Below are 143,647 nucleotides of genomic sequence, written 5' to 3' on the forward strand. Positions count from 1 at the left end.
GAAGTATATCTGCTGTCATCAAATATAGTATAAGCTTCCACTGGACAAATCACAAATTTCCATGCCTCTAGAGTAGGGATTCTCAAACCTTAACATGCACACAAATTACCTGGGGATCTTGTTAGACCTGACTTAGGAGGTCTGGGATGGAGCCTGAGATTCTGCTTTTCTAACAAACTCCTAGGTAGTGTCCATAATGCTGGTCCTAAAACATAAACATACTTTGAGTAGCAAGATTCCTGAAAAGTGGTCTCCAAAAGTGATCACAAAACATTCCATTTGGATCTAGAGAAGATGATTCTAAAATTTCTATTTCTTATATTTTATTTACCAAAGAAGCCATTATTTTGTGTACAGTGGGAAGAACATTGTTAAAGCTATACCAATCAAACCATTACATGCTATCAGTTGTAGGATACATCCTAATTTCCGATATATTAAAATACAAAAAAAAAATCATCTTTGAATCAATAAAATGCACTGTTTGTATTTTATTGTTAAAAAATAAGGTATTACACTTAGCATTATTTAATATTTTAATGACACCAGAGCCCTTACATGGCCTACATGTTGGACAGTTCTGAATCTTGAATGGTCCAGAAAGACTCAGAAGCAAAAGTGGGGGCCCCACACCCAGAGGGTCCCCACAGAAGTGGTATCCTCACCTGTCAACATACTTTTTTGTTTCCCCCATAATATTTAGTTTTTATTGAGTTAGAGATTATGATATCTAGTTTTAGCCAAAAGAGCCCTCATAAAACAGACAAATGGTTTAAAAGGATTCCTGTGGTTAGAAGTTAACACCAATAATAGAAGCCTGAATGAGCAATAAGAAAGCAGAACTGACATTTCTGCTCTTGATACGCATTCTGCATCTGCCACATTCCGCTAAAACACTGATGATCTAATCAGGTCTGACAAGACATTGCCAAAAACCAAAAGAAGAAAAAAGGAAGAAATGATCAGGAACACTCCGAAATGTGGGTTCACATTCAGTTTTATTAGGGATGAATCCCACCCCTGGGAACTTGGAGTGTTCGTTGGTTACGGTGATGCGTGTGCATAATTCACACTAGGAAGAGCAGGTCTGCTCATTGCAAGAGCCCAAGGACCCTTACTGATGGAGCTGCCACCAGCTCAGAGCTCTGGAGGCTCTCACACCAGCAATTAATTGCCCTGGTGTGAAAGTGTTACATGTTTCTTTGGTTTCCAACTCATTGGCCCAAACCACCATGTGAGCCCAAACACAAGGAGAGCTGGAAATGCCATCCTGGCAGATGGGACCACTAACTGCCCTGGCTCCTGATTCCTCAGTCTTCTCCCGTTGTGCTGTCTCCTGCGCGTTTGAGGTCACAATCATTGCAAAATACAGACAAATCTGGATGCTCTCTGCCAGAGAAAGCTCCCCAGACAAACCTGTATAGCTCAGAAAAAAATCCTGCCTGGCCTTCTAAAGGTATTTGAGTATGAAGATGTCTAATGTTTGGAGAAATTGCAAAGTTTCTGAACAGATGATACAGTCAAATCATGAAGACAACCTACAGGGCCTTCAAAACTTGCCTGTCTCCCAAGTCAGCACTGTTCTGTGCCGGAAAATGACTGCATTCCTCTTAGCCTACACCAAAACCTGAGCTAAAAAGAGATCTTTCCTTACCCTTCCCTTCCTGGCTCCAGTGGCATGAACAGTAAACAGACTTGGTCAATATCACACTGAAGAATGGATTTAATCAGTGAAGAGGATCATGTCAAGCAGAACCTGGAGGCAAGGAAAAAAAAAAAAATCCCAGTGCAGATCATTTGTCCAAAGAGAATCCAGAGTTACAAGGGAAAGTTTTCCACCTACAAAGATTACATATACATTCTGATTTTTAAGAGCACCAGGTGCTATGATAAGAATGGCAGGAGAAAAAACTTCTTGGTGATACCATTGGAAGGTGTCAGAGCTGAGTCTTATAGGAAGCAAACTTCATTCACATTTAATACTGAATAAATGAGGGGGAAACAAATGGCGATGTTTAATTAGGAGGTAATTATTCATCCACAGTGGGATCTCAGCGCCATTGTGTTCATTAGAGGAACATCATCTCTTCATTAGCAACCGGAGTCGTGTCCCAGTTTTACCTGCCTGGGGGCCAGTGATGTCTGGAAGAAGCAGCAGCCACTCCTCACGGAGGAGACAGCATGATGGGCAAGGAATAGCAGCTCTTGCAGGATTTACAGTGATGCTGGGGGCTGGCAACCTTGTGAGCAGATGAATAAGCGAGTCTTTGCTTTGAGGAGTTGTGTTGGGCCAAGAGTGTGACCAGTTTGGCCTATTGAATTAGTACCAAAGCTGGGATTTAAAGACATTTATTTATATTTACAAAGCAGAAAGGGACTCACAGACTTAGAGAACGAACTTATGGTTGCCTGGGGGAGGGATGATGGGGGAAGGGATAGATAAGGAGTTTGAGATGGACATGTACACACTGCTATATTTAAAATGGATAATCAATAAGGATCTGCTGTATAACACAAGAAACTCTACTCAGTGTCATGTGGCAGTCTGGATGAGAACAGAGTTTGGGGAAGAATGCATGCCTGCATAGGTATGGCTGAGTCCCTTTGCTATCTACTTGAAACTAACACAACATTGTTAATCGTCTATACCCCAATACAAAATAAAAAGTTAAAAAAGATAAAGACATTTATCTAAATATGAAACTTTTGGAGGACTTAGCAGTCTCTTCTTAAAAGTCCTTCTGATACCCATGACATTTTCACAGAACTAGAACAAGTAACTCTAAAATTTATATAGAACCATGAGAGACCCAGAATTGCCAAAGAAGTCCTGCACAAAAAGAACAAAACAGGAGGCATCTTTCCAAACTTCAGACAAAACCACCAAAGCTACAGTAGTCAAACCAGTGTGGCACTGGCACAAAAGCAGACATACAGATCAATGGAACAGAATAGAAAGCCCAGAAATAAACCCACACACCTACGGACAATTAATCTTTGACAAAAGTGGCAAGAATATACAATGGGGAAAAGACAGCCTCTTCAGCAAGTGATGCTGGGAAACTGGCACAGCCACACATAAATCAATAAAGCTAGAACATACCCTCACACTATACACAAAAATATACTCAAAATCTCTTGAAGACTTAAATATAAGACATGACACCATAAAACTCCTAGAAGAGAATATGAGCAGAACACTCTCTGACATAAATTGTACCAGTGTTTTCTTAGGTCATCTCCTAGGCAATAGAAATGAAGGCTAAAATAAACAACTGGGACCTAATCAGATTTATAAGCTTTTATAAAGCAAAGGAAGCCATAAACAAAACAAAAAGACAATCTATGGATTGGGAGAAAATATTTGCAAATGATGTGACCAACAAGGGCTTAATTTCCAAAATATACAAATAGCTCCTACAATTCAATAACAGAAAAATAAACAACCCAATAGAAAAGGCAGAAGACCTAAAAAGAAATTTCTCCAAAGAAGACATACAGATGGTCAGTAGGCACATGAAAAGATGCTCAACATCACTAACTATTAGAGAAATGCAAATTGAAACAGCAATGAGGTACCACCTCACAACAGTCAGAATGGCCATCATGAAAAAGTCTGCAAATAGTAAATGCTGAAAAGAGTGTAGAGGAAAGGGAATGTAAGTTGGTGCAGCCACTGCGGAAAACAGTATGGAGGTTCCACAAAACACTAAAAACCAGAGTTGCCATATGATCCTGAAACCCCACTCCAGGGCATATCCCCACCATGATACTGTAATTCAAAAGATATATGCATCCCTATGTTCATAGTAGCACTATTTGCAATAGCCAGGACATGTAAATGGACTTCTCTGGTGGCTCCGATGCTTAAGAATCTGCCTGTAATGCAGGAGACCGGAGCTTGATCCCTGAGTTGGGAAGATCCCCTGGAGAAGGGAATGGCAACCCACTCCAGCATTCTTGCCTGGAGAATCCATGGACAGAGGAGCCTGATGGACTACAGTCCATGGAGTCTCAAAGAGTTGGACTGAGCTGCTAACACACACACACACACACACACACACACACACACACATGTAAACAACCTAAATGTCTATTGATAGATGAATAGATCAAGAAGATGTGTTGCTGCTGCTGTTGCTAAGTCGCTTCAGTCGTGTCCGACTCTGTGCGACCCCAGAGACGGCAGCCCAGCAGGCTCCCCCGTCCCTGGGATTCTCCAGGCAAGAACACTGGAGTGGGTTGCCATTTCCTTCTCCAATGCATGAAAGTGAAAAGTGAAAGTGAAGTCGCTCAGTCGTATCCGACTCCTAGCGACCCCATGGACTGCAGCCCACCAGGCTCCTCCATCCATGGGATTTTCCAGGCAAGAGTACTGGAGTACTCTTTGCCATTGCCTTCTCTGAAGATGTGTTAGATAGATACAATAGAATATTACTCAGCCATTAAAAAGAATGAAGTAATACCATTTGTAGCAACATGGATGGACCTATAAATTATCATATTAAGCAAAGTAAGTCAGAAAGAGAAAAACAAGTACCATACAATATCACTCATATGTGGAATATAGAACAAATGGACATATCAACAAAACAAAAACAGATTCATAGACATAAGAACAGACTTGTGGTTGCCAAGGGGAGGTGGTGGGGGAGGGAGGGATTGGGAGTTTGGGATTAGTAGATGCAAACTGCTGTATACAGGATGGATAAACAAGGTCCTACTGTGCAGCACCGAGAATTACATTCAATATCCTGTGATAAACCATAGTGGAAAAGAATACATATGTAAGTGTGTATGTGTGCATGTATAATTGAGTCACTTTGCTACACAGCAGAAATTAAACACAGCATTGTAAATCAACTATACTTCAATTAAAAAAAAATCCTCCTGGAAATACCCAGACAAGGTTATAAGCCTTGTTGCTGTGTGTGCTACATCCTTATACCTATTATAGTGCTGTTGTTTAATAGCATAATTGTGTAAGCATGATTGCTTACTTGTTCTCTGCCCACTGGACTATAAACTCCCGAGAAGGGAGATTGCATCCTATTCAGTGCTATCCCCTGGGGTGTGACACATGGCACTCAGTTGATGTATTTGATTGAAAGGATGGGTAGATGGGATGACTCATTTCAAGCCCTCAGTTGAAAACTCTTTTGAAATGCCATGGAGGACCTAATGCTGAGCTGTGTGGGCTTTGTTTAGAGCAGGGCTCTTGGTACTCCAAGGGAGGGGGTGTGGTTCCTGCATGGGATTCAGGATGAAGTAGATAAACTTGATGAAGTTGAATACAATATTTTATGTACATGCTCATTTTTTTTTTTTTTAGAGAAGGTGCTCAGAGCTTTTTATCAGCTTTTCAAAATGATTCATGACCACAAAAAAAGCATAAGAAATTCATGTGCTTATGTAATCTTTGGCCTTGACCCTTGTGGAGGAGGAGGGATGGGAATGAGCTCTGGTTTTGCAGGGCAGCACCAGCCATCTGAGGGAGATACTGAGTGGTAGACAGTCACTCTCAGGGCCTTATCCTCTGCAGACCATGTGTCACTCTACCCGGTGTGTCTTCTTCCTTAAAACAATGAGAGCAACACAGGTCTAAGATGGAGTTGCAATCTTGGAGTTTGACCATTTTGGATTTTAGAAGGCCATGGGCAGCAGAAGAGACCTTAGAAAATGGCAAAGAGAAGTAATCAGAAATGCTGGATCCAAGGGAGATGGAAAAATTGCCTCGTGATCCATGAAGAACTGCTGTGTGGGGAAGGCTCTGGAGGATAAAACTGGGCTCCAGAGGTGAATGTGGCAGAAAGTTCATTTCTGTCTTTACAGAAGAAGAACCTTCTCCTAGTTAAAACTGCTTAAAAACAGAATGGTCTATCTTCTCAGGTAGTGAGTTCCTTGTCAGAGAAATTCAAGCAGAGGCTGAATGATCAAATACCAGGAATACAGTGGGAAGGGGTTTTAATTCTAAGGCTCTGAGTTTTCTCTTCAGTCTTTGCTTCTCAAGTAATTCTATTCATTTTGAAAAGCATTTCATTTTTCTTAATTTGGTCTCTGTAAGAGATTCTCTTTCACCAGCCTCACCCACAGTTTCTAAGCTTTTGCCTTCAAGTTGAAGTCAAGGGCTTGTGCAGGCTAGCTGACTCCAAATAAACTGATAAGATTCTGAGCAAAATCTCTCTGGAAAATGTACTGAAATATATTTTTCTAAACTATGAAACAGATAAGCAAAATAGCTTTTATTTCGATGTGCTGTTTTCTTGAACACCCTAAAAGCACCGACTTTTGAAGAGTGAGCTGTCAAAGCCAGTCTCTGAAATTAATAGAATGCAATTTTCCACCATTTGTGAAAATTTTTTGGCTTTTCTATGCATATGAAAGTCATAGGGATGAGCAGAAGCAAAACTACTAGCCAGGAGGTTATTTTGACAAGCTTCCTCCAGCCATCCCTCTATTGCCTTTTCATGATCACAGCTTTTTGTTTTGCACTGAATACCAATAAAATAAAAAATGAGAACACGTGAGAGAGAAGACCAATGACACAATGTTCAGCCAACAATGCAAAGAGAATAAAAATGTTCTTCAATTTTAGACAAAGAGAGAAGAATTTGGTTAAGGGCAAAAAAAAAAAAAAATGTGGAGCTTTATAAAAAGCAGGGATAGGGAATACTGTAACTTTTCAGAGCCAAACAGAAATTCATCTAGAATGTAATATATCCTGAAGCATTGTGGGCATACAACTCCAGCTCAGATCCTTGCTTCTGGGGGGCTCTGTTTGGCTAAGTTCCTCTTTCAGACTTAGAGCCTAGCCCCTTAATTCTGAAGGATCCTGATCTTTTCTGATCTTGCTTCAAGCATACCATGCTTTTGAACTTGTCTTTGCATTTGCTTTTTCCTCTTCCTGGGACATCTGATCCCTACGGCCAATTCACTGAGACCACTCTAACTAGAAGCCAGCTCCCTCAGCTCCCAAGGGCCAGACACCATCAGTAACAACACCCTTTTCATTTATATCAAAACACGTCTCATTTTCTTACACTATCTTGTATATTTATTTATGTACTTGTGTATTATCTGTCTTCCTCGGTTGAAGTTTAATCTCCATAAAAATCCGTGCCTGTCCGGTTCACAGCACGTGCCCAACACCATGTGCCCTCCCTTGACCCAGACCTCGGGTCAGTGCCCTCACTCCTTTTGCCACTTTCAGATGGTTTTCCCTCTTTCCTTCTCAGAATTCTCAGCTGCTTTGCAGCACAGGTCGTCAGACGATTCTACTCAGTATCCTCCCTTTTTGCAACTGTCACTGTCCCTGCTGGGCCTCCCAGGTAGCTCAGTGGGTAAAGGATCCACCCGCAATGCAGGAGACACAGGTTCGATCCCTGGGTCAGAAAGATCCCCTGGAGGAGGGAATGCCACTCCATGGGGTGGCAGAGTTGGACACGACTGAAGCGTCTAAGCACGAATGCACAGTCCCTCCTAAAGACCTCTCCTGTTCACTGACTATGTTATCATCTGGCTTACTTGTCCTCTCTACCTGTCATGATTCCGGGTGACTTCCACAGCCATATCAAAGTCTCTGGCCTTTCAGCTCATCAGCTTGTTTACTGCCCCAGTCCCATCTTCCTGCTTAACCACCTGCTCCCATTCATCTTTACCTATCATGTGACTATCACTCCTCACTCTCCATTCCCCAGCTTGTGCCTACCTCGTGCCTTACCCGGCTTAGATTCTCGGGTCCATCCATGGAAGTATCACCTTGCATCCTTGTAATAAACTCTCTTGCCCCTATCTCTTTCTTAGTATTTGGCTGGCAAAAGTCCAGTCCTGATTAAATCCAACTCTGCCTACTCCTCCCTGCAATCATGGCTAAACCTCCCCCGCCCCGCCCCCACAACCCGTATTGATTTGTCTCATTTTAAATTCATGACCATAAACATCAAGTGGGCCCTCAGTGCCTCTGGGAAGTGCTCCTACATTCACCTAGTTTGCTTATATGCTTCAGGAAGACTTTTTCATACTTTCTCCACCTCCTCAAACCCCGCTTTTCCCATGACCTCATCCTCACTCTCAGTTAATCACTTGGCATCATTAAAGAATAGAAATTCCCATGGCTATGCCCATCTACCAGCCTTCACAGTGAATGCATGGAGTCCATCTCCCTCCTATCTCCTTCCTGTTACCAGATATGGAGTGGCCATGCTGCCATCAAAGGCCAAGCCCTCTCCCTCAGCACTGGATCTCTTCCACTCCTGCTCAAGGTCATCATTCCTGCACAGACTCCTCTTTCTGCTGCATCATCACTTTCCCCTCCCTCCTGGCTCATCCTTATCAGCATACAAACATGCTGGAATATCTCTCATCTTAAAATAAAGGTATCCCTTGATACCACAATCTTCTCCAGCAGCTGCCTCCTTTCTCTGTGCCCCTCTATAGCAAAACTCCTTGAAAAACATGACCATACTCGTAATTTCCACAACCCCACAACTACTCACTCTTATATGCCCCCAATCAGGTTTTCTTCCAACCACTCCACCCATGGAGTCATTGTCAAGCTCCCCACTTGTCTCAGCTCAGGCTGCTACTTTAAAAAATGCCAGAGGCTGGGCGACTTAAAAGAAAACATTCATTTCTCAAAGGTCTAGAAGCTACAATGTCCACAATTGAGGTGCTGGGTGACTCAGTTCCTGGTAAAGGCTTTATTCCTGGCTTATAAGCAATGGCTTTCCTGCTGTATCCTCATATTGTAGAGGGAGAGTGAGCATGCTCTGGTGCTTTCTTCTTCTTATAAGGGCACTAATCCCATCTCAGGGGCCCCACTCCCATGACCTCATCTTAACCTAATCACTTACATCCAGAAGTCTGTGGGAGATAACATCATTGGCAACAAGTACTTGTATAATGTGGAAGATCCTGTGGGAAGTGCTGGGCCCTCCACTGCAATCATTGAGTGCAGTGTAGGTGGGAGGTTCTGCACAGATTAACATGGAGAGCAAAAAGAGATGCAAGAGAAGCTTTCCTAAAGAAGAGTGTGTGAGGGGCAGGACATGGTTGGAAGGTTTTAGGCAGGGTCCCTAAGCCAGGACCTTGAGCAAGGACACTGAGGCCACAGGCTGGACTGGAAGTCTTCCTCTCTCTTCACGTGTGAGACCTCCCTGAACTGAGGATCCATAGCTGCTCCTGGCCCATGCTAAGATAAACTTCCCAACGTCACTCTCCAGGGTCCACTCTAATGAAGCTCTGACCTGTTTACCATAGCATTTTACAAACTGCCTGTTATTTCTTTAATGTTGCATTCTGTTCTCTACATCCTCAACACTTCCCTATTGCATTTAGCCTAAAATCACTCAGGATAAGGAGCAGGTAGCCCTTCAGGACTTGGATTTAAGCTGTTTTCTCTAATTCAGTTTATTGTTCTTGTTCAGTCACTAAGTTGTGTTTGACTCTTTGCAGCCCCATAGACGGCAGCATACCAGGCTTCCCTATCCTTCACTATCTCCTGGAGTTTGCTCAAACTGATGTCCACTGAGTTGATGATGCCATTCAGCCATCTCATCCTCTGTTACCTCTTCTCCTCCTGCCCTCAATCTTTCCCAACATCAGGGTCTTTTCCAATGAGATGGCTCTTCGTATCAGGTGGCCAAAGTATTGGAGTTTAAGCTTCAGCATCAGTCCTTCCAATGAATATTCAGGGTTGATTTCCTTTAGGATCAACAGGTTTGATCTCCTTGCAGTCCAAGGGACTCTCAAGAGTTTTCTCTAGCACTGCAATTCAAAATCATTAATTCTTCGATGCTCAGCTTTCTTTATTGAGAACCCCAATTCAGCTTCACCTGTAATAAAGTAGATATTTGATCTCTTTCTGATTTCCAAGTCTGTTTCTGATTTAAAATCTGGAGATTTGACTTATTGATCCTCTTAGAAACTTCAAAACCTCCTGAATCAGTTCATAGTGTGGCCCTTCTGGAAATCTTCTGACTCTCAGCAGACACAGTGACTCCCTCTGCTCTTTGCACACACTTGCCAAAGGGCTTAAGACATTTCTTGTGGTGAGCTCCTGTAGCACCCAGTCTGTGTCTGTTCCTTGTCTGTTCCCTCAGCTCTCAGCTCAGAACACATGCCCATAACCATCCCTTAAATCCATGAATGGATGACACAGATGCAACTTGTGAGACAGGAGCAGCACAAAGGCTCTGACAAAGCCCCCAGCCCAGTTTGCAGTAATCATATGATACTTACCCAAGAAGATGGCTATTAAACTGATACTATGTCAAATGAGTATCTCTGCTCCCAAGGCTCCAGGGCACCCTCCCCAACAGCCCAAGCACAAAACAATTTTCTGGGGCTCAAGACTTGTCTTTGAAAAATGCAAATTTTCCCCCATGTCTCCAGCCCTACCCTATATTAATGACTACCGGACTTTTCTCTAGGTCATTCTATCAGATCACCAAATTTAAACAGAGAAAGTCATTGAAAACCAACCACTTTGGATCCTAATTGAAACAAGGCAACTATAAAAAGACATTATTTTTCAGACCACAGGGTAATTTGAATATGGCCTGAGTAATACTAAAAATTATTATTTTGTTAGTTTCATTATGTATGCTTAATATATATGGTTTTATTAGAAGCACATGCAGAAGAATTGGTTAACAGGTGAAATGACATAATATCTGTAATTTGCTTCAAAATGCTTTAGGAAAGTAAAGAGTTGGGGGAAGAGATGAAACAAGATCGGGAGGATGCTGATAATCTTTGAGGCTAGGGGAAAGGTGCATGGAATTTCGTTTTACTCTCACATATATTTGAACTTTTCTAGTTAAAAAAAAATTCAACATCTTGGTTCTTTCCTCTCAAAGCTACAAACTAACAGAATCCCCCTCAGGTCCCAGAGGGCCATGGAGTGCCCTGTGAATTTTTTGTCTGAAGGTGCTTGTTTCTATGCAGCAGTTTAAGAACCCACAGATCTATTAGTATCTCAGCTTCATTAATAAACTTCAGGTTCAACTTTTTAAAAATGAACTGGCAATGATATCAAGCTTAAAAGAATGATAAGCTGATTCTGCAAAGGTCAAGGGATTAGGAGAGCCCAAAGGGGGCCAGCTACTGACCTAGGGCATGACCTTCATCACAGTGAGAGAACTTTCCTCCCACAGAAATAGCTGCACAAACCAGAGTGGATGAAAGCAGAAGCTCTATGCTCTGGGCTTTGCTGACTGTGAGCAAAATTTGCCCCCCGTGGCCGTAGCACTGGAGCCCTGGACCACCCAGCAGAGGGAGTAATTAAGCTGGGAAAGGTCACCGATTCATAATTCATGTCAAATGGCTTGATTTAACCAGTAGCCCCCTCCTCCACTAGTGCCTATCTCAATGTTGAGGGAAAGGGACCATCTGAAGATTTCCAGGCCTGCAAAGACATCTGCCTGCATTACCTGGGGGCAGAGTACTCCTGCTGGATCTGAGGACAATCTGGGGCCAGGGCAGGAGTGTGCATGACTGTTCCTCGTGGTTAATGCGTCCAGTTGGGCATCTGGAATAGGGCACTTTATCAAGGCCATCCCCTTGTATTTGAGCTCACTCAGTAATCACTTACCAAGTCTGAATAATCTTCACAGAGCTACCATTTAATAACCGCTTACTGTATGCTAAGTCTTTCCCAGATATTAACCACATTCAGTCCTCCTGATAGTTCTAGCAAGTGGCCATATTATCCCCTCTTACAGAAGAGGAAAAGGAGGTTAAATGGGGGGTGAGGTGGTTTATGTACATTGAATTAACCAGATCCCCAGAATTTTTAACCATCTCTGACTAACTCCAAGGCCCTGCTCTTAACTTCTGCTGGGTCTTGCCCAATGACAACTGTCTTGGGCTGAAATGGAGGTCATCCAATTCTCTGGGTGACAGTTTGTTGTTGTTTAGTCACTAATAGACTTCTAGGCTCCTCTGTCCATGGAATTCTCCAGGTGAGAGCACTGGAGTGGGTTGCCATTTCCTTCTCCTGGGGATCTTCCTGACCCAGGAAGTGAACCCATGTCTCCTGCATCTCCTGCGTTGCTGGTGGATTCTTTACCACTGAGCCACTTGGGAAGCAGGTGAAAGTTTACTGTGGTCCTATTTATTTCATGTTTTGATTAGAGAGCTCAGTGTAGCCTGATCAGTTCAACCAAAGATGGGCAGTGGCTGGAAGGAAAGGAAGCTTTCTGCTCAGCCCTAAACTCTCATCTTGCTTAAACCACTCAACCACATAGCTCAACACCCCCTCCCTGTAAAGGCGAGTTTGAACATTTGCAAGTGTCTGTGGCACTTGCCTGGGGCCCTGCTATGTGTTGGCCCTACGCCTGGTGGCCTCTGGCATTCTGGGTCTACAGTGGGGGCGTTGGCTCCTGCTCTGGTCCTGGTGGCCTTTAGCTTTGGACTCTCCTGTTGGTTACTGCACAAGCAACCCATGAGCTGCCACTGCAGAGCCTACAGTGAATGTCAGGAACCATTCACTGTATGGGAAGGACTCATTCCTGCCATTTTGCTGATGACCCCTGAGACCCCAGGCCTACTGGCCCAACCCCACAAGCCCAGGACCTCTGTGAGTGCCAATGACATGCATGTGCTCTTTCTGGCTTAAGTGTGGTAACTCTGATCAGAGGCTCTGCTTTGGGAATCTAACTACACAAAACTTTTTATATAATCTAAAATTCCTTCCTTTAGTTGTTCTGGAGGCTCTTTTTCAAACTGCTGGACTGTCATTGCACCTTGAGAATACTCAAGAAATAAAATTCTGTCTTCATTTGGGTAGGACCATTAAGGGATGGAGACACTCCTTTTAGAAGCACAACATAGAGTGGCAGTAGGAATCTGCAACTTCTCCCAGGAGAAACTGAGCAGAAGAGATGAGGCTCCTGGTCCAAGAATAGTATTTCCAGAATGTGGAGCCAGGGTTCCCTGGTAGCTCAGATGGTAAAGAATCTGCCTGCAGTGTGGGAGACCTGGGTTCAATCCTTGGGTTGGGAAGATCCCCTGGAGGAAGCATGGCAACCCACTCTAGTGATCTTGCCTGGAGAATACCCATGGACCAAGGAGCCTGGCAGGCTACAGTCCATGGAGTTGCAAAGATATCAGATATGACTGAGTAAGGGCTGAGTGTGGAGCCAGTCAGGCAGTACCTGCCCTGAGTTACATCTCTGGAGGCACCTAGCATCAGAGCCAGTGAAATCAGGGGAGGGAGGCAAACTCCTCCTAGGAGGATTGCCCCTGGCTCTGGTCTAAGAGCTTCTGAGAAAAGTTCAAAGCTTTAGTTGTTAGATCTTCAAAGCAGTTGCTCTCACTGTGCAGCCTATTTTAGGAATTTCAGGTTGTGGACACACCCTTCTCCCATCCTGTGGTCCACAAACTTATCGTTTGCCTTTAGACACTTCATGGCTATTCCTTCCTTTCCTGGAAAGGAGGAATTGATCAAATTAAAAACAGCTCCCCCTATCACTACCACCAATTTTGAAACTCTTATATCAGTTAATCCACCTGATTAAAATTGATTGAGCACCTACTATGCAACAGATACTAAGCAAGGTCTGGGAAAACAGAAGTGAACAAAACAGATGCATGCCTTGCCTTCACATCACAGATGGTCTGGTCCCTCTCTGGTCTAGGAGATGGATCATTAAGTAAATCATTCCTGTGAAGTCTGAGGGCAGTTAAGGCAGCAGAAATATAGGGTCTATAAAGGGCTCTCAGGAGTCTAACCAAGACAGGAAGATGGGACCCTTCTCCTAATGCAGAAACTCAAAATGAGGAAAGACTCAAGGGCCTTGTGGGGAGGGTCGGGGAGAGAGGGGCATGGGGGCAGCCAGAGGGGACTGAGGAAAGCGGAACCCGCATTCTGGCCACAAACCCCAAGGCAGCCTCCAGGACGATCAGGATGGCTTTCAGGGAGAGGAACTGACTTCCCTTTGTTGGGTCATTTGGCTGCTCTAACAATTAGTCCAGTGAATAACTGAAAGCCCTCTGACTCCCACCCACCCCCTCTCAGCCACCTTCCACCCCAGGTGACCACAGCTGTGAGGAAAGCAATTGGTATTTGGCAATTTTCACGTGCAAGAATCAGAGAGAATTGAAAGCGATGAGATAAGCCAGGCTGCGCACCCCTCCTGCCGGGGCCCCAGGCACTCTCTCAGTCTGTGCTTTCCCCGTGGGGTTGCAGAACTGTGGCCCCGCTGCCACCCCCATGTCTTCTCCATCTGGAAGTTTCCTCTGCATCCAGGCTGCACTTCAGCAACCTCCTGTTCCTGGTTCCTCCTTCTTAAGCCCTAGGTTTAACATTTCCTCCTCCTGCTTTGTCTCTCCCTGGGGCTCCAGTGTTGCGCTCCATCAGCCACTGTTGGTTTCTGCTCACTGGGGTGGGTCAGCGGGTGGTTCTCCACCTCCCCCCAAACCCCCATGAAGAAGCCCACTCAGGAACCAAGACTTCAGTGGGCTCTGGGCCACTCCTCCATGATTTTCTCAGCACTTTGAAAACTTCCCACTTCATCCATTCTACAAAACCCGCTGGGGTTTCCTAAAAGCTCAAAGCCTTCCAGAGGGATAGCAAGTCAGAGAAACTGTCAGGGCTTTCAGGACCAGGGCTGAAAAATCCCCCTGAGTACATGTGTCGGAATGTGGCCTCTGTGTGTATGTCTGTGTGGTAGACTGCGCGTGTGCGTGTGTGTGAAAGAATTACTCAGAATGAAACAAAACATGTTCCTATCAAGCTTAGCTGATGTTCCTACCAGCAGCCTAGACAATGCATCACCTGGTTTCAGCACTAGGCCATCTCCACACTGCTGGGGCGAACCCCTTTAGTACCAGGGCTCTGGCACAACAGGTTCCTTGGGTGGGGGTGGCAAATAGTCATCACATACCCTGAGGGGCAGGTTGCCTTCACAGGCTACGGCCAGTCCCTTATGAACTTTGCAGATGTTCTCCCTGAGGCCAACCTCTACCACCCTCCCCATCCTCCGCCCTTTGTTCTCTGCCCTCTTCCCAGCTCTGGAGCACTTTTCTAATTTGGGAGGCCTGAGAGCCCCATCCTTGGCCCTCTCTTCTCCCACAGCCAGCTCAGCGGTTGGAGGGAGAGATGGAAAGAGAATACATGTGCAGGAGTGAGAAAGAGCGTACGAAGTAGAAAGGGAGGGAGGCCACAGGAGGTGTGTGGGTAGTAGGGGAGTGGACTCCACAGTCCCCATTCAGTTCAGTTCAGTTCAGTTCAGTCACTCAGCCGTGTCTGACTCTTTGCAACCCCATGGACTGCAGCACGCCAGGGCTCCCTGTCCATCACCAACTCCCGGAGATCACTCAAACTCATGCCCGTTGAGTCAGTGATGCCATCCAACCATCTCATCCTCTGTCCTCCCCTTCTCCTCCTGCCTTCAATAATTCCCAGTGTCAGGGTCTTTTCCAGTGAGTCAGTTCTTCACATCAGGTGGCCAAAGTTTCAGCTTCCATGTCAGTCTTTCCAATCAACATTCAGGACTGATTTCCTTTAGGCTGGACTAGGTGGATCTCCTTGCAGTCCAAGGGACTCTCAAGAGTCTTCTCCAACACCACAATTCAAAAGCATCAATTCTTCAGCACTCATATCTCGTTACAGTCCAACTCTCACATCCATACATGACTACTGGAAAAACCATAGCCTTGACTAGATGGACCTTTTTTGACAAAGTAATGTCTCTGCTTTTGAATATACTATCTAGGTTGGTCAGAGCTTTTCTTTCAAGGAGCAAGCATCTTTTAATTTCATGGCTGCGGTCACCATCTGCAGTGATTTTGGAGCCCCCCAAAATAAAATCAGCCACTGTTCTCATTGTTTCCCCATCTATTTGCCATAAAGTGATGGGACCAGATGCCACGATCTTAGTGTTCTGAATGTTGAGTTTTAAGCCAACTTTTTCACTCTCCTCTTTCACTTTCATCAAGAGGCTCTTTAGTTCTTCTTTGCTTTATGCCATAAGGGTGGTGCCATCTTCATATCTGAGGTTATTGATATTTCTCCCAGAAATCTTGATTCCAGCTTGTGCTTCATCCAGCCTAGTGTTTCTCATGATGTACTCTGCATAGAAGTTAAATAAGCAGGGTGACAATATACAGCCTTGACATATTCCTTTTCCTATTTGGACCCAGTCTGTTGTTCCATGTCCAGTTCTAACTGTTGCTTCCTGACCTGCACACAGATTTCTCAAGAGGCAGGTCAGGTGGTCTGGTATTCCCATCTCTTGAAGAATTTTCCAGAGTTTGTTGTGGTCCACACAGTCAAAGGCTTTGGCACAGTCAATAAAGCAGAAATAGATGTTTTTCTGGAACTCTCTTGCTTTTTTGCTGATCCAGCGGATGTTGGCAATTTGATCTCTCATTCCTCTGCCTTTTCTAAATCCAGCTTCAACATCTGGAAGCTCATGGTTTACATACTGTTGAAGCCTTGCTTGGAGAATTTTGAGCATTACTTTACCAGCGTGTGAGATGAGTGCAATTGTGTGGTCGTTTGAGCGTTCTTTGGCATTGCCTTTCTTTGGGATTGGAAAGAAAACTGACCTTTTCCAGTCCTGTGGCCACTGCTAAGTTTTCCAAATTTCCTGGCATATTGAGTGCAGCATTCTAACAGCATCATCTTTTAGGATTTGAAATACCTCAACTGGAATTCCATCACCTCCACTAGCTTTGTTCGTAGTGATGCTTCCTTAGGCCCACTCGACTTCTCATTCTCCATTAGCAGTCCCCATTAGCAGCAGTCCCCATTAGCAGCACTAATTGGACAGTAATTGGTGTTATCATAAAAAACATCCTGGAAAACAGTTAACTGCCCCAGAACACACACTTGCTTTCCAGTGATGCCTTGATACTTGGAAAAATGAGCAGTTTCCTCTCACAAAGAAATTTTTCAGGACCTAGACTATGGTGTGTTCACAGAGGGGCTTGGATCTTCTCCTTCCCAACTTCCTGTAGTTTCATCATATTCCTTCTGAGGGCCGGATTCTGGTCTTCCTTGGCTGGCCTCCTGACTGGCAGAACAACCTGGGCTCTTGGTAAACATCCAGGCAAGTGAGACTGAGCTTCCAGCCATGAATGTGGGGATACATGAGGGCTGATGGTCCTCTCTCCCGCCTGTCTTCAACTATGCTCCAGCTGAGGAAAGCTGCTTACTCCCTTTTCACTTGGAGTGCTTATTTTTGCCTGAAAGCCTTGTCCCAGGGTGTACCTGGAAGGCGTTCCCATTCCCCTGTTCCTTCCAGTCTCACCTGCCTAAAAAACTCAAAACTCTCCTCCTCCAGGAAGCCTTCCCTGATTTTGCTAGTTTAATTCTACTTTGGAATTCCTTCAGCACTCACACCCTTGCTTTACACTGTATTATATTCACATATATACCTGCCTTCAGAGCAGTAGTCACTCACTGAGTGTGAATTAGGTTTTAAGGTACTGAGGAGATGAAGATAAATGAGACAGAGACCCCAGCTCAATGAGCTCACAACCTACTGACAAGTCAATGATGTACTGTTGCTAAACTCTGTGAAAAAAAGTGAGCATTGGGCTGATGAGAAAGGGAACATCTGAGGCAGCTTTGGAACTCAGGGGAGGGGCTGTTTTGAGTGCTTCATGTATTTCAATTCATTTAAACCTCTTGGTACATTGTTATACTGATAAGAGAGTGTACTCTGATACTACTATTATCATCTCCATTTTAAGGAGAGGAAAGCTGAAACACAGAGAGGTTTAGTAACTTGCTCAAGGTCACACAGCTACTACATGGCAGATCTAAGATTCAAACCCACACAGCCTGGCTCCCAAACCCACAGTCTTAACCTCCATGCCCTACTATGTCCTCTAGGAACCAGCTGAATGATAAGGAAAAGAGGAAAGTTGTTCAGGGCAGAGGGACAAGCAATTGCAAAGTTCCAGAATCTAAAGAGGGCTGTGGTAGAGAAGAGAGGATCTGCAGGAACCATCAGCAAAAGCACAAAGGTTGGGTGGGATGTGAGGATGAGAACAGGAATTATCACTCTGTGACCCTTGGACAAGCAGCCTGTAGAGGTATAAAGGGGTCTCTGGGAGAGGAGGCTAAATAAGTGGACCGAGGCCAGGTCTGGAAGGGACTTGAGCACTGTACTAGAGAGTGTCAGCCTCATCCCGAAGGCCCTGGGAAGTCAGTAAAGGGTTTTAAGTGAGAGGGTGACATAATTAGAATTTCTCATAACGTGACTTCCATGATCCAGAAGAGGAATGTTGAGTGTCTATGCTGGGGCAGTGACAGTGGTGAGGAGGACAGGGGCTCATCATTTTAAAGATTAAAACAAGATGATATGGTGAGAGACTGAATGTGGGTGGATATGGAAGAGGCAAGAGTCAAGGAGGGCCCTGAGATTTAGGGTCTAATTTGGTTTAGTTATGTCCTTTTTTAAGGGAGCAGAGCAGGTTCGTGAAGAAAAATATGAATTCTATCTTGAACGGGTTCGATTCAGGAGGCCTTGGGTAAAAGTGTTCACAAGAAGAATTTAGGAATGCAAGCCTAGAACCAAGGAGAAAGTGAGGAGTCAGATTCAGAATTGGGAGACCCTACACAGCTGCGACTGGCGCAGTAAGCGCAGGTGAGAGGAGCTACCCTACGTCCGAGGGTAGGGGCAGAAGCCGGGAGGACCCCATGCCCGAAGGGCTGCGGCCAAGAGGAATTACTCCAAGAGGTCAGGGGCAGCGGCCGAGAGTGCCAGGCTGCGACGGTGCAGGAACGGGTGAGAGGAGCTACCCCATATCCGAGGTCAGGGGCGGCAGCTGAGAGGAGCTACCCCACGTCCAAGGAGCGGTGGCTGCCGGGGCGCAGGAGGGCCTAGAGGAGCTATCCCACGTTGAAGGTCAGGAAGGGCGGCGGTGAGGAGATACCGCTCCAGGAGATACCGCTCCTCCAAGGTAAGGAGCAATGGCTGCGCTTTGCTGGAGCAGCCGTGAAGAGATACCCTACACCCAAGGTAAGAGAAATCCAAGTAAGACTGTAGGTGTTGCAAGAGGGCATCAGAGGGCAGACACACTGAAACCATACTCACAGAAAACTAGTCAATCTAATCACACTAGGACCACAGCCTTGTCTAACTCAATGAAACTAAGCCATGTCCGTGGGGCAACCCAAGACCAGCGGGTCATGGTGGAAAGATCTGACAGAATGTGGTCCACTGGAGAAGGGAATGGCAAACCACTTCAGTATTCTTGCCTTGAGAACCCCATGAACAATACGAAAAGGCAAAATGATAGGATACTGAAAGAGGAACTCCCCAGGTCAGCAGGTGCCCAATATGCTACTGGAGATCAGTGGAGAAATAACTCCAGAAAGAATGAAGGGATGGAGCCAAAGCAAAAACGATACCCAGTTGTGGATGTGACTGGTGATGGAAGCAAGGTCCAATGCTGTAAAGAGCAATATTGCATAGGAACCTGGAATGTCAGGTCCATGAATCAAGGCAAATTGGAAGTGGTCAAACAAGAGATGGCAAGAGTGAATGTCGACATTCTAGGAATCAGGGAACTAAAATGGACTGGAATGGGTGAATTTAACTCAGATGACCATTATATCTACTGCTGCTGGCAGGAATCCCTCAGAAGAAATGGAGTAGCCATCATGGTCAACAAAAGAGTCCTAAATGCAGTACTTGGATGCAATCTCAAAAACGACAGAATGATCTTTGTTTGTTTCCAAGGCAAACCATTCAATATCACAGTAATCCAAGTCTATGCCCCAACCAGTAATGCTGAAGAAGCTGAAGTTGAACGGTTCTATGAAGACCTACAAGACCTTTTAGAACTAACACCCAAAAAAGATGTCCTTTTCCTTACAGGGGACTGGAATGCAAAAGTAGGAAGTCAAGAAACACCTGGAGTAACAGGCAAATTTGGCCTTGGAGTACAGAATGAAGCAGGGCAAAGACTAATAGAGTTTTGCCAAGAAAATGCACTGGTCATAGCAAACACCCTCTTCCAACAACACAAGAGAAGACTCTATACATGGACATCACCAGATGGTCAACACTGAAATCAGATTGATTCTATTCTTTGCAGCCAAAGATGGAGAAGCTCTATACAGTCAACAAAAACAAGACCAAGAGCTGACTGTGGCTCAGATCATGAACTCCTTATTGCCAAATTCAGACTTAAATTGAAGAAAGTAGGGAAAACCACTAGACCATTCAGGTATGACCTAAATCAAATCCCTTATGATTATACAGTGGAAGTGAGAAATAGATTTAAGGGACTAGATCTGATAGATAGAGTGCCTGATGAACTATGGAATGAGGTTTGTGACATTGTACAGGAGACAGAGATCAAGACCATCCCCATGGAAAAGAAATGCAAAAAAGCAAAATGGCTGTCTGCAGAGGGCTTACAAATAGCTGTGCAAAGAAGAGAAGCAAAACACAAAGGAGAAAAGGAAAGATATAAGCATCTGAATGCAGAGTTCCAAAGAATAGCAAGAAGAGATAAGAAAGCTTTCCTCAGTGATCAGTGCAAAGAAATAGAGGAAAACAACAGAATGGGAAAGACTAGAGATCTCTTCAAGAAAATTAGAGATACCAAGGGAATATTTCATGCAAAGATGGGCTCGATAAAGGACAGAAATGGTATGGACCTAACAGAGGCAGAAGATATTAAGAAGAGGTGGCAAGAATACACAGAAGAACTGTACAAAAAAGATCTTTATGACCCAGAAAATCATGATGGTGTGATCACTGACCTAGAGCTAGACATCCTGGAATGTGAAGTCAAGTGGGCCTTAGAAAGCATCACTGGGAACAAAGCTAGTGGAGGTGATGGAATTCCAGTTGAGCTATTTCAAATCCAGAAAGATGATGCTGTGAAAGTGCTGCACTCAATATGTCAGCAAATTTGGAAAGCTCAGCAGTGGCCACAGGACTGGAAAAGGTCAGTTTTCATTCCAATCCCAAAGAAAGGCAATGCCAAAGAATGCTCAAACTACCGCACAATTGCACTCATCTCACATGCTAATAAAGTAATGCTCAAAATTCTCCAAGCCAGGCTTCAGCAATACGTGAACTGTGAACTTCCTGATGTTCAAGCTGGTTTTTAGAAAAGGCAGAGGAACCAGAGATCAAATTGCCAACATCCACTGGATCAGCAAAAAAGCAAGAGAGTTCCAGAAAAACGTCTATTTCTGCTTTATTGACTGTGCCAAAGCCTTTGACTGTGTGGATCACAATAAATTGTGGAAAATTCTTCAAGAGATGGGAATACCAGACCACCTGACCTGCCTCTTGAGAAATCTGTGTGCAGGTCAGGAAGCAACAGTTAGAACTGGACATGGAACAACAGACTGGGTCCAAATAGGAAAAGGAGTACGTCAAGCCTGTATATTGTCACTCTGCGTATTTAACTTCTATGCAGAGTACATCATGAGAAACGCTGGGCTGGAAGAAGCACAAACTGGAATCAAGATTTCCGGGAGAAATATCAATAACCTCAGATATGCAGATGACACCACCCTTATGGCAGAAAGTGAAGAGGAACTAAAGAGCCTCTTGATGGAAGTGAAAGAGGAGAGTGAAAAAGTTGGCTTAAAGCTCAACATTCAGAAAACTAAGATCATGGCATCTGGTCCCATCACTTTATGGGAAATAGATGGGGAAACAGTGGAAACAGTGTCAGAGTTTATTTTTGGGGGCTCCAAAATCACTGCAAATGGTGACTGCAGCCATGAAATTAAAAGACGCTTACTCCTTGGAAGGAAAGTTATGACCAACCTAGATAGCATATTCAAAAGCAGAGACATTAGTTTGCCAACAAGATCTGTCTAGTCAAGGCTTTTTCTAGTCATGGTTTTTCCTGTGCTCATGTATGGATGTGAGAGTTGGACTGTGAAAAAGGCTGAGTGCCGAAAAATTGATGCTTTTGAACTGTGGTGTTGGAGAAGACTTTTGAAAGTCCCTTGGACTGCAAAGAGATCCAATCGGTCCATTCTGAAGGAGATCAGTCCTGGGTTTTCTTTGGAAAGAATGATGCTAAAGCTGAAACTTCAGTACTTTGGCCACCTCATGCGAAGAGTTGACTCATTGGAAAAGACTCTGATTCTGGGAGGGATTGGGGGCAGGAGGAGAAGGGGACGACAGAGGATGAGATGGCTGGATGGCATCACTGACTCGATGGACGTGAGTCTGAGTGAACTCTGGGAGTTGGTGATGGACAGGGAGGCCTGGCATGCTGCGATTCATGGGTTGCAAAGAGTCGGACGAGACTGAGCGACTGAACTGAACTGAACTGAGCAGTATGGGCTCAGGAGTGAGACTTCCTGGGTTCAAATTCTGGCTCTATCACTTGATACCTATAAACTGCAGGTAATAATAGGGTTGTTGTAAGAATTAAATGATGCAATCCATATTAAGCAGCTTCCCTGGTGGCTCAGACAGTAAAGAATCTGCCTGCAATGCGGGAGACCTGGGTTCAATCTCTGGGTTGGTAAGATCCCCTGGAGGAGCAGGGCAGCCCACTCCAGTATTCTTGCCTGGAAAATCCCCATGGACAGAGGAGCCTGGCGGACTACAGTCCATAGGGTCACAAAGAGTTGGATACAACTGAGCGACTAAGCACAGCACAGCACATATTAAGCAAGCAACATAGATTTTGAAACACAATAAATCTTAGTGTTTGATACTGTTAGTATTATTTAGTATTTAAAGCCCTCAGAGTAGATGAGATCTCTCAAGAGAATATGCAGGGACAGAAGAAGGGATGAGAGTTGAATCCTGGAGAAAAAGGAAGGGTTGGGAGGAGGCAGACAAGAGAGAGTGAGAGAATCAAGAGAGGAAGGCGATCCAGAGGGAATCATGCCACCGAAGAGAATTTCACAGTCAATGTGGGCCTGGGCACCTCTGCAGCAAAGAGGTCAAAGAACTCATTTTAAACCAATTTCACGTGTGGCCTCTCTCCACAAGTGATTATGAGCATTCTCCCAGGATAGAGCCCTTCATGGGCTGAGGGCTCTGCACGCTGTGTGTGCTTACGGGAAACAACATAGGACTGTATCTCACGTGCCTGGTACAGAACTGGATCTTAGTAGGATCTCAATAAATGCTGAATCAATGAATGATGTGAAAACACAGGCTCAAGTTCTGGCTCTGCCACTTGCTAATTGATCCTGAGACAGTTATTTTTAGCCTCTCTTGAGACCTCACCTTGTAAAAGAAAGATAATAATATCCACTTTTTAGGGCTGTTGCAGGTATGAAGTGAGACATCATATAAGAACGTGTTGTGTAAACTGTACCACTTTACAAATGTACAGGAGTAGGCATGAAGGTGGGGGCTGAGTCAGTAAAGTCATTCATGGCACTTCTAGCAAACAGAGACACATAGATGAGGCTTGGGAGCAGGGATAAAAAAGGATTTTTATTTTACTGAATGGATGGAGGCTACAATTTAGGAAGCAGATTTGTTCTCTCCAGGGGGTACAACCCTTCCATTGCACAGGGAGTGGAAGGCCCTTGACCCAAAACTCACTCTGTTGAGTCCTCCTGCTTGGGTTCTGTTGAAATCAAGGATTTAAGACTTTCTAGTTTTGACAGGACCTTTTGTGGATTTGTCGCTTTAATTAGTTTTGGCATTTTATCTGGTTTCTTTTCATTAGTGGAACAGCCAGAGTCCTGAGATTACAAACCCCCTCCAGGCTCCTGGGGGATAATTCCAGTCTTTGGGGTCCTGGTTTTACCAGAACCTTGACTTGGCCCTTCCTGGAAGCTGTGCTATGACCACAGGACACAAGCCAGCTGCCGCAGAGACTCCCTAAGCTGCCCTCGGAGGAGTCTTGTCTCTGTCAAGAGTGGAGCAGCCAAGCATGTCCCGAGCCATGAAGCTGTCTGGCCCCAGCCCTGTGTTTCATCAATGATACTGTTTTCTCTAGACCAGCAACTGGGTCCAAGGGGTAATTGGATGACTAAGGTCAGAGGGCCAAGACCTTTGCAAAGATATAGGGGTGAATCTTTCACTGCTCTGTAATTTCTTTCCAAGTACTTTTTCTTTATTATGAAGTCAATTTTAAAATATTATAACCTTTTTTGTAAAACAAAAAAATTATTCATACCCTCACCAGGGACCAGAAGGCCCAGATTCCAGTTATCTGCTACTTCTTAGCTTGTGTGACCAGGGACCAGTTACTTAATTTCCTCATTCACCAAATGGACTACTAGCACCCTTACATTCTAGCCTTAGGGTTGTTATAAAATTAAATGAGAGAAGGGACTTCCCTGGTGGTTCAGTGGTTAAGAGTCTGTGTTCCCAATGCAGAGGGCCTGGGTTCAATCCCTGGTCAGGGAAAAGATCCTGAACACCACAGTGAAGATCTGGCACAGCCCCCAAAAAAATTAAATGAGAGAAATTTTCTCTTGGCAATCTTCAGTTTATGGGTTAATCTTTAGCCAATGCGCCTGCTGGCTTTCCCTGTATGGTCTGACAGAAAGAAGAAGGGGTAGGAACTGTTGTTTGTTTGAACACCTGCCATGAATCAGCCATAAAAAAACAAGCATTTAACTCCAGGCATTTAATCCTTGTATACTATAAAGCAGACCTCATATGTCCCAATCTACAGATGAAAAAGTTGAGGTTCAGAGAGCTAAGATACAGTGCCTCAAGTGATACAGTTGGTAAGTGACAGAGCCAGAAGCTGAACACAGGTCTGTCTGGCTCTAAAACCCATGCTCTTTCTTCTACACAAAGTCAGTGTGAAGAGGAGCACACTTGGCTTCTTTTCTAGCTCTTCCGCTCCAATATCATTCTCACTTCTCAGGTAATGCAGAGAGCGCCCTAGGCTCACGATGGTTAGGTCCAGCTCTAAAACTGCTTTCAGTTCAGTTCAGTCGCTCAGTTGTGTCTGACTCTTTGAGACCCCATGAACTGCAGCACGCCAGGTCTCCCTGTCCATCACCAACTGCCGGAGCCTACCCAAACTCATGTCCATTGAGTCAGTGATGCCATCCAACCATCTCATCCTCTGTCGTCCCCTTCTCCTCCTGCCCTCAATCATTCCCAGCATCAAGGTCTTTTCAAATGAGTCAGCTCTTCGCATCAGGTGGCCAAAGTATTGGAGTTTCAGCTTCAACATCAGTCCTTCCAATGAACACCCAGGACTAACCTCCTTTAGGATGGACTGGGTGGATCTCCTTACAGTCCAAGAGACTCTCAAGAGTCTTTTCCAACACCACAGTTCAAAAGCATCAATTCTTCTGTGCTCAGCTTTCTTTGTAGTCCAACTCTCACATCCATACATGACTACTGGAAAAACTATAGTCTTGACTAAATGGACCTTTGTTGGCAAAGTAATGTCTCTGCTTTTTAATATGCTTTCTTTCCAAGGAGCAAGCGTCTTTAAATTTCATGGCTGCAATCACCATCTCCAGTGATTCTGGAGCCCCCCAAAATAAAGTCAGCCACTGTTTCCACTGTTTCTCCATCTATTTCCCATGAAGTGATGGGACCAGATGCCATGATCTTAGTTTTCTGAATGTTGAGCTTTAAGCCAACTTTTTCACTCTCCTCTTTTACTTTCATCAAGAGGCTCTTTAGTTCTTCTTCACTTTCTGCCATAAGGGTGGTGTCATCTGCATATCTGAGGTGATTGATATTTCTCCCGGAAATCTTGATTCCAGCTTGTGCTTCTTCCAGCCCAGCGTTTCTCATGGTGTATTCTGCATATAAGTTAAATAAGCAGGGTGACAACATACAGGCTTGATGTACTCCTTTTCCTATTTGGACCCAGTCTGTTGTTCCATGTCCAGTTCTAACTGTTGCTTCCTGACCTGCATACAGATTTCTCAAGAGGCAGGTCAGGTGGTCTGGATTACAGATGATGATTTCTGACCTTGAACCTGTATCTGCTTTCCTGGTTCCCAGACTGCTTTGGCCTACAAGCGTTAGTTGCTCAATCGTGTCTGACTCTGTGTGACCCTATGGACTATATAGCCTGCCAGGTTCCTCTGTCCATGGGATTCTCCAGGCAAGAATACTGGAGTGTGTTGCCATACCCTTCTTTAGGGGATCTTCCCGACCCAGGGATTGAACTCATGTTTCTGTCTCCTGCATTGGCAGGCAGGTTCTTTACCATTAGTGCCACCTAGGAAGGGCAAATATACCCTTGGCTTAGGTAGTTTGAGGTGGCTTCCCTCATAGCTCAGTTGGAAATGAATCTGCCTGCAATGCAGGAGACCCTGGTTTGATTCCTGGGTTGGGAAGAGCTACTGGAGAAGGGATAGGCTACCCACTCCAGTATGCTTGGGTTTCCCTTGTGGCTCAGCTAGTAAAGAATCCATCTGCAATGCGGGAGACCTGGGTTTGATCTCTGGGTTGGGAAGATCCCCTGGAGAAGGGAAAGGCCACCCACTCCAGTATTCTGGCCTAGAGAATTCCGTGGACTGTATAGTCCATGGAGTTGCAAAAAGTCGGACACAACTGAGTGACTTTCACTTTCACTTTAGATAGCTTGAACTGTTGAGGACCTTTCTTAAAACAAAAGCAAGACTGGACTCTCAAAAACACCTGGGCATTGACTTAGAGCTCTACAATGTCTTCTCTATCTTTCAGGGAAGGGGGAATTCCTGGAAACTCTTATAATGGCATGGAGGGGTAAGATTTGCAGAAGTCATGGAGCTTTGCCTAGAGTTGCTATGTTGGTGTGGGGGTGAGGGGTACAGGGTGACATCTGCTGGAAATACTGATAAAGCTGTTTTGGCAGAAACCCCATTGGGATTCCATGGAAGAGTGTGTTCCAAATAATGGTATAAAGTTACTCCCACTCCCCAATTCAGGACATCAACTTAATTCTTCACCAGCAGAACAGGTTGAGCTGATGTCTGTTGTCTTAGAGAAAATTGAAAACCTTCACAAAAGTGGCCAGATGCTTCAGTAAGCAGGAGATTGGAGAGGTGGAGAGAGGAGATCAGTGGTCTTCAAGGTTGGGTCAGAGTCCTCTCGGCTCCAATCTGCTTAGCAAAGCGGTGGGTCTGCTTGTGTCTATTTCTCTGTATCTATGAATGTCAGACTGCTCCCTTTACATCTCTGCTGGGGGTATGGAGGGGAGGAGGGAATGGGGAAAGGGTTCCCTATTTAGAAATTGCATTGAGATGGAAAGACAATATGACACATCGGCTCATGTCAAAGGAGCTCATTCTTCCCGCCTACAGCATTAGCAATTTCCTACTGAGGTTTAATTTTTTAGAAATTATTATTTTGTTTTAATTTATTTTATTTGTAGCATAACTCAACAGGACATTGCAGCTCAGAGCAGGGTGGGAAGTTTCCAAGGGCAGTCAGGCCACTGCCTAAGAGACTTGGGGTGGGGGGCAGGGGAAGTGTACTTCAGTTATTTCTGATCAGAGGAGAGCATAAGAGTGGGAGGCTGCTGGCTTTTGCCTCAAACCTCCTCTCACTTTGCCTTTTGCCTCACCTCCACCCCCTTCTCCTGCTTCTGAGCAGTCTGGCCTGGGGAGTGGGGGGAATCCAGTTTACAAAGCTCCAGCCAGGACTGTACAGGAATGAGAGTAACGAGGGAGGAGAAGCCCAAAGAGAGTCTGGACATTTTAAACTCACCCTTTTCTTCAGAGCCAGAAAAACCTCACTCTCTCCTTCTTTTCCCTGCTCAGCTTTCTCCTTTCCTCTCCTGTAAATCCTAGAGTGTGGTTGCTGGAAGAAGCCTCCAAGAGCTTCTCATCCCACTTAGTTATCTTGTCAATAAAGAACCAAGACTCTTACGGGAGCATGACTGTCCCGGGGCTGGTTTGGTGTACCAGCCCTGGGACCCAGCCCCCTGTGGCACAGCTCTGTGCCCTTGTTTGCCTATGCCTTGCTGGCTCTGTGCCTCCTTCACTTTCCCATCTTTAACCCCCAAACTTAGAATGTTTTCCTGGGACTTCCCTGGCAGTCCAGTGGTTAAGACTCTTAACTTCCACTGCAGGGGGTGTGGGTTGGATCCCTGGTCAGGGAAAGAAGATCCTGCAAGCCAAAGAGAGGACAAAGAAGAATCTTCTTCTGAGAGATAAGAGTTGAGGGGTAACAATTTCACTTCTTTCTCTCCTCCCCTACCCGGGTCTGAATAGGACTCTGGAGTCTGAATTTAGTCTTTTCAAATGGGAAGAAACCTAGATGTGTTTTGGGAGTGGGCTTGCAGTCTAAAGGGATTCTAAAGAGGAAAGAGTCCCATCTTTACATGAGGATTTTTTCTTTCTGCTTTGTGGCTGGTTATGTGACCAAATGTATCAGCAATTAACTGTGGGGAGAGGGCAGGAAGATGACAACTAGGGCAGAGCTTTTCTCTTAATGTAAGAATCATTAAATAATTACGTTTCTCTTTTATCTCTCTTTGGGAATCAGTGTTTCTTTATGGGCCCCTTTATAAACATGCCAGTTCTGTGTCTCTCTGTTCTCTGCATCTCTCTCTTATATTTGTCTCGGTACACGTCCCTCTCATCCTCTGCCTCTCCATGTGTCTCTCTTTCTCTTATCTCTGTCTCTCTCATCACTCTCATACACACACACGATCACTTACACAGTCCAAATTCAATAGTTATTGACTGAACGGGGAGCCTGAGCCCCCTGCCCACAGCCCTGTCAGAGCGAACCTTTTTCTCCCCGTGTGGTTGAGAAATGCCAGGTCCGGAGCTGCTGCCGGGGCGCCAGAGACGCTGCAGAGCTGCCTGCCGAGTGTGGAGGCAGAATCCGGGAACAATGAGAAATTATCTGTTAATTCTCGGTTCCTGCCACCTGCTCTGCTCCGAACAGGATCCTTTGCCTTCAGTTTAGATGCAAATTCCCCCACTCGTTGTAAAGCAAAATATTGATTTCCCTGCATCACAGGCCTGGGCCCTTGGAACGGACCAGTGTTTTTTTCATTCTCTGCAAAGGCAAAACAAGGCGCTTTGTTCTGCAAATTTCCCCAGGAACTGGAGAAGGGGAGGGAGAACTTGCTGCTGCTGAGTAACAGAGCTGCCATAAACAGGGGCAAAGAGCAGTTAGTCTCCATTTGTTATTTTATATAAACACAAACCTACCCCCTCAGAAATTGCTAATGAGTGTGTGACAAGGGGCCTCTGAGCTCCAGTCTCTCCAGGTGGTGGAGGGAAAACTGATGGGACCTCTGGGCTCTTCAGGTAGGTTCTTAAAGCCTCACTCTTTCTTGACAGTGCAACTGAGCACCTCTCACAGGAAGGTGGCCTGGATTGCATTGTGTGGCCGGGATCATGTCTTCTCAGTCACTCCCGCCTGAGTTCCAAGTCCTCCCCTATCGCAAGCTCCTGAAGTCAGAGTGGAAGCTTCGAACCCGCCGCAATTGCCCGGCCTACCTCCCTCTCCTAATGGGGTGCCCATGCCACCAGTTGCATCAACGGAGCCTTCAGCACCATGGACAGAGCTAGGAAGCGCAGGCGGTTTGCCAGGGTCCTCTTAAGCGTCGTCTTGACCCTCCGTACCCGGGGCACTAGCTGCCCAGGGCTGTCAAGGGCCGGCTAGCGCAGATGGCACACGATGGAGACAGCCAGGAGCTGGGGCTCCGAATCTCCTCTCTCCGGGAAGTGAGTCACCGCCGGAGCCACTTCCAATTAGCGTGTTAATTAGGAGGAAAGACCCTCCTCCTCCACCCGCCACCCAGATACACATCAGCCTCCTGGCTTTCAGAGACTGCAGCTAAAGTTTCCTTCTCAGCTCCGGGAAGGCAAAGGGACTTGAACCTGGAGTTTCGGGTGAACCCCACAGAGGAAGAGGCCCACCCGCCGACCAGCCGAGAATGCAAGATTTTTGTGACAGGCCCCGCAGGGGCCTGGCGGCTGTCCACAGACCTCCAGGTTGAAAGGGGCACCTAAAAGCCCCCTCAGTCAACCTGCTTCTGGACCTGACGCCACAGTTCCGAAAGGGGAGTTCTGCCCAGTCTAGCCTCAATCCTTCCGTTTAAATTTCGGTCCTTTTGGCTCTTGTTATGCTTATCAGCAAGCGTAACGTCGGTAGTGTTACACCGCTGCGGGGACATGGGTCTGGCGGGAACCGAGGGCCCTCTTGAAACGCCCCCCGTTCTTATTCGCCAGAAACTTTCCCCTCCGGTTGCCATGGAGAGAGACGGCCGCTGCCTCCCGTCGCCATAGCAACGTGCGGGTACCGCGGACAGCAGGAATGAGGGGCTCAGAAAGTCTTTTTGCAGTTCGCATCGCCCCACAGTCTTGGGGTCTTCTGCCTTCGAAGCTGGCACAGGGGGCAAGTCTGACTAACTTCCCCGATTAGGAACCTTGGCCAAGGTCCTCCCACTCCCAGCAGGGTCATCCATCTTTCTAGAATAGGTTTCTCCATTTCGTTGCCACTTGTGTGGCATGTGGCAATTTACCCAGTGTTTTCACAACCACTGTCTTTACATCTCCCCGCAGCCCGTGAAGCACTCATTTTCATTTGTACCCTTTTCACAGAGAGGAAAAATTGAGGTTCAGGGAGGCCCAAGGTCACACCAGGCCGTGAATGCGGAGCCGGATCCTAGGCTCTTTCCCAGGTCTTGAACCCTCCAGGATGCGGGACAACTCGGTCCCTCCGCCTTGAACCGCCCGGACTCAGACCGGTCGCTGAGTGTAGAGGGGGCGGCCGTGAGGCGCCAGACTTGCCAGCTGCCGCGGGATGCCACGTGAGGGGCGGAGACCCTGCGGGGAAGTGATTAAAAGCCGAACGGAGCCGGAGGGGGCCGCTGCGGGGAGGGTCTTCTTGGGGCCGCCTTGCCCCGCCCCAGTCCGGCCGCGGCGCGGGTTCCGGCGGCTGCTTGGAGGGCTGCGGTGTCCGGGGCATGAGTGGGGTGCGGGGGACCGGGGAGCCTCGGTGCCAGGCGGCGCTCGCGGTCCTGGCCTCTCTGTGCCGGGCCCGGCCGCCCCCTCTCGGGCTGGACGTGGAGACTTGTCGGAGCTTCGAGCTAGAGCCCCCAGAGCGGAGTCCGAGCGCTGCCGACTCAGGTAACAGGAAAGCAGAGGCCCCTTCCCTTCCTGGAGTCTCGCCCTGGGTGTCCCTGCTCCCCAAAGCCCCAGCCTCGGGAACCCCGGAGCCTATGTGGAGAACTCTAGCTCAGGATTCTGGATTCGGATCCAGCCCCGGCTAGTGCACTGGCCATCGCTCGCAGAACAAGCATAGAGACGCGAAGGGGATCCGGGAGGGAGAGAATACCCCTGCTTAAACCTGTGTGACTCTGCGGTGCCCCCGCGGAAAGCCGGGCTGCCAGGACGCGGCTCCCCGAGGGGCCTCAGTTTCCCTCTTGCTCTCTCTGCTTGCCCCGCGGGCGATCTTCCCGCGGAGGGGGTCCGTGGAGCAAGCAGGAGACCAGGAACATCCCGGCTGAGGAAGTAACTCGTCTTTTCGGAGGGTGTCAAGGTCCCTGGGTGCGTCTGTCGGTCTGTCCCGTCAGTTTATCTGATCTCTCGGGGAAGGCGGCCCCAGTCCCCTGGGTCTCTCAGGGAGAAACTTGGGTCTGCGCCTGGCACGAGGTCTTTGTGTCCGGGTGTCTCCGACTGCGAGTGGCTTTCTGCGTCTCCGCTGGGGGGCGGGGGGCGGGGTGGGGGAGGGTGTCTCGGCATCCTCCCCGCCGCACCCCCCACTCCCCACCCCTATAACTCGCTCCCTCGGTCTCTCTGTGACTCACTCGGACTCGGGGCCGATGAGCGACGGAGCCGGTGTCTCTCGCCGACTTCGCCAAGCGGGCGCCTCCTGCCCGAACGGCGCGGACCCTGCGCCGGACGCAGTCCCAGGCGGCTGCCGAGCCCAGGAGGGAGCCCGAGCCGGGTCGAGCTCGCCGGAGCCGGTGAGTCGGGAGCGCTAGCCCCGCGGGGCCCGGGCCTGGCGCGCGACTGCGGCGTCTCCCGGGAGTCGCGACAGCGGGAATGGCGTGTCGCGCCCTGGCGGCGGGAACCGCGGGAGGGTGGGCGGCGTGGCGGTTGGCCCGCCGCGGGTATTTACCTGCCTCACCCGCGCCGCGCGGCCGCGCTCACCCCCGGCAGCCGGGCTTCTTTGTCCGGATCCCGATGTCTGGAGGGTCCTGGGCGGGAGGGAGTAACGCGCGATGGGGAGAGGCTGGGGGCAGTGTGAAGCCTCGAGAGAGAATACGGAGTGGGGGTGGGGAGGTCCTGCAGGGACCCGGGCTCCGGGGTTCCTTTGGCTCCACAGACTCCACCCCTCCTTGTACCCCAACCCTGACCCCCGTGGCGCTGGGCCTAGAGGTACGCTGGGGTCGCCCCGCGGCGGCGCATCATCCGCGCGGGAGAGCGAGGAGGGGGCCCCGAGAGGCGGGAATTTTATCTCCACGCGCTTCTCCTGGGACCAGAAGCGGGGACTGGAGCCGCGGTTCTGGGAGGAGGTACAGGTGGAGTAAGCTCTCCAGAGGCCGTAGGTTCCAGGGCCCTGTTTTCACTTGAGGTTAAAGGTCGGAGATGTAGCTAGGTCCTAGTTTAGGAACAGGGCCGCTGGGGAATAGGGGAGAGGGAGGAGGGTAGTGGCCCCGGGGAGGCTTGTGTGCGTGAGGGGGCTGTGTCCAACCGTGGGGCGGGTGGAGCCCACCTCGGCTCTGTGTGGGTTGTAGGGGGCGCTGCTCCCCCCAACTCTGGTCCTGGCAGTGTTTAATCAATGAGCTGATTACTGCAGCAGAAAGGACTGAGGTTAGATATGCAGAAGAACTTTTAGAAGGTTGTACGGTGGTGGAGGTTGATTCTTCTTGAAGAATCTCTGAACAAATTAGGCCCAGTAAGTATTATCAGATTTTGGTTCTCAGGTGCCATCACCTCCTGCACTACCCAACTCCGTATGCCTGTCAGACACACAATTTTCCCCAAGTCAGGGAGTCTCTTCCTGCCTGCCTCCCCAGCTCCCTTCCCTTCTTTGCTCCAATGATCCTTCTCCAGTGGGTCTCTTAATGCTTGCTCTGACCCCCTCAGACCCTAAATTCAAGCTGAGAACACACCTGTCGAGTTCTGGATGGAGACTCTTCCTCCTGTCTGTTTAGAGCAGAAATGCTAAGGGTGGGGGGGCAGCTGGCATACATGTGTACACATCCTGATACAGGAAGGCATTGGTGTTCTGACTTCAGAGGGACACCGCATAGTCTGCAATGACAGGTACCTGGATGGCCAGGCTGGGGATGAGGGAAGGCTGAGGAGTAAGAGCCAGCAGGCCCAGATGAATCAGTATGCCTTCCCTGCAGGCTGCTTCAGAGAGCAAGGTTGAATTGTCAGCCCTGGGGAACTTTAACTTTGGCTGCTGAGTCACAAGCCCTGGGGCCAAGCTGTGGGGGGAGGGGTCTGAAAGGGATGGGAGAGGCAGAAGACCCTTGATCTGAGCAGGAAAAAGAAAAATGGTTAAGTGTGGCTTTGGGATCTTGGAGGCTTAGGTGTGCATGGAGTCTGGGGTGATGCTGTGGAATTTGGGATCAGGCCCTGAGGTATCTCACACCCAGGCATCCCAGAACAACTGCATTCCAGAACAACTGTCTGGGTCCAGATTCTCCATTCAGAGAAATGCTGCATCTTTTCATTTGCAGTTTCATGAAAAATGCAAGTGATGAGAGTATTCCCAGATCCCTTTGCCATTGAATGTTTTCCTCTGCCTTTCTACTCCTGTAAGTCTCTAGCTCATGTAATTTTAAGTAACATCCTGAGATTCAACAACTGAGATTCTGACTCTACTATCATTTTTGGGGACCCTCTTACATGCCAAGGTCTGTGATACGAATTACACAAGAAATCTCAATCAGACCCTGAATTGGAAACATCTGTACACAGCTATCTGAGCTAAAAGCAAGTCCTATCTTTTCTTTAAAAACTCTAAAGGTAAAGGGTCTGCTTTCCTTCTTACTATCCACCTGCGCTCACACCCCACCCCCACCCCCACCCCAGGGATACTAGCAGGCAGTTCTTCACCTTTCTTTGTGTCCTTTGCCTTTTGGAGGCGAATAAACTTTTTTTTCATAAGCCAAGTTGCAGAGTGTTAGGTGTGGGTAGCTTGGGTTCTGATAGCATTCTCAAAGTAGTGAGAAGTACAGAGTTGTTCCAGAAAATGCAAGGATCTGTTGAGAGAGCCTGAGCAGCCCTGCCCCTCCCAGGCTGGCAGGCAGGAATGATTATTCTTTGGTGCACTTATGGCCATGAGATGTATGTGATGTTTGTTCACTTTTCTAATGACTCTGGAGATGTTCTGTGATTCAGCCACCTGGCTTTGAAGTTGGCCTTTTGCAGCACAGATAGTATTTCTCCTGCTTGTGATGCCAAATTAAATGCACAGGATTTCATCCAAGCACACAAAAAAAGTTCTGTTTCTGTAACTGAGTCAGTCCCTCACTCCTTGATGGAAGGAAGGAATTCTGCAGATTTTGCCCTCTCTGGGGAAATGTGCAATACATAATCCTTTAGAACCCATGGTGATGATATTCAGACTATGGTGTGTCTTGGGCTTTAAGATTCCAGAACCAGGATCAAGGATCTAGGAGTTGTAGAGCCCTTGGATTTACAGTTCTAGAAGTTACCTTCTCTCTGTGTAGGAACTTCAAGAGTGGGGATGGTAGATACAGAATGTTCCATCCTCCCAAGCTCTGCACAAAAGATATGTTCTTTTCTAATTGTTCTAGCATGACTGTGTCCTCCCTGTCCACAGAGTTGGAGTATGATGTGTGACTGAAAATAATGAGGACTAAGATTGAAGCATGTGGATCAGGCCAGGTTTTTTTAAGATCTGTATAAGGCTTCCCTTGGAGAAGGCGATGGCACCCCCTCCAGTACTCTTGCCTGGAAAATCCCATGGACGGAGGAGCCTGGTAGGCTGCAGTCTTCACGGGGTCGTGAGGAGTCAGACACGACTGAAGCGACTTAGCAGCAGCAGCGGCAGCAGCAGCAGCAGGGCTTCCCTGGTGACTCAGATGGTAAAGAATCTGCCAGCAATGCAGGAGACCCAGGTTCAAGCCCTGGGTCAGAAAGATCCCCTGGAGAGGGAAATGGCAAGCCACTCCAGTATTCTTGCCTGGAGAATTCCAAGGACAGTGGAGCCTGGTGGGCTACAGTCCATGGGGTTGCAAAGAGTCAAACACGACTGAGTAACACTTTCACTTTCCCACAGAACTGTCTGGAGTGGGGTGGGGGGTAGGGGGAACATAGAGTAAGAGAAAAGTCCTGACACAGCTAAGTGGCACCCCTGCTAGTCCAACTTAGGAAAAGATGCCTAAAAACAGAAGGTGGAGAAAAAAGGGGGAAATTTTTAAAAATAAAAACAGAAGGACACAGCCACAGTTAGGAACTGAAAGCAGAGGGACTGAAAAGTGGAGGTGAGCAGTACATCCAGCTCTGGATTCTCCAGGTATATGATACTACCTTATCCCTCCCTTCTCTCTATGTGGGGACTGAACTGTTTTTCTTGCTCCATGAGGTCCAGGCAAACCTCTTTTCTCACTGGTTGCAAGTATAAACAGGGAGATGGAGGTGGAGGAAAAAGAATCCAACTTTCTGTCTGCCCCTCTCCCCATCATCCCAGCCTTGACTGCTCCATTCAGAAGGGCCACATATCCTGACCACCAGGCAGAAAGGTACAGTTACCATCCACCAAAATAATAATACTAAAATAATCCCTAAATTAATGCCAATGCTCTGTTAGCTATGACACTCCATATTAGTCTCCGATTTATCCCTGAATCCTCTAATGATGGTGGAAACAGGCACCCAGTCATAAAGCTTGGTGCGGCTGTAATTAGTCCAGCATTGTCTCTCCTCATCACAGCTTTTCCAAGAGCATTAATTCCTTCTCTGTTTGGACTCCACTAATTATCCCCATCAGTAGTTCAGCCTGGATCTCTGAAAGAAGGAAAGGAAGCAAAGGCTTCCTGCTTCCCCTCCCCCTAACCCTGAATTTTAATTATACCAGGTTCTCCTAATAAATTTACAAGCAGAGCTTATTATTAATGGAAGATGTATGTGAGCCTCAGAACAAAATAGCCTTCATTGTCCCAACACACACACACACACACTCTCTCTCTCTCTCAGGGATTTCTCAGGTACATTTCCAGATGGGACTTTTCCAGGGGCCATTGATTATTTGCCTGATGGCTATAGTTTCTGCATCTTCCAGGGAAGGAGAAAGAGATGGGGGATGAGGAGGCTGGTCCCCAGAATTCTGCCCAGGTTCAGAGGGTCAGGCTAAAAACCTGAAGATGCTCCCCACCCTCTCCTAATTATAGTGAAGAAATGCCTCCCCAGCTTCTTTGCCCAGACTTTGCCTCTGGAACACTTCAAGTCTGCCTCCAGACCCCTCAGGGAACTGCTCAAGACCCTGGGCTTCAACATCAGAAAGTCCCCAGTTCAAATCTCAACTCTTCCGCTTAGGTACACTTTGTACAAGTTACTACCTTAACATCTCTCAACGTAGTTACTTTATCTTTGAGAAAGTGAAAGTGAAGTCGCTTCGTTGTGTCCAACTCTTTGTGACCCCATGGACTGTAGCCCACCAGGCTCCTCTGTCCATGGGATTCTCCAGGCAAGAATACTGGAGTGGGTTGCCATTTCCTTCTCCAGGGGATCTTCCCGACCCAGGGATCGAACCCGGGTCTCCCGCATTGCAGGCAGATGCTTTACCCTCTGAGCCACCAGGGAAGCCCTTCTTTTAGAGATGAATACTAATTTCTTAGGGAGGATGTAAAGATTAAGAGATCTTGTAAGGGGCACAGCACTTACTATATAGAAATAAATAACAAATACTGTTACTAGGGCTTCCTTGGTGGCTCAGATAGTTAAGAACCTGCCCACAATGCAGGAAATGTAAGAGACATGGGTTTGATCCTGGGTTGGGAAGATGCCCTGGAGAAGAGCATGGCAACCCACTCCAGTATTCTTGCCTAGAGAATCCCATGGACAGAGAAGCCTAGTGGGCTACAGTAGTCCATGGGGTCACAAAGAGTCGGACGCGTCTGAGCAACTAATACTTTCATTACTAGTCTTCATATTAATGGTTCTGACCAGAGTCTTTTCCCTTCCTAGATTAGACACTGCACCTTCCAGGGTTTGGGGCCTCTGAGTTTCTTGCTGGCTGCTCCCTGAGTTGTGCGAGTCTGTGCCTCCAGCTGTGTCTGCCCAGGAGCTCCTTCACTGAGGCAGCTTTCACTCTGCAGAGCCTGACATTGCCCATTTCTGAGGGTCCATCAGCGACCCCAGACCCTGCAGCCAGCTTTCTCCAGCTTTGAGGGGAGCAGAGGAAATGGTCCTTTCTTTTCACTTCCTCTCTCCAGTTTATCTTTTCAATTACAGTCTGTTAGCAAGAATGTCTTCCTGACACGGAAGCCCATTAGAAAAATGGGAACAATAGCAAGCGATGAGAAAGGCTGATAAATCCTAACACTATGGGTGGAGAGAAGAGGAGGGAGCACTGGAGTATCAGGGCTCTGTCTCTGGAGAAAAAAGTGTCAGTGGGGAGATAAGAAATGCCTGGGTTGCTAATTAATAGCCTACCATTTTCCAGAGAGAGAGAGGGAGGCCATGAGCCATCCCCCCTGTCAGACAATCTCACTTAAGGTGACAGGCAGGTCCTGCCCTGATGGCCTTCAGGGAATCATCAGGAAAGAAGGGGCCTTATCATCATCACCAGAAAAGAAGGGTCTTAAAGTCTCTCACATGTTTGCCCCCTGGTTCCATGTCCCCCTTCCCTGCCTCAATGGCCAAGCTTTGGGTCCATTCTGTACCCAGTGAACTATTACCCACCACAAAAACAAAAACCAGGAAGAAATAACAGCAACTTACCTTTGGGAACTTTCACCATATATTGGGCTTCCCCGATGGCTCAGTGGGTAAAGAATCCACCTGGCAATGCAGGAAACACAGGAGGCACGGTTCAATCCCTGAGTTGGGAAGATCCCCTGGAGGAGGAAATGCAACCCACTCCAGTATTCTTGGCCTGAAAAATCCTGTGGACAGAGGAGCCTGGTGGGAGCCTACAGTCCAAAGGATTGCAAATAGTCGGACACGACTGAGCAACTAAGCACACACACACCATGTATCCAGCATTGTGCTCAAGGCCTTACTTCATCTAATATTTACAGTGATTCTTTGAAGTAAAAGAGGAGACCAATGTTTGGAGAAGTTAAGTAACTGGTTCAAGGTCACACAGTTGATGAGCGTGCTCTGTGGTCATTCTGGCACTGGTGCTCAGTGGAGATGTCTGCCTCGTGTCCCTGAGCACTTCCCCAGTCCAGGCTAGAACCCACATGCCCTGCACAGCACCAGATCACTGGGTGTGTTTCCGAAGCCAAGTCCCATCTCTATCTGCTCTCCCAAAGGCTGCTGGGTAACTGGTCAATATGGTTCCCCAAACCAGGTGCCCGTAAAATACTGGTCTCCTCTAATACCTAATACTGAGTAATGGACTTCTTTTCCCCAGTTTCCAAGCAAACTTTGCAAAAGCATAGTACGTTCTGCATTGTACATTTTTCTTCCATGAATTTCTTCTTATTCCTTTGGAGCTTGTTCACCAGCTGGTTGGTGACAGTAATGGCAAAACAACTGAACAGTGAGTACTGACAGAAAAACTTGGAGATGTGAGATCTTTCACATAGTATGTATTACATCTTGAGATACAGGGAGATCTAGCTATAATATATATGTATTATAATACATATTATATAGAGACATAATAGAATAATTGTATTATATAATATATATATTATATAATAGAATAATTGTATTATTTTTACTGGTAAGATTGTTCCTAGTTTGTAATGATAAAGTTAAAGCTATCTCTCTTATTAGTGTTCATGGTTTGCATGTGTTCTGCCCACTAAACAAATTTTAAAATTAAAAGATGTTCAAAATCAGACTGGGCAGAACTAGACAATTCTAATAAAAATAGCAAATATTTATTATATGGCTTACTACATTCTAGGCACTGTCCTTTGCACTTTTGATACACTTGATCTCATTTAAATCTCACAATGACCCTATCAGGTAGATATATTACTCTACCCATTTTACAGATGATGAAACAGAGTCTGAGAGAGATTAAGAGTCACAGTTGATAACCAGTAGAGATGGACATTGAATGAGCCCAGTCTGACTCCAAAACAATGCTTCTTTCTCTCCAGGATGAAGGGGAAGTAAAGAAGGAAAAGGAGAGGAAGGAAGAATAGAAATACAAACACTTAGGAAGTTCGTCCTCTTTTTCAATGTGTAGGACTTTCTCCCTTACCAGAGGCTTACCTCTCTTTCTTTTATTGGAGGATAATTGCTTTACAATGCTGTGGTGGTCTCTGCCATATGTCAACACGACTCGGTCATAATTACATATATACATTCCGTCCTTCTTCAGCCTCCCTCCCCAAGCCCTTGCCGCCTCCCCAGGTCGTCACAGGGCGCCAGGCCGGGCTCCCTGTGTTGCACCGCAGCTTCCCGCTAGTTATCTCTGTTACGCATGATAGTGTGTATATGTCAATGCTGCTGCTGCTGCTACTGCTGCTAAGTCACCCCAGTCATGTCTGACTCTGTGCGACCGCATAGACGGCAGCCCACCAGGCTCCCCCATCCCTGAGATTCTCCAGGCAAGAACACTGGAGTGGGTTGCCATTTCCTTCTCCAATGCATGAAAGTGAAAACTGAAAGTGAAGTTGCTCCGTCATGTCCGACTCTTCGAGACCCCATGGACTGCAGCCCACCAGGCTCCTCCATCCATGGGATTTTCCAGGCAAGAGTACTGGAGTGGGGTGCCATTGCCTTCTCCTATGTCAGTGCTACTTTCTCAATTTGTCCTACCCTCTCCTTCCCCCACGGTGTCCTTATTCTCTCTTACCATGAAGCTAGTGTATGGTATAACATGAAGAGCACTGGGTCAGAACTCAAAAGGTGGCTAAACTGCCATCAAAATGCTATCTGCCTCAGAGGGTTGAGGTTCAAACAAGACTTGAGTGGGGAAAAGGCTGTGAAGGCTGTGTATGCACCTGCAGTTTACTAGAGGCAATGCATCCTGGTGGGTTGGTCCCAGCAGGCCCGGGGTAGGAAGGCAAGTGTCTTAGGTCACCTGGGCCTTTGGACAGCCCTTTGTGACACGTTTTCAGCCAGGCTCTGAGGGCAGGCTGAATTCCAGGTCACACGCAGTGATTTTAAAGGAGCTAAATCCTCTGCAATCATACACACCGTGGCCTAATTCTGGTCTTACCAGCCTTGCTCACCACCTCGTTCCCCTGTGGTGTGAACCCACTCAGCATTGGGACCTAATTCTATTTGCATGGCCCGCCTGTGAGGTATCCTGGAAGAAGAGTCTCCAGGCAGAGGAAGGGCCTCCTGGCCTTACATAACCAGTATTGAGCACCAGGTGCCAATTCCCAATAATCTCACAGTGCTGAGGGGACAACAGCCAGGGGTCATGTGGAGACACATTCCAAATAGCAACCATGCTGAGGAAAAATTGATTCCTCCACCTCTCTTTTCATTTATGAATTCAGTTTTGTTTTTTTTTTTTTTGTCAGACTGAACATTTAAATGCACTCTCTGCTCTCTAGATTCCCCCCATTTCTCCCCCTTTCTCATTAAAATTCTAATTATTACCAGAAGAAGAAAGATGTATGATCAAAGGAAAGCAAAACCCTAGAAATACCTTTTGTTTTAAGGTGACTCATATTGCAGAGAATGCACCCGGAACCGCTGTAACAAAGAACAGATGTGGAGGGCTCAGAGATGGCCAAATACTTTTAAATACACACACACACACACACACATATATATCTGTGGTATATACTTAGCTATATCTGTGATAGCATTCCTGTGAACCCCAAGGGTATCAGGGCTTAAGGAAACAGTCTTCAAACTATTTAGATCATGAAATCATAACAGCAAAATTTATTTTTATTTAATACTTCCAATATGTGTTTATTTGCTCCCATGTTCTATACACATGTACAAAAGGGGTATTGTAAAGCTAACTCTCCAAACACTTAGCAGTTGTGTGACCCTGGGCAATCTATTTAACCTTCTGTGCCTTAGTTTCCTCATCTGCAAAATGAGGATAATAATCTTCACCTATTTCACTGGAGAGTCTTAAATGAGTGAATACATAAAAAGCACTTTGCGCCTTGGACATTGTAATGTTCATAACTTGACTAAATTCAATAACAAAATTCATTACTATCAATTTGTATATTATAATTCATATTTTTTTATTTTTCAGATAATGAATAAATATTCAAGAAATCTAATATTTTTTTCTCTTACACTCCCAGGATGCATGCACACTGTAATTGGAGACCTTTAGTCTAGAAGTTCACTTAGAATCAGTTTGTCTGGTCCCTAGCAGTCTCTGGTGGACTAACCTCAGCTCCTATGCTGGGGAAAGGCTCCCAGGTCTCTGTGCAGGGGCCTGGGGCCTGGAGAAGGTGGCAAAAGGCATGAGGGTCCTATGTTCTTATTCCTTAGTCCTGAAGGCGGTAGCTGATCAAGGCCAATACCCTGCAGCCAGGGAGTCGGGAGGCAGTGCTCGCTCCCCAGAGATGACTGATGTTTTGGCCTCTTCCTCAGGTCCCTCTGGAAGGAGAAGAGCTTTCCCTGGGGCCTGTGCTGTGAGAGTTCTCTTGATCCCCCAAAGAGGGACCAAGCATCTCCCAGCCTAGTTTAGTACCAGGAACAAGGCAAGTGCTCAGTAAATATTGGTTGAGCGATAATGACAGCTGTTTTATTTGACATTGATCGACTGATTCATTCATTCATTCTCATGTGTCAATTTCTATGCTGAGCCGTGAGTCAGACAAATGAAAAATAACACAGGGTTACAGTAACCTACAGTTTAATCCAGGACAAACAGTCTGGGACAGTGGAATGAGCCCTAGGCTGGGTGGGCAGTGGACATCTGGACCCTGGTGTAGGCTCTGTGATCTCTGACCACAGGCAAGTCCCTCATCTGGAACACTGCTCCCACCTGCAGAAGCACAGCCTGACCTCAGTACTTGTAGGGTCATTCCTCACCTTAAATCCCAAGATTCTTAAGGCTTGGGACAGGATAATTCATAGGCCTGCAGTGGCAGGCAAGTAACAGGGACAGGAGCTGGTGAGCATACAGCCTTCCGAAGGGCATCGCCAGTTCTCAGTATGTGGGAGCACAGGTCCAGTTACCAAGACCTCAGGCCATTTCCAGAGAAGCCAGGAATCTGGTGTGATGATGACGATGGTGATGATGGAACTGCTTGATTTTTCAGTCATACGCAAGCCAAACAAGCCTCTTCTGGCTTGTCTACAAGTGACCTTTGTGCAAACCCATTGGTTCAAGGCTTCCTGATGTCTCAGAGTAAGAAGAGGCCTTGAGCTCAAAGGTTCATTCCTAAAGGTGGGGTGCGGGTGAGGGGCGTGCTTAGTAGCTTCTCCCAGAGAAAGGCATCCTTCACAACTCTCCTAGGGTAATGGACATCCTACTTGGGGCACAGGGTGGGACAGTGAGTGCCTGCCTCTGAATCAATCATGACTTTCAAAAATACCAGTGTTACAGCAGAACCACAGGAATGAGGGCAAAGGACAGCTATCGGAATTGTTTGTATTTAGCTCTGAAGTAAACTGTGTGGATCAGATTCCAACTTGGTATGGTGTGTGTGGGCTCAGTCATGTCCAACTCTGTGCAACCCTATGGACTTTTGCCCTTCAGGCTCCTCTGTCCATGGGATTTTCCAAGCAAGAATACTGGAAAGGGTTGCCATTTCCTTCTCCAGGGAGATTCCAACTTCATACAAGTATTTGTTGAGCCTACTGTGTGCACACTTCTGGGAATACGGGAGAAGCATTAGACCTAATCCCCACCCTCAAGGAGATTATGCCTGATCTCGTTCTCTTCAAGTCAACCTATTCACTATATATTAGCTCCTGCTGTGGGCTTGGCGGGCTTGGGGTGAGTGAAGAGAATGAAGTTTCTCAGCCTGGGGTCCCCGATGCCTCACAACCTGTGGAGAAAGAGAACTGTCTGCAAAAAACTACTCTGCTTTAAGTCTGGCCATAGTAACAGTTCTAATAGAAATTCAAACAGCATCCAAATGTGAACGCTTCACGAATTTGCACATTTGCTTAGGCTGCTATTTAAATTACCTTCCCTTCCCTGGGCACATGCCAACAGGGAGTCGGGGAGGCAGCCCAGGTGCTCCCCAAGCTGGCGGTGGGGGGAGGGGCGAAGCTGGAGAAATCAGCCTGAGGTGAACACAAGGCTGCAGATATTTCACAAGTTGGATGTGGAGCACTGACCCTACAACCATCCCTCCTCTGCCTGGGCAGCCTTCTCATGACCACTCTTTTCTCTTCTTCCGTCTCTGTCCCTTGTGTGTGGCCCCTCTTCGAAAACCCTTCCCGGCTTCTCCCCACCTCTGTCTGTCTCTGTGCCTCCCTGCCTGGCTGAGGGCAGGCACCTCTGTCAGCCTCCTCGCAGTGGTAGTTATTGTGTGTGGCGTGGCCCTGGTGGCAGTTTTTCTCTTTCTCTTTTGGAAGCTGTGCTGGATGCCCTGGAGGAACAAGGAGGCCTCCAGCCCCTCCTCAGCTAATCCCTCCCCGGAGGCCCTCCAGAGCCCCAGCTCCAGAGGCAACATGGCGGACAAGCTCAAGGACCCCCACACCCTGGGCTTCCTAGAGGCGGCTGTGAAGATCAGCCACACGTCCCCAGATATCCCAGCTGAGGTGCAGATGTCCGTCAAAGAGCACATCAAGCGTCACACACGGCTACAGCGACAGACCACAGAGCCAGCATCGTCCACCAGGTGAGGGGTGGACCCCTCCCTTCCTTAACTCTACATTCCTGAATCCAATACATGAATGAGATTCCAGCCTGTGAGGATCAGAGACTGGAAATAATCATATGCGTATTCTGGTTGGAGAATATGTCAGATGATGTCTTCCATGGTGGGTGATTGGCTCGGAGGTGGGCACCAGGGGTGACTTCAGGAGAGGGGAACCTTGGAGGTGGGGTGCTGTGCAGGTGGTCAACCCTGAGATGTGTGTGGGTGGGAGGTGTTGGCTTGTCCAGAGGGAAAGGAATATGCAAAGGTGCAGAGACATAAAAGTTAATGATGTGTCTATGTCCGCACCGCCTCTGAGATGGAGTCTGCAGTGTGTGGGAGAGAAGCAAGAGATTCCTAACATTTTGAGAAGGAGAATAGCCTTTGCCAGAGTTCCCTGCCTTACAGAAATTGGATACATGACATTCTTTATCTGAACAAACAAAATGACAAAAAAACAACCACCATGTAATGACAAAAACCTACTCTAAATTCAGAAACTTTTATTTATTTATTTTTTTAATTCAGAAACTTTTAAAAGATGTGGAACGTGCATGCATAAGGCGTTGTATTTATTAAAAATTTGGGGCTCTTATGGATTCCTGGGTCCAGGATCCCAGCGGTCCAGCCAAAGGGAAGCAGGCCTGGTCTTCAGATTGAAAGCCAGAAATGGTACAAGTGCTGGGTCACATTTACGGAGTTTGTTTTTTGACATCAGGCAAATTGCTCATTTTCCTAAGCCTCAGTTTTCCCAACTGTAAAATAGGGCTAATGACGCTCATAAGGTTGCTGTGAGGAGCCAGTGTAAGAATCCATGCAATAATAAGAGCTTATTATATACCTGGCTCTGTTCTAAGCACTTTGTGTGTATTCCTTTCACCCCACAGCAATCCTATGCAATTGCTACTTTTAGTTTTTCATATCTTACAGTACAGAAAGATTAAATAATGTGTCCCAGGTCATGTAGCTACAAAGTGGCAGAGGGAAAGGGGGTAATGATCCTGGTGGTGATGAAGGAATGCTGTATGGAGGGTGGGAAAGGATGGTCCTTCTAAATAGGGGAGCTTTTTAAATAGGTGAACCTGAGTCAACGTCTTCCAGGAAAGAAACCTAGAAAGCCAGAAGCAGAAAAGCAGGGGAAAAGATAATGATCACAATGGCTAACCTTTACTAAAGCTTGTTATGTACCAGGCCCCATTCCAACTACTTTACGTGGATTAAGACATGCGCACAAAGTGCGGCAGAGGTAAAGGGGGTCAGCTAGCAGGAAGTAAAGGGGGCCTCACACGGGGTAGGATGAGCCGGGCCCCGAGCCATGTCGGTCTGCACCCCGCTCTCCGTCCCCCGACCTCACTCTCTCACCCTTCCCCCCCTCCTCCAGGCACACGTCGTTCAAGCGCCACCTGCCGCGGCAGATGCACGTGTCCAGCGTGGACTACGGCAACGAGCTGCCCCCAGCCGCGGAGCAGCCCACCAGCATCGGCCGCATCAAGCCCGAACTCTATAAGCAGAAGTCGGTGGATGGGGACGATGCCAAATCCGAGGCCAAGAGCTGCGGGAAGATCAACTTCAGCCTGCGCTACGACTATGAGAACGAGACCCTGATTGTGCGCATCCTGAAGGCCTTTGACCTCCCAGCCAAGGACTTTTGCGGCAGCTCCGACCCTTACGTCAAGATCTACCTCCTGCCCGATCGCAAGTGCAAGCTGCAGACGCGGGTGCACCGCAAAACCCTGAACCCCACCTTCGACGAGAACTTCCACTTCCCGGTGCCCTACGAGGAGCTGGCTGACCGCAAGCTGCATCTCAGCGTCTTCGACTTTGATCGCTTCTCCCGCCACGACATGATCGGGGAGGTGATCCTGGACAACCTCTTTGAGGCCTCCGACCTGTCCCGGGAAACCTCCATCTGGAAGGACATCCAGTACGCCACGAGTGTGAGTACCGCTGGCCCTGGGGGCCTTTTCAGGATTTATAGTTCTGGATTTGAGTGGATGTGTTCCTGAACCCCGAAACCCCTAGAGACAAATGGGCCTCTGCCCTTCAGGATGTGAAAGGGGACCCCACCTCATAGCCCAGCCCACCCCGGGAGAAATCCTTGCACTGGGCCCCAGATGGGTGGGGAGGGATGGTGACAGCGGAGCTCCCAAGTGGTTGGGAAGGGAAGGAAAGGGAATTTGTATCTATTGCTTCTGATGTATCTTCTGTAGTGGTTGCCTCTACCTTCTAGGCCTCAGGACTACCACCTATAATGTATGTCTTTAATCATGGGCGAGGATGGGGCCAGGCTTATAGACTGACTCAGACAGCAACATGTGCCAAGGGCTTTGATGTGTACTAGAAGCCTGGCACAGGCGATCAAGGACAGGCTATATTAATCAGGATAAACCAGGTTATGCCACAGCAACGAATAATCCTAGGATTTGGTAGCTTAAAGCAGCCAAGATTTAGTTTTCGTTCATGTTACGTGTGCTTTGCAGCTTGACCAGGGTTCCATTCTACCTTGTCACCAAGTTTACAGAGGCTCCGTTTTGACCCTGTGCTCCTAGTTACCACCTCAGGAAGGAGGGGATGTGGCAAATCGTGCACTATTTCTTAAAGCTTCCATGCTGAAATGACACATGTCACTTCCACTCACATTTCATTAGCCAAAGCAAGACACATGTGACTCCTAATATTAAGGGGACAGGGCAAGGCAATCCTACCACATGTCCAGAAGGGGGACTGGAAGTACTTAACAACCAGAACTAGAAACTGTCATGCAGCAGAGCCCCTGCTCTCAGGCCCTGCCTGCCTACGCCATCTGGAAGGTGGTAGGGGAGGAGGCCAGCCTGGAAGGAGACCTGGCTAATTCACACACTACAGAGCCAGATGCTGGGCTCTTCATAATCAATTAGAATTAACCAGGAAGGTTTCAAGGCACACAAGGAAAGGGTTATGTATTGGCATACAAGGAAAGGATTATTAAAGAAGCAATGGGAATTGGATATGGTTAACCCAGGAAGACTTCTTGGAGGAGAAAGTCAAGCATTATTTTGAAAATGAGTAGGGCTTGAGTTGGCTTTTTAAGAGGCGGGCAGGTTTGGCACAGAGAATTAAGAGAGCATCTCCAAAGCCCTTGGGTCCAGTGTAGACAGTGTTCTCCAGGGCCCTGGGTGGCTGTTGAAGAAGCTGTGTAATTGCATCCCACAGATGGAGGTGTGGGATGTGCCTTTCTCTAAGTCCAGCTAGGCAGCTGAGAGCCCTGAAGGGGTGTTGCCACCAAATGCCAATGGCGTTGTGTCTGGTGTCTTGAACGCCAAGTGGTTGAGTGTCCCCTGGGATATTTCTTTCACTGTTTCTCTGGGTGCAGACTCTCCCTGTGGACAATCAATGCTCAATATCTATATATTGAATTTGTAAGGAGAGAGGCTAGGAAAATCAACCCCACTCTGGTGGGAAAAGGAATTGATTTGTTCAAGGGGAGAAAGCTTGGTGCGTTCTGTTTCTGCTCCGGGAAGGTCTCTGGGATAGCCCATTCTCCTAGCTGATGCTAACTTTGGTCCAGTTTGGTGTCCCAGCACCTCCCCTACTTTTGCTTTCCTGAAATGTCATCCCCAAGAACAGAAAACAGCACAGGCAGGGGGGTTTGCAGACGGGGCGGGCAGACGGGGCCGGCTGGAACAGCAGCTGTGCACCGGCCCCAAGCTCAGGAGCTCTGCTCTATCAATCACTGTGAAGTTTACATCTGGTACAGCTCTTCCCTGTGGTCTCGAATGGCAGCAGCTTCATTATGGTGACCGTACAGGTAGCGAAGAGCGGCTTAGTCCTCCCCATACTGAGGCTGAGGCCCCGGGGCTCAGAGAGAGGGGGGTGGGGGCCAGGGGCTGTGAGGAGCAGGACTCAACTCAGCCCTCTGAGGAGCTTCCCTTCTCCTCCCCAGAGACCTCCCTTTCCTGTGACTTTAGCTCCAGGCACGATGGACGCCCTCATCGTGGAGCAGGCAGTCTGCGCTCAGGGACGCCCCTCACATGAATGCTAACTTCCTAGAATTCCATGGCTGTCCCTACCATGTCCCACACCTCTTCCCCAGCCCAGCTTGAGAAAAAGGACAGACCCTCACCATCCTCATCACCCTCAGTCAGTACCATTATAGTCCTCCTCTATCTTCTCTTAAGCAGGACCCTGTGCAAAGCACTGGGGACCAAGGGGGGTCTTGGATAGAAGACAGCCTCTTTGACCCAATGCAGAACTTGAATTATAGAGACAAGAAATGTTCATGCAGTAGCTAGTGATGCAAAGTAGCAAATAATGCGTGAGGTTGTAAGATCTGAGAATTAGGACAGTCAGGGACGGTTTCTTGGGTGAAAGAGAATTTAGCTGTGTGGGAGGGCTTGGTATACATAACTTGATATGCAAAGAGGAAGGGAAGCATTCTAGCCAAGGACAGGAGTCTGAGACCAGGAGTTTCTGAAGCCGAAGGGGGGGTGACTTGCTCATACACCCATCTTGCTCACAGTCTGTGGGATGAATGTTCTGTCTGGTAAGGCCACCAGGGCCCTCCTCTCTGCAGCTTCTCAGCAGGCTGGCTCTCAGGGGCGGTCTCTTTATCCTGGGGGGATGAGGATTCAGGCAAAGGAAGGGAAAAGGAAATGAAGGGCTGGTGCTTTTGCTTGAGCTGACTCTAAAATTGTAATTATGTTGAGGCCAGAGAGGCCCAAGTCGCAGTGACGGGGAATGATTGAGTACTCCATGTATGTGAAATCCTGCAGCCAGAGCCATGGGGGCTGATGTGGATGAGCCCAGTCGGCTGCCATCTCTCCTGCGTGCCAGATTCCTGCTGGATTCTGATCCTAGAGTTGCATTTTGGCCTCCAGCTCCTCAAACCTGCAGGCTGGTCCCTGAACATGCCCGGCATTTCTGCCTCTTGCCTTTACTCCCAAGGTTCCCTCTGGCAGCCAGGCCTTTCCCCCACCTCTCTGACCCAAACCAACCCACCTTTGAAAGCTTCCCCCAAAGTCCTTCCACTCTCAGAGAAGTCACTCCTGGATTTATTCTCTGGGTCCCTCAGTTATACACCAAATCATATTCTGTCTTGCAAAGTCCTTCCAGTGGCTTAGGAATGGTTTGTGTCCCACATTTGACTTTTTATTTTCCCTCAGGGCTCAGAGTGTCATTTTAGGCAAACATAAGAACTCAGCACCTTCTTGCTGAATGACCGATGGCTTAGTTAATTCAAATAAAACTACATATTGGTGCACAGGGAAAGGATTATTAAAGAAGCAGAGAGTTAACCTGGGAAGCCTTCCTGGAGGAGAAAGTCAAGTGTATTTTGAAAATGAGCTGAGCTAGGCATGGCTCTGCATTCCTTCAGAGTGATGGTTCAGGTAGGTGGCTGATGTCTGGAGTAGCAAAGAAATGAACCAGTCGGATCAGGTGGTCTGGACTGAAGTGGAGGGTCAGTGACTCACAGTCTGGTAGAAGGAGAGGCCCTGTGAGAAGCGGGCTGGGGAGGCTGCTCTGAGGCCACACCAGTCTATAAATGCTATCTGCTTGTGGCTCCTCGAACGCGGACAGGAGGATCAGGTGCAGCCCTGGCAGGTGGAACCAGACAGGTTCCTTATCTTGGTCCCTGCCCCGGTGCTTAAGGTGGTTTAGAGTAGCAAAGCCTGGAGCGTTTGTGTTGTTTCCTTACGAGCGAGCACAAGCACTGAACGCGGAGCTTCAAAGCTAGTGAAGGGAAGGTATGCATCCAATTAGGCGAGCTTTTTAAAGTGCAAACCCTTAAGGCCCAAGGAACACTGGCCTCAGCATCCCCAGGTTGTTCTGGGCAAAGTTTAGGCTGTAACAGAGCTACTCCTCCCCCTCAACTGGAGGGTGAGAAGCAGGCACAGCAGACGTGTTGGGGCCATCGGAGCCCTCTATTGTTCCCCAGAATCCAGATGCTCAGGCTGCCACTGAGACTTCCCCCTCTCGCTGGCTTGACTCAGGTCCCCTGGAGGTCTCCTGGGAGTTCCCTGCGGTTTGCCATTTTTCTCTCCACCCAGAACATCCATTGGCTGAGATCATTCTGCTCTTCCCTTCCCCCCCTTCAGCCCCCAGTCTCATTATTTCTATATAAAGCTGTAGATTTATCATTATAATAGAGCTGCCGTCACCAAGGTTTGCTAACGTCTCTGTAATCTTGTAGTTATTGCTACAGAGGCCTCAGACCCCAGTGCACACAACTGTTCCTGTCCCCATTCCTGCTCCTTCATGGAGGCTGTAATTGGGGCCATAAATATGTGCCATGCTTGGTGGCGTTAATGGACTTGGCCATCTTTCTACCTTACCAGGTTCCCCATGGGTCAGAGTGAGTGTGTGTGGTCATGTGCATGTGTGTGTGTGCGAGTGCATGTATGTGTGTGTTTTGGTGCCAATGCAGTCAGTACTCCATAGACTACCAGGGAGCCTGGACTCAGTCTGCAGGGGGGAAGGGAGGCCTTGAATGGTGGAACAATCTATTCTCTAGCCTGGGAATGAGGAGAGCTGGGTACAAAGAGCTCATGCTTTGGTACCAGACAAACTTGTGTTGTATTCTAGCTTTTGCACTTTCTAGCTTTGAGACCCTAGGGACATTGTCTAAACCGTGCCTCAGTTTCTTCATCAGGAAAGTGAGAGGTAATAATGGTACCTAGCTTGTATTATATGTAGTCACTTAAATAAAATGCAAAGATGCCTAGGGCAGCACTGTCACAGGGCAGCCTGCTGAGCTCCATGCTTACAGTGCCTCTCTTCTAACTCAGCCTCCAGGGCACTATTTATACCACCCCCGGGTCTGAGCCCCAACTTTGGTCTGGACCATCTATTCTGACAGGTGGTTGGCTATTATTCATTCCTATTTTATTTATTTCTCTCTTTTATGTATAGTCCTGCCCTGTGTTCTCTGTGTGACCTTGGAAAAGTGACTTGCCCTCTCTGGGCTGCACGTGCCTCAGAAACCAGTTTCAAAGTTATGAGATTCTGAGATTCTCAGCTTCTCCTGTAAAGAAGCGATTTCACAGCAGAAAAACCCAGTGCGCGGGAGTGTGGTCTCCCTAGTAGAGGCCTAAAACCTGGGTTGATAGGCCCCTGGGCAGAATTCCCTCCCCTCAGTGTCCTCTCTTCAAGCCCATAGGAAATGTCCTCCAGGGAGTTGCTGCCACAAGCGAGGCCCCGTCAGCAACGGCCTTCCCCCTTTTCCTCTGAGACACAGCCCTGCACCTGGGCTCAGCGCCCTCCCTGCCTCTCAGGCCCCCGTCTGCCAGTTATTAATATGGAGGTTATTACTTGAGTTCCTACCAGGAGCCAAGAGCACAAGCAACTTTACCCCATTTCATCCTCACCAGAAGCCTTATTACTGTGCCCTATATGTAAGTAAATAAATGAAGGTTGCAAGCTCAGTGATACCCACTGCCACCCAGATAGGTAGTGGTAGAGAGCCTTCAGCAGAGCCCACGTCCTGGCACGGCTAGAGGGGAGTAAGTGCGATTATGTTGCTCCTTGGGCAGAAGACAGACCCTGAAATGGTGCAGCTCATCAGGAAATCCAGAAGAGCGTTTGGTTTGGATTTTTCTTCGTGACCTGGTTCATTCCTCTTGTTCCAGGGGACTTTTGTGCTGACACTTGGATTCTGTTACCATCTCCCCAGTGTTCTTCCTGTGGGCACTGAGTGTGACATTCATTCCTCTTTCAGTCAACAGACACGTACTGAGTGTCAACCGTGTGCTGTCAGTTTGATCACTGAGCACATGTTGTGGATAGAAGCCTGGCTGGGCTGTGGAAAGGATGACAAAGAAAGAGCCCGGCTCCTACAGCTTAGGCTAATGGGAATTGTGTCCAGTGACTCCCCCTCCAACCTCCCAACCCTCTCATGCAGAGGGCACACACCTAGGGGCAGACCAATTCAGATGTTCACAAACAAAATTACCCAAGCAGCTGTACTGCAGCCATAAGCAGAGATGTTGAGGAGAGATGGAGAAAAAAAATCAGAGTCAGACGAGATTGGTTTGGGAAGTTTCTAGAAAAAGAATATGTTAGGCTAGGCTTTGATGGCAGTGAAGGAAGAGAGTATTGAGAGAGAGTCAGAGGGAAGGGAGTGTGTTTCTCTATTTTCTTTGGATTGGGGGAAAGATCTAGAAAGAACCTCTCTTGCATATGGTGGGTTTCTTCTCTCTGTGCATAACTACTTGTGGCGTAATTACCGTGTACCAGACACCAGGCTAGCCCGGGGGATACGAAAACTTCAACTCTGTCCAGTTCTCACAGCTTCACAATCTGATGGGGGAGGTAGGAAGGCAGTTCTCTTGTCCCAGGGGGACATGCAGGTCCCAGTGTGTTGGTGGAAAACTGGCCTCCTGGAATGAAATTGCTTTCCTTGCCAGAAAAGAGTTAGTTGCATCCTTTTCTCACACCCATGTGCTCCAGTGCAACAGGATCCAAAGGCTTACAAAAGGCCTTCTCAGTTGGAGTCGAAGAATCTGCAAAATTGAGTCACTGTGACTCATTCAATCACCCTGGGACAAAGCCTCCCAGATACTCATTGACCGGCAGTTTGATCAACACCTTCAAAGTGCCCGCCTTGGATCTCAGGTTCCCAGTTCTACCCTGGCCAGGAGGGAGGGCAGGAGCAAGAGGGAAGCATAATGAAATTTCACCCACATGTCTTCAGTAACCTCTTAAGAACTTATTTGGGTCCAAGAACACTTGGTATTGAAGGACAAACATAGTCCTTATTTTCAAGGAGCTGACAGTTGGGTGGAGGTTTCAGAGCAAGTAAAAATGTAACCAAAAGAACACTATTTAACTAGGCGTGAAAAGGGAATGGGGGAAGACAGAGGTGATAAGCTGGAAGAGTGAGGGAGTGGAATGGGGGATGCAGATGGTGAAAGAGAATTCAAGAATAAGATTTGAGTTTGGAGAACAGTCACAGTCAAGAAGAAAGAGGAGAGGGACCAGCAAAGGATACCAAGCAGGGGAAGAGCACAGCGAAAAGAGAACTGAGGACAGCCAAGGAGGGATGGTTCAGGAATTGTTCATCCAGCGGTGATTTCTTCAGGCATCTGCAGGGTACCAAGCACAGTCCTGGACATTGTGGATGGTTGTTGCAATTCAGTCGCGCGCCAGGCTTCCGTGTCTCTCACTATCTCCTGGAGTTTGTCCATTTGAGTTCATGTCCTTTGAGTCGGTGATGCCATCCAAACATCTCATCCTCTGTTGTCCCCTTCTCCTCCTGCCCTCAATCTTTTCCAGCATCAGGGTCTTTGCCAATGAGTCAGCTGTTCACATCAGGTGGCCAAAGTATTGGAGCTTCAGCTGGCAAACCACTCAGGTATTCTTGCCTGCAAGAACCCCATGAACAGTTAAAAAAAAAAGAACACTGCGGATGCATGGTAAATGAAGCCCCTGATCTCAGGGAGCCTACACCCTGGTGTGGGGAGACAAATGAGTAAGTGAGATAGATAGTATGTTTGAGAGTGATGAATGGCCTGGAGAAAATAAAGCCTGGAAGTGTGGTGGGGTGTGTTGAGTTGGGAGGATGACTGGAGGAGAGGTCCTATGCTTGCGTGCTCAGCTGCTCAATCGTGTCCAACTCTTTGTGACCCCAGGGACTGTAATCCGCCAGGCTCCTCTGTCCATGGAATTCTCCAGGCAAGAATACTGGAGTGGGTTGCCATTTCCTCCTCAGAGGATCTTCCCAACCCAAAGATCAAATCCATGTCTCTTGTGTCTTCTGCATTGCCAGGTGGGTTCTTTACAACTGGCACCACCTGGGAAGCTCTATCACAGGGTAAAACAGGTTAGTGAGGGGAGATATCCCCAAGAGTAGGCCTGAGAGAGAAGAGGGAGAGAGCCATGCCGAGGTCCAGACAGGGAAAATGCCAAATGCAGAGATCCTGAGGTGGGAGAACACCCGGCTTGTTCAAAGAAGTAAGGGTTCAATGTGGCTGAAGCAGAAATGGGGCTGGAGAGGAGAGAAGATAAAAGATGAAGTGAGAAGGGGGAAGGGGCAGGAAAGGTTCATGGAGTTCCACAGTCAAAAGTTTAAAAGCATCACTAGGGCTGACAGGTTGGAAATAGACTATACATACAACCAGGGCAAAGACAGGAATATCCATCGGGAAGCTGTTGCCGTGAAAGAGAGACAGTGGCTTGGACAGGGATGGGGGTAGAGATGTAAGCTGTTCTTGATTCTTGATGTATTTTGAAAGCAGAATTAGCAGTATTTGCTGACAGATTGGGTGCAGGGTCTAAGGTGTAGAGAAAGAGAAGAATCAAGGTTGTCAGCCTGAGCAACTCAGGAGGGCATCTCCATCAGCTGAGTTGGGGAATTCTGGAGGGAGAACCCACATGAGGATGAAGATCAAGAACTCAGATTTGAATATGTGGTAGTTGAGATACTTTTGGGATATTCAAGTGGAGGTGTTGGATAGTAACTTGGATAAAGAATGCACCAGAAGAGAAGCCTTGGCTGAACAACTCAGTATAGGGGATATCAGCATGTAGATGGTGTTAAAATCCATGAGGTTAGTTGAGATCCCGAATTTAGAGAAGAGGAAAGACCCAAGACTGAACCATGGGACACTCTACTGTTTAGACCGTGGGGACCATGAGGAAAAGTCAGCAAAGGAGGCTGATAACCAGCAACCAGTTAATTAGGAGGAAAAAACCAGAAAAGTACAGTTACCTGGGAAACCAAGACTGTGTGTCCAGAATGAGAGAGGGGAGGATGAACATCATCAGACCCTGCAATGGATCAAGTTAGATGCAGACTGAGACGTGACCATTTTGCCAGCATCAGCCTTGCCAAGAGCAGTTGGAGCCCCATTGGAGATGAGGTCATTGGTGGAAGACTGGGACATGGTTGTATGTATCATTTTAGGGGACTCTTGTTTTTCATTTATGTGTCATTTAGGGAAGTGAGCTCTCAGTGACTTGGCAGGCTGGTTTTGCAGTGTGCATGTATGTATCTGCCGCACTTGGGGAGAAGTGGGGTGGAGCTGGGGGGAGTGGGTGAGTGGCCCCAGTCCACTCAGAGCAAATCAGGCCAAGACAGCACATTGCATCAGGAATTTGCAGCAAGGCTAGGTATCCCTGGAATTCTGCCTTGAGTTCTGGACTCTACTCTTGCAAGCAGGACCAAGCCTGGAGAGAAGCCAAGAGAGAGAACCTTCCAAGAGAGGTGCACAGGGCAGATCAGGGTCACATGGAGGCTCCAGGAGGTGTGAAAGGAGCAAGGCTGGGCCTGGGCCCTGGGCCCGGGCTGCCCGCCCAAACCCATGAAGACTGCTCCCCAGGCCCTCCAGTCAGAGGTGCTCTGAATAATGTATGAAGCCAGTCAGCCCTGCCCACTGTTTCGGTGGCCCGGCCCCTGTGAGCCCTGGTTGTGCCCTCCTGGCAGCCTGATGCCAGCCTGAGTCAGAAGCCCCCGAGTGGCTCGGGGCTGCAGGCCTCACTTGTTTACTTGCTGCTCAGCTGGAGCTGCTTGTCTCTGCTAATGTTCACTTACCCCCACACTCCCTGGGGCCTGGCCTCGTTATCCTCATTATTCTCAGGAATGCTGAGCTCTCCTGCACCTCCACCCTCAGGCCGTAGTTTGTTGTTGTTCAGTATCCGTGTTCTACTCTTTGTGACCCCATGGACTGTAGCATGCCAGGGCTTCCTGTCTCTCATCATCTCCCAGAGTTTGCCCAAGCCCATGTCCATCGAATCAGTGATGCCATCCAACCATCTCATCCTCTGTCACCCTCTTCTTCTGCCTTCAATCTTTCCTAGCATCAGGGTCTTTTCCAATGAGTCAGCTCTTTGCGTCGGGTGGCCAAAGTATTGGCGCTTCAGCATCAGTCCTTTCAATGAATATTTAGGGTTGATTTCCTTTAGGATTGGCTGGTTTGATCTCCTTACTGTCCAAGAGACTCTTAAGAGTCTTCTCCAGCACCACAGTTCAAAAGCATCAATTCTTCGGCTGGGATAAGGGCAAAAATGTCCAGACCAGACCCCACACAGCTGATTCCTTCAGCCCCTGCCAATGCAGAATGCAGCCGGCCAGCATTTCTCCTCTGAGAGGGCAGGAGAGGAAGGGCCTGGTTGCTTGCCTCCCTCAAGGATGCCAAGTGATGATGGGGATGTCGAAGTCGGGAGTGCTTTCCCTACTCCAGAAATAAGACCTGCAGCCCTGCCTTCCGAGCTCTTGTTCTACTTTGGGAGGAAGCAGGAAGGGGGTGCACCAGGGGTCTCACCACGCTCAAAGCTCAGGTCCTGAGAATATGACCCTCCCCACCAGGCCCCAGATTCTGCAGCCAATGTGACCTTGATTCTTCTGGGAACTACTCAAAGGCCCAAGGCTCCTCTACCCAAGGGTTGCTGAAAATCCATCAAGAGCCCAGCAAGAGGGAGAGGCAGGGTGTGGGTCTGAGCTCCAACCCACAGGCAACAAGTCTTTTCGGGGGAGAGAGGGAGGGGACAGAATCCCAGAATTGCCGCAGGGTTCCCGCACTGCAAGCAAGAGCTCCAGACCAGCTAGTTGTCTCTTCAGCAGAGGTGATGGCTGCACCGGCCTTCCACAACCTCTCACTTGGGCCCCCTGGGACCAATAGCCTTTCTTGGGTACAGGGGGTTAAAGGTTTCCCAGCGGGATGGAAAACAAAGCTAATTGGTCCAGACAGGCCTCTGACCCGGCTATAAGCAGCGTTGCTCAGTAACCGCTCCATTGGCCTTGGGTGTTCTCTTTCAAGTCATTTCTAAACTCAGCCTTTCACAATAGGTCCATCTCTGTAGCTTCAGATGAAATGGCCTTAAGACGCTGCCAGAAGCTCAGAACCGTGGGGACAGTTCCCTCCTCACCCTTGATAAATTCCTAGCATCCAGACAGCCCCACTGCCCACCCTAGTCAGCTGCCCGCAGAACCCAGCTTCCACAGGCAACCAGACCACAGCCCTGTTCTGCCTCCCTCCTCTGCTGGCACCTTGAGATAGCTCCGTGCCGGCTGGGCCAGCCGACCCTGCCCTGCCCTGGCCCCATGTGCTGCTCATTAGTATGCTGTGCATTTCAATGGTATAAATATCTAATCTTCCCCTTACAAGAGAATGAATGGGAAATCATTAGGCAACAAGCTCATGCATCAACCAAAATTTATTCCTCCAACACTGGTGCATTTGATATGCTTCCCCCGACCTCGCTGTGCAGAGCACACACTTGTCTTTTGGCTTCTACCACCTGATAACCCACGGTGACATTTTCTCCTGGAGAGATATTATTTGGTCACCAGCTTCCCAGGTAGCACAGTGGTGAAGAATCCACCTGCTAGGGCAGGAGATGCAAGAGACTCGGGTTCAGTCCCTGGATTGGGGAGATCCTCTGGAGAAGAAAATAGCAACCCGCTCCAGTGTTCTTGCCTGGAAAATCCCGTGGACAGAGGAGCCTGGTGGGCTACAACCCATGGGGTCACAAAGAGTCAGACACAACCAAGCAACAGGCAAACATCCCCTCTGGACACTGTCAAGGACATTCAGACCACAGGATTCGTTCCAGAGGAAGAGATTACAGCGAGTCCCCTACAATCCAAAAGACTCAGATCACTGGGTGTAGCCATGACTAGGATGGCAACCAACTGGGAAGAATTGGGGCCATCCCGGAGGGGTGTCTAATTTCTTTGGTCCCTGGTGTTATGACTCCATTTTCTTGAGGACTTAGGGAAAGTCAGAGCTGGAAAGGGCCTCCGTGATAATCTGGCCCCGTGTCTGCCTGTCACAGATGAGCAAGATGAGACCAGAGAAATCACAGAGCTTGTCTGGGGTGGCTCCGTGAATCTGTGCAGCTCGGGACCCCAACCTCGGTCTCATGAGACCCAACCTCATGCTCTTCTCACTGGCTTCCTTGTCTCTAGGAATTCTCTTCCCCTGGCTATTTCACTCATTCCCTCTCTCCTTCCCTCCCAGGCCTCTGCCCACTTCCTATCTTTATTCTATGCCTGTGAGCCTCTCTGTCCTGTAAGGGAAAGGGCCAAGACTTGGAGCCCAAGGCATGAAGTTCAAAAGGCACAAAGACGACACTCTGTCTGCCACAGTTAGTCTCTTCCACGCAGGGGACTCCCAGTCTCTACTGGGAGTGGAAATAGGCAAACCAACAAGCAATATCAGCAAGAAAACCAAGGAGGAAAGAGAAGCTATAGATCAAAGAGCCTCAGACCCTAAGCCAACTAACCCCTGACCACCAAGTCTCCCACTGCACATACATATTTCTTCCTAGGAGGAGAAAGGAAACAGAGCTAGCTGGAGAGTCTAGGTCAACCTTGCCCAAGTGTTAGCATATTTTCATGGTGTTTCTGTGTCAGCAGCAATGTAGATAACTGTGGTCTCTCCAGGAGGCAGCCACCCACTACAATCCCCGCACCCCCCCACCCCCACCAACCCCGTGCCCATCTGGCCCTCATTCATCTTCATCAATCCACCCCTGTAGCTGTGTTTTCCTCTCAGGTCTGAATTGACACCTACTCATTCTCCATGAATGTTTAATGCCTTCCTTTCTGGACAAAGTCTCCAAGACCTTGAGGGTGTCTCTGTTGTTCTTGTTCAGTCGCCAAGTCATGTCTAACTCTTTGCGACCCCATCGACTGCAGCACGCCAGGCTTCCCTGTCCCTCACCATTTCCTGGAGTTTGCCCAAGTTCACTTCCATTGCATCGGTGATCTCTAAAGACAGTCTCTCTAGGGCTGTGGCAAAACTTGGGACAGAGTGTTTTCCATGGAGTCCACTTGGCTTTGGGAATTAGAGTAAGAAAGACAGCACCTGGGATGGGAGGGACTGAGCAGGGTGTTTAAAAGCACACCCTTCTCTGCAGTGTCCCTCTGGCCAGCATGGCTGGAGTCACCCAATCTTGATGGCCTGAGAAGCACCAGCGACTGCTTCAGAAAACTCCCTGTCTTCCTGCCGATGCTCTGGACTTAGAGCAGCTTGGTGCTCAGGGAGGGCACCAACATCCTTAACAATGAACCTTGTTTCTCCAGGAGCTGTTTCCTACTGTGATCAGAAATCGTAAGTCTGAGCATGTGCCCAGTGGGAGGGAGTCGAGGTGAGATGGGCCTGATGAGAGAACTAGACTCACAAGATCACCGTCTGCATGCAGAATTCTGATTGCAGGTGGAAGCTGGGCATCAGCTGGGGCCTCTCTGCCTCCACATGCCAGGCGCTATGTGCTTACATTTAATCCTCACCACCAACCTGCAGGGCGGGTACAGTTATTATCTGGTTTCCAGACAGGAGAACTCAGGCAACCTGCTCAAGGTCACAAAGCCAGTGGGAGGCTGAGCCAGGAGGCAAACCAGGTGCATTGGCTCCACTGAACGCGTTCCTAACTCCCCTCTTTGCTGCCTCAAGGCTGGCTCTGGGTGGGGGTAGGGTGGGGGGGGGGGCATTGGGGGTTCTCTCCCTGAGAGCCTGCCTCTTCCTGGGATGGGGACAACAGTTGTTCTCCTAGTGCCCTCTGGCTCTAATTTCCTGGCTCTTCTGAAGGGTCCCCCTCTTGGCCTCTTCTTTCATTGACCTGGTCATGGGATGCAAGCCTGGCTCCACCCCACCCCAAGTTATATAAAGTGAGTAGCAGCCCTCTGGAGGTTTATTCTCTTGGGAATTGTATATCTCTGTCCCATTGCCTGATCCATGGCCACCTGGGGAGGCTTCAGGGGGCACTTGCTCCCCAAGGTTTTTCTGGCCACGCCTCCCATAGAATGCCTGCGTCCATCTGCTGGCTGGCTCTTCTCCACCTTCCCCAACTTCCCTGCCTCAGTCACAATCAAACCATGCTCCTCTTTAAACTGCCCTGGGGAATTTAGTTCTCGCTAGCCTCTAAGCCCAGACTCAGTTCCAGCCCTGTTTTCAAACATTCAGAACCAAGAAGATGTTCAAATAAATGATGGACCACCTTCCTCACGAGTGGTGGGACCTGACTGGTATATTGTCTTTGCAGTGTGGAAGGCTCCACCCTCCATAGAAGGCAATTGTGGTTTTAAGTAGCGTTTGTTGCCTCTTGTTACCTAAGAATGACTATGGCCATCGGCCTTCTGCGAGCTCATAAAGGGGCATCTAGGGCCATCCCTGTAAATGCAGGAGAGGCCATTCTTTGGGGAGGCACAGATGAAATTGCTACCTGAGATAGGAAGCGGGACTCAGTCTCCATCTCAGCCCTCCTAGTTCTTCAGTAGGCTGAGAATGAAACAACCCTGCCCACCAAAGTGAGGCCTAAGAGGGAGGCCGCAGGTGGTAGGAGAATGGGATGAGGTTTCAGTCGAGAAGGATACAGGCTCTTAGGAGTTCACGGACGAGTATCCAGAAAAGAGAGGGTGCTGCACACCAGAAATTGGCAGAGAACTGCCAGGGAAGGGCCTGAGAAGTCATCCCAGCCCTTTGAGCCTGGAGCTTGGTGGTGAAAGATTCCAAAAGCACCCTATTAGTGTGCCGTTCTGTCCTCTGTGGTTATTTCTTTTGTTCACCGTTAGCATTTGGAGAAGTTCTTTGTCACATTGCCAAGCTGTCTCAGGGATGCGGTGGGAACCAGGAGTAGACCAGGTTTGGGGCTACACTTGGGCTGGAGCTTTAAAGAGAGTGAGAAAAGGGCGCAGAGCAAAGATGACACTCTCTCTGCCACAGTTAGTCTCTTCCCCACAGGAGACTCCCAGTCTCTACTGGGAGTGGAAATGGGCAAAGCAACAAGCAACGTCAGCAGGAAAACCAAGAGGAAACAGAAGCTGTAGATCAGAGTGCCTTGGACCCCAAGCCAACTAACCCCCAACCTCCAAGCCTCTCCCTACACATACGTGTTTCTTCCTGGGACGAGGGAGGAGACAGAGCTAGCTGTAGAGTCTGGGTCAACCATGTCCAAGTGTTAGCATGTTTTTATGGTGTTTGTGTATCAGCAACAATGTAGATAATAAATGTGGCCTCTCCAACAGGCCTCCCCCTACTCCACAGTCAACCCCTGTGCCAACCCCTGGCCAACTCTGTGCCCATCTGGCCCTCATTCATCCTCATCAGTCGTCCCCTATAGCCATGTTTTCCTCTTAGGACTGAATTGATTCTCATTCTCTACTCTGAATTATTGACTTATTCTCCATGACGGGGCAGCTAGTCCCAAAGAGAAAACCCAAAGAGGAAGACGGGGTAGCTTGGGATGGGGAATAAGGGCAGTACTGCTTCAGGCTTGCCCTCTCCAGAGTCCTTGTGGGAGGAATGGGGAGCGGACTTCCCCCAGCCCAGCTCTGTAACAGCACTGGCCTGGGGCTCCTTCCTTCATGGGCCCAGTGAGTCCACCTTCTCCAAGAGCCTTTGGTTGACTCACATCCCTGGAGTGACACATTGGATCATGTGGTCAGATCAGTCCAAATTTCAGAGACAGAAAAACAGCTCTGGTGGTGTGTCATGAAAACACGAGAAGTTGGGGACAGGCTGGCTGTGTGACTGGAGGCACCTGCTTGAAAATGCCTCCCCCACACTGTCAGAAACCGTCTCCAGCTGAGTCACTCCTCAAGGGTCCTGCTAGAGTGACAGTCCAGGGTCCTCCCCCCAAGCCTTGGCTCCCCAAGACTGACACATCAGACTGAGAGTTAGCCAGCAAGTGAAAAAGCAGGAGGAAAACACGCAGAATGGCTAAGTTTTGAGCACCTGGAGGGCAGTGGGGAAGAGCAGTGTAATTAGCAAGAATTCTGCAGCCCGCGTGCTGTCCTAGGAGGCAGACCCTGCACAGGCATTTTGAAAGTGGGGGTTAGCCCTCTGAGGTGACTTTTAAGAGGAAAAACAGGGAAACAAACTTTCTTCTTGCTTCCGGGCCATTTTGGTAGGCGTAGGAAGAAAAAGAGGCCAGAGAAAAAGACAGACAGCGACTGCCTTTGTAATTCCAATTCCTGCTGACAGGGCTTTTTTTTTTTTTTTTTGTATTAGTAAATCCTATCCAAGGCTGGGCAGACACCCAGCTCTCTTTCTAGAGTGAGAGTTTCCTAAGGAAAAATATTCCCCCAATCCAATTTGGGCAGTGTTTACCAGAGAAACTCTGGCCGAGCAACTTGTTTTCTCTTGCATGAGAGAAGAAGCGAGCCTCTCAACACAGTCCCCTGACCACCTTGGGTCTGGCCAGCTGGAGCTGGCCTGATCTTGCCTGGGCCAGACCTCGGGCAGCCCCGCGCACGCACACACACAGTCGCACACACACACACAGTCGCACACAGGCACACTGGGTCCCTCAGATCCTAGGGACCCAACAGGGGGCTCCTACCCATTCAACCTTGCTTGACTGGCTCTTTTGTCACCTCCCCTCTGAGGACTCCAGGCCCCCAGAGAGGGACATCTTTTGGTTGCCCTGAGAAACTGCATTTGGAAAAGAAAAATTTCAGGAAGACCTTGTGTCCTAAAGATCATTCAACTTGTGACATGCCCATATGGATAACTGTAATAAACCCAAACTGCTTCCACTTTAGGCTGTCCCCCACTTGTTGAGAAGCGGGGATAAGGATTATCTCTTCACTTCTGGGGAAGCCGAGGCATGGATGAAGGTGCAGGACTGTTCAAGGCCGCTTGGTCAGCTCTGTTCTGTCAGTCAGGCTCCAAGAGGCTTCTGCAAGGCATCTGGCAAACACAGTGCCAGCCTGTAAGAACCTGCAGGTCAGCAGGACTTGGAGTCAGGAAACCAGAAGGCCATGTGGCCTTAAACAAATCACATCACCTCTCTGATTCCTCATTAGTAAAACGTGGGAAATATAGGCTTGTATTTCCCAAGGTTGAAGTCAACTATCCATGAGAAAGGGCCACCAGAGGTTCTTGCCACAGTTTATTGTTCCCATGTCTAACAGCAATACCTAACATGTTTATAAAGCATGTTCCAGGTATAGATCTCATTTAATCCTCTCAACGCAGTAAGAAATCAGCATTTCGGTTTTACAGATGAAGCACACTGAGGAGATTCCCTGGAGTCAGTTTGAAAGTGATAGAACAGAGAACCAAAACTGAGATCGTTTGCTTTAAAAGCTGCACGACTGTAATATATTTTACCCTTCCTTGCCTCAAGGCAAAGCATTATATTCTTGTTTCAGATATTCTGGAAAATACAGAAAGCCACAAAAAGAAAAATCCAATTCACCATAAGCCCATTATCCTGAGATAACCGCCATTAACATTTTGATGAAATCCAAAATCTTCCTATTACTTAGAAAAATCACACGAATGCGATGAGGGGCAGGAACGCTGTGGAGGCTGAGAGGGTTGATGCATTGTCTGGTTTAGGCCTGAAGTTTCCCAGATGAAGATTCTGGAAGAATGCTGGCCTGAAGGGAAGGATGTGGTGTGGAGAACAGAAGGAGGAGACTGTTATGTGAGCAGGGACGAGGAGTAGAGGGTGAGGACAGACTGAGGAATCTGGTGCCCCTTCCACACCTCCAGACCTGCCTTCGCACTGTGGGCCATGGCTACTGCTCATCTTTATCAGTGAGTCCGGGAGCTCCCTGGTGCGGAGTGGTTTCCTCCTCCTAGCTGGTGAGACTGGAACATCCTGGAAGACCCTCAGAGGGAGACTGACAACCTTACAGTGAACACTTGACCTTCTGGGGGACTGGGGGTGGCCCTGGCGATATCATTCGGTCAGCTGGCTTCCTAGTGACCAGAGACCCGGGGACAGCCTCCAGGTAAGGGCAGGGTGGCCTAGCACAGCTCTAACCCCACCACGGCAGCCTGGGGCCCCTCTGAGAAACCCATCCGCAGCTCTGAGTGTCTTTTCAACACGCAGGACTGGGTCGCAGCCAGCCAGGGCCCCTCACCAGCCTCCGGGTCAGGTGCCCCGGGGGCCGGGATCCCATCTTGTTACCATATTAAGAACAATATTACCAATAAGTCCGCCTGGCCCTGACATAGCACGATTGAATTTACAGAACCTTTTTGCACACATTGTCTCATTCAGTCCTCAGCAAGTTTTTGTAGGGACATTATCCTAATTCTGCCGATACAGAAAATCAAGCTGAGACAGACTAATTGTCTAAAGGTCGCACAACGAGTACTATAAACTTTCCTTTATTTGTGTCTGTCCTTTTGTATTGCTCTAAAAGGATTTAGCTAGCTCACAAGACATATGACATGATTCAAATTAAACTTAAGATATCATTCAAATGTGGCAAAAAAAAAAAGAAAGAAAGTCAAATGGAGTCCTAGGAGGCCACTAGCCAGCACCCATGCCCCACCATCCCAACGCTGCCCGGAGCCAACTCACACCGGGCCTGAAGCATTCTAGCAGCTACATGAGAAAGGAAGCCTGGTCACAGAGTTCTGTGTCCGTGAAATAAATATAAACCAGATGCTTGAGGAAAACAGAGCTACCCCTGCTCCTAGAACAGAAGAGAATAATGAACAACATCACAGGGACAGTTCAGAGCATGGTCTCCAAATTCAAAAATGTTATGAATACCTCTGGGCTTCAGTTTCTTCATCTGTAAAGTGGGGGTAACCATAAGACCTAGTTCATGAATTTGTGGGGCACTAAATGAGGTTCTTTTTAAAAGATTTATAAAAACAAGTAATTAAGAAAACAGATGTAACGTACTGTCACGCACTGCTTAACCAGGGTTCCAGAAGCATTAGAGGAAACCAGAACACTGGGTAATGAGTGGAACTGTATGATTCCTGAGGACAATCTTTCGGCAAACCAGCAGGGTTTGGCACAGTGGATGAGAAGGGGGGCCCTGGGGTCTGGCTGTGTGGGTTTGAACCACATTTCTCTTTAGCAAAGTGAGCTGGTTAATATCTTTGTGAGTATCTCTCTGCTTGCTTCGTCATCAGTAAAATGTGGGTAAGACTAACCTCTGATCTATATGCCCAGAGTTCTTAGCCAAATACCCAGCACGCAGCTAGTGCTTGATGAATGTGAGCTCTGAGTGGTATCTTGAAGGCTCTTTGTCATCATCCTTACTGTGGTAGAGGTCTGCAGTCTCTGAAATCCAGGGTTCTCGACTTTCCACTGCCACCATTCAGTCTTGTTTATTTGTACATCCCTGTAGTCCTTAGGGCTTCCCAGGTGGCTCAGTGGTAAAGAATCCACCTGCTAATGCAGGAGACCCGGGTTTGATTCCTGGGTCTGGAAGATCCCCTGGAGTAGGAAATGGCAACCCACTCCAGTATTCTTGATTGAAAAATTCCGTGGATAGAGGAGCTTGGCGGGCTACAGTCCATAGTGCTGCGGAGTCAAACATGACTGAGTATGCAATAAGTGTACATGCTGTAGCTCTTAACCATGGCCTTCATCCTGCAGGTGCTTATTTATCCATGTGCAATGAAATTGGAAAGTGAGAGACAGGGGCATTGAAGAACTCCAGCTGGCACCAGCTGGCCACCCAGCCTTTCAAAGCCTCCATTTTCTGACCTGTAAAGTGAGAAGGGATCTTTATAACATCCAAGGCCCCTTGAGCTCTTATATTGATTAAATCACAGAGAGATCTTTACTCTCAAACTGATAATTGCAGTAGTTGCAGGAGGTGCTTGGCTAGGAATTCCATAAGAGACCCAGTTCCCACCCTAATCTCTAAGAAAGGGGTGGGCTAGAACCAAGTCATGGGTGCTCTGCAGAGCCACGGGGCACGTGGATGGCAGTGAACGGAGGTCCCAGAATCAGTGATTTCCCATGGCCTGGCCTGGAGGGCAGGGGCCTGGGCTCGCCTGGGCATGTCCTACCACCTCGAGGAAGAGTGGCCTCTCTGACACAGACAGGAGATGGAGCTTTCTGGTAGGAGGGGGAGGCCAATGAGGGTAGGGTGGGAGGAGGAGGTGAGAGGATGGCTCTGCTCTGTGGGAAGCAGGGAAAGCTGGGCGGTGACTTGGATAAGGAGCCTGAGAGTTGGGGTGGCGGAGGGGGAGTGTGTCCAGGGAGCAGCAGGCCCCCTTGTCAGCAGCAGCCGCCACATCAGGAGAAGCAGGAACCCTGGAGATGCCCGGCCTGGGGATGCCCTGAGGCTTGGCGGAGTATGGCCTTGCCTTGATGCCAGGCTGGCCTCTTCCTGAGTCTGGGGGCTGTTTAGGCTCATTCAGTGCCGAGAGGCAGTCCCTCTGGGAGAGGGAAGGAAGGATTTGAAAGAACTTCCCCTGTGGAGCTCAGGCCCCGCCAGTGGTAGCTCCAGAATGGGGGTAGGCAAGAGCCCCGGCTCCATGATCCCCTCCTCCCCACCCCCGGGGCTGCCTCCCCGCCTGAGCCTTGCTCTTTGTTTCTGCCACTGGGTACTCAGTGCCTGGAAAAGAGGAAATAACCATTAGTGTCACCTGCTCACCAGTGGGAGACATTAGCTTCTCTGGCAGAGCATGTGGCCTGTAATTTTTGGAGGAGTTACAATAATGGAGCTAATTTGGTGTTTCATCATTATGTTCCTGGGTGAGCAGCGGGGGAGGGGAGGCCCGGGGCCTCACCATCACCTCCCAGCACAGGGCTCTGTGCTTCCTTGGGTATCTTTAGGGGTCCTGGAGCCAGGCTCCCTCCTCCCTTGCCCTCCTTTCCCACCAGTAGCTTCTCCTTCCAGAGGTGGATTGTCAGAATGCAGCTTGGAGACCACTGAGGCAAACCCCAGCCAGACGCAAGTCTACAGCAGGACAGAGCAGGAAGGGGGCTGAGAGTTGGAGGAGGTGTATGAAGAGCCTGGGGCTTCCCTGGTGGCTCGGATGGTAAAGAATCCGCCTGCAATGCAGGAGACCCTGGGTTCAATCCCTGGGTCAGGAAGATCTCCTGGAGAAGGGCGTGGCAGCCCACTCCAGGATGCATTCTTGCCTGGAGAATCCCATGGACAGAGGAGCCTGGCAGGCTACAGTCCATAGGGTCATGCAGAGTCTGACACGACTGAAGCAACTGAGCGAGCAGCCACGTGTAAAGAGTCTGCTCTGCACTAGACACCATCCAGGGGGTTTAAGTGCACACATCTGTTCATCTGCATGGTTAAGCCCATTTTATAGACGAGAAGGTGAGGTCATCTGGTATGATGCTTTCATTTTACAGCTGAGAAAACTGCAGCTCAGGGAGGCCCAGTAACAATGTGTAGGCTATCAAAGCTGGCATTTGAACCTAGGCCTCTTGGCTCCAAGTTCAATGTTTGTTGTTCAGTTGCTCAGTTGTATCCAACTCTTTGTGACCACATGGACTGTGCCATGCCAGGCTTCCCTGTCCTTCACTATCTCCTGAAGCTTGCTCAAACTCCTGTCTATTGAGTCAGTGATGCCATCCAACCATCTTATCCTCTGTTGCCCTCTTCTCCTCCTGCCCTGTCTTTTGCAGTATTGGGGTCTTTTCCAATGAGTCAGTGCTTCGCATCACCCCTAAGTTTATCCTGTTCTGGGGACACCTGAGCTGGAGCCTAGAGTCTAAGAAGTCACCCACAGATGCCCTTTAATAAGTGCCCCACTTATTAAAGATGCTGCTGGGTGGGGAAACCCTAGGATAGGAGGAAAAAAGAGGCAGCCTGCCAGCCAGCACAGCTTCTCATGGGCCTTGAAGCCAGGAGCTGTGGCCTTTGAAATCCAGACTAGAAGATGTCCCTGTTCCCACCCTCCACCCAGGGATGCACCCAAGGCAACTGCCCCTCCTCTTCTTGTTGACTCAGACATCCACGGAGCGCTCCTGGCCCCTAAGCCCACCAGGTGCGGGGCCATTGCCTGCCCCAGTATGGCAGGAGAATGAGAGATTTACAACCCTTGTGAGCTTACTGCACGTAAATCTTGATTTTTTTCTACTAGCAGCTGGCAAAGTCTTCCTTGTGGTTTCCTTATGTGCCTCCAGATCAGGGGCTTAGAGCAACTGCCGCATAGGGAACCACCTCTGATGCTCATTGTCAGAAAGGGTTAAGCAAGTTCAATGACATCCACAGTTATGCAGCTGGAACGCAGTAGAGCAGGGATTTGAACCCTGCCCCAAACCCCATGCATCCTCCACGGGGTTGTTGGTACTCATTCCCTGGTACCAGAATTTCCCTGCCCTCTAGTTGGATGAAGAGCCAAGATCTCAACTCAATCAAGAGTTCTTTGTTGATGACTATTGTGGGTCTAGAAGAAGGCCGCTGAAATACCTGGACACTTTAGAAGGCCAAGGACCCTGGATTTCTCAGTATTAGAGAGGGATGGCCGTCAAAACCGACACTGTCTTCAAGACTCTGAAGGCATAATGGCTGTGTTAAGATGAAATAGCAAGCGTGGACTGGGAGGGGAGGGCGTAAGTGACCTGGGAGGCACTGGGTTGGACATCAGGGAGAGTTTTGAGTTCCAGGAGGATGCAACACTGGAAAAGGTGGTAGTGAGATTTTTTTTTTTTTTTTAAGAGACCACAGTTCTTGAATTTAATGTGGTCCTGCTTGGGAGCTAGGACTGGATGAGTTGACCAACCACTCATGGTCTCTTGCTGCCTAGTGACATGTGACTGGGGCTGTCTTGCTCTGATCCACAAAGACCACACACCAAAGGAGTGAATCTACTTGCAGCTCTCCTAGGAGGTCCACAAGGACTGCAGACTGTCCCCTTGCCCCACCTCAAGACCTAAAGAAGCAAGAAGACAAAAATGAAGAAAATAACTCTCTGCAGGAGATAGAGGGAAACTTTATATGCCTGAAACATCTTCGTGAAGGGTTTTCTCCTCCCAGACATGGTGTCTGCACCCCAGGGAAGCTCAGTGGGGAAGATCATGAGAGACAGCCCAGGGTTCTTCCACGCTGGCCCAGCTTCCTCCTCACCCATCTTCTTGCACAAGACAGTGTCCATTGGAGCAACTTAGCACTGGGTGAGATGATCACACACAGGTGTATTTCATGAGGAACGGCTGACTGAGGCCAAGATGTGGGCATTGGCTGGTTGAAGTGAACAGGAGATGGAGCCCTACATATCGTACTTGTTCCCCTTCAAGAGGAAGCAGACAGGGGCAGGCAGAGGGAAGCCACAACTTTAAATCTCAGGGGCTTCCTCTTTAGTGCTTCTTGCTTTTGGAACACCAAGAAATGTCGCTTTCAAAACCCACACGGCTCCTTAGCTCACCTGAGCCTCATTAACCAGGGGCCAAAGGTTACTGTGGATTTGTGGCAGGGAGCACAATTCCGGAGGAGGCTGGGTGGCATGGAGGAGAAGAGCAAGGCCTCAGAGTCAGCAGTTGGGAGTCCACATCCAGACTTGGTGGATCACTCTGAGACCCTAGGCAATTACTTAACCTCTGCGATCCTCAGTATGGCAATAATCATGGGTCCTCCCGGGAATGCCATATGAACATAATGAATGAAGTCCAGTGTGTTGCATGGTCTCTACACACAAGCTTTGGCTGCGTGTCTCTCAGTCCCCTTCTCTCTTGACTTTGGCTTTGATCACCAAAATAAGTAGATGACGTGGAAGAAATGTCGGAATCCTGATCAGAGTATGTGTGCTCAGTTGCTTCTTCTAACTCCACGTGGCAAAAGTTCTCAGCCCCTGAGACCTTCCCTGAGTGCGTGCTAAGTCACTTCAGTTGTGTCTGACTCTTTACGACCCTATGTAGCCTGCCAGGCTCTTCTATCCATGGGATTCTTCAGGAAGAGACTTCCCTAGAGCACTTGTTAAAACGCAGAGTGCTGGGCCCCGCACCTGTTGAGGGTGGGCCCAATAATTCGCATTTCTGGCAAGCTCTAAGTGCTGCTGCTGGTGATAGTCAGGGAACCACATTTGGAGAACTACCACAATAAGGAATATTTACAAAATGGTGTCATGCATTTTTCAAGCACTATCCAGTTTTCTTAAACCATCTAAATTTGGGTGAGGTACCTTCTTACTAAAATTCAGCTAAGCAGTGTGCCTGAGGTACAAAGGGAAAAGGTGGAAGGCAAGAGTGAGCAAGCCATGTAGGGGAATTGACATGGCTTTGATCCATTGCAACCTTGTTTGCACCTAAGAAATGAGAAGAGGCCCTTCTGTGATGCTAACTTTTGCTCGGCAGCACTGATACTGAATCACTTTGCTCGTGGTCACAGAGCCTCTACTAAGGGTCTTGTCCAGGGCAGCCTCGGAATCTCTTGTTTGCGTTATGTTGCAAACCAAGGATACATAAGAGTCTCTGGGGAAGCCTGTCAATCCTTCACTCATGCAGGCCCCAGCCTCAGAGATCCTGATTCCACAGACCTGGGATACAACTCAGGAGTCAAGTTCCCACCTCCCAAGGGAATCCAGAACAGGAGCGCTCCAGACCACTTCCTGGGCAGTACCTTGTGAGGCACCACCCTGAGCTATTAGCCACGTCTTGTTAGCCACAGAGACAAGGCTGGACAGACCTGAGGCTGAGGTTAAGCAGGGACCCACACCCGTCCTTTTCATCACCTTCTAACTAGGTGTACCCCACAAAGCCAAGCTGCTCATTAATTCAACAAATATTGGTGCATGCATGCATGCTAAGTCGCTTCAGTCGTGGCTGACTCTTTGTGACCCTATGGACCGTAGCCCACCAGGCTCTTCTGTCTGTGGGATACTCCAGGCAAGAATACTGGAATGGGTTGCCAGGCCCTCCTCCAGGGGATCTTCCCAACCCAGGTATCAAACCCACATCTCTTACATCTACCTGCATTGGCAGGTGGGTCCTTTCCCACTAGCGCCACCTGGGAAGCCCCCGAATGTTGGTGAGCCTGTGTTATAGCCCAGGCACTGTGCTCAGTCCTGGGAATACAACGGTGAGTAAACTACTGGATGGGAGCGAGAACAGGTTAAGCAAGGTACCAAGGGGGCAGGATTCAAGGAGGCATTCATGCTGGAGGCACTTATGAGTGAAGCTGAGTGAGGGCCTCCACCAACTTTGCCTTTGTACCCTGGGCCCTTGGTTTGCTCAGCCCTGTCCTTTGGGAACACGCAGACTAGAGCAGGAGATGTGGCTTTGGAGGAAGTGCCCGAACAATGAGAGGACACCTGCTATGTGTGAAGAGTTGGGGTAAGGATGATCAAGCAGAGGGGACACAATGTGCAGGGTGAGGGTGGGGCATATTTGAAGGGCTGACAGCACCTGAGAGGCTAACGCAAGGTGGTGAGGCCTGGGCAAGTGGAGGGAGGGATGGGCCCTGATCGAGTAGGGCCCCGCAGGTCTTGGTAAGGGCTTTGGCTTTCATTCTACCACAGGAGGAAGTCACTGAAGGGTTTTAAATAGAGGAGTGACATGGTCCATCTTACAGTTTTGGAAGCCCTTTCTGCCTGCTGTGTGGAAGGTGGAGCAGGAAAACAAAGGGAAGCAAGGGATCCGTTAGGAGGTGTGGCATGGGCGGGTGAAAGGTGATGTTGTCCTCTCTCTGGCACTAGAGGTAGAGACAGGTGGGTAGACTCGAGATCAGATTTGAAGATAGAGTTAACAGGACTCAGTGATGAGAACTGACAGGGTTTCGTGATGAACTGAATGCAGAGGAGAGAGGAAGGCAGGCATCAACCAGGAGAAACTGGGTGGATGGAGGGGCCGTTTCCCGAGTTGAAGAAAACAAGAGGAACATGTAAGCAGAAGCTCGGAGTTCTCCCCGAGAATCCCAAGTTTGAGTTTCTCAAGTTTCTGTGAGATGTCCAGGTTGGGATGTCGTGTTGAAACATATGAGTGTGGAGTCTAGAGGCAGACTGTGAAAGCACCATAAATTCGGGGGTCATGAGCATGGCGGTGGGTGTTGACATTATGGGTGAGTGAGGAGAAAATGACTGTTTAGAATCCACTGCTTAGAGGCAGGGACGGGAGGATGGTCCAGCAGAAATTGGAAGGAATAGCTGCAGAGGTGGGAGAATAACTGAAAGAAGAGAATGCTTCCAGAACAGCCTAGGCAACTCCACGCAAGGCTGCAAAGAGGGTCTTCAGAGAGCAGCCTCATTGCGGCAAGGCCCAGAGGTCAAAGTGTCTGGAACAGGAGACAGGTAAAAACCTAAACCTTCAGGTCACCAAAGAGACGGAGAAGCTAGAGCCCCATCACTCATGGTTCAAGCTGGAGCCCTTGTCTGGAACCCCTGGCCGTTGGCATCCCCAGGACACCTGTTTGCAGAAGCATTTCTCCGTTGCTTCAGGAGACCATCCCGCCGGGACCAAGGCATCTGTCTTCCCTCCTCTGAGAGCCCTGCTGGTGCAGCCCTGCCCAGGCAAAGAGCAGCTAACTCACCGCTGAGCCACCCGCCCCCTCTGGGGGAAACTGACAGCTGTTTGACAGCCACGCAGCAGGACCATTTGAGGCAAGAAATGAAGACAGATGCTCATCATTAAGTTCATTTATGTGCCATTTACTCCTCTCTGTCATTAGTGAAGATGCCTGTGGATGGACCAGAGCGGAGGTGAGGTCCTTGGCCCTGGCCTCTCCAGACAGGCCCGAGTGGTGCAGACTCTCCAGCTTGACCAGGCATGGCCTCCATCTCTTCTGGAACTTCCCCAAACTCTGCTCTCCTCAAACTCCTTCTGCCCCCTCATAGCCCCTCTCCCTCTCCGCCCACCTTTTAAAAAGTCATTAGGAAGAGATCTGTACCTCCCAGTGTGATTCTGACTCATGGATATTTGCCCAAAAGTAATGGTGCATGCCAAACGCTAAACCTCTTTTCAAGGGCAGGTTCCTGAAGGAGAGGCTGTGGAAAAGTTTCCTAAATAAAACCAGCTGTTTCCCTGAAGATGCTCAGATAGAGAAGCACTTGCCACCCACTGATGTGCTGTCGTGTCTGGAGGTGTCCCTGGGACCGAGCCCACCTCGAGGATCTCACCCACTTCCTCTCTCCCCTGCCCGCCCTCTGAGCCTGAGGGTCTCTCTCTTCTCCATCAGCGGGTCCCAGGCTCTCTGTGTCCACAGCATGGGCTGCAGCCAGAGCGTATGGAGTTCGTTTAAGGCGCCTCCATTTTGCTAGATCATTTATTCATAATGCTGCAAAGCCCTTGGGGCAGAGAGCACTTGAGAGAAAAAGCAGGCATGGAAGTCAGAACAAATAGAAGCGGCCCCGGCTCCCAGCAGGGAGCCCGAGCAACACAACAGACACAGCCCGCCCTTCCACCCGGGCCACCCCCAGCCTGTGGCGTTCTCCTCAGCCCTGCAAGCCCAGGCCCCCAGAGTAGCAGGGAACAGCCCACATCAGCCAGCCTGGTGCTCACAGCAGGATCCCCCCTTGTGGCACCCCAGGAGAAGCACCCACCCTCTCGGCTCCTCTCCGCCAGCAGAGAGTTGATCCAGCCTTGGGGGATGTATGGGGTGGATGGAATGTTGGTTTCTGCCCTCCTCCAGCCCACTCATCTAGTGGGTCCCAGATCCTGCTGATTGAGTCTCGGATGTGCCTTGCCTTGCTTCAAGGCCTTTGTAACTCCTGTCCCCAGGCCATGAGAGACACCCCAAGCCTGACCAGAGGAGTGAGGAGAAGGGACCCAAGAGGAGAGATCAGGACAGCTGGACTGGCAAGACGAGTGTTGTCTAGGACAGTCAGGAAGGAGGAGAGGTTATTTCAGGCAGTGGAATGAGCAGGGCCAAGGTGTGAAGGTACAGAAGAACCTGGGGTTTGGGAGGGGGAGCTGTAGAGAGACAGGATGTTGCAGTAGCCGAAACGGTGGGCTCTCGAACCTGGCTGCCTGGGGTCACATCCCAGCTCTGCCATGGAGTAGCTGTGTGCTGGGGTGGAGGAACAGCCTTGAGGTACGTCAGGGTCCCCGTGAAGAAAATGCAGATAATCATAGCATCTATCTCATGAGGCTTCTGTGAAATTTATATGACTCGGCATGTATGAGCACTTAGGACAGAATGGCCCATAATAGGGCACCTGGACTGGAATGATTGGCAAAAAAGGCAAGGGCCAAATCATGAAGAAGCCTGAGTGCACTGGATGCTGAGGGTGAGTGATTTTCACCCTGATTCCTAGACGCTCCAAGGAAGTAGGCTGAGGGGTTGAAGGTAGGAATTCTGGGTGGTGGTGGTGGTGGCGTAGTCGTGTCTGACTCTTGGTGACCGTTAACTCTGGGTGTTGTTGTTCAGATGTTAAGTCTTGCCCCACTCTGCGACCCATGAACTGCAGCATGCCAGGCTTACCTGTCCTCCACTATCTCCCAGAGTTTGCTCAAACTCGTGTCCATCGAGTCAGTGATTTCATCCAACCATCTCATCCTTGACACAGAGAGATCACAACAAACTGTAGAACAAAACAAACTGTGGAAAATTCTTAAAGAGATGGGAACACCAGACCACCTGACCTGCCTCCTGAGAAGTCTGTATGCAGGTCAAGAAGCAACAGTTAGAACTGGACATGGAACAACAGACTGGTTCCAAATCGAGAAAGGAGTTTGTCAAGGCTGTATATCATCACCCTGCTTAAACTTACATGCAGAGTACATCATGCTAAATGCCAGGCTGGATGAAGCACAAGTTGGAATCAAGGTTGCCAGGAGGAATATCAATAACTTCACCCTTATGACACCATCCTTATGGCAGAAAGTGAAGAGGAACTAAAGAGCCTCTTGATGAAAGTAAAAGAGGAGAGTGAAAAAGTTGGCTTAAAACTCAACATTCAGAAAACTAAGATCATGGCATCCGATTTGCCATCACTTCATGGCAAATAGATGGGAAAACAATGGAAACAGTGACAGACTTTATTTTTTTGGCTTCAAAATCACTGCAGATGGTGACTGCAGCCAGGAAATTAAAAGACGCTTGCTCCATGGAAGAAAAACTATGACCAACCTAGACAGTATATTAAAAAGCAGAGACATTACTTTGCCACAAAAGTCTGTCTAGTCTAAGCTATGGTTTTTCTACAGTAGTCATGTATGGATAGAGTTGCTATAAAGAAAGCTGAGTGCTGAAAAATTGATGCTTTTGAACTGTGGTGTTGGAGAAGACTCTTGAGAATCCCTTGGACTGCAAGGAGATCCAGCCAGTCAATCCTAAAGGAAACCAGTCCTGAATGTTGATTGGAAGGACTGATGCTGAAGCTGAAGCTCTAATACTTTGGCCACCTGATGCAAAGAATTGACTCACTGGAAAAGACCCTGATGCTGGGAAAGATTGAAGGCAGGAGAAGGAGACAACAGAGGATGAGATGGTTGGATGGCATCACCGACTCGATGGACATGAGTTTGAGTAAGCTCCGGGAGTTGGTGATAGACAGGGAAGCCTGGCATGCTGCAGTCCATGGGGTCACAAAGAGTCGAACACAACTGAGCGACTGAACTGAATTGATCTCATTCTCTATTGTCCCCTTCTCCTCCTGCCCGAAATCTTTCCTAGCATCAGGGTCTTTTCCAATGAGTCGGCTCTTCATATCAGGCGGTCAAAATATTGGAGCTTCACATTGGTCCTTCCAACGAATATTGAGGGTTGCCTCATTTCTAAGCCACTTTTCATCCACTGTGTATATTTCATTTGAAGAAGAGTTTTCCAGCTACAAAACTAGTTTGGAATGGGGGGCCACTGAACGATTTGGAGCAGGAGAACCCTCTGATTACAGTGAGGAGGATAGATCCGAGGGGTTGGGGGCTATGCTTATGCTTAGTTGCTCAGTCGTGTCTGACATTTTGCAACCCTGTGGACTGTAGCCTGCCAGGCTCCTCTGTCCATGGGGCTTCTCCAGGCAAGAATACTGGAGTGGGTTGCTATTTCCTCCTCCAGGGGATCTTCCCAACCCAGGGATCGAACCCAGGTCTCCCTCATTGCAGGCGGAGTCTTTACCATGTGAGCCACCAGGGGAATGGAGTAGGGAGTCAGAAAACTGGGAAGTCCTGGTATGGGTCAGAGCTAAGGTAGTGTGGAGGGGAGGGGAGGAGCAGGCCTCAGAGTCTGCAGACTCTTTCAGGGCAGAACAGCCTGGCTGGGAAACTGGATATGGAGACCACAGGAGGGCTAGGAAGCTGGGATCCTATCGACTTCTCTTCCCCGTGTGTGTGTGCTAAGTCGCTTTAGTCATGTCCGACTCTTTGTGACCCTATGGACCCGCCAGGCTCCACTGTCCATGAGATTTCCCAGGCCAGAGGACTAGAGTGGGTTTCCAGTTCTTCCTCCAAGGGATCTTCACGACCCGGGGATCCACTCTTCCTTAGCCACCCATTTTCCTTGCAATTCTGCTGAAGTCCTGCTTTCCACAGAGGAGAAAATCCAAACACCCCTCAGGGCCTCAGAGACCTGGCCCTGCCTCCCTTCCCCACTGCTCCCCTCCCCGCATGCCGCTCCCCTGGCATCACTTGCTATCCTCTCGTGGCAGTCCACCTCCCGCCTCTCTCAGGTCTGACTGGCCTCCCGACCGCTCTGTCTAAACAGCCTCCACCCTGCCCCCCACTCTTTACTCTCTGCCCCTGCCCACGTTCCCTCAGCACCCTACAATACTCTCTTGCTTACTTGAGTTTTGTCTCCCTCCCCCAGAACAGAAGCTCCTGGAGGGCTGGGACTCTGTCTCATTACTACTGTCTCCCTGTATTTGGAAACATTTTGTAGGCAGTAGCGAATGAATGACACAGGTGAAGATGGTCTCTGGTGTGGGTGTCTAGGCGGAAGGTGATGCTGTGGACTGAGAGGGATATAGGGATGGAAGAGCAGGTGTAGAGAGGTCTCGGTCACCCGCTGGTGTGGGCCCTGAGGCAGACATGCCAGCCTGGTCTGGGCTGCTCTCAGCCTGCCCTGTGGTCCACACTGCCCTCGAGCCTCGCTGGACCTCCAGGCCTCTGCTCTGTGTCTTTATGCACCCAATGACACCTGCCTGGGCACTGCTTGCTTGTTTCTTCTCCTGTAAGCTCTTTTCACTCACCTTGCTAGATCCTACCGAGTAGCACCCTCTCTGGGAAGCCTACCCTAAAATTCCTGGCAGAGCTTCTTTCCTCCTCTAGGGCCCACATCTTGTCCACAGCTCTCTTACAGCACTAATCGAGCCAGACGCTGCTGCTTACCTGTGTGCCTTTCTCTCTCCGGCCTTATCCCAAGCCCGGGAGCTCTCGATAATGGTAGTTGTGATAGTCTTAACAAATTATAATAGCGGCTAATGCTTTCTGAGTGCTTACTGTGTGCCAGGCACTATGCTAAGCACTTGGCACAAATTACCTCATTTAATCTTTATTTATCAACCTTAGGAAGTAGGTACTGTTATTAGCCCCATTTCACAGATTAGAAAACCAAGACTAGAAAAGGATTAAAGTAAGTTACACTCCTCATAAACGGAGCTGGACCCTGGACCCAGAGTTGCCTGACCTCAAGTCCACAGGCTCAACCATTCTTTCATCAGCCAGTATTTCCTGAGCTCTTACTGTGAATTGGGCCCTGGGCTAGATACGGGGGATTGATGAGTAAAACCAGTCCATATCCCTGCTCCCACAGAGCCCCCCATCTAATGAGAACACTGCATTCATCATAAAATCCCCACAATCAAATAGAAGCTATGGTTGTGGCGTGGGCTCTGAAGAGGTCTGGGGGGCTGTGGGGGTGGATACCAGTCCCGGCATCCAGCCTCCACATGTGACTCATCTCTACCCCCAGTTCCAAGCCCCAGGTCTACATAGAGGGATTGCTCACTGGCTCTTTCTTTACCTGTTGAAGCCAAATTGGCTTCCACCCCATCTCGCTTCCAGCCCCCCAGCCTCAGGGTAACAGCACTTCCTGCCCAGTGCTTCAAAGATCTTTTTATTCTCTTGTGACTTTTCTGAAAGTGTAGCAGATACTTCTCTGCTGATGCTGAGCGATTCAGACAAGCCACTTAATGATTAAGAGACTAGAAGTGTTCTCTAAGAGATGGGGAAGCATCGTTCTTGCTTCGCTCAGCCTGGATTCCCCAGACGGACGCAGAGGCATTGACGCCACTCATTGCCTATTTAAGAGGAAGAAGCCCAGCCCTGGAGAAGAACAAAACAGGTGGGGGGCAGTGGGAACTGAAGGAATGAGAGCATATGAAATTCAAAACAAAGTTCCTGGATACCTTGAGGTGGGTAAACAGACAGATAGCAGTTAAGCATCCTTGAAAGTGTGAAAGTGCTAATCTCTCAGCCGTGTCCAACTCTTTGCAACCAACCCCATGGACTGTAGCCCACCAGGCTCCTCTGTCCATGGAATTCTCCAGGAAAGAATACTGGAGTGGATTGCCATTCCCTTCTCCAGGTATCTTCCCTACCCAGGGATCGAACCCCAGTCTTCTGATTGCAGGCAGATTCTTTACCCTCTGAGCCACCAGGGAAACCCTTAGGCATCCTTGGACCATCTTAATTGGTGATGGCTGATGATGAATTTTTCCAGTTTGAATGCTTGGTTTTTATGGCTGGCAGGGACCTTAAGGCTACAGCATCTGGGGTGATGCTCTCATTTTATAGACCAAAGCCCAGAGATGTGAAATGACAAGCCTGAGTACTTAGTGGTGGAGGCACTAAATAAAGTCCCTCCCTTTCCTGGGCAGTCCACAGGTAGGAAATTTTTTTTTTTTTTCCTATACTTAGGGCTGTGTGAGTGCATCAAGGAGAGAAAAGTGCTTTAATGAGCTGTTGCAGATGGACTCCTGGGGAACCAGCAAGGGCAGTGCGGTGCAGTGGATGGGCCTTTACAAATCTTACTGCCCAGACGTCTGGGCGCGGCAGCCAGGGGAGATGCTACTAGAATGCACAATGATGTAGGTGGACAGGCTTCATGCAATTAAGGACAGGATTCTCCAATCGCCAATATCCTGGATGCAGGCCTGCCCCTCTCCAAGCAATAGCCAAGACTTTCACCAGCTGCTGCTGGGCTCAGACCCACCCTATCAGCCCCTTGGGTCAGCAGTCCAGAGGCCTAAGTTGGAGTCTGCTGCTTTCTGGACAGCAGTGACCTCTTCTGCACCAGGAAGCTCATTGCCAGTCAGGGGCCCTATGGTGGCCTCTCTTGACAGAAGGTGAAGATGAAAGGAATAATGTGCTGGCTGTTCTGCAGCCCCTGGTCACCCCTGGTTATATTAAAGCCAAAGCCACAAACATCCTCAGTGAGGATAAAAGGCTGGCAAGTGTGCAGGATCTGGGGCTGAAACCTCCTGAGAAAGCAGGTGGTGCTGAGATGACTCGGCAAGGCTGCCCATGGGGCCAAGCTGGGCCTGGCTTTCCAGAGAGGGAGATGCCTCCAGGAGATGCTGACTTTCTGTCTGCTTAGCCCCATCTATGTACTCAAAAGTAAACTATTTATTTTCCTTTATCAAGTAACCTGGTCCTCTGCTGTTTACAAGGGCTTCCCAGGTGGCTCTAGTGGTAAAGAACCCCCTTGCCAATGCAAGAGACAAGAGATGTTCGATCCCTGGGTAGAGGAGATCCCCTGGAGAAGGGCATGGCAACCCACTCCAGTATTCATGCCTGGAGAATCCCCATGGACAGAGGAGCCTGGCAGGCTACAGTCCATGGAGTCACAAGAGTCAGACATGACTGAAGCGACTGATCACACACTGCTGTCTACATATGCAGGGGAATGAATATTTGCCTTAACCCACTGAGCCAAGAGTAGCTGTTCTGGCATCAGGCCCAATCACCCCCAGCAGAAGGTCCAAGATCAGACTTTGGGCCACTTGGCCCCAGTTTCCTCTCTGCCCCCAAGTCATAGTGGACTCTTGACCCACTCCTTTTGCCTCTTGGGGCCCAGTGATGGAGGGTGGAGCTCACTGTTGGGTGCAGGAACCAGGAGGCGGGTGGGGAGTTCTAAATCCAGCTGCGGACTCAGCACCTTGTGTGCCCCCAGGGGCGGCTCTACCGAGGAGGGAGGGCCCTGCTGACTCTGTGCTGTCCCTGGGGGGAGCCATCTCTGAGGGCGGCCTACAGAGCCCCAGGGGATTCCGCTCACCCTGAGGGCTCTCCCACAGCCCCAGGCAAGTCTCCCAAGCTCACAAACAAACTAACTTAGACTCCTGCGAAAAGACTGCCTTTGAAGGCTTCACTCTGCATCTGTCAGGTGGCTGAGTGGGAAAAGGTGACAGCAGCCTTGTGCTCACTCCTTTCACAGGTAAGAGTCACACATGACTGAGCGACTAAGCACACGCTCACAGGGACCCTGGGAACTTCTAGATTGCTTACCAGGGCCCTAACCTGATGGAAACGTTGATATGGAGAACCATTCCTTTCAAGGGTTCTTCTGCCTAAAGTGTAACCGTCTGTGTAGCTCCTCTTGGGCTCTCAAGCATCTCTGAAGCACAGTACAGGTAAAGTGAAGGCCCTGCCCCAAAGGGGCCTCTAGTCCCTGGATGCTATAGGAGGGCTTGGCTGTAGCAAAGCAGGGACTCGTGCACCCCTGTGAGCACCTCAGGGGAAGAAAGTGTAGCAGGTATGTGGGGAGATGTGCTTAGTAAGGGCTGCACCCTGGGCAAGGGTCCCTGTGAGGGGCATGGCCCTGGGCCCTCCAAGATGCATGGGATTATCATCCAAACAAAGACAAGAGGAGGAAGCATGTTGGCCAAAAGAACCAAAGATACACCGGCCAGTTGGAGCAGAGGGTTGGCAAGGAGGGATACAGAAAAATAATCAGGGGAGGTGGTAGGACGGGACTAATCGTTAAGTGTCCGGAATGTAAGCTAGGAGGATGGGTCTTGATTCTGGAAGCCGCGCAGGGGGCGCTACCGAGAGCATTTGGGCAGCAGCCCTGGCCTATAAAAGTCTGGCCCCAGAGCACTCATTTGACCTCAGCAAGTCGCTTAACTTCACCAGTCATTTCCTCCTGCATGCGGTGGGGGTACTAAGATCACCCATCCCACAGGGGCTGTGGTGAGACTCACGGAGGCAATTTAGCAAAGGACTTGGCACATGGTACGCATGCAATAACCTTGGTTCTTCTTGCTGTTATTGAGGCTGGATGGGTTTCTTGAACACTGGGCAGGATTGCACCTTGGAGGGTTATAAGGAAATCAAGGGAGTTGGGGGCCTCCTTGTAGCTCGGTGCCTCCTCTAGAGATGGAACATTCAGCCAGGTGCACTACTGACCTGACCCCTGCTGCCTGAGGGGACAGTCACGCTCCCCTGTGCCACTTGCCGTGGGCCACTTCCTGTTTCTCTCTCCCTGGACTAGGGGGCTCCGGAGGGAGACAGGACATGCACCTGAGCGAGATGGAGATCCTGGCTCCTTCTTTCCTCCCTCCCTCCCTCCTCCTTTTCCCTCTCCCTCCCTCCCTCCCTCCCTCCTTCTTTTCCTCTCCCTCCGTCCCTCCCTCCTCCTTTTCCCTCTCCCTCCCTCCCTCCCTCCCTCCTCCTTTTCCCTCTCCCTCCCTCCCTCCCTCCTCCTTTTCCCTCTCCCTCCCTCCCTCCTCCTTTTCCCTCTCCCTCCCTCCCTCCCTCCTCCTTTTCCCTCTCCCTCCCTCCCTCCCTCCCTCCTTCTTTTCCTCTCCCTCCCTCCCTCCCTCCTCCTTTTCCCTCTCCCTCCCTCCCTCCTCCTTTTCCCTCTCCCTCCCTCCTTTCCTTCCTCTGCACCAGGTCTTAGTTCGGCCATTTGGGATCTTTAGTGGCAGCGTGTGGGATCTAGTCTCCCAACCAGGGATCAAACCCAGGTCCCCTGCATTGGGAGCACAGAGGCTTAGCCACTGGACCACCAAGGAAATCCTCTTGGCGTCTTCTTTTACACCCCTCTAGGCTGCATGCCTGTTGAGGGGGACAGCACACTCTCCACCAAACATGGAGCCTTTAACAGGATCTCAGTAAATCCAAGTGGAAAGAACAGGTGAAGTGCAGTCTAAGGTCTGGAGGAGCCCGGGTTACCTTGAAATGTTCCCTAGGTGGGCTGCTATCCTGAGGGTCAGAGTCCAGCTGTGCCTCACACCAGCTGCACAAGCCTGGTCAGGACATTACACCTGAGTTTAACCACTGAGTTCTTGTCTGTGAGATGGAGGGAGTAATGACAATACCCACTGCCTTGCACAGTCACTGTGAGCCTCAAAGGTGGAAATGCCCATCACAGAAGAGCTTCACAGGGCACAGTTCATGGGTTTTGGTCTGGGCTCCATGTACTAGGGTCTGTGGGGGAGTGCAGAGGAGGGGGGAGCTCTCTCTACAGTGTGTCCAGCTCTGCCCCAGCCAGACACCACCCTTCCACCTCTCACCCCTGCCCACAATACCCCCACCCGCTTCTTGTCCAGGAGCTGTTACTCCTGGGATTTGATTTGGGAGTGGGTTGAAAAAGGACAAATCTTGGGCTAGGGAAAGGGTGGGTATAGTGCCACCTAGAGGAGAGCATTGGGACCACATACTCTGGAAGGGGTGGGGGAATTATTCTGCAGGAGGGGCCAAGTGTCAGGAGTCTTTAGGAGTCTCCAGTAGAGGGTGGTTCTTTGAGAGAAGAAGGGACAAAAACCTTAGTGCGATCCTTGACTGCTCTCTTTCTCTGAAGTCACCTCCTCCAGGAGGCCTCCGCAGCCAGCCTGAAATCAGAGCCACCCCAAACCTTGACCTCTTCCTCTTCCACCCTGGATCTGGGGGCTTTAAGGGAGGAAACTTCTCTACATCCTGGAGCCCCACATCAGCCTCAGAGCCTGGGAGATTTTGCTGATAGCACCCTCCTCTGTCAGCTGGGGAACAGGAAGAGGAGGCAGTCCAGCAGAGTGCTGTTTAATTCAACAGTCGGACATGCTTACTGTCTTTGAAGTTTTCCTATTCCCTGTTGCTCAGAAACTTCCCGGGATCCCTGGTCATGATGCTTCTGGGGTCAGAAGAGGCAGGAGGGTATATGCTCCAGGCTGGGTTCATAGCTGAAGCATGACCACATATAAGGACAGAGTGGATCCAAGACCTGGCACGAACATGGAATGGCAAGTGTGTATCTTGGTCAGTGCCATGTCCTGAGCAGGTCCTGATTCCTTGTGCTTCCACGCGCAAGCCTGGAAGTTGGAGTGCTAGGTGTGTTTCAGGAGAGGCAAGGAAGCTGCCAGAGCTTCCCAGGTGGCGCTAGCAGTAAAGAACCTGCCTGCCAGTGCAGGAGACTCAAGAGAGGAGGGTTCATTCCCTGGGTTGGGAAGATCCCCTGCAGGAGGGCATGGCAACCCACCCCAGTATTCTTGCCTGGAGCATTCCATGGACAGAGGAGCCTGGAGGGCTATAGTCCGTGGGGTCACAAAGAGCCAGACACAACTGAAGCGACACAACTGAAGCACACAAAGAAGCTTCCAAGGCAGAGGGCCTTGTGAAGATTGACTGAGCTGAGAGCTAGAATCGGATATGCTGGGAGAGGGGACCCCTGCTGGCCAGAGTGGGTTTTGTACAGGATACTATCGGGACCACAGGCCAGCAGGGTGGGTAGTCAAGGGCTCACGTGACCAAGAAAGGTAAACTGGAAAATAGGGTTGGGCCCCCAAGGGCTTGGTGGCTTGAGGGGCTGCAGCCAAAGGGCACAGGTAGGGCAGGTGAGGTCAAAGCAGGAGGGAGAGGACCAGGACCAGAGTCTGATCAGAGCTGAGAAGGAAAGTTGAAGAGGACAGTGTCTGCTGAAGAGCCAATGTCGTTATCACTGCCTTTTATACCCAGTTACTCCCAGGACAGAGGCCAGACCATCCAGCCTTACAGCACTCTGCCTCAGAGAGCTTCTCCGGGGCTCCGGAGTGGCCCCACAGCTGCACAGGAGCTGTGTGGCCCTCACCTGCCCTCCTGTCTGCTTCTTTGCAGGAAAGTGTGGATTTGGGCGAGATCATGTTCTCCCTCTGCTACCTGCCCACAGCAGGCAGGCTCACCCTCACCGTGATCAAATGCCGGAACCTCAAGGCAATGGACATCACAGGCTACTCAGGTACCTCTCCTACCCAGGTGCTTGCCATGTGGCCTCCCCATAGTCCCGACTTTAGGATGTGGAGAGATGTTGAGAGAGAAGGGGGAGGAATTGCCGGTATTCTTCGATTGGAGCACAGACCTGCGGGCATATGGCCTGGCTTTGAATACCAGTTCTGCCATTTCCTTGCTGTGTAATGTTTTGGTTTCATGATCTGAACAGAAAAAAAAAAAAAAGTACACAGGTTGCTTTAAGAATAAACAAGTTAATTCATGTAAATGCTTAGAAATGAGCCAGACACCTAATAAGCAGTCAGTTGTTGCTCAGTCGCTCAGTCGTGTCCAACTCTGCGACTGAGCAGTCAGGAGATATTAGCTATTACAATCATTCTTTCTCTTGGAGGATGGAGAGGATAAGAAGCAAATAAATAGGAGGAAAAAATAAGAAGGAAATATCTTTCTGGTTGGTGTGAGGCCTCAGGACTTCTAAGGGTTATGTCAAGTTTGAGTGTCTTAAGTGTTTGTTGATCCATGAAGCCCTGCAGCAGCCCTGTAGTGAGTCAGAGGAACAGAGTCACTGAAAAGCAAAGTGCATTTGTATTTGAGGTTTTCCTGCAGGGCTCTGGGCCTCTGTCTCAGCACCAGGAGAGCCGCTAGGTACCACAGGAGAGACAAGTGCTGTTCTAGCAACTGAGGAGACACTTGTTTGGAGGCAGCCTCAGAGCTTGCAGGCTGGACACAGTGTCAGAGGTTTGATCCTTTCCCACAATTATGCAAGTTTTCATTGTGCAGGGTTTTGGGTTGTAATATAACAGCAGAGTCTCAGGAACCTTCTGCCCCGAGTTGACTCAAATTAGCCCAAGAAGTGGAAGAGGGTGGAGCGTTCCAAGGAGCAGGCACGTAGAATAGCCTGGGCTGCACTCAGATGCAAATGCTTGGTTTGTTTCCCTAAAACTCCCTCCTAAGAGGCTCTTCTCCAGATTCTGATTACAAACATAAATCCACTCCAGAGGTGCCTCTGAACTTGGCTGGGAGTATGTGGAAGATTTTCCCTTTCATTCTTTATTTCCTTAGTATAATCACAGTTGCTGCAAAGAAGTGATGATCCAGATGAACACATCTGGGCCCAGACCCAACCTGGTGCAGTTGGAAGATGAGATATTAGGCTTTGGAAAATGAGGTTTCAGGGAACGGTGGTCAAGAAACGCTGAAGTCAGGTGTATTTGTGGTGGCTTTGAATGCCTCTGCTCCCAGAGCTCCCCCCTACTGCCGCCTCCACGTCTCTGTGCATAACTCATGCCTTCCAGGCTGAAAGCTGCCCCTGAAAGTGCCTGCCCTGATGTTTTTCCTTCCACAGAAGCTACCACCACACATCAGAACATGGTGGGGAGCTTGAAGAAGCTTTTCCAGCATGTACAAGGCTTTTAGACATCAGCAAGCTGGCTTCCTCCAAAACTGCAACCGACTGTAGATTTCATTTTAATAACAAAATAAGTGTGTGCAGGGACAGAAATTCACCAAGGCCTCTCAAAACTGCTGAAGGAAATAGGATTTTGCTGCCCAAGTCCCACTCTGTCTTCTCTGGTGTAATTAAATTGATGTGCTAGAGAGAGAGTGCTTATGGCGAAGCCACCAAGATAATCGTGTGGGTTGTTGCACATCAGAGGGTTGGGGGTGAGAGATTTTTCTCATGCCAAGTTCCAACCTCTCTCTCACGATTGCCTCTCTTTTCTACCTGGGTTTGGAATTGGGTATTTTGTTTGTTTTCATTTGGAATCTGGTATTACATCTCAGCTTGATTCTGAAGATTCAGGGGTCCTCTTTTCGCTAGGAATTTCCATCTTGTTCACTGATGTAAGCAAGTGTCTGGGACAGTTCGTGAAACATCATAAGCATTAAATAAGTATGTATTGAATGATGAATGAATGGGTAACTTTGTCAAAGGGTGATGTACCTGGGACACTCACCCCAGGGGTCTCTCAAACTCGATCTCCTGTTTTGGAGGATAAGTTTGAGTTTGCCTTCAACCCAGATTGCTTTGCTGTTGGACTGAACTCAGGGGTGCATTTGCCTGTTCTTGATTTATATGACATTGACCTCTAAAACCAAGGATCTTTCTGTTCTCCTTGATCTAAACTAGTCATGAATCAATTCCCTAAGCCTATCCACTGGAACCATGACCATAAAAAACAGTACAGAATAATCATAAGGATCAGTATCCCCCAAAAGGATGGTGGGTTAGTACACCCACCCATCTCTGCCACATCTAGTCTGCACTACTTTGAATCTAGTGGTTACAAATGTAAACTTTGGAGTCAGACATAAATTAAAATCTTAGGCAAGTTTCTTAATCTCTCAAATCTCAAATTCTCTATCTGTCAAAGGGGGATAATCGTAAATGTTTTATAGGACTGACATTTTAAATGACATGATATACATAAATCTCTCAGCACAATGCCTGGCATATACTAAATGCCGAATTATGATGGCCCTCGTGACAAGGAGGCTGAAACACACTGCTGGCCTTTGTGCCCCTCCCTTAGCTGCATCCTAGGCTACTGGAGAGGACAGGACCTCAAGGTCATTTGGAGCCAGCATTCCACTAGAAGCTCAAGCTTCTGCCCCAGCGCAAACCACCCAGGGAACAGCCCTGTCTCTGTTTAGCCTCTTAGGCGATAGTGAGATTATGTGTTCCTTCAAGGGAAATACCCACGGAATTTTATAAATTAGATATGCCTCACAGGAGTGAATAGAGGTGGGGAAGGAAGCTGAGAATCTCCCAGTTAGTCATCAGGCATTTGCCTAGTGGCCCAGGGAACAGGATTCAATCTCTGGGTCGGGAAGATCCCCTGGAGAAGGAAATGGCAACCCGCTCCAGTATTCTTGCCTGGAGAATCCCATGGACAGAGGAGCCTGGTGGGCTACAGTCCATAGGGGTCGCAAGAGTAGGACACAACTGAAGTGACTTGGCAGCACCAGGGGCAGGTGGCTTTGTCAAACATTTCTAAGCCCAGCCACGTGGGCATTTGCTCTGCTGTGGGAGTGTGTGGACGTAGGCATGGGAGGGGATGAGCAGTCCGTGGCAGCCTCAAGCCTGAAGACACTCTCCAAGACAACGTTCACACTTGAGCATAGAGGTTGCCATGTCAACAACAGGTCTTGGAAGTAACTTTCCCACTTGTCTGCTTGTACCTAAACACTGTCCAGGGCATATCCATAGAGAACAGAGCCTGAGGACACGAGAAAGCTGTCTCACGGCAGTTCTAGGAACCCCTCCTTCCTTTTTACTGAACATCCTCCTGAGAGAAACCTTGCCAATGGGTTGTCAGACACAGCAGGGTGGTTAAACACCTGGTGGTCTCCCCAGGTCCCCCATAAACCCAAGCACCCCCACGGCTAAGGCACAGCTGCTGTCGTCATGTTGGTTAGTCAGCGGCGCACCTGGGCAACTATGGAACTGCCTTTAAGGCTTGAGTTTCTGATCAGGTGTCGAGGTTCTCTGTAGCTTCCCCAAAGCTGTGTACCTCTTCCACCACCTGAACAATTCCCCAGGGAGCGTAAGGTCCTCGTGGGTACTTGGGTGCCCAGGAGTTAGACTTACATGCCTGTGAATGAGGAGCCAGGGAGCAGGCTGCTGGGCCTGCGCCTCCTGACAGAGCCGCATGAGCCCTGGCTTCTGGGCAAGAAGTTGTCTCAGCACATCAGTGTCTCAAAAGCTGTTATTACCTGTGAGTTGCCCTCCTGTGTCTTGAGCTGTGCAGCATAAATAACAATTATGATGGTGACCGAGACACCTGCACGGTGAGATACAATAGGTGTCGCTTCACTTGGATGAGTAGAAAATTTCAGGGTAGGAAGCTGACCATGAAATACCCATTCAGAAAACTAAAGAAGAGACAAGGATGGGAGGTGCATGGGAGGTCAGTAAAAAGACAGCTCTTTGAGGGCTGAAGAGATTTCAAGATCACACTGAGAAAGGAAATGGCAGCCGGCCACCCCGAGTCCCAGAAGGCGGAGGCACTCAGTCCCCCGGCCATGGCCCCCCTCCTCCACTGCCAAGAGTGGGCAGGAACCAGTTTCCAGGGGGGCCAAGAGCAGGGCCACTCCTCCCCTCCCTGATGCCGGGTAGAAATGAGCTTGAAGGAGCAATGAGACCCTTAAGCCTGTTGTCAGGTTGGGAGGACCCCACAAGCATCGTGACTGTCGCTGTTCATTTATTCTGTCTTGTGGCTACTCCTTGGGCATCATCAATTCTATTTTTACCCACTTTATCCTCTGGTTACTAATTCTGACAAGAACCCCTTAGAGAAAAGCCTGCAAGTAGGTAAAAGGAGGAGAGTGCCTTTGTTCAGCTTCAGCACCCTTTGGAGCCAGCCAGCCACCATGGAGCTGAGATTTAGGGTCGTGAACTGCGTACCCATGGGCAGGTTTCCTGTCTGATTTGGGGCCAGCTTCCCCATTAGCAAAAGTCCATTAAACACTCTCCTAGAAAGCCTGAGGTCGCTAAAGACTCTGTGTTTATGAAGCACAGAGTGTCCACAGAGACAGGTGTGCGACATAAATACGAGGTGGTTTAATTATTTTAACATCCCACTGATACCATCTGAGAACAACAGTAGGTCTGGGCTCCCAGATCCTCTGCCACACATGGTGCTCAAGGACATCTGCTTAACACGCTCCCTTCCCTTCCCGCTGCCCCCATGGGCACAGATCCATATGTCAAAGTGTCCCTACTCTGTGACGGGCGGAGACTGAAGAAAAAGAAAACCACCATAAAGAAGAACACCCTCAACCCTGTCTACAATGAGGCCATCATCTTTGACATTCCCCCGGAGAACATGGACCAAGTCAGCCTGCTCATCTCCGTTATGGATTATGATCGGTAGGTAAGGGCCCGGGGGCTGTGATTCCCTGCCCCTCACTCCCACCCCAGGACAGCACAGGGCTCCTTGACCTCGGACCTTGTGCTTCGTGTGGCTCAGGCACTCAATGGCCTCAAATATGGCTCCACCCAGGGAGGTACAAGAGTTTGAGGAAGAGCATGGGTTTCCAAAGAAGCTCAAGCTTCACTTCCCAGTGGGCTCATTGCCATGAGGGGCTTCCCCACCCATCAATTTCCCTGAATTCACTCCTGACTCTTCCCGTTCCTCCTTCTGGCATCTGTTCTTGAGAACCCCTCCCTCTCCTCTCCACTCCCACTGCTACTTCCACTCCCGCTTGGGGATGTCTATGCAGCCTCCGAACTGACCCCTGCCGTCATCACTCCCTGCCTCAACCCAGCCACACCTTCCTAAAAGATCACTTTGTTCTGGGCCCTGCCCTTCTCAAGAACCATCAATGGCTCCTGTTGTCCAAGTTCTTCCCCGGAACTCTCAAGACCTTCCAGATCTGGACCCAGGGTATCCATCCAACTTGACTTCGCTCACCTTGTATGAGTTTTTTCTCTTCCACTTTTCAAATCCTGCTCTCCTGTCAAGGCTGGCTCAAACAGATTCTCCAACTATTCCAGCCACTGTGCCTCCTTCTCTCCAGTTGTCACTTTGCTTGAAGGAGGGAAAACAAAAAACAAAAAAAAACATGCAGTAAAGCCTCAATCCAGGATATTTAGCACAAGCTCTCAAGGCATAGTAGGTGCTTGGTGAACAAATGTGAGTGATGATTGATGCTCTTGCTGAGTGAATAAATCAAATCATAGCCGCTGGGTGTGGAGACATGGTACTCAGAGCAGGTTGATTTATTTCCAAATAGCGCTGATGTCTCAAGCACTCGCTGAGTCAAATAAAGGAAGAGACTTAAACTCCCACTCCCCAAAGTCAAGCCATCTGCCCACCATTCCTGAGATTCCAAACAAGGTTAGAACTTTTTGCTCATCTGTCTGTGTCCAAAGTCCATCCAAGGAGGCCGGGGAATGTCTCACTGCAGCTGGCACCCTGAGGCCCTGCCCAGCATCTGTTTAAAGAGCTCAGTACTCTGAATTAGACCAGCAGGGTTGAGGCCCAGACTTCGGGACCTCCCTTTCTGAGAGCATGTCTGGTCACTGATGCCAGGCCCTCTGTTTCTCCCTTAGAGTGGGTCACAACGAGATCATTGGAGTCTGTCGTGTGGGGATCAACGCTGAAGGCCTGGGAAGGGACCACTGGAATGAGATGCTGGCGTACCCACGGAAGCCCATCGCACACTGGCACTCCTTGGTGGAGGTAAAGAAATCCTTCAAAGAGGTGGGTGAGGTCGCGCTTGGCCCTTGGCATGTTTGCTGCATGGCAGCGCGGGCTAGAGAATGGCAGTCGGCTGCTGCGAGACCTCGCCTTTGTGGGTCCTTGGTGGGGGTGGAGGTGGCTGGGTGCGGGGAGGCACACACTTTTCACCCAGAGTGTAACAGGCAGGAAGGAAATGGAGGAAGACGGTGGGAACCTGCTTGACAAGAAGGCTTTGATGTGGAGTATATCGAAAGCGACCCTGAGTCCTAAATGGAAAATAAAAACTTGGAGGAAGCCTGGGCAGCTGCTCACCATGCCAGGCCAGGAATGCTTTCACAGAGCCCCTGAGCCAAGTTAGCCCTTTCAGAGAGAGCCCCAAGAGGGTGAGCTCAGAACCTGGCAGAAAATCCCACCCCTGTCCAAGCAGTAAGTTCCCTGAGGCTCTAGCCAGGCCGTCCTGCAGCGGTTTTCACTGTGTGGATGGAGCTGGCCAGAGAGAGGATGCCGCTCTCATGAATGTGGGTTCTCCCCACTGCTGGAGAAGAGAGTGTGGCTTCAAGGACCCACTTTCCAGCCAGGTCCTAACAGAGATGTAATGGACACAGCACTGCCTGGAAGTCCCGAAACGGGCTCCAGGCCTGGCCCTTCTCCACTTGCTACATAATCCTGAGCTAGTTATTTCTTTCTCGACTGCAAAGAAAATGTTCCTTCCAGTGACACCTACAATCTGCCCCACCTCCACCAAACTCCACCAGTTTAAGATCCTGCCATTTATCACCTCGATGGTCCCTTGGCCTTTTTTTTTTTTTTTTCTTAAATGGGTTGGAACATGGGTTGGGGTGGCCAAAGCCTATGGGCAGGAGTTTAAAACTTTGAGAAAAGTTTTAAACCTCATTTTGAGTCTTTCAGACTCGAGTCCATAACCTAGAAAGCGAGATGATCATTCACTCATTTTATTAGCAATAGGTTTCAAGCCAGGAAGTCTCAAGAGTTGTATAAAAATTGGAAAATCTACTAATAAAAAAAGAAACCACATGGCCCCTCAGCTTAAAAGCAGAATCTCCTTAAAAACAAAATATCTCCTTCCCCATGTTCTGTGACACAGAAAAGGTATGGGCATAAAACCCAGAGAAGCTACAGCTCCCTTTCCTGCTCAGGGTGGCCAAGCCTGTTTCCAGCAGCACTGTTGTTCAGTCGTCAAGTCATGTCCAGCTCTTTTCGACTCCGTGGGCTGCAGGCCTACCTGTCCCTCACCATCTCTCGGAGTTTGCCTAAGTTCACGTCCATTGAGTCGGTGATGCCATCCAACCATCTCATCCTCTGTCACCCCTTCTGCTCCTGCCCTCAATCTTTCCCAGCATCAGGGTCTTTTCCAATGAGTCAGCTCTTTGCATCAGGTGGCCAAAGTATTAGAGCTTCAGCATCAGTCCTTCCAATGAATATTCAGGGTTGATTTCCTTTAGGATTGACTGATTTGATCTCATTGGTGTCCAAGGGACTCTCCAGAGTCTTTTCCAGCACCACAATTCAAAAGCATCAATTCTTCGGTGCTCCAGCAGCATGAAACCTCACATTTCCGTCTCCTGGTTGCCTGGATTTTACCACAGCTCTGGAGCTTTATTGAGGGAGGCCAGCTCTTGGGCCCTCCTGCTTTCCCAGAAGGCCCTCTCTGCAAAGTGGGGGTAAGGTACCCACAATCAGCCTCCACCTACACATGAGCCTCCAGTGGGAAGCCAGCAGCTCACTGACCGCAGTGTTTAGTCAATCTAGGGAGGGGGTGTGGCAACTGTCCTCCCCCTTTAAAATCCTTTGGAGACATTTCATGATAGAATAGGTACACTAGAATGCTCAGGAAGGCATGGAGGCAGGGCTAAGGAGTGGGAGCTGAGGGGTCTCAGGCACCTCACTGCCCCACCTGGTCTTCAGTTTCCTGGTTGGTAAAATAAGGGGTGAGCTTTTCCCATCTCAGCTTTTCTAAGAAACTCTGACCTAAAATGACTGGGCGAAGAGTGAACCCACATCTTGTATCCCCTTTCTAACCTTGAAGATGCAACAACCCATTGCTGTTACTGGGTTCGTCTGTCCACATGAACTGGAGTAATCAGTCAGTGGTGGCTGGAGTTGGAAGTGGGGTGCAGGGGAGTACAGTGGAGCTGGGACTCAGCCCCAGAATCGTTTTCCATAATGAATACAACCTAATTAAGCCAAATAATTGATTCCAAGTCCTGTTTCTTTGAGAACTCTGACTCCCTGGTCCAGACTACAAAAGAAAGATAAAGTAGAACCAAGCCCTTGAAAATGAATATTTGATGAGACAGCAAAGGGAAAGCAACAGTATATGGAAAACGAAAAGAGAATAAATTGATTCATATCCTTTGGGTTTACTTTTCATTGACCTCACACACCAGGTTCCCGAGACTGCCCATCCCCAGCTCCCCAGCCTTCCGTTTTCCGCTCAGCTGATCATGTCTCTGTATGAAGAAGCTGAGAACGGCATTCATCTTGGCAACTTAGGATTTCTTCAGGACACATTTATGAAAATGCGTGCCTATGCTTCTAGCCCCCACAGTTGAAGTCCCTTTATAAAGATGCATTAAAAACCCACCAGGATAATGTAAAGTAAGCCTTTTTTGTGTTCATGTGATGCGTTGTACTTGAATATTTATCATCTCAATCATCCTTAGAGTTTACATCCTGTCTCCTTTTTGGTTGTGTTCTGGACGTTGAGCAAGAACCTGGCTCCTGGAACTTGTTTCTCCCGTTTGTGTAATACATTGAAAAAAAACCCAAAACCTTCTTCTCCCACCCCCAGGAAGATGAATGGCATCATATCTAGAAAGCACTGTGTTTATAGTACACCATTCTTAGAGGGGTTTCAAGCTCTGTGATCATTACTTTTTTATTAACGAGAACAGAGGGCACCATACTTACTTGTTTGGGGTTTTTAAAATCAGGTTGAGGGAACAAATTAACTGAAAAGGTATTTTTCCCTGCTGGGATTCTTTTTCATGAATAAAAATTGATTAAGCCACAGAGAACAACCTTTCCCCTGCAGCGACTGTGGCCGCTCGCCTCTCAGCACTCCTGCCCAATGCTGCGTGTCATCGCTGTCACCACATACAGAGCCCAGGTTGGCCAGCCACCTTCTCCAAGGCATTTTACTGTGAAGGGACAAACCCAAACCGCCTGCCAGGGATGGGACCTATCTGTTGGAACCTGACCCATTTCAGAACAATAAAAGATCTCACTGGACCACAGCCACCCTGGACTAATCACCTTCCTTGGTGTGCTGGGGACCAGTTCTCTGCTATTTCAGAGCCGCCACAATCAGCCTGCCAGGAATCATTCACCTTTCCATTGTCCATGAACCCCATCTCCTCCCTGTTTATCTTCATAGGAAAAATCAGAGGCTGGCAGGGGAGCCAGCGTGCCTCCTTCATTTGTTCTGGATAAACAATTATGCTCTGTGTGACTTCTCTTTGAGCTATTATGTAAAGGGAGAAAGAAATACTCCATGTGGCCATTTCGTTTTTTCTCCTGTGGACTGGCCTATCCATCAGGTTGTTTAAGTGGCATGCTTACTTGGGGAGAAGCCAGTAATTGCAGTGTACCTTGCACTGACGTTAAAAGTGACGTTAAAGGTTGTAACAGAAAAAAGTAGAACTTCTAAAATGAAGGTCTATTCAATGAAAGCATTGGTAACCATCTTTTGGCACCTTCTGGTTAAGAACTCTTGAGTCAGAAGTCGCAGTGGGCTCAACAACCAGGCATTTATTTATCTAAAATATTTCACCAGGGAAACCCTCGGTTGTGATTTCATTCACGTGGATGCTGCAAGCAGAGAGACTGCCACCTGGAGTTAGGAGTAAGTACCTGGTGCGGACCCAAAGACGTTAGGTTTCTTTTTCCATCATGTGTCTCCTTCTCCTGGTGTGTCCAGGTGGGAAGGCGGCTGCAGGATGGAGTGGAGGGAACACTGAGTGTGGAGTTAGTAGACCTGATTTCAGATCCTAGTTCTGCTCCTGACTGGCTCTGTTGGCTTCCTCTGCATCTTTGTTTTCTTATCTGCAAGAACAAAAGAGCCAGGGCGATCTCCCAGCCGGTCTCTGGGTCCCGCATGCTAAGATAGCTCAGGCTCAGGTCACATAATGGTGGTCGTCAGTACCTCCAAACCAACCTTTTTTGGTTAGTTGTAAAGATCTGCAGGTTGGCCTGTCCAGGGCTACAAAGGGACCATGAAGAACTGAGCCTGGGACTGAAAGAGAGGATTTCCTTCAATCTGGAAACATGAAGGTGATCAGTAGGCCTGGGTCTCAACTCCGTGTTGTGGGCTCCCACGGGAGATGCTGGCTGGGATGGTCTGATTCTTAAGTGGCTCAACTCTGTCTAGAAAGGCTGTGTTGTGAGGTGGGGGTTGGAGGCGGGACCTTGTCCTTCTCCATTCCACCCCTACACACTGCACAAAGGCATAGTCCACTTCTCCTCAGCCCTGTTACTCCACACGGAGACCCAGAAAGCCCGAGAGAAGCAGAAGGGGCTGAGCTTCAGGTTCAGAAAGACCATCTCAGGACTTCCCTGGTGGTCCAGTGCTCAAGACTCTGATCTCCCACTGCAGGGGCCACGGGTTCGATCCCCAGTCGGGGACCTAAGATCTTGCATGCCACATGGTACAGCTGGAAAGACAGAAACGCCATCTCACCCACCTGCCTAACTTCTCTCCCTGGAGTCTTGTCCTGTGTTTCCTCTGCTCCCAGACAGGATGGAGTATACAGTGGACATTGACTCACTTTGAAGTTATGCAGCAGGTCTAGAATATTCACAGGGTCAGATCCTCACCCAGAAAGCATTGCTCCAGCTCTGCCTGGCTTTGAAATGTAAAGAAGGGTTCAGTGACCAAGTGTGGGTCATCCACTCTCAGTCCTCTCTTCCCTCCATTACGCCTCATTATATCACCATCTTCACAGGGGTGAGAATTGGGCTGAGGGGTGGCAGCCTGTGAGACAGGACAGTAAGAGGGGAAAAAGTAGGGGTGCCCGAAAGGGGTGGGAGCCGCCATCCCCTCCTGCCTCCTACCTCTTCACAAGTCGAGTGTAAAGCCCCCCAGGAAGCACAGAGACTGAGGAGTAGAGGCCGGCGCTGAAGCAAGATCAGAGTTTTAGCTGTACTAACAGCTCCCAGACAAATTGCTAATAATTCATGATTGTGGCTTCTTGGCAGTAAGGGCACACTCTGCAGACGGCTTCTTCTGCTGCTAACAAAATCTGATTTTCAGTGTGAAAAATGGCTGAAGCATTCAGAAATGGTCCAGTCATAGCACCTCATTAACACACACACACACACACACACTCCACACGCTAAAGAAAGCTTTCATTATATCTACAGCAAGTCTTTTTTCAAAATCAGGGCTTCTAGGCTGTTTTCTTTCTTTCCTTTTTTAATTTTTATTGAGGTATAGTAGCTTTACATTGTTGTATTAGTTTCTGCTGTGCAGAAAAGTGAATCAGCTATACGTATACACAATCTCCTCTTTTTTGGATTTTCTTCCCATTTAGGTCACCACAGAACACTGAGTAGAGTTCTCTGAGCTCTACAATAGGTTCTCGTTATTTGTATATTTTATACATAATATCAATAGTGTGTATATGTCAATCCCAATCTCCCAATTCATCTCCCTGCCCTAAAGCTGTTTTCCTTGTTTTTGCATGGCTAACAGCAAAATTCACAAAAGCTTACAAAAAGCTGGAGAAAAGTGGATTCAGTGCATGGGCCAGATGAGTTTGGCAAGTTGAGATACACATTCCCTTGGCATTGGCTAAGTGCTTTTTCCCCCTCTTCACAGTGGCAAGGCCGAGCCACCAGCTTCGACAGCGAGAGTTCGTGCCCGTCTCCGAAACCACCTCCGACACCATGAGCTGCACCGCGGCGGCCAGGCTACACAAACGAGACTCAGCAGCGTTCTTTTTGCACTTGTTCAACCGTCTAAACACAGTGTTGAGCCGCAGCGGCAGCGGGGGCAGCACGCCTCTCACTCCAGAGTCTTAGCTGCCCCTGTGTCGGTCAAGGCCGAGACACTTGTCATGTGGTCCGAGCTGTCTTAGTCTTTTCTGTCTCCCAAGGTGATGTTTTCATGGTTTTTTCACTTTTTATGGATCTACTGTCAAGAAGAAAAGAAGAGAAAAACAAAGAGGGGAGAGCCCAGATGTTGGTTCTATTAAATACAATGTAAAATAGTCGTCTTTGGTGGGAAGGTGGTCTGAATTTCTGAAATTTTGTGTCTCCACCGAGCTCCATAACCCCGGAGGAGAAGGATGAGCAATGGCTGCTTTGATCAGTGGCCCGCAGGAAGCTGCAGACCTGGCCAAGAGCCTTTACAAAAGTGACTCATGACTCTTAGAAGCTCTTTGCCAATATGACATAAACCAAGGTGCAGACTCCTGGTCCCAGGTTGAAATCACGAGCACTCAGAGCCGTCTGTGAGCCTTCGACTGGTTGGTCGTGCAGGGCTCCTGGCTCCCCGTCATTGTGAACTTTCCTCCTGAATTGAACATGACTTGATCCCTCATGGGAGCTGAGTCGCTTTCGTTAGGAACGGTTCTGTGGAAACAAAACATGCCATATGTTTTCTGGCGCACCACAGTTAATGACCACATTTGTTTGAAAACAGAATCTTTGTTCTCAAAAATAACCTTCGTTGTTAAAAAAAAAAGGAAGCTCATATGTTCTGGAATGATTTCTGCGTTATACATAGCTTTCTAATTCCATGAAGTATCAAGCAGCTGTTTAAAATGCCTAAACAGATCAAAGAGAAACCTACATAAAATGTTCTTTTCTGAATGGGGAGTTTTGAAATCCAAATAATAGGTGGAGTGTATCTTTCTATGAAGAGTACCTTCTTGATTGAAACCAAGTCAGCTTAAGTCTGTTTCAGCCGCCTTGACTCTGGGACAATGTTCAACTTAAACTTTAGTTCTATAAATTATTAAGTATTTCAGTGTTTGTTTGTTTCAGTGGTAGTGAAGGATTTTTTTTTTTCTTTAAATCTCTAGGTCAAATTCAGTTTAGGAAAAAAGTATGTTTGAACTATTCTGTATTGTAATTGTACATTTCTGTTGAGTTAATTAGTGGCCTTCCCACCAACCCCCTAGAACTAGGTTGATTTGCTCCATCAGTCTGATAAATGTGCGGGTGGGTCTTCACTTCTGTGTATAGCTGAGAAATGCCAGTTTCTAGAGCTGTGTGTGTAACTTGCAAGAGGCAGGTCTGCTGAAGAAGTGCTTCTTTCAACAATGGAAGGTCAGGAATGTAAAAACTGTTCACATACCTTGTGTCTTACTCTTTATATGTGACACATGCTTTAGGAGCAGCAACTCAATAAAGCTACCCTTGTTTTAAGTCAAGTTATCAGATTTCTGTGTTGATATAACTTTGAGTAGTGTCTTCTAATCCTCAAGATGACCAAATTGGGCAGGAGGTAACAAGATATTGTGGCAAAAGAGGTTTTCAGCTTTACAAAATGTAGATAAACCCAGAATTCACCCAGTACTGAGCTTTAGCCTGGGGCTAATGTGGCACTGATATAAAGACAAGTTTTCTCCCCAAATGTCTTGTGATTGATAGGCCTTCTCAGTCAAGTCATCTTAAGGCTGGATTCTCTTGAGAGTAAGCAAAAACTCAAGGTCATGAAAAGACTTCCAACAGGCCATGAGCTTCATTCCTGACTCTAGAATGATCCCGTCAAGATGGCCATTTCAATCATTAGGCAGATGCTGCAAGTCCTGCAACTATGAAGGGGGCAGTGGGCTTCCTGAGTCAGGAGCCCAGAAATTAACGTGAAGGGGTCCTTCTAGAAGTGAACTCGAAATGCACATGCAAATATCCATCATCTTCAAACCTGGAAGCAGATGAGAATGCTGCCTTAGAGTGGTTCTTTCTTGGAGAAGGGAGTGTGATCAGTGCGAATCAGGGAAGAGTTACTGCTCTTAGATGTTCCTTTTATGTCTAAGCAACTGTCTCACATGAGTGAGCCTCCCAGTGCCTTTGGAAGTGCCTTTGGAGCTGCTCCCTGAGTAGCTTACGGTCAGCCTCCACACCACCCTGACCAATTGCTACCACTCCTGCTCCAGCAGTCTTGGTAAATGTCTGTAGGCTGGGAAGCCCACCCCAGGGAGGCTCTCAGCTCTGGAACCCCATCCCCAGCATCCTCAAGGGAGACCAGTACTCAACCCAAAGCGTGAATTTATGCCAATTTCACTGTCTACCCTGATCTTTCTCCCTCACAGATGAGAATACAATGATTACAAGTTGCAGAATGACATGAAATACAAGGTTGATTCATTTGTCAGCTTCCTCTGCTAGGAGAAATGTCTTTCTTGGGTTGGTGATGTGAGCTTTGCTGAAGTCACGATGCGTGCGTGCATGCATGCTCAGCCACTTCAGTCATGTCCAACTCTTGCAACCCCATGGACTGTAGCCCACCAGGCTCCTCTGTCCATGGGGTCATTCTTGACTCTAGAATGATCCCATCAAGATGGCCATTTCAATCATTAGGCAGATGCTGCAAGTCCTGCAACTATGAAGGGGGCAGTGGGCTTCCTGGGTCAGGAGCCCAGAAATTTATGTGAGGGGGTCCTTCTAGAAGTGAGCTCAAAATGCACATGCAACTGTCCATCACCTTTAAACCTGGAGGCAGATGAAGATGCTGCCTTAGAGCAGTTCCTTCTTGGAGAAGGGAGTGTGGTCAGTGTCAGTCAGGCAAGAATACTGGAGTAGGTTGTCATGCCCTCCTCCAGGAATCTTCCCAACCCAGGGATTGAACCCGCATCTCCTGTGTCTCCTGCATTGGCAGGCAGTTCTTTACCACTAGTGCTACCTGGGAAGCCCCAAAGTCACGATAACCAGGGCCTTTTGCAGATCAGTTTTTTTTTTTTTTTTTAATGTGAAAGTGAAAGTCAGTCATGTCTGACTCTTTACCCCATGAACTATATAGTCCATGGAATTCTCCAGGCCAGAGTACTGGAGTGGGTAGTCTTTCCCTTCTCCAGGAGATCTTCCCAACCCAGGGATCAAATCCAGGTCTCCCGAGTTGCAAGTGAATTCTTTACCAGCTGACCCACAAAGGAAGCCCAACAATACTGGAGTGGATAGCGTATCCCTTCTCCAGGGGATCTTCCTGACCCAGGAATCAAACTGGGGTCTCCTGCATTGCAGGCAGATTCTTTACCAATTGAGCTATCAGGGAAGCCCTTTAAATGCTAAGTTCCTTTTATTGAGCAGTATTTCCAGGCTGAAGAATGCCTCTCCCCTCCTCTCCCCTTATCCTCAGGATGTTAATTAATTGCATTGTCATTTAAAAAATTATTGTTAATTACTGCTTTGTGTCTTCCCACCCCTGTCACAGCCTGGAGTTTTTATTCAATTAAATCTCTCTGTCTTGCCCATTTCTCTTGTCATTGTACATTCCTGAGGTTTAGCAGTCAGCACACATACAGGATACTGCAAAGCTTTTACTTTTAATCTCTGTTTCACATAGGTAACCCACTTCCCTTCAATCAAGGTACAGCAAAGGACTTTTTTGTTTTTCATTCTGCCTGAGGAATACCTGCATGCCCTGGAAGGCTGGAATCCACCTGGAGTTTTGTCAGACTTGTAGCTCACATAGCATTTGGTACATGGAGCTCTGCTGTTTCCTCAGCTCTTTGGCTCAACAAGCAGCCCCTCCAGACGCTGAAGCTTCTCCAGGGAAGCGGATCACACACTCATGTGGGGAAAGTGTGGTGCTTTCGTCTGCTTTGCAATACTTGATGAGAAAATCCTGTTGCAGACTCAAAATTAAAAAAAAAAAAAAAAAAACTTAATGGAATAGCCTCTCTGCTCACCCCCAGCTTTTAATTAATTTAGAAAGCAGCCCATAGAGTGGAAAGTTCTCTCCCTTCCTGCACATCTGCATCTAAATTACTGGCACTCCACAATGAGATGCCACCAAGGGAGCTGAACTGCTGAGAGAAGCACTCTGCTGCCCAAAGCGGCAGCTTCCACTTGCTTCTGCCTTCCCATCAGATCACCCGCCAGCCACCGGCATCTGATGATGTGCTAGTCACATCTAGAGCAGATCAACCATCAGGGTAAATGGGTTGGGCTGGCTGGGCTGGGTTATGCAATAGTAACAGCCTTCATATTTCAGCGACTGCAAACAACAAAGGCTTATTTCTCACTCAAGCTTAATGTTCATCACAGAGGTCCTGTTCATGGGATTGATTCAGGGGAACTCAGGGTAACAAAGCGGCCAATGCCTTAGACAGTGCCAGTTGCCATGCCTTAGGGTAAAGAGCACGCGGAAGGGTCTCATCCTGGGTTCAGTGCTCTGGCTTAAAAGGAACACATCACTTTCCTTCCAGTTCATTGCCCAGAACTATTCGTGTGGCCTCCAAAACATAAGGGGTTCAAGCAACCAGAGGAAGAGGAAGTAGAAATATTTGATCATCAGCATGTGGGAAGACCACAGTGAACTTCGCAGACCCATGAAAGGTGACAGCCACTGAAGGATTGATTCAGAGACACTAATAAAGGGAAACTGTAGTCTATTCATTTTTGCATGAAATCAAGAACTGTACCTCGAGTCTTGCAGATGTATGTTGGGCCACACAACTGTGCTAGCCTCAGACTTCAATCTTGCCCACAAAAAACTTTCTAGTCTAGTAAGTTGATAACATAAGTAACTCTTAGTCCAAGGTAGAAAGTGGTCAGTACAGGGAGGGAGGTGAAATAAAAGACTACGGAAGTACAAAAAAGAATAACCTAGCTCTGCAGATTGAGTGGCAGCTCAAGGAATGAGGCGCCCTTGATCTAGGATGGGTAGGACTGGCAGATGTGGAAGTTGTGAGGAGGAGGCAGATTCCAGACTGAGGAGTCTACACAGGTAAAGAGCCAGAGCAGCGGAAGTCCCAGGGCTGCCACGCAGCCTGCATCTAGGGGAGACAAGGAGCCCCTGAACACAATGCCCCCCTTGCTTGCATTGTCTGCCCAGGCAGGAATCTGGACTGCTCTCCCAAGGAGTATTTCTTTCCCCTGCCCTGGCCCTTGCCTAGTTCTTGCCAGCCACCTCCCTTGGGAAATGGACCTGCTGCCCCTCCCCTCTCCATTTCAGGCTTGACTTCTGCTCCCCAAAGGGCTGATCACCTGGAACTTCAAGACTCGCCTGAATCTGAGACTTGGTCCAACTGTCACACCTCATCCACAGCCTCACCTCCTAAGGTTATTACTCAGCCACAAGCCATTCTGTTTAGTCGCTCAGTCATGTCCAACTCTTTGCGACCCCTGACTATAGCCCACCAGGCTCTTCTGTCCATGGGATTTCCTAGGCAAGAATACTGGAGTGAGTTGCCATTTCCTTCTCCAACAAGCCACTTGGGACTTCACAATTTGTCCTGTGTCCTGCTCTGCTCCTCTTTGGAGTAAGCCCTATCCAAGTGTCTGATCTTCTACTAGAGGGAACAGGACTGGCTTTCCTCTGGCTAGGTCACAGCTGCACCCCCAGCACGGATGTGGCAGGCCCACAGGGAGAGACTCACGAGTGGACCTAGGGCTGGGCTAGCATAGACAGTGCACAGGGGAAAAAGGGCACCTGTGCGGGATGTGATGCTCACAGATAGAAAACACCATGGTGCTGATAGCTGAGCAGATCTGAAAGAAGGGAGAGGGACACGGGACTCAAAGTTGTTGGTCTTACACTTGAGGCACCAGAAAAATGATGGCGCCTTCCATGGAAACCAGAAACTCAGCAGAACAAGGGACAAACTGATGAGTCCAGTTTGAGCCCACCTGAGTTTGAGATGCTGGAGGACTGTCTAGCAGACAGCTGCAGTCAACATGTAGCTTGGCAGAGAGGTCAGGCATGAGATGTTAATTTATAGAAAGCTCACACACAAAAATGAGATGAGAAAACAGAAGGCTGACGCTGCCATGCAGATACAAGCAGCAAAGGAGAGTCTCAGAGAGACGTTCTTCAGGACCCATTAACATTTAGAGATCAAGGAGAATGGAAGCGATGTGAATAATAATGGAGGTGTGCCTAAGCGAAGCTGATCGATGAAAATGTTAATGAACAAAAACATCAATCAAGGGCTTCATAAAGTGATTCTTCACAACAAATTTATCCAAAATGCTTTAATGTAACTTGACACCCATCTATTTCACCCTATCCTTTTCCCCCACCTCAGCTATGCTCTTGCCTTTTTTTAAAAATTGTAGTGAAGTCAGTCCTGGGTATTCATTGGAAGGACTGATGCTGAGGCTGAAACTCCAATACTTTGGCCACCTTATGCGAAGAGTTGACTCACTGGAAAAGACTCTGATGCTGGGAAGGATTGGGGGCAAGAGGAGAAGGGGATGACAGAGGATGAGATGGCTGGATGGCATCACTGACTCAATGAACATGAATCTGAGTGAACTCCGGGAGTTGGTGATGGACAGGGAGGCCTGGCGTGCTGCAATTCATGGGGTCGCAAAGAGTCGGACACGATTGAGCGACTGAACTGAACTGAACTGAAAATATACATATCATAAAATTTACCATTTTAACTATATTTAAGTGTACATCTCAGTGGCTTTAAAGAAATTCACATTTTTGTGCAACTATCACTAGCATCCATCCATAGAGCTTTTTCGTCTTGCAAAACTGAAACTCTTTACCTGTTATCCAGCAGCCCCCATTTCCTCCTCTCTCCAGCCCCTGGCAATCATAATTCTGATTTCTGTTTGTAAATTTGACTACTCTAGGCACCTCATAAGAGTGGAATCATATGATGTTTATTCTTTTGTGCCTGGATTATTCCACTTAGCATAATGTCTTGAAGGTTCATCCATGTTACGTGTCAGAATTTCCTTCCTTTTTAAGGCTAATAGTCTGTTGTGTGTATGTACCACATTTTGTTTTCCCTTCATCCATCGTGGACATTTCACCATTTGCTCTTGGAATAATGCTGCTGTGAGTACAGGTACACAAGTATCTCTTCATGATTTCAATTTTGAGGAGGCATATACCCAGAAGTGGAATTGCTGAACCTTGATAAATTCTATTTTTAATATTTTGAGGAACCGTCATAATATTTTCCATAGCAACTGCATCATCTTATACAAGCAGTGCACAAAGATTCCAATTTCTCTATATCATCAACAGTACTTGTTACCTTTTTGTTTTTTTGATGTTAGGCATCCTGATAGATATGATGCGATATCTTGTGGTTTTGATTTGCATTTTCCTAATGATTAGTGATGCTGAGCATCTTTTCAAGTGCTTATTGGCTGGCTGTATTTCCTCACTGGAAAAATGTCAATTCAAGTCCTTTGGTTACTTTTGAATTTTTGCTGTTGTTATTGTTAAGTTTTAAGAGTTCTTTATGTATTCAATATATTAATCCCTTATCAGATTTATGATTTGCAAATATTGTCTCCCATTCTGTGGGCTGTCTTTTTACTCTGTTGATCATGTCCTTTTGATGAACAAAAGTTTTTAATTTTGATGTCCAACTTGTCTATTTTTTCTTCTGTTACCTGTGCTTCTGGTGTCATATTCAAGAAATCATTGCCAAATCTAATACCACTATGATTTCCTCCAGTGTTTTCTTCTAAGAGTCTTATAGTTTTAGTTCTTAGGTCTTTGATCCATTTTCAGTTAAATTTTGTGTAGGCTGAGAGGTAAGGGTCCAACTTTATTCTTTTATCATGTGAATAGCCTGTTTTTCCTACATCATTTGCCAAGACTGTCTTCTCGCTATTGAATGATCTTGGCAACCTTGACCATTTGCTGCATGCGTAATGGTTTATTTCAGGGCTCTCTGTTCTGCATCACCTCTATTTCTGTCTTTTAGCCAGTACCATATTGTTTTGATTACTATAGCTTAAAGTACTAAGTTTTGAAGTCAGGAAGTATAAAAGTTTGTTCTTTTTCAATATTCTGTTAGCTCTTTGGGGTCCTTTGTGATTCTATGTGAATTTTACGATGACTCTATTTCTGAAAAAAAAAAAAAAATCATTGGGACCTTGATGGGGGTTACAAATTGATTGACTCTGTAGAGCGCTTCGAGTAGTATTGGTATGGATCCAACTCTTGAGGACACGATAATCACCCACAAGTGCCATTTGCTGACAATCTGTCCACAAATCTATCCTTTTACATCTGGGGTTTCAACTGATAAGCAGTAGTTGTGATAAGCGGTACTGTTGTACTACTTGGTGCTGGGCCAAGTTACGGAAGTCAAATCAGCTAACTAGACCTTTTACACTAAACTCAATTCTTGACAAGTTTCTGTAAAGTCATCTCCCATAACTCTCAGTGTCCTGACCCAACTCTCAACCTGCCAACCCAGCTCAGCCCTATAGCCCAATTTCTCCTTCCTGCCCTTTTCAGTCCCAGAAGACACAAGAACTTCAGCTGGACTCATTCCCATAAATGAAGACTCATCTGTTTCTGTGTGAACATAGGTATCCACTCAATGAACACATGTTGAGTACATAGAATGTATCAGGTAACACACTAAGGCTGAAGGCACACAAATTAATAATAACAAGCACGAAGCATTTCCTATATGCCAGACACTGTTCTAAGGGCTTTATATCCATTATATCACTTAATTTTTCCTCTAGCTCTAAGAGATTAAGAGACTTGAGATAGGAGGGAGGTTCAAAAGGGAGGAGATACATGTATATCTATAGCTGATTCATGTTGAGGTTTGACAGAAAACAACAAAATTCTGTAAAGCAATTATCCTTCAACAAAAAAATAAATTAATTAAAAAAAAAAAGAAACTAGCCCAAGGTCACACAACTGAACCAAGATATCTAAATTCCAGAGTTCACATGCTTAAACATGATGCCAAGCTGCCTTCTAACATAGTTCTTCAAGGAGCTCACAATTCAAAGGAGGACACAGATAAATAGAAAATTACAATTCGGTCAAGACAATGCTAGAGATAAACCAGAGATGGTGAGGGACAGGGAAGCCTGGCGTGCTGCAGTCCATGGGGTCATGAAGAATCAAACACGACTTAGTGACTGTACAGCGACAGAGAAGGATTGCCTAGCCCAGCCATTTGTGCATATCCCCTTCATGATGCACCCCAAAATGTACCCTTTGAGACTTCAGCCTCATCCTTTCTGGAGAGAGCCCTACAACAGCCTCTTCATGCACCCTCAGTCACACATACTAATCTGATTCCCTATATCAGTTACTCCTCCAGAGACAGCCAAAGACCTGGAGAGTCTGCCCATCACACCCAGCTCCAGCCAGTTAGCCCATAAACATATTCCATGTTGGACAATGCAAGGAAGAGTGAAGGCTGTACTTCAGCAGCTCTGCTGCAAAGGGCTCATCACTCTATGATGTGCCACTCCCAACAAAGCCTGCGCCATTAAATGATGAAAAGGGAAACTGATGATGAACTGCCATGGAAGACAGACAGAAGAATTCAGAGGAAGCCTGCAGACTCAGGCATGAGAGATGTCTTCTTGCATCTCTTTCCTTTCAGAACCAGAGCAGGGAGCCTCCTCCTGTAGGGATCTCAGCTGAGGGTGACTAGATTGCGGTAAATTAGTACTGGGGAAGGAGGAGTGGGGAGCTATGTGACTCTTTCCCCTGAGGTGCCTCTTTTTTTCTGCACAGATTGGGGAGGTTTGGTGACACATCAGGGATTATCCAGAGAGACACAGCACGCCAGTGTGGGCAGGAGCCTCAGGCATCCTGAGACATGCAGCGATTCTTTTCTCTGTGACTTTACCTTGCAGTCTGTGCCTGAGTCAGGTTTGTGGGGACACTTTCAGCTGTGGAGCAATAAGGGATGAAAACCCGTGGCTAGAAATTCTAAATGTTTTTAGAAATGTGAGTCCCTGAGATGACAGAGGACTTGCTAATCATGGTTGAAAGGGCTATGGCCCTTTATACCATGGTCTTTCATCTCCATGCAGAAATTACTGACAGTGACACACTGCAGTTAAAATGGATCGTGAAATCAAAAAGCCAGGCGAGCTTCAGACACTGCCTTCCTTCAGTTACCAGAAACTTTCTTTCCCAGATGATCCAAATATGAGTGACTTACTATGCAGAGAAGTTCTTCCTGTAACCTCTGGTCTCAAACCTGGAGCTGCCCTGATGCTCCCAGGGGCTCTCTCCCCAGCAATGAAATAGGGGTAGAACTACATTCTCCAGTCTCTTAATCCCAGAAGCTACCTATTTCCTGCCAGATTTGCCAAGTGAGAGTGGATTCATCTATGACTCCAATACATCTGGAAAACCCAAGAGCCTAGAAGCAAAAGATCTGCATTGTCCTGTATTAAGCTTCTCAAGCGTCCCCAGTCAACCCTGAGTGGATCACAGAACCTCTCTGAGCCTCATTTCCCTCATTTATAAAACGGGGCATAGTTGCTTCGATGGCAGTGGTCAGGCTCTGCCTCAGATCTGCACCCTAAGAGCTTATTGCAGTATAGCTTATTGCAATGAAGGCCTGTTTCTTTCACAACTGGGTGACTTGAGAACAAAGGGCCTAAGCCTCTGTGTGGCTCTTCAGCCTGGAGAGGGTTGGAGGGAGCAGGGAGGGGGAGGGAAGGAATAAATCAAGTGGCTATGTAATTAATTTAGAATACTTTAAGCACTGAATGTTGAAAGGAAACAAAAGTGGTGACATTTAATGATGTGTCAGTCAATATCTCACTCATTCCAGCTGTCTTTTTAAATGTCAAATCTCTCACAGTTTTTTTTTTTTTTTTTTCTTGCTGCTAGAAGGCTCATGCTAACCACAACCAATTCTAGTTGATGCCCAGTTGTAGGTCTGCAGGGGCAGGTAATGTCAGAAGTGGGAGGTTCAAGAGGCTGGAACAGAAGACAATGCCCATCACCCCCCAGAGAGCCAGGCACCACAGCTGCTTCCCTGGGGGCCCCCAGTGATCCACTCTCTGTTCCCCTGGCCCTTCACCCACCTTCGGGCCATCAACTCCAAAAAAAAACACACCAGGTGTCCACACCCAGAGAAAGACAGTCAGTGTGTGTTTTCTGGGATGTGTTTTCACCCCCCATCCGTACCTCCTCAAACTTCTCAGAACTTCAAAGTTTTCAAGAGAAAACCTTAGCTGAACTCCAGGAAGAGAGAAAGCCAAAAGCCCGGTTGCTCCAGAGAACTCCAGGCTCAGGAATTTCCATTCCGAGCTGATTGGCCCTTGGTTCAGTCCTCTATAAATACCAGATACAGCTTCAGAGGCAAACGGAGGGGAATGAGCCAGCTGGATTTTCACTTTGGGGAGAAAAAACGTGAAACCAAGCAGCACCCATCGGTTTTCCTCCCCAGCTCCATGCCTGCCCCCTGGAGTGAGCCTCCTTGCTTTCAGCCACAGCTGAGCGGCCAGTCTCTTCAGCCTCCCCAGGCACCTAGGTGCGAGGAGGAGGGGCAACTCAAATCCAAGTGGAAAACTGGCGGGTCTTCAACCGACTTGGAAGTTTTAGTGGCCTAGGCAGTCCTGCAAAGTTCCAGCAACTCCAGCTCATTTAGCAGAGTGCAGCTTCTGGCTGGAAGAGCAGAGGAGGGCCAGGCTGTTCTAGGCTGCCTGTGGGGCAGGGCAGGGGGAGTCAGCACAGGATGATCATGGGGCAATAGCTCAGGCTTGGCCAAGCCCAGCTGCACAGGAGAACACGGTGACATGCCAGAGGAGGGGCTACCGCCCGGTTTGCAGCCGGGCAGTGGGAGAGTCCATGCCAGCCCCTAAGGAGAGCCAAACGCACAGGTGCTCCACCGCCCAGGCGTACCCCCATCCAGAGCAGAGCCAAAGCTCACGAACACTCGCCTCCACTGTCTCCTCGCCAGGACGCAAAGCCAATGGCTTTTAAAGTAAATGTTCCCACTCCATCTCTGTGGCTCCCGGATGGAGTGTTTCCTGCGTAATCAACCCTCCCTTCTAGAGGTTCTCTCCTTACCTGACTCTGGTCTCCTTCATGGGATGCTGTTTTGCATTCATCCCAGCTCTTATACCTATACCCCTAGAACTAAGAAGGCCCCCAGGCCCAGCGCTTGGCCTCTCTCCAGCTCTCTGCCCTCTGCCTGGACGATTTCACCCGCCACCTCCTTCACAGCACCTACTGTCTCTGTGCAGATATTGGTGGTAGTCTCAGCTGCCAAGACCCACCAGGCCCAAACTGCCCCCATGCCTCAGACAAGGCCTTTGATGTCCAGCTGCAGCCTAAACCCAGTATTTCCCAAAGCAAACTTCTCCCTTGGCTTTCCATGAACTTTAGCATTGGCCCATTGGTTTAATCCCTGGCTCCCAACTCTCCCTCCATCGGTGACCAGGGTGGTCACTACAGCTTCCCCTGCTCCTCTGCATGTCCCAGTGCCCCATCGTGGCAGGCCTGCCAGAGAGGAGATACCTACTGCCATAGCGAGGGGACCTATGAGCCAAGACTAGAGTCAGGTACCCATGTCAGAACACAAGCCTGTGCTTCAGGAAAGGTCTATGGAAAATCGAGTCATGGTAATGAGGATGGTCTCCAGCAATGACCCTCAAACTTTACTGTGCACTCAAGCCACCTGGAAACTTTGTTTAAAATGTAAATCACTACCACAGGGATTCTGAGGCACTAGACCTGGGGTGGAGCCTAGGAATCTGTTTTTCAACAAGCCAGCAGATGGGTCTGATGCCAGTGAAGTCAAGGCCCATGCATGGAGGACCATTTGGTCCCAGAATTAGAGACTGGCTTTACCTGGAGTAGGACAGCTGTTCCTAATCAAGGAAACCCTGACCCAGACCCACCTTTAGGGTGACTGTGCTCTGAATTCCTGGATTCCACATGGCAGGCAGGCACAGAGGCCTGAGTTCATGGACAGTCTTGGAGTGGGATTATGCCCCCCAACCCAGGATCTATCTAGCAGTTCCATGGGCAGCACACTGTCACCTGACCAGGAGCGGGTATTAGCAGCAAAGTCACCCACTCTGGAAACTCTGCCCTGTGCCCTGAAGGTCACATCCCCCCACCCCCCGCCACCAACAATATTGCAGCTCAGGCATAACTACTGAGGGCAAACCATCTTCTTCCCATTTCACACCCTTGCTCTGTCACCACAGAGTAAAAGCAGAGGCTGGACAGGACAGAACATCTGCTCTAAACTAGGCTAACTGCAAGCTGGGCATGGACACAGGAGGTGGTGGCAGAGTGCTGTCCAGAGCTCCTCCATCCACCTCGCTTCCTAACTCAGTCTTGGCCTTCTGATTGTCAACAACATGAAATGCAGGTTCGATCCCTGGATCAGGAAGATCCCCTGGAGGAGGCCGTGGCAACCTACTCTAGTATTCTTGCCTGGAGAATCCCATGGATAGAGGAGCCTGGAGGGCTACAGTCCATGGGGTCGCAAAGAGTTGAACATGACTGAAGCAACTTAGCGTGAACTCACAGAGTCAACAGCATGGTCCAGGTGCCAAGGGATGATGCAGGAGAATTTGGGGGAGTAGACTCTGTGATCAGGGACTGATTGGAGTAGATGGTAAGAGATGAAGTGGAGGTCTGTCCAGGAGGGCGCTAGTCCCACCCCCTAGTACTGTGCATTGAGCCTGAGGATGAGAGGGCAATAGGGCCCCAGTTTTTCTGCCCAAGAGAAAAAGTCTTGCAATACCGCCCAAGCTCCCAACTTCCTGCTGGAGAACTCCATGTGGATGACTTAGGAACCTATGGTCTGCTTCCCTCTCCCCACTGACTCTCCTCCCTCCCAGCCTCTAGGGCTCCTGGGCCCACTCCCTTGATTAATACACCACTGATAGTCTCATGCCCAGGCCTCTGAATCTCTGCATTTCTATTCCTCCCTCCCCTCGGCCCCAATTACTCACATGCCCTGTTCACTGTACCCACAGACTGCCTCCCACCTGTGCCATCTTTATGCAGCCCTGCCTTAGCTCAGGTCCCCCCGACATTGGCCCAGGAGACTGCAGGCCTTTACCAGGGCATCTGCAGATCTCTGTTCTCTGAACTCTCTTGATGCCCTTCATTCCTAACCTGGCACTTCAGATTATCTCTGGGTCTTCAGTGTTTAAAGGAACTACTAGAAACTGCACACTTATCTCAACACAGCCTCATGAACTATTAATAAATATAATTTGGTAAGTAGCCGAAATCAAACTGTGAGATATACGGAGGTAAATTAATGAAAGGGGTTTCCTGGTGGTGAAATACTGGGACCTGAGCTATCGTCACACAGACCCAGCTAGCCATCTCTCCGAAATAAATGTCACATTGTCATAGTCACTTTTCTTTGTCTGCACACCCCCACCCTCATCCTTCAGACTCCCTTCCTGGGCATTCAAGTCTAGCACCGTGTACCCCTCTCTCCATGCACACTATGGATCTCCACTTCTCCGTGACTTTGTTAATACAATTCCCTCATCCTGGAGTCTTCTTCCATTCTTCCTTTGTCTTGAAACCTTTCTTGTCCCTTATGTTTCTGTTCAAATGTCTCTCCCCCATATTCCCTGAGTTCTGTACCTCCCAGATCAAAATGAACAATTCCTTTTTCCTGTTGCTCTAAGGTCAGTATATCTCCTTCCTAGATCACATTTCATTCTGATGTACGTCATAGTTAGGGTCTTCCCATCAGAGTAGAGGCTGCTTGAAAGCTGATGTCTTCACTGTGCTTTGCATAGTAGATGCTTGATAAATGTCTCTTGGATAAGTTGGGATGTGAGTGAACGAGTAGATGACGTCTCCTCAGACTGAAATCAACATCATCAACATGACCCAGAATTATTCTACACCATCAACAGAACACAGGGTCTTCTCTGGGAGAAATAGGCTAAAAAGAATATATCTTTGGAAGGTTCTCTAAGTGTTCCTACTACCCCTATGGTCCAGAGTGGCCAATTAGGACCATATGGCCAAACACTGGCAGCTATTACCTGTTAATTGATTATGATGGATGAGTCATCATGACAGTTACTTTACATGCATTACCTGATTAAATCTGATATCAATCTGATGAGGTAGGTATTATTAGTATTACCTCTCTATACAGATTAGGAAATGAGAAGTAAAGTCACTTGCCCAAGGCCAAGGGTAACAGAATAAAACCTGGAAAAGGGACTTCTCTGGTGGTCCAGCGATTAGGATGCTGCACTTCCACAGCAGGGGGCACTGGTTCGAACCCTGGTCAAGAAATTCAGATCCTGCGTGTCACGCGGCACCGCCAAAAAAACAGAAAAATAAAAATAAAACCTGGAAAAGTCTGACCCTAACAATTCTGTCCTGCTTCTAGTGAGTAGGGGGCCACCACAGCCTATACCCCTGAGCCTTCAACACAGATGACGGGTTTATCTCTTGCTGGGGAGGCTGTGAGGTCCATAAGGCAAACTGGGCCTAAGCCACGAAAGACGGACTACTGACTGCTTGCCCTGCCCAAGTGCAGCTCCTCGACAGGCCCCCAAACACCTCCCAGGAAGCATCTTCCTTTCCTCCCTAGAAACCTGGACCCGTGCCACCACCAGATTGAATGTGCTCCTTCTGCCCCACACCAGCCTTCTTTCCTCTGCAAAGTGATCTCTGGGATTGATTCCTCTTATGATGTGTGTGTGTGCTAAGTCACTTCAGTTGTGTCCAACTCTTTGTGACCCCATGGACTGTAGCCTGCCAGGCTCCCTCTTTCCATGGGATTCTCCAGGCAAGATTACTGCAGTGGATTGCCATTTCTTTCTCCAGGGGATCTTCCCCACCCAGGGATTGAACCCAAATCTCTTAAATCTCCTGCAGGTGGATGCTTAACCACTAGCGCCACCTGGGAGCCCCTGCCTCTGATGATAGATGTGTTTAATACTTTGGCCAGTCCCACTAAGAAGGTTTGAATGTAAACTAGGCCAGCAGGAGAAGGTAATTAGGCAGCACTTTTCTGATGAGATGAGAGGACCAGCAGGTGTAAGATCAGGGATCTGAGTCCTGGTGTGCATTTAATTAAGCATCGGCTGTTTTGTTTACACATTGGATGGCAAAGCTTGAAAAAATCCCAACCAACCTCTTTCCTCATAATTTAGATGAGGGTGGAAGAAGGAGCCTAAGGATGCTCCCACAAAAAAATTAACAAAAGGAAAACACAAAACAGAGCAGCCAGAATCTCAAGCCTTCTGCTTTTACAAGTTCAGTCCTTGATTGTGAAAAAGAATAACCAAAGGGAACAGAGAGAACCCTGGGGAGACAGGCCTCTAGACAACCCCAGGGGGCACACAAAAGGGAAGGGGAGGGAATGCTTAAAATCAGTCAGGCCATAGCTAGGAGTCATCCTATTTAAATTCTAACAAGGCTGGTATTCAGAGATAACAAAGGCCATGGTGTTTAATTAAGGGTATAAACGGTAGAAATATGAGACAGGAGCTTTTACCAACTGTTAATGAGGTGGATGGGAAACCTCTAAAAATAAACCAGAGCAAGTTGAAAGGGTAATTAGGGGTGCAAAAATAAACAGAGGGTGTCAGTTTGAGAGCAGTTTCCTGCAAGGCTCCTCCCTCAGTAGGTAAGGGCAGACAGAAGAAAGAACCTCCAAGGGGTCAGGGCCAGCAGCAAGGGTCCAGGTGTCCTCTTACCTTGCCTGGTCTCCTTCCAGGCCTTAGATAGAAAAGATCTTCTGCCCCGCCCTGCTCCACTCCAACCAGCCAGAACCGCTCACACCCACACCCTGCGAGGCAGGCTTTGCCTTATTTAATAGCGAGTCCACACCGAGTCCTCAAGGGGACCCAAGCAAATATTAGGGGATGGAAGACCTTAAGAGCTAAGTGATAAAAATCAATCTGGTTCCTGCCTTTGAGTTGATAATCAGAAATTCTGCCTGCCTGCATGAGTGTATAGACACAAATACACACTGCAGTCGGGAGATTGCTGGTCAAGGCCAGTAGTTTGCAAATAGAGAGAGGTGGTTGCTTACCTTGGAGGAGAATTTGAGGTGTCCCACCTCCACATGGCTCAGTGGCAAAGAATCTGCCTGCCAGTGCAGGAGACTTGGGTTCTATCCCCGGGTTAGGAAGATCCCCTGGAGGAGGAAATGGCAATCCACTCCAGGATCCTTGCCTGGAGAATCCCATGGACAGAGGAGCCTGGCCTGCTGTAGTCTGTGGGGTCGCAAAGAGTCAGATACGACTAATCGACTGAGCACATGCACACACATTCCTCCACATTATCTTTCTTTCCTCCCCCACTAGAAAACAACCGCATTCAGAAGTGTTCTGCGGTCAAGTAGGTTTAGGAAATTCTTCCTGTAATATGCCCCTTGGGGAGATGCACATTAACACATTTGACACTCTGAGAAGAAGTGTGGTTAAGAAATCTCCATGTGTCTATTTAACTCAGGATTTCCCAAACTAACCCTTTGTCCAAAAAAAAAAAAAAAAAAAAACCACACCATTTTCCACCTCTCCCCACTACCTACCCCCAACTAGTAAAATGTGAGGGCATTAAACAACACCTCTGAGAGACTGGAAATTGACCTTGGGAAGAATAAGTTTGTTGGGTTCTTGTTTTTGGTTTTTTTGGCTGTGGGGCATGTGGGATTTTAGTTCCCTAACCGGGGATCCAACCTGCACCCCCTGAAGTGAAAGGGTGGAGTCCTAAACACCTAAGAAATGTATAGAGGGAAACAGAAAATGTTGCTATTTTGATCATTTTAAATAGTTTACTTGCTGTTAAAGACACTAGCGCAGAGGTCAAGAATCTGCCTGCCAGTGCAGAAGATACTAGAGACTCGGGTTTGGTCCCAGGGAGGGATAACTTTGGAGCACAGGCCCCTCCCTCCTCCTATGATGGGGCATCAGTGGTCTTCCTCAAAGGCTCTAGAGAGCAGCAGACTGCTCATGGGGACCAGGGAGGAGGAAACCTACAAAGGGAAATGAGGGGCTCCGGCAACAAACGTCCCTTATTTCATTTACTGTCTTAGCAGCTTCTCTGCAAGGAGCAGGTGAACAGTGGTACCCACCTCAGGGGAGAATGATTCCCCCGGATTCCAGCCCAGACCAAATAGCTTGGCTCTGTGGATCCCTATCTGTTCCTAATGGGGGATTAAAATCGGATCAGTCAGAAGACAGGGCCCACCACTGCTATTGCTATAGGCTGTGTAACCTGGGCAAAGTGATTCAACCCTTATTAGCACCTTTCCTCATTTGAGAAACTACGTTAATACTAATAGCTATCTCACAGAATTGTTTAGAAGGGAAAGTAAAGCAATATACACAAGCACGTGCGTGTGTACCTGCTCGGTCTCGAAGTCGTGTCCATCTCTTTGCGGCTCCATGGACTGTGGCCCGCCAGGCTCCTCTGTCCATGGGATTCTCCAGGCAAAAATAGTGGACTGGGTTGCCATGCCCTTCTCCAGGGAATCTTCCCAACCCAGGGTCCGAACCTGAGTCTCTTACGTTTCCTGCACTGGCAGGCAGATTCTTTACCTCTGTGCTAGTGTCTTTAACAGCAAGTATTTAAAATGATCAAAATAGCAACATTTTATGTTTCCCTCTATACCTTTCTTAGGTGGTTTCATCTGTCACCAAGTCTCCATAGAAATGTGGAGGGCCCAAAAATCACATCTCCATCCAGATCTGTCTCCCAAAACTCTAGATTCCTGTTACAGTTTGGAATTTACTTTAAGGAAGCAGAAATCCAGTGAATTCCAATGACAGAAAATAAAACATTGTCAGAAATGTGAAGATCTGCAACTGAAGTCAGGAGGAATCCATTAGGAACAGAAGCTGCAATTCTGCCTCCTGCTCTCCAGCATCTATTCTGTTATCGTCTGATAGCCCCTCACCTTTCTCTGCCCACTCGTTAACCCCCAAGAGTGCAGGACCCAGCTCCAGAGCCTATGCTGGAGGGCAACAGAGTCCATGAATCCTTGTTCAAGTGTTGGGAGAGAGAGTCTGCTTGAATGAGCATATCCACTCAATCCAGAGTCAGGACTGGCTGCCCGAGGTTAGGTGTCCATCACAGGGCCAGGAGCTGTGACACTATAGAGAGAGATCAGGGGACAGATAGAGCTGTCCCTTCCAGCATCACTGGACAGGACAGATAACAAAGTCCTGTCAATTTCATCCTCGTGCTTGCCTGCCTGGCACACAGAATCTTTCCCCTATTCAAACATTTTCAAAGCTGCTGTCATCTAACTCGATCACATTTACAGCTACAAATCATACAGCTCCTCAACAGAAACAACATGAAGTCACTCTCTGCTCCTCATCCAGAGTCAGTGAGTACCAGTAGGCTGTCTCAAAGACTGCTTGCTTACCCCAGAATCTATAATGTTCAGCTTCTGTCTGTTCCTCTTCTTTTTCTGTGAGATCATGTCCAAATAAGACTGCTCACTTTCTCACAGTCTATGAACTAAATGGTACATGTAACCTCTGCCATTTCCCTAATAACCAACAAAGGAGCAAACACAGGATGACAGCAGGGGGAAGAAATTATTCACTGAGCAAAACAGAGGAGGAAAGCAATCTCTAGGACAAGAATCACACTGTGACCCCTGGCCTAAGCATATGTGCCTGCGTGTGTGAGCTCTCAGTTGCTCAGCCATGTCTGAATCTTTGTGACCCTGTTGACTGTAGCCCACAGGGCTCCTCTGTCCATGGGATTCTCCAGGCAAGAATACTGGAGCGGATTGCCATGCTGTCTTCCAGGGGATCTTTCCGACCCTGGGATTGAACATGTGTCTCCTGAATCTTCTGCACTGCAGACAGATTCTTCACCCACTGAGTCACCTGGGATACCCAAGCATATATTAAATCCTATCAGATCCCAAAGCAACAGGGACCCGTAGCTGGCACAGTAAGGCCAATGTCCTCGAGACGCTGCCTATGCTTAACATCCCAAATGAATCCTGAGGACCAGGCTCATACATATCTTCTATTCTTCAGAACCCAGGTTTGTTAGTTCTTCAATCTTACCATCCTTCTCTTAATGGCTGACGTCACATGGTACAGAAGGGATGTAGCTGAAAAACACAAGATACGTCTTTTCTAAGCTAAATTCCAACTCTGGCTGTGAGACCGGCCTCTTGGTGGGAGGGTTCTTCTTGGGGAAGGCAGAGAGGGAAATGCCTAGGGGGAGCTTGTTGGGGTGTCATCTTCCCCAGCAACTCCTTCTCCTCCCAAATAATTCTTCCCCAGTGAATATCCATCTTTGTCAATCAGAGCTTTTAACTTTGGCACTAGAAACTCAATGAGACAGAAAATTAGGACCAGACCAAAGTCGAGCAGGGCCCATTAGTTTCTGGACTTGACTCTAAGTAATCAGACAGCTCCAGCTACAGGCAAAATGGGCTTCCTGCACCAGCATTACATAATCACCTTGCTTTTTTTATTTGCTCATAGACAGACATTCTGGACATAAACCTCTTTGCTGCTGGCCCTTACCTAAGGTGACAAACAGTAAACAATCCGCTTCATTATCCTTACATTCAGGCATCAAGCCTCCCAAAGCTTCACCTTTGGTGTCCCTGTGGTCTGGGTCTCAAGCGATAGTAGGTGACAAATTAATTAGCTGTTTTTCCAGCTAATCACAGACTGCAAACTTCCTATCCTGAATGAAAAAAAATTTGTATTATATCTCATTCCAGTGATACCATAGCTGGTTTCAAACCTCAAGCTTTAAGGTTCTAGCACTTTGAAATGCCATTCCTGGTACCAATTTCCATTCTAATTACAACTTTTTTGGTTGTGCACTTTTAAAAGAACTAAAGTAAAAATTTTAAATATGTTTTGTTGTTTGTTGTTCAGTCACTAAGTCATGTCCAACTTTTTGTGACCCCATGGACAGAAGCACACCAGGCTTCTCTGTCCTTTACTATGAAATTAAAAAACACTTGCTCCTTGGAAGGAAAGCTATGACAAACCTAGACAGCATATGAAAAAGCAGAGACATCACTTTGCTGACAAGGGTCCATATAAACACAGCTATGGTTTTTCCAGTAGTCATGTATGGATGTGAGAATTGGACCATAAAAAAGGCTGAGCACCAAAGAAGTGATACTTTAGAATTGTGGTGCTGGAGAAGACTCTTAAGAGTCCCTTGGACTTCAAGGATATCGAACCAGTCAACCCTAAAAGATATCTGAATATTCCTTGTAAGGACTGATGCTGAAGCTGAAGTTCCAATACTTTAGCCACCTGATGCAAAGAGTCAACTCGCTGGAAAAGACTCTGATGCTAGGAAAGGTTTAGGGCAGGAGAAGGGGGATACAGAGGATGATATGATTAGATAGCATCACCAACTCAATGGACATGATATGTTTATTTAACACAATCATATATATGTATATGTGTGTGCATATATGTGTGTACACATACATGTTTGTGTGTGTGTGTGTACAGAGAAAGAGAGAAACTAAAGGAGCGAAAGTGCAAGGACAGCCAGGCTCAAGGACACTGGCAGTAAAAATTAGAAAATAACCTAGGCACCTTCTCTTTCACATCTGTCTCTATATTTCTATCCCAGGGGTGGTGACATGACACCCAGGTTTTCATCAGTTTTCATCAATCTATGTCTGTTCTATCCTCCTCTTTTTCAGGCCTTTCAGGAAGACAATGGGAGGCTAATTCACTTCCCTCTTAGCAACTTACATGGCTGCTATCACAGCCCCTGATTCCATAAGACCTTCGAACACCAATGTCCATTCATGACCTTCTGTGCTCAGTGGCTTGGTTGAAACTCTCCAGAGACAAAATCTGATTGGCATAACTCATTTGTTTGAGCCAGACCACACACACAGAGTTGCTGGTCAGCCAGTGTGCATGCATGCCTGCTCAGTCGCTCAGTCACGTCTGACTCTTTGAGACCCCATGGGCTGTAGCCTGCCAGACTCTTCTGTCCATAGGATTTTCCAGGCCAGAATACTGGAATGGATTGCCATTTCCTCCTCCCGGGGATCAGCTAGTGTAAGTATCTGCTAAATCCTGTGTCGAGCCAGCATCAGCAGTCGTTTAAGTACCATGTACTCTGTAATTCTGTCCTTTCCTGGAGTTAGAAGCAGCCAAGCCTCATATCAGAACATGCAGATACTATGTCTGTCTCTACATGGACTCCAAAGACCCTGAAAGTGAGTCACAGCCCAAACTGAAATTATGATTTTTCTATATGGCCATCCTCCTTCTATGATCTTGACCTGAGTGAATGGCACCACCACCCACACAGTTCTTCAAGCTAGAAATAAAGGTGCTACCCTTTACTATCTCTTCTATTCTAACCCTCGAATCTAATTCAATGTCAAATTTTATGGACTTTTACCTCCCAAAGATCTCTTGAATCCACCTACTTCTTTTCAACCTTCCAGCATTATCTTCGATAGTGCTGTTATAATCTCTTAGCTAGCTTATCCTTGTAGCCTATTAACTGATCTTTCTCATTCAGTCTTCTCTTTTTCCAAAATATTCTTCAGATGGCTTTTAGACAAATCTGGTCACATCACTCTTAAAACCTTTCAGTAGCACCCTAATGTTCCAAACCCCCCATGATCTAGTTCTGCCTGCCTCTCCAGCCTTACCACTGGCCTTCACTCTCAGAGCCACACTGAGCAACTGACTTCCAGGCTCTCTTTTGGCTCAGCGTGCATGTCCCCCACACCTCTTCCAGGAGGTCTTCTCTGAGGTCTCTCAGTCTAGGTTAGATGTGTTTTCTGTGCACTTGTGTAAAGGAGTTAGTATTACCATAGCTCTTATCACTCTGAATTGTGAGCACCTGTTTTCTTGCTTGTATATGACATAAGATTTTAAGTTCCTTAAGCAGGGACTGTGTCTTACTGATCATTGTGCTTGGCACATACTCAATATAGGCTTTGTTGAATTAAAAAGACGTGCATAGCTATTGCTGTATATACACTTCCCACCTCTTAGAGAGGCTTCTTGGTTATTACAGTGATTGCTAGTTTTAGTGCAGGGTCTTATATTTTGTAAAGAATAGCCACAAGTCCCGTCTCAGATCACCCCAGCAAATGCCCCTAGCCCTGGCACAACGCCATGAAAGAAGGAAGAAGACTCCCTGGCAGTACAGTATAAAAGAATCTGCCATCCAATGCAGGGGACATGGGCTCAATCCCTGTTCTGGGAGGATTTCACATGCCACGGAGCAACTAAGCCTGAGTGCCACAACTACTGAGCCCATGAGCTGCAACTACTGAAGCCCACAGGCCTAGAGCCCATGCCAACAACCAGAGCATCCATCGCAATGAGAAGCCCGTGCCCAAAACAAAGAGCAGCCCCCACCTGCCACAACCAGAGGAGGCTCCCTCGAAGCAACCAAGACCCAGCGCAACCCAAAATGAATAAACTAAAAAAATTTATTTAAAAGAAGAAGGAAGAAAGGAATGTTACTCTTATTTGCATAAGAAGGAAATATGATTCAAATATAAGTGACTTGCCTGATGGCAGGTGGTTAGGGATCACTCCCACTGGGGAAATCCCACAAGTGACAGCCGGGGAGGAGATGCCAAACTCTGGTAGCAGAAAAAGCACACAAATGAGCCTGTCCTAAGGAAAACTATGTGATGAGGAGTGAGATTTAAGACCCCAACTTGGGAGACACTGAAGTTGTTCAGGAGGCAATGAGGGATCTATTCCAGGAGCTTACGACTGCTACTTGGACACAAGGGAGAGCGCGACCTTGTGTTCTAACCATTAGAGTGGATATTATAGTCCTCAAGTGGTGATTTATAGTGTTCTCTAATGGTAGCACACAGGGCTGGGCTGAGCAAGGATCAGATGCAACACAACAGGCTCAGTAAGCAGCTAAAAATCATTGGCGGGGGAAAGTTAGGTACAGGGTGACCTGATTTTTCTAGAGAACAACATGACAGGGTAGGCCAAGCAGAGGGAGGAAATCAAGGATCAGGGAGCATGGTAGACTACAAAACAGGCTAAGCAGCTGCTGCCTATGAGGGATGAGGTCTGCCTATCTCACACGACACCACCCCAATTGCATTCCAAGCATCATTCAGAGCCTCCATGCTTCTTTTTTTTCATGGTATGACATCTTTTTTATTGGAGGATAGTGTCTTTACAGTGCTGTGCTGGTCTCTTTCATATAATAATGTGAATCAGTCATAATTATATGTATATATAGCCCCTCCCCTTGAGCCCCACCCCCATCCCACCCATCTAGGTCATTACAGAACACCATGCTAGGCAGAGCCTCCACTCTTGATGAGCAATAAAAGCACTCTGTGTGTGTGTGTGTGTGTGTGTGAGAGAGAGAGAGAATGTGTGTGTATTTTGTACATTTTAGTGCCAGGACATCAGAGCATATTAGCAACAACAACAATGCTCTACACATAGGGAAGAAAAATCTTAGGCAATAAAAGCCCTGGCTCCATTAAACAAGATTACATCCAGAAAATCCAAGCCATTGATGGATCCATAGTGACAGACGTGCATCTCCGTTTGTCTTACCAGTTGTAGAGAAAGGAAAAAGAAAAGGACAATACCAAAACAAAGAGCCACCCGCAAATAGCTTTGCCTCTGGGCAGATCACGGGCAGTCAGGAGTTCCTTTGCTGGGACCAGTACTTGTGGCTGCATTCAGTTCAGTTCAGTTCAGTTCAGTCGCTCCGTCGTGTCCGACTCTTTGCGACCCCATGAATCGCAGCACGCCAGGCCTCCCTGTCCATCACCAACTCCTGGAGTTCACCCAGACTCACGTCCATCGAGTCAGTGATGCCATCCAGCCATCTCAAGCTCCCTAAATGCTGACATAGTGGTTTGAGTGGCTAAACAGATGTTTGCACCCTTGATCTCACCAAGAGTAAATGTAAGGTCTGTGTTTCTGGGTTTCACTGCAGAAATGCACTATGGAATGGCCTAATGTGGAAAAAATAATTTCTTCTAGGAGAGGATAAACCAAGGGTTTTACCTAAAGGGTAGAACTGCAACTCCTAAGGGAAAGTAATTTCTTCCAGTGACCTTTTTTTTCTTAGATTTTATGCATGTATTTTTGGTTGCACTGGGTCTTTGCTGCTGTATGGGCTTCATCTAGTTGTGGCAAGCTATGCTTTGTTGTGGTGCATGGGCTTCTCACCTTGGTAGCTTCTCTTGTTGCAGAGCACAGGCTCTAGGCACTCAGGCTTCAGTAGTTGCGGCCTGCAGGCTCAGTAGTTGTGGCACATGGGTTTCATTGCTCCGCAGCACGTGGGATCTTCCCAGACCATGGATTGAATGTATGTTCCCTGCATTGGTAAGCAGATTTATCCACTGTACCACCAGAGAAGTCCCTCTCCCCAGTGCTTTTGAAGTATGGTTGATTTATAAGGTTTCAGGTATACAGCAAAGTGATTCAATCATACATATATATATGGTACATGTGTATTCTTTTTCAGATTCTTTTTCCATTATAGGCTATTACAAGGTATTGAATTTAGTTCCCTGTGCTATACAGTGAACTCTTGTTGTTTGTGTATTTTATAAATAAATATATAAATATATATATATATATATATATATAGTATGTATCTGTTAATCCCAGATCCCTACTATATCCCCACTACTTTCCCCTTTGGTAACCATGTTTGTTTTCTATGTCTATGAGTCTGTTTCTGTTTGTAAATTAGTTCCTTTCTGTCATTTTTTAGATTCCACAGAAGAGTGGTATCATACGCATTTTTTAAAAGATACCTAAGTAGAGAACATAGTATAATGAAGCCCTGGGCTTTTTTGTTCTGTTTGTATGTGTGTGTGTGGAATATGACTCAGTAAATCTCAGATAGCACAGCACATCACCCATAAACACCTGTGCACTGTGCATCTCAAATGAACACAGAATTTCTTTTAAGAATCATGCTATTATCCCACTTAGCCAAACCAACTGTAATTACTTAGTATCATTTGACACCATCTGAATTCAGATTTCATGGGTTATCTCAAAGTTCTCTTTTCACAATTTATTTGAACAGGATTCAAAGCAGGTCTGTACATTGAGTCTCATTAGGCCTGTAAGGTTGTTTTTTTCTATAATATTTCCCTCCCCTTCCTTCCTTCCATATCATTGATTGATGTTTAAAATATAGATCAGATCAGGTCATTTCCTGCCTAAAACCCTACAACAACTTCCCTGCACAGTTAAAACAAACCCAAGAGCCTCATCAAGCCCACGGTCCTGCACGATCTGGCCTGCTCACTTCTCCAATGTCCTCTCCGTCACTTGCTCCATTCAATCCCAGCCTTCCTTGAACACACCAAACCTGTTCCCATCTTGGGTTCTGTGCCGGCTATTCCCACTGCCTGAAACCCTTTACCCTCCCTCACTCCCCCCACTCCCACATCTTGGCAGAACTGGCTGCTTGTCCTTTAGGTCACAGCTCAGCTTGCCACGTCCTCACAGATAGCTGCCTTCCTGGATCACACATTCTAAATGAGTTCTTCTTCCCCCAGGCCACCCTCTGTCACATCACCCCATTTTCATTTCTTCATGCAGCTTATTACAATCTGAAACTATCTTCTCTTTAATTTGTGTGTTCACCTGTGTAACAAGACATTAAAATAGAAATTTCTACCAAAAGACCAAGGAAGAACAGATGTGAAATTTCAAAGCTAGATAACCATAGGCAAAATCTATAAAGGAGGGCTTCCCTGGTGAAGAATCCACCTGCCAATGCAGGGGACGTGGGTTTGATCCCTAATCCAAGACAACTAAGTCTGTGAGCCACTGCTGAAGCCTGCATGCCTAGAGCCCGTGATCCACAACAAGAGAAGCCAGCACAAAGAGAGAAGCCTGTGCACCGCAACTACAGTGGCCCCTGCTCGCTGCAACTAGAGCCCGCACACAGCAACAGACTCAGCACGACCAAAAATAAATCAATAAACAAAATAAATTTCTAAAAAATCTACAAAGGAAATGGCCAAGGACATTTCCATGATTGTTGGTCCTCTCAGCCAGATCACGAAAATAGAAAAGAGGTAAGAAAATGAAGAAGGAGGGATTTATAGAGGATTTCTTTGGAAGGAATTGTCGATTTCATGAGAGAAGCAACTCCTTCCACCCAAGTGGAAGGGATCAGATGGGGAGTGCTACCTCCTTCAAGCCTGGAGAGAGGGCCTTAGAGGACCACTTAGAGGGCTTACTCTGTGTTCTCTCAGGTTGGCAAGAGAGGAGGAGGAGTGTTAGGTATTGCACTTGTGCCTGACTCTCACCCAAGAAAACCCAAGTGCTCAGCCTGGGGAAACAGGGTGGAGGGTGCTGAACTGGCTTCAATCTACGCTTCCAGAACCTGCTGGCATATGAGATGGTTGAGTATTTCTTAGGGACCAATGTGAACCAGGTGAGAAAAATCAGAGAAGTGTTGTCTTGGGTTCTCCTGCCCATTGGGGACCCCCAGAGGATTTAGTGATTCCAGCAGCAAGAAGCTGGAAGAGAAGGCCAGGTTTCTAGGGATCAAGAGAGAAAAACCAATTAACTTCACAACTGAGATACATTTACCTGGGCCAAAGGATTCCAGTGCTTGGAATCTCCAAAGAAATAGTCAATTTTAAGTATCTATCCGGCCTAAAGAACACAGAATCTCCCAGTCTAGTAAGAACTGGCCCAACCCCTTACCACGTGCCCCCTTTCCCCCTCACCCCACTGAAAGGAGCAAAATATTAGCCAGGAAGAGGTGAGAAGGTGAGATGGGGAAGAAAATGTATTAAGAGAAAGCAGAAGCTGGCTACATCCCTCCTTTTCCCTAGAGTGGGAAGCCAGAAACAGGCCAAAACTCAGGGTATTTAATTCAACCTTTGGATGAAATTGGAGCATTTAACCCTAATAGCTCAGTTGGTAAAGAATCTGCTGCAATGCAGGAGACCCTAGTTCTATCCCTGGGTCAGGAAGATCTGCTGGAGCAGGGATAGGCCACCTACTCCAATGGGCTTCCCTGTGGCTAAGCTGGTAAAGAATTCGCCTGCAGTGAAGGAGACCTGGGTTCGATCCCTGGGTTGGGGATATCCACTGGAGAAGGGAACAGCTACCCACTCCAGTATTCTGTCCTGGAGAATTCCATGAGGTCCCAAAGAGTTGGACACAGCTGAACAACTTTCATTTCACTTTACTTCAACCATTATCTTGCACCAGATATCCCAGTTTTCAAGCCTGTGATAAAAAGTGAAGTAAGTCAGAAAAAGAAAAACAAATATTGTATATTAATGCACATATATGGAATCTAGAAAAAATGGTGCTGATGAACCTATTTGCAGGGCAGGGCTAGAGACACAGACATGGAGGACAGAACACAGCGGGGAAAGAGAGGGTGGGATGCATTGAGAGGGTAGCATGGAAACATATATTACCATATGCAAAATAGACAGCTAGTGGGAAGCTGCTGTATAACGCAGGGAGCTCAACCCGGGTCTCTGTGACAACCTAGAGGGCTGGAATGGGGAGGGAGGTTCAAGAGGGAGGAGTCACATGTATACTTATGGCTGATTTGCATTGTATAGCAGAAATCAACACAACATTGTAAAGCAATTATCCTCCAATTAAAAATAAATTTTTAAAAATTGAGGCTGTTTTTACAGCATAAAGTGACCAGAGGATTGTCTATAACTTAGGAATAAGCAGAACAGTCCTAGGAGATGCCCACATTTCCTCTGCAGGAAAGATCACCACCACTGAATTTACTTTGCTCCTATAAAAGTGTAATAGTCGCTCAGTTGTGTCCGACTCTTTGCGACCCCATGGGCTATACGGTCCATGGAATTCTCCAGGCCAGGATACTAGAGTGGGTTGTCTTTCCCTTCTCCAAGGGATCTTCTCACTCCAGGGATCAAACCCAGGTCTCCTGCATTGCAGGTGAATTCTTTACCAGCTGAGCCACAAGGGAAGCCCAAGAATACTAGAGTGTGTAGCCTATCCCTTCTCCAGGGGATCTTCCCAACCCAGGAATCGAATCAGGGTCTCCTGTATTGCAGGCAGATTCTTTACCAACTGAGCTATCAGGGAAGCCCCCTTGCTCCTATAGTCATGCATTTATCACATCCTCTTGATATCTATCTCCCTCTGCTGACAGTTCAGTTCAGTTGCTCAGTCGTGTCTGACTCTTTGTGACCCCATGAACCTCAGCATGCCAGGCCTCCCTGTCCATCACCAACTCTCGGAGTCCGCCCAAACCCACGTCCATTGAGTCAGTGATGCCATCCAACCATCTCAACCTCTGTCGTCCCCTTCTTCTCCCACCTCAATCTTCCCCAGCATCTTGGTCTTTTCAAATGAGTCAGCTCTTCGCATCAGGTGGCCAAAGTATTGGGGTTTCAGCTTCAACATCAGTCCCTCCAATGAACCCCCAGGACTGATCTCCTTTAGAATGGACTGGTTGGATCTCCTTGCAGTCCAAGGGACTCTCAAGAGTCTTCTGCAACACCACAGTTCAAAAGCATCAATTCTTCGGTGCTCAGCCTACTTTATAGTCCAACTCTCACATCCATACATGACCACTGGAAAAACCATAGCCTTGACTAGATGGACCTTTGTTGGCAAAGTAATGTCTCTGCTTTTGAATATACTGTCTAGATTGGTCATAACTTTCCTTCCACACGTAAGCCTCAAAAGACTGTGAACTTCGTCATCCTGACATTGTATCCCCAAATGCAGAAAGAAATCTGGCATGTAGCAAGCATGCCCTAGGTATTTTAAAATAAATATCATCCAAGACTTATCAATGGGCTCATCCTTAGGTTTCCCAAGTTGTAGATACACAGATAACTGAATGTCTGCTTTGGAGCTCATTGGAAGTTTCTAGGATGGTTGTACTAGATAGGACAGGATAGCTGCCACGACAACAACCCTCAAATGTGACGGGACACACATAAGGCAAGTTTATTTCTTGCCAGTGAAAAGTCAATGAGGACGTTGCTGAGCACCTCTCCTCCAGGCAGTGACTCGGGTATCCAAGCCCTTCCCTGTCGTAATGCTGCCATCTGTGCCATGCAGCCTCCAAGGCTGCTGTGGAAGGGAAGAGAGGAGAAAAGACACAGCTGATAATCAATCTCTGCTGCTGAGAACTGACACATTTCATTTCTACTTGTGTTCTTTGGGCCAGAGCTCATGCCATGGGCCTTGGTACAGATAACTAGGGTGTCTGGTTAGTTAGCTGCACCCTAACAATACGTCTACATTGCGGGAGGAGCTTGAACCTTCGGTTCTCAGCAGCGACCTACCATCGCTGTCTCAGTAACCACCCGAAGGACTGATGAAAGCCCATCTTGCTTGCATAAATAAGTTCTCTTGCCAGCAGAGTGGTGCCCAGATGATGACCCCAGCCAGATATCTGAGCCCAACTAATCCCAGACTCACCTCCCTCATGCCAGCTATTAGTTAGTCCAGCCTCCCCTCAAGGTCTTTACTATTTAGAAATCCTGCTATTATTCCTGGAGAAGGTGATGGCACCCCACTCCAGTACTCTTGCCTGGAAAACCCCATGGACAGAGGAGCCTGGTGGGCTGCAGTCCATGGGGTCGCTAAAGAGTCAGACAGGACTGAGCGACTTCACTTTCACTTTTCACTTTCATGCACTGGAGAAGGAAATGGCAACCCACTCCAGTGTTCTTGCCTGGAGAATCCCAGGGACGGGGGAGCCTGGTGGGCTGCCGTCTATGGGGTCGCACAGAGTCGGACGTGACTGAAGTGACTTAGTAGCAGCAGCAGCAGCTATTATTCCATTAGGGGTCTCAGAATTCAATATCTGACTGCTCCATCAGTAGAGGTTTTCACTTCTTGTTCTGTGGGGCTAGAATGGGCACATTCATCCTATACCTGGGTTAGCTGCCAAGCGCTAGCTTTAACCTTCTGAGGCCCCTCCACTCACATTTACCCAAGCCCCTGACAGCCTTGAAATACCTTCTTCACTTTACAGATGAAGAACTGGGACCTGGTGCTTGACTTGCCCAAGGTCACAGCTGGTTAGAGGCAGAGCTGGAATCAGACCTCGGATTCTCTCCCGCTCTTGCCATCACACCACATGCTTTCAATACCTTGTCTCCATGCCATCCCCAAATGACCAGCTGTTCTACACAAACCGAGTGTTCCTGGTCCCCACATCATGGAAGCCTCTCCATGTCTTCTACTTCAGCCGCACCTCCTTCTCTTAGCCCCCAGGTCACGCCTTCCTTGGGAAGCGTGCTCCTTCCGGCTAGTCTCCTTTCTGGCTCATCCTTTCTTCTCAGGTCCCACTTGGAAGTTTTGTTCTATGCAGAATGTTGAAATCAAAAGGGGCCTGAATGACTGAGTTTACTGCCCCACCTCCCTTCCCTCCCACCTTATAGATGAAGAAACTAAAGCCAGACGGGCTGAAATGACCCTCCTGAGATTGTGCTGCTGGTTGTGGCTGTTTGAAGGAGTAGGCAGTGCAGACACATCTCTTCAGATCCTCTTGGCCTTACTGAGCTCTCTGCAGGCAGGAGTCAGGCCTCAGTGGGCTGGACCACCTTCAGGCTGTTAGCACTGCCTGACCCCAGCCAGGACCTCTCACCTACAAAGAGGGGATCTTGAATTAGCTGGAGAATCAACACTTGGCTAATTGGGTGGAGGGACGAACCTCTCAGACCAGAGAGGGATGGGAACCGATGGGGAAATGCTTTTTCTTTCTTTCCTCCAGATAGAATTCTCAGACAGTCCCACACAATTAGGCAACCAGGAAGGAGCCCACTTTCTGACGTAGGCCTTTGAAATAGCTCTCTCCATCCCTCCTTCACACCCTCTGATCCTCACTTACACTCCCTGGTTTCCACTTGCCAATAGAATCTCACATTGAAGCCTTTGTCTCAGGCTCTTCTTTCCGCAGAACCCAGACTCAGACAGAGACAGGAAAGGTGACCCCGAGGAATGCCTGGCTGCCCAGGTTAGTCCCATAAGAGGGCACTGCTGCTGCTAAGTCACTTCAGTCATGTCCGACTCTGTGCGACCCCAGAGATGACAGCCCACCAGGCTCCCCCATCCCTGGGATTCTCCAGGCAAGAACACTGGAGTGGGTTGCCATTTCCTTCTCCAATGCATGAAAGTGAAAAGTGAAAGTGAAGTCTCTCAGTCATGTCCTACTCTTAGCGACCCCATGGACTGCAGCCTACCAGGCTCCTCCATCCATGGGATTTTCCAGGCAAGAGTACTGGAGTGGGGTGCCATTGTCTTCTCCATAAGAGGGCACTAGTCTTGGTTAATACCAATCTCCATGTCTTGTCCTCAACCTTCCTGGTTCAAAAATTTGATTTTTCCACCAAAGAGAGGATCTCTCCCAGGGGAAGCTTATGTGAACCAAGGATAGAGTACCCATCTGTTTAGTTACCGTACAAAATACAACTGTCAAGCAGGCCAGAGACCTGAGTGTACCTAACTGGTGCCTTTTCTCTCTGCAGATGAGAAACTTGAGAGGCCACATGCCCAGGAAATCCCTTGGCTAGCTACACCCCCTAGCCATTCTAGAAGGTCTCATAACCTTGGGGCATATCTCTCAGCTAAGTATTAATAGCTTGAGGACCCCTCAAGGCATCAGAAATATCTTTGTCAACTGTTTTATGGCAAGTTTCATCCACTGGTCCTAAGAAGCTCAAATGGGAAGAATGGGGATCGAGAGGGAAAAGTGTGGATTTTCCTTGACAGGGCTTGGAAGGTGATTTCACACAAACATTGTTTGATGGCCTTGTCTGTTCTAACTGCAAGTAATATAATAACTTCAGAGATTAAAAAAGAAAGAAGTAGCTTTGTCAAGAAGATCTTAGCAGTAAAGTCTACTTGGTCAAGAGCTCTTTTCCCTACACAGTGTTCATATGGGTACCATCCATATTTGCCTCTGTTACTTCCTTATTTCTACACTTCATATTAGTATTGTTATAATGATGGTGATGATGGTAAGAAGTCAATGCTTTGTAAAATCATTAATGTGGTTTTCTCTTTCGCCTCTCAGAGGATATGATCTTCCCTTTACTTAGCCCCAAGTAAGTTTTTACTCTTGGGGCAAGAGTAGATTGTTGCAGAAGAATGTAAAAAGAAATTAAGAATTAATATTCTGTGATGGACATTTAAAATGAGATTTCTCAGCAAGACACTAATCTTTAGATCCAGGCTATTATCTTAAAAGTTAGAATTGCCAGTTAGCTAAAATGACAGATTCAGAGGCATAACATCTGGATTCAAATCCAAGTTCTACCATTTACTAGTTGTGTGACCTTAAGAAAGTTACTGAATTTCTCTATGACTTGGTATCTTCCTCAGAAGATTGTTATAAGAATTTAAGCTAATACACATAAAGCACATATTCAACAAATTGAATTCGTTTTTTATCTGTGAAATATTTTTTAAATTTTATTTATTTTTAAACTTTACAATATTGTATTAGTTTTGCCAAATATCGAAATGAATCCGCCACAGGTATACATGTGTTCCCCATCCTGAACTCTCCTCCCTCCCCATACCATCCCTCTGGGTCGTCCCAGTGCACCAGCCCCAAGCATCCAGTATCGTGCATCGAACCTGGACTGGCAACTTGTTTCATACATGATATTATACATGTTTCAACGCCATTCTCCCAAATCTTCCCACCCTCTCCCTCTGCAACAGAGTCCATAAGACGGTTCTATACATCAGTGTCTCTTTTGCTGTCTCGTACACAGGGTTATTGTTACCATCTTTCTAAATTCCATATATATGCGTTAGTATACTATGTGAAATATTTTTTTATTTATTTCATTTGGCTAGGCCAGGTCTTAGTTGGGTCATGCAGGATCTTCGATCTTCATGGCAGCATATGGGATCTTTAATAGTGGCATGCAAACTGTTAATTGTGGCATGTGGGATCTAGTTCTCTGACCAAGGATCGAATCAAGGTCCCCTGCGTTGGAGTGCCGAGTCTTAGCCACGGGACCACCAGGGAAGTCCCTTGTATTCCTTTTAGATAACAAGCTCTGTAATACATGGAAGTAGTTAGGAAGTGTCTGGAGCGTAATGAGTATTCAATAAACATAGGCTATCACTTTCAAAGTTCTCTTATCTTCCTCTTCAGTGAATCAAGAACCAGTTCTTAGAGTGTCAGGGAAGCTGCAAAATTCTCTCTGTGGTAGATGAGGGACATGACATGGAGAAAGTGAGAGAAGGCTTTCCTTTCAGTCCTGAGGGATTATGGGAAGAGGAAGTGAGAGATAGAGAAAGGAGATAACTTCCCCCTCTCATCACACACACATCCTACACTCATATACCCCACAAAACACACACACACACACACAACAACTGTTGGGACTGACCTCCTCAAACATCCAGAAAATGAAAAGCATTAAGGACATAAAGACTTTATGAGGCAAAGCACAGACAATGAGGACCAAGCAGCCGTGTCAGGCAGAATGGGCTAGAGAAGGCTATGAACAGACCATCAGGGCTGGGGAGCCAGGTAAGGGACATGATAGAAACTCAGAGGGACCTCTACCAGGCCAGGAACACTAAGGGAAGGCTGAGTTAGCCAGGGAGTAACTTAGGGCCCTGCCCAGCCTGAAAGGGGCCGCATCACAAACCGTCCAGCTGCTGGTTTTAGAGCAGGCGGCGACCAGGACCACAGACAAAGAGTCAGCCCTGGAGACTCAGGAACCACGGACACCACCACGTGATTCTAAGGGGGCGGTTGGGTGGGGAGACAAAAGTTTCCAGAAACTGGGAGAAACTGAGCATTTTCACACAGAGAGATTATTTCCTGGAGGTATTGTTTACATTGTGGCCTGGATTGAACTGAATCAAGGTTTTTCTTCCAGCTACACAGAAGCTGGAGACAAAGTAAAGACTCCAATTGCCTCTGCATTTGTATGGTGTAAGTCTCATCCAGTATTCACTGTCAGCACTGTGATTTAGTGGGTGCTATCATCTGCAGAGCTCCTCTTTTATGGGAACTGCCCTCCACATTCACAGGGCAGAAAAACAAAACATGTTCCCATGAAGAGGTCCTGCTCCCTCTTCCTTCCTCCCCACCATCCCACCCCAGGACTTGGAGGCTGGGCTCAAGCTGGCTCAAGCTGGGCCAGCTGAGATCTGGGCCAGAGCTCAAGGCTGTGCCTTGAGATCTGGAGATTTTGATCCAAGGAAGATGAGTGTGCTGTTAGTTGCTGGAAATCATGATAGGTTTCCAGAGCAGTAACTCCCAAAGTACTATGGGTGAGCTGCAAATCTTCCCAGAATGCAAGGCCTTGCTTCTATTCTTATGTGCAAATGACATTTCTATACAGTGCCATAAATTCTGTATATAATGAGGGACTCTTCTCTAATAATCTACTGAATGGGTCACTGTGGATCACTAAAATGTAGGGTCCGCAAGCTAAAGTGACTGTTATAAAATAGAACTCTAATTTGATGTTCCACTGAGAAAGCAGTCTGCCGGGCCAAGTTGGCAATGAGGAGATGCTCTCACGGAGCAGGCGCACAGAGAGTTGGAATTATTTGGAGTAATGGCACTTTATTGTTAGTGCTTCATCAGTGTTGTTTTGAATTGACTGTGGGTTTTGATAGCTTAATTATTTTGAGCATTAATTATAAATTACTGTAAATTTTGGCTTCTTCATTGTTTAGCTTTATAATTGCCAGCTTAGTTTATTGCGATTGTTGTGTGTAGTGATCTTTTAAGCCTATCATCTTTCAATACTTAGGCCTATACATAATTCAGTTAATATTATCATGCCTCTATATATGCATATGCATGCATATTCCCCCTTGCAATTTTATTAATGCAGTGATAATTCATGTAATACCTTTATACTCTAGAAACTGGGAATCATTGAAAGGTTTCAGGATTTTTGGTCCTCTTCAGTGGATCACAGTGGAGGAAGAATCACAAATATATGATGTGAAGACTCTAGAGCTACCCTTTTTCTTATCTTTTTAGGAACTCCATTAGTCAACTTTTCTTTTGATTCCATGAATGTATGTAATAAGTTCTCCTTTTAACCTAACTGGCTTGAATTGGTTTTGGATACTTGTATTCAAAAAACCTTAACTAATAAAGTCATTGTATTTTATTTTTAAAAATATTTATTCATTTATTTATATGGCTGCTCCATGTCTTCATTGTGGCACATGGGATCTTTAGTTGCAGCATGTGGAGTCTAGTTTCCTGACCAAGGATGGAATCCAGGTTCCCGGCTTTGGGAGCATGGAGTCTTAGCAACTACACCACCAGGGAAGTCCTTAAAGTCATCACATTTACATAGAGATATAAATATTAGTGAATTCACAATCATTCCTGCCTCTATGTTCTAAGGAAAATTCCTCTACTTTTTTTTAAGGGATGAGCGGAATGGAGAAGGTAAAAACTAATCAGATTTATAAGAGGCACCAGTAGAAAAAAAAAAAGAGAGAGAGAGACTCAGAGGCAAAGAGGAAGAAGACAAGAGGAAGGAGGAATAGAGAATAAAGGAGGTGCCAGATGGGCTGGAAGATTCTGGAAGGAGAGTGAGAAGAGATTTGTGAAGAACAGCTGCCATAATGAGTGGGGCAATACAAGGATTTTTAGGAAGTTTTGCTGTGTTCAGAGAATACCCAAAGCAGCCAAGTTTGAACCCAACCAATCCCCTTCAGTGTATACAGATTTGTCTTAAGATGGGTACAATGATTAGAATCTCATTACTAGATTACTATCCACTAAATTACAATCATATTTTGTCCTACCTCCCTGGGATTCCTCCCATAACACCTTGAGTGGACTTTGGGGTGTTCCCAAATTCTTCATATCCATATTATAGGCCATCTGTTAGTTTATTCCCACAGATATACAATCACATCCATTGATGAGGAGTTCTTTTTTCTCTTTCCACTCCTCTTCCCTCCAGAACAATTCAATCAAAAGGCCAATAGATGGGCCAAATAAATTTGGCATCTGCACTAGAAGAGGGGAAGTAGCTGTGGTGTCTCAGAGTGGGATGTCAGAGCGCAACTCAGGTGAAGTTGTCTATACCAGGGAGGAAATGGCGGGGGAGGGGGGGAGGGTCCAGTGCAGAGTGTAAGGGCCTGAGTTGGGTGAGGAGAACATCAGCAAGGGGAGGTGGAGCAGAATAATGGAGACTGAGCAGTTTAAGGAAGGAGGTGTCCATGCAGGAGAGAGTGTCAGAGTCCAAGAGGTTGAGGATGGCAAGCATGTAAGGGTACAACCCAGTACAGGGTGTTGAAACCTGTTAAAGGGGGGCTTTTGCATAAGAAGTTGATCTGGGGCAGAGGCCTTAGAGCCTGAGAGAAATGAGAAGGATATTCACACAGGGGTGGGGACATGCCAGCATGAGTATTTGAGCTTGACAGGAATGAAGAGGGTTTGGATATAGGGGGGTGGCCCAGTACACAGTTTTGGAGCCCAGGCAGGCTGAAGAGGGCATCCACACGGGGCAGTTGCAGTGACTCAGCACTGGGTACCAGAGCCTAGAACGGGTGAGAAAGGGATCCTTGCTGTGGAGGGAGCAGCAGCAGGAGACTGGCTACATAGAGGGAAATTGACCAAATAAGCTAATTAATATTAAGCAGAATGGAGCTAGGTTTCTCACTGTCGCAGGTGGGAGTTACAAACATGAAAAGGGGGAAAACTAGAATCAACACTGTGGTTTGAGACTTGAAATGGAAGGACCGGTGTGAATTCATTGTTTTCAATATAAATAGAGAAACTATATATGTAAATATGTGTACACACACACGTGCATGTGAGCACACACATGAATCCTCGAGCCCAGTGTCCTGAGGAATAGTGACACCTCCAGTGTAATGAGCACCCGCAGCAACCAGATCGCGACTTCTAAATACCATTCTCAAGGGGAAAAGCTAGACCTTCTTAGAGAAACAGCTAATTCTACGATATGGTAGTCTGCCTGGGCTGCCATAACAAAATATGAGAGACTGGGTGGCTTAAACAACAAAAGTTTATTTTCTTCTAGTCCTGGAGGCTAGAAGAAGTCCAAGATCAAGGTGACTGTTTCAGTTCCTATAAAGTCTTTCTTCTTGATTTGCAGAAGGCTGCCTTCTCACTGTGTCCTCACATGGCAGATGGAAAGAAAGGAAGCTCTCGGTGTCCCTACTTAATATGGTAAGAACACTTATCATATCAGATCAAGACCCCACATTGATGATCTCAGTTCAGTTCAGTCACTCAGTTGTGTCCGACTCTTTGTGACCCCATGGACTGCAGCGCGCCAGACCTCCCTGTCCATCACCAACTCCCGGAGCTTACTCAGACTCATGTCCATTGAGTCAGTGATGCCATCCAACCATCTCATTCTCTGTCCTCCCCTTCTCCCACTTTCAATCTTTCCCAGCATCAGGGTCTTTTCCAATGAGTCAGCTCTTCGCATCAGGTGGCCAAAGTATTGGAGTTTCAGCTTCAACATCAGTCCTTCCAATGAATATTCAGAACTGATTTCCTTTAGGATGGACTGGTTGGATCTCCTTGCAGTCCAAGGGACTCTCAAGAGTCTTCTCTAACACTATAGTTCAAAAGCATCGATTCTTCTGTGCTCAGCTTTCTTTATAGTCCATTTCTCACATCCATACATAACTACTGGGAAAACCAGAGCCTTGACTAGATGGACCTTTGTTGGCCAATTTAACATCTCTGCCTTTTAATATGCTGTCTAGGTTGGTCATAACTTTTCTCCCAAGGAGTAAGCATCTTTTAATTTCATGGCTGCAGTCACCATCTGCAGTGATTTTGGAGCCCCCAAAATAAAGTCTCTCACTGTTTCCACTGTTTCTCCATCTATTTGCCATGAAGTGATGGGTCCAGATGCCATGATCTTTGTTTTCTGAATGTTGAGCTTTAAGCCAACTTTTTCACTCTCCTCTTTCATTTGATGATCTCATTTAACCTTAATTACTTCCTCATAGACCCTATGTCCAAATATAGTCACTTTCAGGGTTAAGGCTTCAACACATGAATTTTGGGGACACAGTTCAGTCCATAGCACATAACTGGGACAGGGAAACTATAAGTTGAGCCTAGAACATTCTGTTTTTCCAAAAAGAAAGGAAATGTTCAAAGAATGATGGAGATGTGTCCAAAAAAAGTCACAGAAGTCAGTTTAAAGGGGATCACAATGACAGAAACTGGGGGAAAATAATATCATAGTAACACATTATAACCCTTTAATTAAAATAGAAAATAATGAGTCACCATTGATATGAAAAATAAGAATAAATTGAAAGTTTGATAAGGAAGGAGATAATTACATAGTCTCTAAGTACCGCCTCACAAAATATTAATTACAAAAGTCATAAAGAATAATTTTATAGTGGAGAGGGCTGGTAGACAGCACCTTAATTCAGTAATCAAAGTTAATACCAACAAGTGAAACAAATAGAAATCTTGTGCCACCTGGTAAGGTGCAATGAGAGTCCCATAGCATCACTTCTATGATATGAGGACCAACGTTTCAAACCTAATGCAATAATGAAGCAACAGCAGATAAACCCAGCCGAAGAAATGTCTACCAAACAACTGGCCTGTAATCTTCAAAAGTGCTAAGGTCATGAAAGCCAAGGAAAGACTGAGGAAAGTCTTCCGGATTAAAAGACATGAAAGGCATGACAAACAACACAAACTATGACCCTCTGCTCTAACGAACACTATTGGAGCAATCAATGAAACTTGAACAGGGTCTGAGAATTAATGGTAATAAAGTATCTATCTGAGTTCTTCTGTTTTGAAGGTTATGTTTTAGTTATATGAGAGAATATTCTTTTTGTAGAAAATAATAAAGAATGTGAAGGTGATGCGGTACCATGTCGGCAACTTCCTCTCAAATAAATCAGAAAAACAAGTTCTTCAGACTGTACTTGCAACTCCTGTCAGTGTGAAATTGTTTCAAAAAAGAGAGAAAATTTAAAAAAGGAACCAGGGAGCCATAACATAACAAATGTATACTCCACGTCCTACGTCACATTATTCTCTCATGATTGAGCAGCAGCCTTACTTCCTCCTCAGCAGAGTTGGGATTGACGTCTTCTACCTCACAACAGCCGTGCAACTTATCTTGCTTTATATCCACCTCCACTGCCTTCGCTGTGAGTCCGTGATAGTGAATCCCTCCCCCTGTCCTAGGCAAACCCGGCCACTTCCACCTTAGATCCCACTTCTCCATCCTCCTCTCAATAGCATCATTCCATTAGCCAGTCCTTTTATCTTCAACCCTCTGTCTACAATGCGGGAGACCAGGGTTCAATCCCTGGGTCGAGAAGATTCACTGGAGAAGGACATGGCAGCCCACTCCAGTACTGTTGCCTACAAAATCCTATGGATGGAGGAGCCTGGTGCAGGCTACTGTCCATGGGGTCGCAAAGAGTTGGACACGACTGAGTGACTTCACTTTCTTTCTCTCTATTGGTTCTGTTCCTTCAACAACAAACCACACTTACATATCTTCACTGTTGTATTGTTTCAAAGCCCTCTCCCTTCCTCCATGATTACTATTTCAGATCTTCATCAATTTTCTCAAGCTCGCTGTTTCATCAGGATTATTAATTCTAGGTAGAAGAACCCACCCTAGTAGTTAACTAGCAAAAAAAAAAAAAAATTATCACATATGATTAGGTAATTTATACTATCTTGAGTAACTCTTTGCAACCCTATGGACCATAGCCTGCCAGGCTCCTCTGTCCATGGGATTCTCCAGGCAAGAATACTGGAATGGGTTGCCATGCCCTCCTCCAGGGGATCTTCCTGACCCGGGGATCGAACCTGTGTCTCTTATATTGGCAGGCAAGTTCTTTATCACTAGTACCACCTGGGAAGCCATGCTATCTCGGGACTACTGGAAGGTTGGACTCCAAAGGCATGTGGCTTAGAAACAACTCCTGCAAGCCTCTTACCAGCTCCCTCCTTCACTTCACGACCAAACTTTTGGTGAAATAAGTCTACCTTTACTGCCTCCACTGCCTTCCTCCCCTTTACTCTCTGCCCTCTGTAGTTATCTTTGTCCAGATTTTCTTGCGGCCTCCTAGTTGCTAAGTATGTGGATTATATTCCATTCTTACCTGGAGCATCTTACGTCTCCAGCATCTGAGGCTATAGTCTCTCCGGAGACTTTCTCCTCACTTGACCTCCCTAATCCTTCCATTCCCTCACCTACCACTGGTTTTCCGCCTACCTCTCTGGCTGAGCTTTCTCCTCCACAGGTTCTTCTTACTCACCCAGCTCGCAAGTCATGCTGTTCCTCAGGTTCATTCTGTCGCTTTTGTCTCCTGTCAGCGTGTACTTCTTCCTGGGCGCACCTCCTTCCTGGGTGCATGTGCGCTCCACTGGCTTCAACTCCTGTTGTCCCCCAAGTCTTTGTCTCTAGCTCAGATTGCCCTGAGTTTCTAACAAAAATAAGGTACCCAGCTGACACCTAACACTTCCACCAAGATGGACCCTGAAACTGCTTGTGTCAATGTTGTAAGTGAAAGAAAACCCCAAATATTTTAAGTGGAAAGGAAATTCATTGGAGCAGCCATAATACAGCTATGTGTTATTTTAAGCTGCTCAATTTGTGGTAATTTGCTACACAGCATTAGAAAACCAATACAGCCTCCCTGAGGCTGCAAGGGAGCTAAACCATGCACGTGCAGAAAAACACTCACCTCTCAGATCACGGAAGGAAACCAGGGCTGTTCATCTAATGAAGGTGCCACCACATGGAAACATGAAGCCAGTGATAAGGAAAACTGCCCCTACTCCCTCACCCTGTCTCAATAAGAGAGAGAATGGAACGAGAGGTAAGTGTCTGGAGGCTACAACCATAGTCTAGGCAAGAGATGATGGTGGCCAGGATGGGGAGAAGTAGATGGATCTGAGACATATTCAGAAAATACATAAATTGCCAGAGTTGCTAATTGACTAGATCCAGAGGCTGAGAGAGAAGAGAACTGGGATGATTTTCAGGTTTCTGGCTTGAACAGTGTTTCTGGAGCCGCTAACCAAGATATGAAATGCTGTAAAAGGGACAGTTTCAGGGAAGAATGGAAATCTAAGGGTTTCATCCTGGACATGTTATGTATGAGCCCCTGTAAGACATTTCAGTAGAGATGTCGGCTAGGGGGCTGGGTATGTCAATCTGAAACTTGGAAGAGAAGTAGGGGCTGGAGAAATAAATGTATGAGTCATCAGCATAAAGATGTTATTTAAAGCCATGGGAAGGGATAAAACCACCAGGGGCGGGAAAGTACAATAGAATCTTGCCCTTCCACTCTCTCCTCCATCTTGCCCTCACATTTGTCTTTCTAAAATGCAAATCCAATCTTGTCGACCTGCTTAAAATTATGCAATGGCAGTCAAAGGGTTTTCTTTCCCTTCTTCTTTTAAGTTTCAATTTTACTAAAATGTTGTTTAAACTGTAAAAGGAAAGCTATGTTAACACATTGTACATTGACCTAGTTTCACGGGAGAAATTATATAGCACTGATTAAAAGCCAGTACAATATTTGGAAAGTGGAAGAGAAACGGGGAACGTGAAGAAAATATAATGAAGGCAAGCAAATAATTAAATTATAGCAAATGCGTCACTTTTAATGTTACTTTCTCAGAGTAACTGTGATCATCTATATACCCAGCCACAGATTTTAACTGTTTCAAAGGCCACCTGCTCACTGTGTGACCTTGTAAACTGCTTTAACCTTCCTATGTCTCCTTTTGCTTTTTCTATAAGGTGGGAATAATGATGCCGGCGCTATTTTCCTAGACGTTTGCTGAGAGAGCCAAGTGAGACCATGGAAATAAAAACACTGAAAAGTTTATAGGAGGAAGGGGTGGTCAAGAGCCCCTCATGTACAAGGACTATGATGTATTATATTCGTATCCTCCCTGCCCAGCAGAGTGCCCAGAATTCATTATAGGATTACTATCAGAAAGAAAAAAAAAACACACATCAAGGGCTCCCTATTGTCTTCAGAATAAATGTCAGTGGGGGGAGAACTGAGTTGAAGATTGAGACTTGGGTGCAGATAGTATGTAAAACTGTAGAGAGTAGGAGTGAGGGAGCAGGAACAAAGAGATAAAGGGAGCCAACCAATGTGTGTGCCATAGGACACATCTGCCAAAGGTAACGGGGCTCAGTTCTGCAGAGACCCCTGAGATGCTTACTGGGTCAGTCCCAGAATTGTCCACCTAAAAGACAGGAGGATAAAACACCTACCTACCTGGGCTCCAGCCCCCTCCCTTGCATGAGGTTGTCCTAAAGTGTATCTACCACCCACCCCTCCTCAACTGGAGCAGCTCCTATGGCCTCAGAGATACTCAGAGGCAGCAGGTGGAGTGGGTCTGTGTGGAACCAGTCGTTGAGCTGTGAGCCTGAGCTTGCACAGAACTGATATGGATAGGGGATAATTAAAGTCAGCTTAGAAATCCCACTAGGGGATTAAGGACAGAAAGGGAATTTGAAGGGAGTTTGGGCGACTGTTGCAGGTTAATGACCACTCAAGAAAAGAATCCAGTAACCTAGCAACAACCTACACTACCTTGAAGGAAGACTAGGTGTATCCATTGCCAGACACACTCAGGCCACAAACACTGCGTGTTAAAACACAACGCAGTAGGTATGGGGTCCGAATCTTGTTACATGAAGTCAGGAAGTTAATAGCATTTCTGCAAGTAGCCAAGACAGAAATATGGGTGGAAGGGGAAAGAAACGAGGTGAAAGGGGATATTGTACCGAAACCTGAGATGAATTACCCTATTTTAGTATGTTACCACCCTTTTGCTAATATACATGATTTAAATAGCACCATGACAGTCCCAGTTAAGTCACACAGGGCCAAAGGAGGAACTAATGACGTAAGCCTTGACATCTGTCCAATGATGAGGAAGCAGGTGATCTTCTCCCTCCCACTTTTTCTTTGATTTCAAAAACGCAGCCCTCTTTGTTCTCCGGGCTGCTACACTCCATTGCCAGCCTGGCTGTCTCTCTCACAAATATCCTATGTTAATAAACTCTTCGTCTGCTGCTTTGCCTGTTGCTGAATGCTTTCTGCACTGAGACAAAAGGACCTGAGCTTCAGTATGTCCTGATACCAGATGAGCAGTTTCAGTTAAAAGACACTGTGCAAGTCCCCTCCTAAGTCAGGGATTATGGGTTCAAGTCCCAGCCCGTAGGTTCGAGTTCCAATCTGAGTTTTGGATGGGTTTGAGTCCCATCTGGAAAGGAGTATGGTTTCAGAACCGCCAACCCCCACAGCAACTGAAATCAGAGGTGGTCCAAGGGATGTGATTCAAGACACCACAGCTGTCTGCTACAAGATCCAAAACTAGGGACTTCCCTGGAGGTCCAGTGGTTAAGACTCCATGCTCCCAATGAAGGGGGTGGAGGTTTGATTCCTGGTCAGAGCACTAAGCTCACAAGTGCCACACAGCATGGCCAAAATAAAGACAGAGAGGCTTTGCCCTGGCATCTGTCCTCCCATAGCTCATAGCCCCTCCAAAGGGGGCTTTCCTGCTGTTGGACTCTGATGGCTCTTTTGCACCTCACAGCTCTGCCTGCCTCCCTGCACCATGGCTGATTGGACCAAGGACAGATACCCATCCTGTCTCAGTCAACTGGCTCTTATAAGAAAGTACCATAGAATGGGTGGCTTGAAAAATAGAAATTTATTTCTCATAGTTCTTGAAGCTAGAAGTCCAAGATCAAGGTACCATCTGCTTCAGTTCCTAATGCGCTCTCTCTGCCAGGCTTACAGATCCTCACATAGAGAAGACAGAGGTTACCAGCCCTGGGATTCCCTGAAACCACCACACCCTCAGTTCCATGGCTGTCTGACCCCTCCTACCCTTAGAGATGGTCCCACAGGGGAGTCTGTTCTCATCCTGGAGATCCGCCTGCCCTTCCCGTCTGCTTGGACAGCAGACTAAGCTACTTAGCTTTAGCCCAAGAGTATCTGTTTTGATACCTCTTCTACATGTGATGACATTTTTGGTCTCTTCCAGAACCTTATTCCACACTGCCTCAGTCACTGTGGGTACCTTGAGCTGTTCTGCTTGTAAACTCTGCAGCCACCCATGTCGGCATCTGTGGACCGTGACTTGATCTCTGGACACTGGGAAAGGAAGGTCAAACCACCTACAGACATTTCTCCCCTGACTTTGGGGTGTCCTACACAGGGTTGCAGCTACATCATCTCTTGCTTGGAAAACTTCTCAAGTTCCCTAACTGGTCTCCATCCAGACCACCCTCTACACCTTAGCCAGAGTGACCCTGTTAAGTACAGTTCTGATCTTCCTGCTCCTTTCTAGAGACTCTTAGCAGCCTCTTCATGGCTTCAAGTTCAAGTCCCCACTCTGACAAAGTCTACATGATATTGCTTTGGCTCACCTCTCCTGACATCAGCTTTCAACCAGAAATTATTAGGTTGCCCAAGTTCAGTTTCACCCATGGACCTTGATACATGCTATTTGTTCCACCTGGAAAGTTCACCTTCCTGCCTCTATGCCCAGCCCGCCCGCCCCCACCCCCAGCCTATGCCAGCCTCACCCCTGCCCACTTTCAGACGTTAGCTTGAACACCACTTTTTCCGAAACCAGAAGACTGACCTCTCCCCGCACCAAGCTAGTACACTTGCTCCCACTTGTCATACTCAATTGAATTTTGTTTGTTTGTCTATCTGTACTGTTAAAACCTTGAAGGCAGAAACCGGTCCTGAATCTTCACCATCCACCACAGTGCCTGGCTCATAGTACTTGCTCAATGCCCAATGGATGAATGAACAAAGGCCCTTCACCTCTCTTCTCCAGGGGTCTGTGGCTCTCATCTCTGGAAGGCCTGCCTCCTCCGCCCTGGCCTGTTTCTGCCACATGCAGCTGCTGAGTGTTGACTTAGTAGACAGATGGGTGCTGAGGTGAGCTCAGCTCTCTTGTGGTCTCTGCTGTCCTGGGCATTGTCACAGCTGTCCTGTTAGCTGCCTTGTGATGTGTCAGACTGGCATCGCCATCACCAGCTTGGGTCCAGCCCTATAATCCATGCAAGAGTTCCCTCCAAACCTCCAAGTGGCAGGGGAATTACTTGCCGTCTGGTCATCCTCTCTGCTTGGGTAATCAAAGCTGTCACCCAGGGTGTCAGATGACCACTGGAGTGTGGACTCTCCCTCTCCTGACCAGGCTTTGCCAGGCTGTAGAGTCATGTTTCTGATGGCAGTTGAAGCAGTTCTTTATCTTTACCAAAGGGATCCAGAGCTGGCAAGACCCTGAGCATTGGAGTTGCAACCACTTTGCTTCTGTCTCTTTGTACTGGTTCAGTATGGGGTTTGAGAGTTGAGGTCCAGATTCACACAGCCTGAGATGGATCCTGCTTTCACCACTTGCTAGTAGAAGACCCTGAGCAAGTCTCACGAGCTTCTTCATCCTTTGATCTCCCCATAGTGCCTTCTTGTGGGATTGCTCTGTGAGTTAAGTGAGACCACAGAGCAATCCCACAAGCCTATTAATAAAGGCTTACAACAGCCTATTGTATGCGCCTGTGCTCAGTCACTAAGTTGTTTCTGACTCTTTGCAACCCAGGACTGTAGCCTGCCAGGCTCCTCTGTCCATGGGATTCTCCAGGCAAGAATATTGGAGTGGGTTGCCATTTCCTCCTCCAGGGGATCTTCCCTACCTAGGGATTGAACCCACATCTCTGGCATTGGCAGGTGGATGCTTTACCACTGAGTCACCTGGGAAGCCAGAACAGCCTCGGTCTTCACCTAGATGAGAACCAACAATTATCTGCCCATAAGGGAGGTGAGACCCTGTGGAACATTTCTCATTCCCTCTCTTCCTTGTCTATTTCTTCCCTCTCACTTTCCGTCCTCCCTTTAAGCCTTTCCTCTGGGGGAGGTATTCTTCCCTTCCCACAAGATGATGGACCCAGCCCATTTTCTTCCTGGCCTTCCATTCTTTCAGGAGAACATCAACAAGGTCTTGTCTTCTGGGGCTCTGCTAGTCCTCTGAGAACCACAGAGGAGGGTAGAGGAGCAGGTTATGGGTATTACGACCCTGTGTCAGCTTCTCTCCATGAGCAATGCTGCAGTCTGCTTTTCCCTGAATGAGCTAAAAGCAAACACTCCTTGCTACAGCAATGGTTAGTTGTCTTCTAAAGACTACAGTCTAGGATATGTAAGGAATGCATATTCTTCCCATTAACACAGCTTTGACCCTATTCTTTGGGAAGTAATTATCCAGGCCTTATTATGCTAAAAGATCATTCACCCAATTCTTAGCATGGTTTTTATCACAAGAATCTCCTGTTAACGGAACAGGCTTTTGCCTACACCCTTTCCTCCCTGTAATTTCTCTGAGCCCTGTTTCCTTTTTTATTAATGGCTGTTTTGCTTTCTGCTTATCCCACCGTCCCCTTCCACCTTCCTAAATCAAAGCATCAGCCCCCTGTGGGAACTCCCACTCAGCTGCAGTTGTCATCCTGAAGGGCATCTCTTGAGCCTAGCTCACTGCAGAGAAAAGTAATGCATCCTAAACACAATGCTGACTTACTCAGGTTACCAGCTCCAGCCAGCTTTCTCACAGAGCCTGGGACCCTGAAGGTTCCCACCCAATCCCAGCACCGTCCCTTAGAATTGTGATGCTCAACTTTATCCCTGTCTACCCACCCTGTGGGTAATTGTTCCCACATCCCTAGCATCCCTGGAGTTTTTTTCCTTTATGCCTGTTGCATTCACCAGACAGTCTTGAGGTAATGCTCAATTCCCAGTTCTGAGTCTAATCCCAAATCCTTCCACAGCTGAGCAATATACCCCTCCCCACCAGCCAGCTGAGATCCTTATCCTCGCTCTCCATCTATTGTATTCGAGGGCTACCATCTCTAAATTTCTAAACATATTATAACAACAAATATTCCTTCCAGGGGAAGGGAAGCCCCACCCCTAGCCCCCAGGTCTCCAAGAGTTAATTCCACCTGAATCCCAAGCCCCATACACTTCCAGGGGCCGCCAATAACCAGGCGCCCATAATGGGCACTCCCTCTGCCCCAACTTTCTAAGATTGCACAGCAACCAGAGCCATTAAATCCAGAAGCTAATTTATAAGGAAAACAATGAAAAGTCTCTCCATAGGATTCCAGTGGAAGGTCCCGCCCCGACTGGTGCTCTGTAAAGAATGGAGAAGGGCACCTGGAGAGAAATGTCTATTAACGTTCAAA

The 143,647-nt window shown here is 47.8% G+C and overlaps 1 protein-coding gene across 5 annotated transcripts; it reads left to right on the forward strand.

Annotated features, from left to right (window-relative positions):
- Positions 1 to 30,001: 30,001 nt before the first annotated feature.
- SYT6 (synaptotagmin 6) lies at positions 30,002 to 96,967 on the forward strand. Of its 5 annotated transcripts, none has more exons than XM_061410531.1 (7): positions 30,002 to 30,967; positions 43,383 to 43,731; positions 45,131 to 45,686; positions 83,275 to 83,395; positions 88,084 to 88,255; positions 89,441 to 89,591; positions 95,410 to 96,967. In XM_061410531.1, exons 1-7 carry the CDS (start codon positions 30,805 to 30,807, stop codon positions 95,479 to 95,481), a joined length of 1,584 nt encoding a protein of 527 aa, XP_061266515.1. In that variant the 5' UTR covers positions 30,002 to 30,804; the 3' UTR covers positions 95,482 to 96,967. The 5 variants fall into 5 exon arrangements, 3 of the variants coding, with proteins under 3 accessions (XP_061266515.1, XP_061266517.1, XP_061266514.1); XM_061410533.1 differs by having other exon boundaries at positions 30,886 to 30,967; positions 43,466 to 43,731; XR_009735181.1 differs by lacking the exon at positions 30,002 to 30,967 and adding an exon at positions 93,367 to 93,435 and having other exon boundaries at positions 43,030 to 43,731; positions 95,410 to 95,497.
- Positions 96,968 to 143,647: the final 46,680 nt, after the last annotated feature.

The sequence above is a fragment of the Bos javanicus genome, chromosome 3 (assembly GCF_032452875.1).
Source record: "Bos javanicus breed banteng chromosome 3, ARS-OSU_banteng_1.0, whole genome shotgun sequence".
Taxonomy (NCBI): domain Eukaryota; kingdom Metazoa; phylum Chordata; class Mammalia; order Artiodactyla; family Bovidae; genus Bos; species Bos javanicus.

Coding starts and splice junctions, on each gene's coding strand:
- SYT6 (XM_061410530.1), top strand. CDS start 43,211: ATGTGGAGCACTGACCCTACAACCATCCCTCCTCTGCCTGGGCAGCCT. Junction 43,732..45,130: donor GAGCCAGCATCGTCCACCAG/GTGAGGGGTGGA, acceptor CCCCTCCTCCAG/GCACACGTCGTTCAAGCGCC. Junction 89,592..95,409: donor TAAAGAAATCCTTCAAAGAG/GTGGGTGAGGTC, acceptor CCCTCTTCACAG/TGGCAAGGCCGAGCCACCAG.